Source organism: Acipenser ruthenus, chromosome 1 (genome assembly GCF_902713425.1).
Source record: "Acipenser ruthenus chromosome 1, fAciRut3.2 maternal haplotype, whole genome shotgun sequence".
Lineage (NCBI taxonomy): Eukaryota > Metazoa > Chordata > Actinopteri > Acipenseriformes > Acipenseridae > Acipenser > Acipenser ruthenus.
Genome location: NC_081189.1, coordinates 95,280,746 through 95,424,924, shown reverse-complemented (window position 1 = coordinate 95,424,924; position 144,179 = coordinate 95,280,746). Strand labels below are relative to the sequence as shown.

The window sequence follows — 144,179 nt, the reverse complement described above, 5'->3', positions numbered from 1 at the left end:
GAATTACATAAAAAATATCCCACTTGCATTTAAAATATGAAACATGAAGTAATACGATTTTGGTAAATAGAACCCAATCCTGTATGACCTTTCTGTTGATACTATTCTGTGAATAATCTGTAAAAATGCTAGCCTCATATTTAGTGTTTCACGGCACAATCACTACTGTAGAACTTCGAGGTTTACATAATGATAAATGGTTTTATTGCAGCAGTAGCAGTCATCATGCAGTGTGACAAAATCCCCTGGGTCATAATATGCCTGAACCATATATCACTGATTACAATGTAGTAAAGAAAACAGAATCCAAGGAAATTCATACAAGGAGACATTTGTTAATTGTGTCACACCTGCAAGGTATTGACACTGTATTAATTATCTATAACAAAAAACATTGTCAATGTAAAAAAACAAGTTAGGAAAACACAACAGCCGTTTAAAGGGGTGATATCAAACACAAAAGCCCAAGTTAGGAGAAGCAATTGGGGCAACCTTGTCAAGCATCAAGCAAAAAGGCACAATTGGAAAGGTGCTGGGGCCCAACATTCACAAAATTGTTGCTTCTAACTTGGCTTCTTCTAAAGTGGAGCAATGAAAAAAAGAAACCAAGTTAGAAGCAACAATTGTGTGAATGTTGGGCCCCAGCACCTTTCCAATTTTGCCTATTTGCTTTTGTGTTTGATATCACCCCTTTAAACGGCTGTTGTATTTTTCTAACTTGTTTTTTTTTACATTGACAATATTTTTGTTATAGATATCACTTCTTTTTTTACTTCATCAAATAATGAATAAAGCGAGGGAAAGATATTCGAGAATGTGTGTGGTAAATAGACACATCCCGTGGTACCATGCCTGCACATCTTGTGAGGCGAATATGCCACTCAGTGACAAGCACCCGCTCTGCGTGCAGTGCCTAGGGGTCCAATATGCCATGGAGGCCATGGATCGAGAGGACTTCTGCGACTTAGATGTGGTTTTTCATCCCAGGGTACATCACAATAGGCTCAGAAGGGCCATGAGGATAGACATTCAGTCTCACACGGCAGAGCCGTCAGCAGCCCTCGGAGCCCCATCCCCACTCCTCCAGCTCTCACAGAGCCCCTCGCAGGAGATCCCCTGCACTCAGGCTTCTGTGACAAGACCTCGTAGACACTCCCCCTCCCCCAGGTGAGAAGGGTGAAGCGCTCAAGGCAGGCGAGAGATATTATTTATCTCAAGTAGCAGATGGCCCAGGTCCTCGAGGCAACAAGCTCCTGCGGCACCGGTAGAGATCCCGGCTCCGCTACCACCCGCACCAGCTTCGGCCCCTGGGTCTCCCATGGGAGCCCAGGCCGAGCCAGAGCGGCAGCCTTTGATTGCGTCGAAGGACACGCTATCTTTAATGGTCTCCTGGGATAAGGACTGCCGGCGTCGTTAACTGTGGCGAAACCTAGCTCTGAGATTGCCTCAGAGACTAGTTTGTCACCATTGCCCAGCTCCATGCCGGCATTGATGGGGCGCACTGCAAACTTTTTGCAGATCCCCTGAGCGACACCGGCAGAGCCCCACCGGTCCGTGTTTCGGACGCAGGTAGTGGCTCCCACAATGCAGCCCTTCCCACCATTCCCTAATTTTATGGAGGAGGTACGCTCCTCTTGGGATAGACCGGCGTCAGCGGCGACTGTGTTGAAGCAAGCCGCCCGACTTGCTTCATTGGAAGGCGTGGAGAAACTGGGCTTGGCAGGATTCCCCCCAGTTGACTCCACCATCACAGCCTTGGTTAAGACCCCGCCGGTGGGTGGATTGTCTAGGGACCATATGTGCTCAAACCCTCAGTGTAGGGTTACGGAGACACACCTAAAGAGGGCTTATACAGCGGAGGCATAGGTGACCCGCCTGGCTAACACGGTGGGTATTCTCACTGCGTATTTAGATGGAGTACTTACGGAGACCCCGCTCCCAGAGCCTGTGGCAATGGAGCACCACCTCCTCTTGAGTATGCTGCTCCAGATCTCCAGTCTTCAAGGGCAAGCACTAGGCCGGAGCCTGGCAAGCCTGGTGGTGGCTTGCAGACAGCTACGGCTGTCGCAAGCAAGACTGCCTGACGCGGATAAGGCGGTATCCCCAGGACATAGATTCGGGACGGCTGTGGAGGAGATTTTACAGCTCTCCCTTCGGCAGCGTGAAGCATCTCGGCAGGTGGCCGCGCTGCTCCCTCCCCATGCTCAGACGCGGGGTAGGTCAGGCCATTGGCAGGCCCCTACAGGTCACAGCGGCGATGAGAAACCGAAGCCCTCCACAGAGCACAAGGAACGCAGGCTGAGGTGCGTCCTCGCAACAGCGTTCTAGGAGGCAATTCCATGGCTGTCAGCCTAGGCAGCCGCCTCAGAGTGCTCCGCCCCAACCTCAGCAGCCCCAGCATGGGCCCTGAAGGCTTGCGGCCTCAGACCCATCCTTTCACCGCATAACAGCTGCAATACTGGTGCACTTGCACCTTGAACACCTGGGTGCTCGCTACCGTGCACAACGGTTACCCACTGCAGTTCCGTTTGGGACTTCCCCCCTTCCGAGCAGTCATGCACACATTAGTGTTGGACCCTCCAGGTCTCGGTACTCAAAAAGGAAGTGGCCGCCTTGCTGTGCAATACCCAAGAAGGACGTCGGCTTTCGCCCCATCTTAGACCTAAGATTCCTCAACAAGTTCTTGAAGGAAAGGAAGTTCCAAATGCTGACTCACCATCACATTCTCCAGTTAGTTAGCCAGATGACTGGTTCACCACCGTGGACTTACGGGACGCGTATTTTCATGATCCCATTCGTCCAGAGCATAGGAGGTACCTCCGCTTCGCTTTTCAGGGAAGCGTTTACGAGTTCTCTGTGCTGCCGGTCGGCCTCTCCCTAGTGCCTCGTACATTTTCAAAGTGCGTGGACATTATCCTGGTCCCCTTGCAATTGCAGGGGATCAGACTTATACCGGTGCAGTGCACAGCGTAATTGGGGCTCCGGCTGGACTCCAGTACGATGCACACGTGCCTTTTGTATGACAGAGTAGCAGCTATACAGGGTTGCCTCTCCCTGGTCCATCAGGGATCGAAGGTCCCCTTGGTGCAGTTCCAAAAATTGTTGGGTCTGATGGCTGCAGCCATATCAGCTATCAAGCTGGGTCTATTACGCATGCGCCCACTCCAATCGCTCCAAGGATGCCCTCTCATCTAGGCGGGGGTTTGCGAATGGGAGTGGTGTTAACTCGCCTCGGCTGAGACGACGCATTGCCCCCTGCGGTATTCCCTCCACCGCTTAGGCGGTCCATTCGGGGTCGACGCCCTAGCTCACGAGTGGCCCAGGTCGCTCCTTTACACATTCCCACCAGTAGCGTTACTCCCGGCCTTCTTGGAGAAGGTCCGGTTAGAGAAAGTGACTGCTCTCCTAGTGGCCCCTCGGTGGCCCAGGAGAATCTGGTTCTCGACCCTATGCCAGCTCATACAAGGCCAGCCCTGGGAGAGCCCACTTCACCTGGATCTCCTCAGTCAGGCGAGAGACACTCTCTGGCATGCAGAACATGTCAGGTTCCGTACTGGACTGCTGGACAGCCCTAGGGTTATCAGACGCGGTTGTGGGTACTCTGCAGAACGCTAGGGCAGACTCCACTAGGTCGCTGTATGCCTATAAGTAGAAGTATTTCCAGAATTGGTGTCTGACTAGAAGTCATGACCCAGTTTCTTGCCCCATGCCAGTTATCTTGCAGTTTCTGCAAGAACTGCTTGATGCTGGTAGGTCACCTTCCACATTGAAGGTGTATTTAGCGGCTATCTCTGCGTGCCATGTTCCTATAGATTTGGTATCTCCAAATGCGCATTTTTTGGCTACCTGGTTTCTCAAAGGCGCTCGCTGGTTACGCCCTCCCAGGAGGGCCATTCTCCCCTAATGGAGCCTTGATGTTGTACTAGAGGCTCTCACGAAGGCCCCGTTTGAGCATATACACTCCATAGAGTTGAAGCATCTATCTATGAAGACAGCCTTCCTTTTTCAATAAATCAAGTAAAACAGTTCGCCTTTAGTGTTCTCAAGGATTTATGTGTAAATAAGAAAGAGGCTGATGCAAATGACTGAGGTCTGTTTTGTTTTCATCAAGTACATGTATACAGTCCATTGAACTAAACTCATCTCTGGTGAAACCTACTGTAATTTAGGATTACCATAAAGTTAATTAAAACTGTTTTGGAGTTCTTCCAAATTGCTTGATCTAATTATTATTTATATAACAAAAAAAAGAATCTTGTAAAGATGTTTCTAGAAATGCTAGTAACTTTAAGAAGTGCAAAATAAAATGTCAAGAATAACCCTAAGAATAACCCTAAAACTAATGTTATAAAGCATACCGTACCTGCAATGCATGTCATATGCCTTAAAAATTTTCTTCCTGTGACTAATGCTGTCTGGCCTTTTAAACCTTTTACCTACCCAATATAATGAAAGTGGTTCTTTCTGGCTCACTTTTCTAATATGCTGCCCACCTCTTCATTGAAAACAGCCATCTTAAAAAAGAATCCCTGAATATTGCCTTCAGTCTTTTTCTCTTTAGAGAAAATCAAATTCAGAAAGTGCCTGTTAACCAATAATTTCCTGATGATTTCCCTTCCTATATATGTAACATCATGGGTCCCAGGATCTCATCTGCCATAGTCACTGTAAATGTCTAAGTTAACTGCAGAAATCACATTATTATTCACCATGTCAGGTGATACATTTTAGTGATAAATCATATTATCAGCTGCAGCCAAGATAAAATCAGTTGAAGAAGGCGGTGCACAAGAGAAGTCCTCGGAATTTGAATAAACTGGAACAATTTTGCGTTGAAGAATGGTCAAAAATCACAAAAGAATCATGCAAAAAGCTCAGTGACAAATATCCTAATCATTTAAACGAGGTTATTATTGCTAAAGGTGCCTCAACTAGCTAGTATTTTCATTTTCCTTGTCAGGGTATGAACACTTTTCAATTAGCATTTTTGTAGTTTTGCAATAATTCTAGACATCTATTTCTTGTAACTTTTTTTTCCTCATCCACGAAAGCAAAACTTTTTCTACAAAAGATTTTTCCTATAATTATTTGTTTTCGAGAAATTTCTAAAAATGATACGTTTCAATTGGTGTATGTATGATGCAAACATGCCTTATATAACACTGACGGCTCCTTATGAACAACCTTTATTTTATTTATTTGTTACATTATATTTAGGGTTTCTGGGTTTTCGGCATTAAAAAAAAAACACTTTTCAGGAACATGAAACAGGTAAACATCGGTTAAAACAACTCTCCTACCCATGTTACACAATATAAACTAACAAAAATCGGTATACATAAACAACTTGAACAGTAATGAAATATTAACAGTACTGACATCAATAAAACAAAATGTTTTAGTCGCAGCTTGTGACACTAATAAAAGACATTTACTCGCCTGAAACCATGCCAGTCCAAATGAAGGAATCGTGAAAAATAAATGCTGCACTGCACAGTCACGGCTCTTGAAATTAACTTTGTATATCCAACTTTAACATAAAAACTCCCTTTCACTAACAGTTTTAAAATGAATAAATTCTGCTTTGATTGTAGTAAATGCAGACATATTTTTCCAAGCTGGCAGCAGACACTAAGGATCATTCTGGATGTTGTAGAAAATGTAATAAGAGTGTGTGTAGCAACAACAAACCTGATCTGAACTGACGCAGGAAGTCTTCTTGCGCACATTCTTTCTCAGCAGGGGATGTTGGCAAATGGAGTTTAACATGCCCAGCCAAAAAAAAAAAAAAAATCTGCAATCAACTATTTAGTTGATTAATCGGTCAGATTAATCTCTCTCTCTCTCTATAGTATGTGATAATATGTAGGGCTTTTTCTCCTGGTATATCCCAGGTCCCTTGAAGTATAACTGTGGATCAAGTCCACCCAAGATTGCTGCACATGTACACTATTGACAATGGCTACATTTAATGCACCCATCCACCTTACCATAATTGTGTGAGCACGACACAGACTTCAGACATTTTCCATGGCTGCCACAATCGCCGGATCTCAATGCAGTTAAGCATGTTTGGAATTAACTTATAACACATTCGTCAACACGATCCTCTTCCTAACATCAATTATGTGAAATACAGTGTTAATGACTGTATAGATTAACAACCCTCAAGACATCTTCCAGCACTTGTGGGGTATATGCCACATGTACTGCAGTTAATATATATTTTTTTTATAATATTGAGTTTTAATAATATATTTAAAAAGCAGATGCTTAATCCATGTATACATTTATAGTTCTACTTTGAAATCTATAAAACATAGATCATAACAGTCTAATATAGCCTAATAAGTAGCTTCTTAGGCTATATTAGACTGTTATGATCTATGTCATTATTGCATTATAATAAACTGTATGCTGTAGTTACGTTGTAACATGACTAGAATATTTACACTATAACTCTCATTTAAGTGGTTTTGTAATAAGCCTATCCCTAGTTCATAATCATCAACACCTTTAATATGTATATTCTTATAAATAGATTACGTATGTGTGACCATGATTTGGTACTTTCATATACAGTTTGGTGTGGTCATTACAAGAGAAGTCAAAAAAAGGAATCAGAAAAATAGGCTAAATGAATAGGGAAGTGCTGACAATGTAGAGCCTGGTGTTTTCTTTTTATTCTTAGCTGCGTAAGCTCAATGTGAGTGACTGCATGAAGAGATAAGAATGGTTGGCTCACAAGGGCAGGAACAGCACAGGTAGCCAAAAGAGAGCTTTATCTACTTGTCAGTCTAACACACAGCAACCCCAGATTTAGCGTGACAGTATGAGTACTGTAAAGTCCTGTAACCTCAATAGGTATAACGCAGTTCTCAACAGAAAAAGACTGCTTTAGGCAATGTTAAACCAAACCTCAGAATGATAGTGCTAAAGAACATGAAATGGTCTATCTAATGTAACAGCATGTCTATTACATAAATATTATTTAATATCTATATGTATATTTTGCAGCTATGTTTCCAGGATGTACATAGGCAGTATTAAGCAAACATACAGTACACACTGTGATTTCCATCCCTGCTGTTATTTTGATTTGAGCATCAAAGTACATTTAGGCCAGTGGTTTTCAACCTGTGGTACACGTACCAGTACTGGTATGTGACAGGCTTGCAACTGGTACGCACCAGCAGTTGTCTTTATGACGATGTGATTCCCCAACCATAAATACTCCCTCAATCGCACCATCATAATTTATCAATCTGTTTGTACCACTGAATCACAGAGAAATGAGAAATTATGATGCAGGGCTCCAGACTGCAACTAAAATGGTTGCAAATGCGAAAACAAAAAAGTTTTGACAAATGTTTTTTCGGGGTTAGGCACAAAAATGCTGCCTCTCCCTTCAAAAGCATGTGTCAAAATTTATGAATGCAACAGTAAAAAACTGCATATCATGTTTTAATAAACTAAAGTGTGAGAAGGATGGTAACAATTTGATCGAATACAAAGTGCAGAGAGGTATTAACACCAGCAGAATACGGGGACCCCAGTTTCTTGCAACAGTTGTGATGGTGACCAAGCGTGTGTGAGTACTGTTGTGTAAAAATGTAGCATAAATTAAACAATTGCATTTAAGAAATGTAGAACAAGAACAGCGGAAAACTAAAATGTAAATACACTTAAGGTCTGTATGTTGCACATGCCATTAACAAAATGCCCTGGAAACTTAAAATAAAGAAAATAATTAATGAAGGGCTGTAATGAAGGGCTGTAATGAAGGGCTGTAATGAAGGGCTGTAATGCAGCAAACAGCTCAACAATTAAACAAAAAACAAAGTGAAAAGGTACCAAGCTGAAAAAGGTATCTTTGTGAACTCCAATAAACCAGCGTTATTTTCAGTCAAATCGTAGAGTGCCTAAATAAAGTTTTGAGTCAACACTAACTGATCTTGCATCTCAGATATAATAGATTGAGTTACATTGTTTACCGTCCAGAGTTTAATGATGATTTAATTGTGAAGCAGATTCCCCAGTTAGACGATGAGCTGATAAAATATCTCTTCAGCCAAAGAAGCAGGCATGGTAATTTAAGAGTACTGTTACCATAATGAAAAGCATGTAGTGTGAGTCTCGGTTTTACAACAGCCTTTTAAGATTGCACATAGTTACTGGTACACCTGGTGGTCCCTGCTGGAAACATTGATACTTGAGATGAAAAGGTTGAATAGCACTGATTTAGGCAATACCAGATAAATCCAGTCAAATCACTTTCATATTTTATATAAAAACACACATTTTATGTCCCCAATCAAAGCCTGAAAATTGCACAAAAGAAAAACAGAACAATGGGAAATATAATCTTATCCTAATTTAATCAAATGTTATTCTTTTTTTCTGTAGAGCAAATTCTCCTTTAAGACACGTGTCACACTAAACTAAACTAAAAAAGATATAATCACTGTACCATGATTTAAATTGATGCTGAAGGTCTGACCATGTATAATTCATTGTTCTAGACTTACCATGGTTAATTACTTCTCTGACCATGGCTGAATACTTGTAATTTGTCACATTCATTCATACAACTTTCTGAAGACTACATTTAAAGACTAAAAATGGGTGCATGCTAGAATTTGACCTTACACTATAAATAGGTGGTTGTACTTTGCAGGAAGAATGAGTCATTGCTCAAGATTAGTGGATTCACATCTGTATTACTCTTTCTTTTTCATCTAACATATCAAGGCTCCTTCAAGAAACACCTAAACACAATCTTGAATAATGTGAGATCTTTGTTGTGGTCTTGGCAATGATTATTCAATTTAGTATACATATTATTAGGGACTGAACACATAAGTATAAACAAGAATTACAGCAAATGTATTTAACACAATTTTAAATCTGGGTGAGTTTGATTCAATGATAAAAACAAACAACACAGTGCACTGTCTTTGAAGCTTATACCCTCACTCTTAGGAACCTCTGCTCCCTGTCAGAAATGGACAAATAGGAAAAATATAATCCCATCATGTTTTTGTTTGTGTTTTTTTTGTTTGTTTTTTTACTGTCATCAGCTGCATTTAAACTATTCCTGTACCAGTATAATCTCAGTATAACCAGTATAATGTATCAGCCGCCATTAAAGGCATTCTGTAGATTACTAGATGCTTTACTAAAGGCAGTATTAATGGTCATTTCTGCTTTTATCCTAGTGATACCTCACACTGCAGCATTGTGCTTCCTTTGTGTGACTGCAGTACAAGCCTGCCCCCTACTGTAATAACATGGAAAAACTAACCACTGCTAACAGAATGCCAAATACATATGCTTGTCTGGTATGTAAAGTTACAACTGTGATTTAAAAAGGTAGATTTATTATTGTTTAACAAGTATTGATATTGTGCCTGGAGCGTATAGAAAGGAAACTGACATTAGGCCATTGTTATGAATGAGTACACAGGCATCTCTGGCATCCACAAATCAATCCTAGCACAATCTAATCATGCTAGAGTAGCACAGTCATCTCTCACATAAACCCATTTTGGTACACACCTAGTTTGGTACGCAACTGAATTTTTTTTTTTTTTAAATCATGAACTTGTTCTTGATTTGTTTGGCGGAATATAAGCCTGGATAAGAAGATGTATATTTTCAACTTCCAATAATGAACAATGAACAATAGAGAAACAGCAGCCGTCAAAATCCTGAGTGAGGTGATGCATTCCATCTCTTAAACAACCCAATATTACACTGTCTATACCGTCATTCTTTTGAAATGTAACAAATAAAACATTAATCAATACTTGCTCTTGTGTCAATTTACTCTACAGGAATCAATATGAACCTCTACTGAAATTGTGTGCATTGGAATGTGACAGTTCTGTGTCACATAATCACAATAGGAACCTACAGGTGCATATGATATGCCACATGTAGCAATATACAACCAGTCATATGTTACTGTAAACAACAGACACAGAATACATATCACCTTGCAATCTATTTTACCAACATGTCAACATGAAATGCTGGAAAGTTTATCAGAGGAACAAAACATTATGATAGTGATGCCAGTAGCCTACAGGAAAAGCTTAATTTGCCTCATACTTCTCCTGTCTGACTGATTCATTGAGACCCAACATGCCTCATGGCACATTCTGAACTGTAATGTTTTTGGTGTCACCCTAAGTTAGTTTGTCCGTAGTCTCTAAGGACTCAGGTAGAACTGTGTTTATTCCAGCATACTGTAGCCACAGGGTGGCTATGGCAAGGGACAGATGAAACTGAGGAAGCTTCTTTGGTTTATAGAAAGAAGGAATGTTGAAAACCCCAGCAGTTACAACACTGGGAGACACTTTATTGGGAAACAGATGTATTTTTTACAGCATAGGGGAACAACTTTTAATCGTGTTACAGTTTACGTTAAGGAGTCCCATACAGTTAATTGCTTTGTCAGCCACAGCTACTGTAATTCTCTCTCTCTGCCTCAGCAACCCCTTTTTACTTGTTCTGAACTGCTCTCACCTAAGCTCTGATGTGAGAGCCCCAGTAATCTTCCTTAAGCCAGTTGCTAACCACCAGCCTCCCATGATGACATAATCCCACACAATTAATACAGCTGGGGAATTAATATATAATGACCTACCCCATGGACTGTCATTTTTCTGTTCTTGCCTGCCAGGTAAACTAGCTCCTATTAGGAGTCAAAGTAATGTAAATACATTGTAGCGCTACAATTGTCCATTTGAATCTTCAGAAAAATATACGACTCAACTTTTACTGGGGATCAAGATTTCCAACCAGGAGTCATTTATTGGATGGTTGATTGTGTTAACATACAATTTAACCAGTGGAAAATTAAACATAACAAAAAGAAGATTCATAAAGTCATTAATTAGACTCTAATAACAACTGAAATGTGCCAAACACTCCAAACAAAGTTTTGTGAAAAATCAGTCATGAAATCATTTTTGTAATCACTGTGTGTGTGCCACGAGTCACAATGGAACTTTCACTATGCCTGCATGTCCCACTAATCAGACGGGGCACACATTGCTGTGGAAGCTGGGCCCATTCTTGGATCTGGCCACCCTTCACCTCCAGCAGTTCTGGGTTGCAAGACAGAATCTGGATGTGATAGGATTGTCAGCTACTCGTTTTATTTGACCGAAAGGTGTTATCCTCAGCAAAAGGATACTTAAGTATTGTTTTTCTAATACTCTATAGAATGTACTGTATATTTAAAAAAAAATATGTACTATGCAATATGGTTAAATAGCAAACTCTTTGTGAAATATCAATTACAACACTCAGAACACCAAGTTTTCAATTGTCATATGTATACTGCAATTATATATTCCTTTAAATGTAATACATGGTGTACATTTTCCAGTTCCTTATTTTGAGGAGATTAGGAGTATAGAAATAACAAGTTCTGAGATAAGTGGCCATTGTTAAAACAAAAGAAAGCTGATGTTAGTGCTGCAAATCACTATCTTCAGCATGTTGTAAATAAGGGTAATCAATTTCAAGAGCCTGGATATTGCTTGCATTTCTTTAGAACACAATACAGTTGCTGAAATGTTTTACAAATACATAATCAAGCAAAGTCATTCAGAGATGTGTTCTTCGCAATGGAATGCTACCCTCTGATTGTTTTGTCTGATTTTTACTGTGTACCATACGTTTTCTGTAAGCTTGATCACTTCTTTCACCATTGTTACAAAAGCATAAATCTCCAGCACATGCTTTTTTTTTGGATTGGTACAGTTACAACATATTCAATGTTATTTTCTCCTATCACTGCAGAAAATAGGTTTCCCTACCAAGGAAAGAATTTTACATTGCATGAACCAGTCTTGGGATTCTCTTTAAAGGGGGAATCTCAAATCTAATGATGAGGAGATATTTAATAAAGTCAAAGCTGGTGCCTGTTTACATTATTTAAGGGAGGGGCTGTGGAATTTTAGGATTTAAATTGCAAGAGTATTTAAATCGTGTTGAATAACCCATCAGTCTGAATTAGGTTGTATTAGAAGGTATAGAAAAAATAACCATCGTCTGTGTATCTCTATCCAGTTAATTGGAAACACTCCTTACATATCTGAGGTGTGAAAAATCACTTGGGGGTTACACAAGGTGAGAATGTCTGCTCTTTGTGAAAACAAGACACTACCCCAGGGACAATGGGTTTAGCATATTCAGAATAGTTGTGTCTGACACTTAATCCTAGACATCCAAACTATCCCAAGAAGTCTGTTGTTGCAGTTTAGACATTTCAGTACCATACCCTTATTGATTAGTTAATGAGCAAATTTAGAGCTGCTTGATTTGATGTTAAAAAAAAAATAATAATAATAATAATAATCAGCATTTGGGAACATAAACATGGTAGATATCTTTGAATTCAGGACACTGGATCAATAACATATTTCCCATAACTGCAGTCAATAGCTGTTATTTTTAATCATATCTTACTTGATATGTATTAGCAGCACTACCATAGAGCTCGCATTTCCCTACACGGAAGACAGACTTAGTGCCGACTCCACAGCGTTTAGACTGATGCGTGTTTATGTGCTTGTGCACGTGTGTATAATCTACTGTATTTCAGAGATTAAACTCGTCAGGGGACCGCAGATAACTGAAGTTGCGGATGAACGGGGCGCGGATAAATGAGGTTCTACTGTATTTCAAAACTTCCACCATTGCTTTCCTTTACAGGAACTTTAACTCCAGTAAAATACTGTTTAAAAAACTTGAATACATGCTTACACGTCTTTTATACAGGAATATGTGAGACCTACAAAGTGATGGCAATAATGATTTAGCTATACAGTGTATATATATATATATAGTATAAATCTATCTATCTATCTATCTATATCTATATCTATATATATATATATATATATATATATATATATATATATATATATATATATATATATATATTCAGCCTTATATGCACGCATCATCTCCCTTCATCCTTAACTTCAAAACACTCAAAATATAGGTGAAACTTATAGACAAACATTGAGTGGCAAGTACCTTCATGTGTCTACTAAGCCAATTTTTTATTCTGCTTACCAAATGTTAATACAATACATCTCATTGTGAATCAAACTGACTGAATCAAGCTTAGTAACCTCTTTTTTTTGTACAGGAAACATCATCTTATAAACTAATTAAATACTGGTATGTGTAAATATAAAAAGGGAGCAGAGATAAAATCTAAAGTTAAAATATAATTTAGTATTCCACTTAGTCATCAATATCATTCACTACAAGGAGATTGCTATATCATCATCACCTAATTAAAATGTATGTCCTTCATTATCTTGGTTATCTGAATGGCCCATTTGAATACATGGGAACAACTTGTGACTTTTCATGGTCACAATTATGTCAAGAACACACAGAACCCAAGAAAAGGCTTTAGATATGTTGCAGGGCTGATTACTTATACAATACAAGAATATTAGATGTTTTTAGTGACTCCTTAAGACAATTAGGGACTGGAGAATATGGAATTGCATCCCTCCAGGATTCTCTTTACGTGGACAAGGCCATAGACCCCAATCCTGGTCACTGACAGCAGCAGTTGTTAAATTTGCCTGATTGGATTAGGAAATGTATTTATTGGATTACCCAGCTCTTTTTATAAAGGAGATTGTGGCGGAGTGTCCCGCCCCTATTTATTATTATTTGTATTTTTGTTTGCTGCGCGGATAAAAGCGCTGTGTCTTTTGTTATTGTTTTTTATATTTATAATTTAAAAACCCCGTGAGGATGCATGACTGATCAGCTACTGATTATTTAACTAGCTGACAGTCATGCATCCTTACCAAACGCGTGCAGACTGTGGCCGAGGGGTAATAAGATAATTAACAGCTAGTTAACCCCTCGACCAGAGTATAAGAACCTGCAGCTGTCCGTACTGCAGGGTTGAGTGTACAGAGAGGAGGTACGGGGAGATAGAGAGGAGACAGAATATAACAATTGCTAAAACGTGCTGGATTAGCCAGCACGACACTTACTTACTTACTCTGTCTGATTCGTTTGGCCCTCGTGCCCTTTGGTTTCTGTTTTGTTGTTTGTTTAAATCTTTCGTTTTGGTTTGTTTGTTAATAAATTCAGCTGAACGCCATTGCATTCAGTTTCACCCGCCCATCCATTGTTTTGATTCAGTTACTTCCTGGTCCGTGTTGTCACCACACCTCACCACTGCGAGCCAGCCTGCCACAGAGATGTAAGACAAGATTGCTCGGTCATGCGTGTTATACATGCATTATATTGCAGATATTACGATATGCTGTAATGAGTGAGTCATTAGTAAATCAAAACCTGCCAGGTTCTACACGCAAAATATGTTTTGATTCAAAGTGTATTTATTTATTATTAATATTTGTATTTCCTGCAACACAATTGATTATCACAACAGTTGGAATGTAAAAACAAATGATGAACAGCCTACTATAGCAGAAACAGGTGTTAAAGCAATTATTTTAAAAACAGGATTAGATTTATAATTATGATGACTGTCAACCAAATCCCTTTTAAATGTGTTTTAGGGGCATCAATTAATATCTACATCAGTTTGCAGACATTATTCTAATGTCTTAATCAATTAAGATTTACCTGTATGTTTTTGGATGTGGTTAGGGTTTATACATACAATATGTTAAACAGATTAACATTTAAATAAATTAATGTAGGCTTTTAAAATGTACTTATAATTTTGTTTAAACAATAATAATTATGTATCCTTTTACCTAGTTTATATTATTGAAAGAAAGGTCTTTAAGATTTCTTATCTTGTGTCCTACCTACACATACTGCTTATGTATGCTGTTAGTATATAATCAGTATAATCACTACAAACAGTATCGACTAACGGTTAACCCCTACACCAGACCACAATAGCTCCTGAAAGGAGTTTCTTAACCCATGTGCCATTGTCCTCATTTGAAGACATTTTTTATTACAGTATTGTGGCAATGTGCCCCGTCCCTGTGTGCATTTGTGTGTTATGTGTTGTATGTTGCGTGCGTGTGTAAATGTTGGTGTATAGATTGGTACACAGGATATAAATGGGTCTGTGTTTCACGTGCTGGTTAAATGTAATATGTGAGCACGGGGTTGCACAGAATTAATTCACGTGCTGGGATTCAAGTGAATAATTAATTAGTAATTGAATCCCAGCACAACAGTATATATAGAGGCACATTTTCATTCAGTCGGGGTTGGGTGTTCGAGAGTGGAGAACGGGTGAGAGAGAGAAGGAGAAACGTAAAGTAAAATAAGATCGTAAATATAAGTGTTTGTACTCACCGTGTTTGTTTGTCTCCGTGCACCGTTTGTTAAGTGTTAGTTCGTTTTGTCTGTCTATTTATTTTGGCTTAAAGTGCCGTGTCCTGTTTTGTTTCAAACCTTTTATTTTCTGTGCTGTTTTATTAAATGCTGAGCGCGATCACGCGCTCAGCCTCACCAAACCACACATCTCTGTCTGTTTATTTCCTGCTTCTGGTCTGACACCACCCACTCCGGCCGTCTTTGTGACACGTGGTGTCCTGCGTGGGATCTACAGCGCCTCCAGGACTCAGGCCAGAGCAACAACAACAGCTGCAGCACTCATCCTGCATGCCGGGCTGGGAGGAGGACAGCCACAACGGGACAGCCACCCCTCTACCCCCACTGCCACCGGGTTCCCCACCGTCCCGGGAAATATGGGACTGGCTGGTGCACCCCGAGGGGAACTTCGCCAGTGACCTCCCCTGGGTTATTCACGCGCTGCAGATGCGAGATGGGAAACGATGGGAGGACTGGGAGCAACAGCACAACCCGGCATCCGTTCGTGACCTCACCATGGTGGTGCTGGGGTACCTAGCTGCAGACATGGGAGGGATGCCTTCTAGTGAGCAAGAGGGAGAGGAGCAGTCGCTGCCCTCTCCAGTACCTGAGTGGGAGGAGCCTGAGCGTCCACAGCCCGAGTGGGAGGAGCCTGAGCGTCCACAGCCCGAGTGGGAGGAGCCTGAGCGTCCACAGCCTGAGTGGGAGGAGCCTGAGCGTCCTACGCCTGAGTGGGAGGAGCCTGAGCGTCCTACGCCTGAGTGGGAGGAGCCCGAGCGTCCTACGCCTGAGTGGGAGGAGCCCGAACGTCCTACGCCTGAGTGGGAGGAGCCCGAACGTCCTACGCCTGAGTGGGAGGAACCCGAACGTCCTACGCCTGAGTGGGGGGAACCCGAGCGTCCACAGCCCAAAAGGGAGGAGTCGGTGCGTCCACAGCCCAAAAGGGAGGAGGTCGGGGATGATGGCTGGGAGGTTTTTTTAAAGAACCTCGCGGCAGAGTTATGCCCTGGCTGTGGGGCTTATGGGCACACGTTAGCCATATGCCCCACCCAGTATGAAGAGGAGCGTCCAGCGCTCAGACGGGGAGGACCGCGAGCGTCCAGCGCCCAGACGGGGGGGGGGGGGGGGGGGGGGGGACCGCGAGCGTCCAGCGCCCAGACGGGGGGACCACGGGAATCCGAAGCCTGAGAGGCAGCTGTTCCCATCACAACCAGCAGAGGAAGAATGCCTGCTGGTTTCCCCAGCACAACCAGCAAAGGAAGAATGCCTGCTGGTTTCCCCAGCACAACCAGCAGAGGAAGAATGCCTGCTGGTTTCCCCATCCGAGGCAGAGCCGCACCAGTCCCCTGCAAGAGGGGCAGAGCCGCACCAGTCCCCTGCAAGAGGGGCAGAGCCGCACCAGTCCCCTGCAAGAGGGGCAGAGCAGCACCAGTCCCCTGAAAAAGGGGGAGACTACACGCTGCTCCCACCTCTGTTGCCAGGAGACTACACGCTGCTCCCACCTTCGTCGCCAGGAGACTACACGCTGCTCCCACCTCCACCAGCAGGAACAGAGCAGCAGGAGCTGCCTCTGTCTCCGCCACCTCCACCGGAAGGAGCAGAGCAGCAGGAGCTGCCTCTGCCTTCGCCACCACCAGGAGCAGAGGAGCAGGAGCTGCCTCTGACACTTCCAGGAGCAGAGGAGCAGGAGCTGCCTCTGCCTCCGCCACTGCCAGAAGCAGAACAGCAGGAGCTGTCTCTGCTGGCCGTACCTCCACCACGGGGAGTACGGTGGCCGGAGCCCCAGAAAGGGGAGCTGTCGGCCACGAAGAAGGGGGAGGAGGTCTGGAGACCACCAACCCCAGCAGCAGTTTCGCTGCCGGAGATCGTGGGGGAGGTCCGGAGACCTGCTCCCACTGCAGCAGTTTCGCTGCCGGAGATTGTGGGTGAGGTCCGGAGACCTGCTCCCACTGCAGCTTCTTCGCTGCCGGAAGTACTGTGGTCGGAGCCCCACCAAAGGGAGCTACCAGCTACAAAGACAGGGGGAGAGGTCAGGAGACCACTTTCCCCAGCAGCAGTTTCGCTGCAGGAGTGGACCAGCATGCTGTCAGCCGTGCCACTACCGGCAGGGGTGCTGACAGCATTGCCAGCCATGGGCCCACTGAAGCCTCCCTTCCCAGCCCGAGACTTTGGCCTGGACTGCTGGATTTTTAAGGGGGGAGGTGGCCGTTGAGGCCATGTGTGCTACGCACAAGGGGGGGTATATGTGGCAATGTGCCCCGTCCCTGTGTGCATTTGTGTGTTATGTGTTGTATGTTGCGTGCGTGTGTAAATGTTGCTGTATAGATTGGTACACGGGATATAAACGGGTCTGTGTTTCACGTGTGATTTAAAAAGTGTAGATTTGTATTTAGGCACAAGGAGGGCACAAATCACTTCACGTGCTGGTTAAATGTAATATGTGAGCACGGGGTTGCACAGAATTAATTCACGTGCTGGGATTCAAGTGAATAATTAATTAGTAATTGAATCCCAGCACAACAGTATATATAGAGACACGTAGCACTCAGTCGGGGTTGGGTGTTCGAGAGTGGAGAACGGGTGAGAGAGAGAAGGAGAAACGTAAAGTAAAATAAGATCGTAAATATAAGTGTTTGTACTCACCGTGTTTGTTTGTCTCCGTGCACCGTTTGTTAAGTGTTAGTTCGTTTTGTCTGTCTATTTATTTTGGCTTAAAGTGCCGTGTCCTGTTTTGTTTCAAACCTTTTATTTTCTGTGCTGTTTTATTAAATGCTGAGCGCGATCACGCGCTCAGCCTCACCAAACCACACATCTCTGTCTGTTTATTTCCTGCTTCTGGTCTGACGCCACCCACTCCGGCCGTCTTTGTGACTAGTATAAATTAAAGAGTAGTGTTTCTTCTAACTTAGCTTGTGTTTTTGATACAAGTTAGGCAACCTTGGCCCCCATCGATTTTACAGTTGTGCCTATTTGCTTTGTGCTGGGCAAGGCTGTCCCAATGGTTTCTTTAAACTTGGCTTGTGTTTTTGATATCTCCACTTTAAATGGCTGGGCACTTTTGATAACTTGGTGTTTTTTTCACATTTCCAATGTGTTTTTGTTTCAGATATTACTTCTTTTTACACTTAATGGATAATAACACACACATTATGGAAATAGCGAAATTGTTCAACCTATATTGAGGCAATGTATTGCTGTTTGGATAGGGTAAATGTAAATAGTAGCCTAGTCAGTTGAAAGGGTTAAGATGTGAATCTGTGTAGCGTAGCGGTTATTTAGTTGGAGTGAAAGTATGACTAGTTAGGGTTCAAATCCTGCCTCAGAATTATGAGATGATGATGACTCAAAAAAAATCTCCAAAATGTAAAAAATAGTGTCCCCCGAGAATTCTCAGCTGGCTAACTTCATCTTTCAAAATACTGCTCGTTTTCTCAACTAATCGTGTAGCACTGACAGTATAACATAACATGCTTCAAACTGAAGGTTACAGTTTCAAATCCCATGCATAACAGAAACAGACCTTTTTATATATTTTTATAACTTTTTTTCTACATTTCACCTAAGAGTGTTGGGAACTACACATTAAAAGTGAAATGGTGCTTTTGGCAGATTTACTTTTGCTGCGCCAATACCCTGAAATCATGGAAACAATCCTTGCTGTATAGAGAGTCTTGCAGTTCTCACTGATAACTTGGGGCGAGGAACTACCGTTGCTCTCAGTTCTGTCAGTGGATAGGATATGCTTGATTGTTGTCTGACTTTTTACAGCCTTTACAATTTTGTTTAGAAAATATTTTATGTAAAAGTATGTTGAAGTGGCGTGGTCTTGAAATCTAAATGATATATTTATATTGTATACAGTGCATTTTTAAACACATGCTGGCAGTGTGAACAGTTAACTTTATCAGAATAAAGTATGATGGGCTGCTGTTTTCTTTTCTCTGCTGGCTAGTTGAGAAAATGCGTTTAACAGCCAATTTGGCTAAACCGTAAAAAATTAATGAAAAGTGTCAGTCAGAATACAATAATATGATTCTACTGCTGGGGAATTAAGGGCTTTTTATGCATTATGGGGCTGATGTAAGGATATGTGCAAAGTGATTTGCGGTTGCAAAACACCCATATTGCTGCCAAACACCCATATTGACCGTATCTGCATCTAAATAGACCCAATTGTATTAATCAATATTGTTCTTTATACTTGCAGGACCTCAGCTCCTCAGAAAACTTTTATTTTCTGCCCTTCAACTTTCATACTGAGATGTACATCCTAAACTGCTAACTGGACACTGATTTGCCATGTGCGATGTAGCATGTTTTAATCTATTCTTTTCTAACCAAATATTTGGTCACATTTAGTAATGTTCATGTGTATTACACCATTCCATGAAATTCCTGAAAGCAGGGTCCTATTTTGTAAAACAAAAAGCAGCTTATTATGTGTCTTTTTTATTATTGAAATTGAATTGAATTTACACCAAACAAACAGAATATACATACAAAACACAGCTCATGCTTAAAAACATTTTTTCTTTACCATAAAACAACAACATACAACAACAATATACAACAAAAATACCTCCTTATTCTATTTACTTCAGCAAATACAAACATACCAAGGCTCCAACAAGTCAGGATAAAACAACTGCATAAACAATAATGATCAAAAGCAAAGCTTTCATGTAACAGCATTATTTACAACCAACATAACCTGCTACTTTTAGTAAATCCAGCAACAATCAAATCAAACATATACCCTTCAAAAAAAGAAACGCATAGCAGATATTTTTTCTTCAATCTCTTAAAAATTGCAACAAAACTTGATCAAAAGAATTGTATTTTATTTAAACATATTTTGCTGACAGAGTGTCACATTGTCAGGATCAAAAACGCACGCTGCATGCCAAAACACGTGAATATTTCCAAAATGAACACCATTCGCTGCACGTGGAACATGCTGAGATGTGGCTATAAAAGTGGAGTGTTCTCAGCGTGCATGTCTGCATTGGTGTTCGCTGTAGACACATTTGAAGTTATGCCTAGCCTTACTGAAGCTCAATGGAATAATGCTATTGGACATTTAGCCTGCGAATCTCAGTCCGCTGTGGCACGGCATGTGAATGTTTCCCAGAGCACTATAGGATGACTTTGGCATTGATACCAGCAACGTGGAACAACACTTGACCGCCCAAGATACGGTAGTCCATGTGTGACAACGGCAGCCCAGGATAGATTTATACGCCTACGTCGTTTACGTGACAGGTTCACCACTGCAACATCTGCAGTACCTGGAATGCGAAGAATTTCTGACCAGACTGTCAGAAACCGCCTACGGGAGGCAGGTATCCAAGCAAGAAGGCCAGTTAGAGGAGCGATTCTTACACCGCAACATTGTTGACTATGACTCCAGTGGTGTCATAATCCCAAGAGTATGGCCCTTACAAAGATAGAGAAATGTGGTGTTCAGTGATGAATCAAGATTTCTGCTTCAACGTGCAGATGGAAGAGCCTGGGTATACAGGCGACGTCATGAACGTTTTGCAGCCAACTGTGTGTGACAGGTTGACAGATTTGGTGGTGGGCTTGTCATGGTGTGGGCGGCAAACTCAGACAGTGGCAGAACCAACCTTGTTCATGTTCGAGGCAACCTGACAGCTCAGCGCTTTTGTCATGAGGTCAAACGGCCTCATGTGATCCCATTCATGAACCATCATAACATCATTTTCCAGCATGACAATGCACGACCGCACACAGCCCGGGCTGCCACAGCTTTCCTCACTCAGAACAATGTTCAAGTGCTTCTCTGGCCATCTCGATCACCAAATCTGAACCCCATTGAGCATTTGTGGGACGAGCTTGATCGACGTGTGCGACGACGTCACCCCGAGCCACAGACGTTACAAGGACTTTTCCAGGCACTTGAGCAAGAGTGGGTTGCCATTCCCCGGCATGTTATCCAGGCTTTGATTCGATCCATGGGCAGAAGATGTCAGGCCCTCTTTGTTTTGGTATACTTCAAACATAGATAGCTTCAAAAGTACAAATGTGAACCTAAGTAATTCCCACTTCCAGGTCATAAGTGAATCCCTTCTGTGTATATGGAAGAGTGATTTGAGTATGTTAATGCAATAAAAATTATTGCAGCACCTGAAAAAAAAAAAATACAGGCACTGGCAGGTATTCTATTAATTAACAGGACGGGCACTCACAGGCGTTCTGGGGTTTAGAGGGTTAACATCGTGTAGTCAAAGAAACTACAAAATTATATCGCAAAAGTCCACCAGAAGCCATAATAGTACTACAGTATTTCATGTTTGAGATGAATTTTTGTCATTTTTTCTTTAAGTATATGGAACCCCAGTAACAAACAGCTAGGACTTAAAAAAATGAGGGAGAAACTCACCTCTATGCCAGTGTTGTAAGGGTCGACTTGGAAGCCGCCCTTAACAATCTAGTTCCAAAACCAGGGTTTTGAGGATCCACTGCATTTAGTTTGTAGAACCTAGTAAAGGTATGGGGAGTAGCCCACACCGCTGCATTGCAAAAGGCAGTGCGCTTTTCTGGACAGGACAAGTTGGCCAGCTCATAGGCAGTCCTGACCGTGTCTGCTATCCGTTTGGACAGCCTCTGCTTAGACAGGGCTTGACCATGGTGTGAGATAGGTGTTCTCAATCTCGTCTGCTAGATGTTATGTGTATGCTATGTTATGAGGTGATCAGCTTCCAGATGTAGTGAGGCAGAAGGCAGAAAGTTCTAAGGATGGAGTCGAACAACCAGAGATGCAAAAAATATATGTATTTTATTTAAACTGGCCAGTCAAGACAAGGAATAAAACACAGGAATAAAGAAAATAAATAAAACAAACAAACAAAAATACCACAAAATATTACCAACCAATAGGTCTAGTTTAATCGCCTATTGGCGGGCAGTTAGTCACAGCAGTCTTAATCAATCTTTATACAGGCAGCTCTTACTAGGTTTCAGCTCAGACTGAAAAAAAAAACCCCTCTCTTTCGAATCATTCATCTGGTCCTTATATGCCTCTAACTCATCCTAGCCCCACCCTTGGCACAAACCATTTTACCAATTATTTCTGTATCTGATGCCGAGAGACTAATGCATGCCTTTGTTTAATCTAGAATGTATTATTGTAATGGACTTTTTTTCTGGTATCTCAAAACATCTGGTATCCTGCTTGCAGGTTGTTCAGAATACCACTGCTAGAATTCTGACTAAAACCAGGAAAAGTGAAAATGCTTTGGCCTCTTTACATTGGCTCCTTGTGCAGTATAGAATTGATTTTAAGATTTTGCTGTTAATTTACAAGGTCCTGAATGGATTAGCACCTACTTATTTGCAGGAGTTACTGACCTTGTATCTTCCAAATCGCATTCTGAGACCACAGGATGCGGGTCTGCTGGTTATTCCTAGAGTCAACAAAAGCAACACGGGAGGTAGGGCTTTTTCTTGTAGAGCTCCTAAATTATAGAATGCTCTGCCTTCATTGTTAGGGAAGCTGGGACCGTTACAGTTTTCAAGTCAAGACTAAAAACAGGCTTTTATAAAATGGCTTTCTTATCTTAGTGGGTTTAAATGTAACTTTAAAATTGCTGCTTTTGTATTATTATTATTATGTGTATACTGTTATTAAAATCTGCTATTTAAATGGTCTGATTGTGGCAGTTGTATGTGTGACATGCTATACAAATGTAGTGTGGTTTGTTCTTTTTTTCTGCTATGTACAGTGATTTACGATACTTTTGTATAAAAAGCATTATATAAATGCAATAAATAAATACAAATAAATAAATTTGACAAGTAATTAAAAAAAAAGAGAGACAGACATTATACCAATATTTATACCAAATACATACTCCAAACAAGATATAAGGGTATATAAATATAAATAACAACACAACATTTCTATCTTTAAAATAAATATTGAAAACTGTGTTCAGTTAACATTAGAGTGAATGAAGCCATACTTCCCTATCCATTTCAATGGGCGCACTATTTTAACTAAATATAAATGCAGTCACCATTATCACCCCAAACAAAAGCTTAACTGCCTTTACAAGCATAACTCGTAACTCAGGTAATATTTTTTTCCATAATACAGTGTCATAACATTTCATGGGAACAGTACCTTTTCCAATGATTTTTACCCCAGGAGATTAGGTACTAGTGAGAAAGCACAGGCAGCCTTTCATGAGGCTTCGCCCCATAGCAGACAAAAAAATGTTCGGACTGCCTCCAACATTTTTCGTCCTGTCAGCGTAGCATGCCAGGGCCCGCTCTGGGCACAGCGTATGGAGCTGTCACTCCCTGTTAGACTGGAAAGGAGGTGGATGGAAAACTTCCAATTCCACAGACTGGTTGACATGAAATTATGAGATCGTCTTTGGCAAAAAAGCAGGATTGGTACGGAGTGTAACCTTTGTCCTGGCCTCTGTAAAAATTAATCAGGCTTTTGCAATGGAGAATGCCTGCATCGAACTCACCCGCTTTGAGGAAGTGATAGCAAGCAAGAAAGCCACTTTGAGTGATAAATATGGCAAGTTGAAATGGCTGCCATATATACCTTTAACGTGGAGGGGGTTTCCCGCATCAAAAAGTTCTTGCAAAAATGCCAGTATAACTGCCCTGGGACAGGTCATGGAGTTGAACCCACCAGGGAGACACCACGTCTGAAAAACACCCCACTTGTACTCGTACTGGGAACACGTGGACGGTGCTCTTACATTCTGCAGGGTGTCAATGACCCTACTAGAAAGCCCCAGACGGCTCAAATGCAGCCGTTCAGGGGCCAGACCAAGAGCTGCAGGCTTGATGGGTCGGGATGCCATAAAGCCCCCTGTGAGCAGGTCGCAGCACTTGGGCAGTCTCCACAGCTAGCCGCTCTGCAGCTGCATCAGGATTGAAAACCAGAGTCTCCTGGGCCAATAAGGAGCTACCAGGAGCACCTTGACCCGTTCCTCTCTGATTTTCTCCAGACACTGCGGTAGCAGGGCGAGCGGTGGGAAGGCATATCACAGTTGCCTTGTCCACTGGTCTGCCAAGGCATCTAATGCCAGCAAGTTCCCCACCTCTTATTATGGTGAACCAGAGGGGACAGTGGGCTGATTCCTGGGAGGCAAAGAGATCTATCTGCACTGGGGGTAGGCTCATCATCATAGATTGTCTTGTTTCGCCTTCTCTAGGCCAGGGTACTTGCAAGACTGCAGTGGCCATCTTAATCAGCAGTAGAAGCTCTGCTGACAGGGAGAGCTTAACCACAGGGAACGTGCTTTCTGACTCCACGTCCTCAGACGGGAACGCCAGCTCCTGTTCACCCACCTCATCAGAGGCAGCGATGGACAGTATGTCTTCTTGTTGCCAATCTGTGATCATAGCCCCCTGGGGGCAGTAATTCTGCGAGCACCGTTCCTTGGTTGGAAACAGCTGCTCAGAGCTTTTCCATCTGCTTTGTCCACATATCGCTTGGGGGAGAAGGAGAAGCAGAGGAAGACGAGGAAGACCGTGAAGGTGGTCCCCTGCGTGGGCTACTTTTTCGGGTGCGTCATTCAGTCTCCCTTGGCACAGGGCCATGGGGTGAGGATGCAGCTACCTCTCTACCAGAGGGTGATGGGGAAGAGATCTGTGCATGAATAAGAGATGCAGATCGCTCTGTATAGCTGCGGGAAAGACATTTCTCAAGCGTGTGCTTAGAGAAAGGTGCACAAAACTCGCAGAAACTGTGGTTCGCCAGTGCCTCTTTGGCGTGCTATGTCCCCAGGCAGGAAGAGCATCTGCCATGCTTGTCCTCAACAGGCAGACTGGCCTTGTATGTGTCACAGGGATAAAACGCAGGCATGATGCATGAAACAAGCAATGCAGTGCAATATATACAGATGTACAGATGCTGCCTCAATCTGCTTATAGACAGCAACCGGGTGGGTCAAGACCCGACCAAGAGCGGTTTGGTACCGGACCGGGGATGTAAGCACCGGTAGCGGGCCGTGTAGGACCAGGTAGAAACCAAGCCGGTACCGGGTCAGTTTGGTACTGGTTTGGTGACATTAGCACTGGGTCAGTTCGGTGACCTTAGCACCGGGTAGGTACGTACTGTACAGGCACAGTTCGGGGTGGACACCAGTACCACCAGTTCGCAGTTACCACGGGTAGCAATGTACAGAGATGCCCACTTGTACAAGCCACTGGCAAAACCATTCAGTCAGTACTCACATGAGACTGAAGGAAGCCTGCTTGTTAGAATTAACCAACAGCCTTCGTAATGGTGATGCTAAAGCTGTCATCAAAACGACATCAGGATACTGTAGGAGAGATTGCAAGCAACCACAACTGAAGCAAGTATCTTGGTCCTGCGCAGTGCTGCTGAGCCCAGCAGCTGCTCTCACTACAAGTGTGCCGCAACACCACTTAAAAAAGGATTATTATTCAAGACCCAATCCCAAAGTAAAGATAACAGGGCTTAAAAAATAAAAAAAATCAATCCTTTTTTATTTCAATGAGCCATGAAAGAAAAAATATATAAACCAACTAACAATAATAAAGGATGAATTTCACCCTTACTGGAGCTCAATGCAAGTACAATGCTGTAAATCACCAGGTTGCATGAAGTATGTGTATTTTTAAGGTGTCGGTAACCCACTGATTTATAGTGGGCTGGTTAATCATCATGAAGTCCAGCAGCTTTTGTGCTAGCAGCCTGTCACATTTCATCCTGGCTTGGCACTAAAATGCTAACACCTCAGCATGATCAGTGTAGGTTGACAATCCTGTTTCAAGTGCAGTCTTTTAGATCAGGATGTAAAACTACCAACCTGCTATAAACATAAAAAATATGGATTTTTTTTTAAAGAACAGTTACTGAAGAAAGTGTTACATTCTAATGTTCCCAAGAGCTCATCTCACACAACCAGAAATATGGATGGGGCCTATTTAACAATGTAGCTGCTGTCAATGAATATAAGCCCTGTTCAGACTTGCATTTTTATAATGGTATCATTGTGGAACAGTATCGCAACATCTGCTTACACTGCAGCTGTTATCGGTGTGGTACTGGTATAACTGTATCGATACAAAACCCAATCAAGAGCAAGTTCCATACCGGTACAGTTGTGATATGACTCGGAACCAGCGCTTCAGATAAGGTGTGGGTCTGGGAGTAACTTACCCTGTAATTTTAACACTGAGAGAGTAAAATATATTTTCAGGGGGTAAAATGCAACATTACCTTGAAGTCATCAGTAATCTCGATAAATACTGTACAATCTTTAATGGTAATGGCGTAGGCATTAACAAAGAGCTTTTCATTTTAACTGCAGTGTTACTTTGAACTACTGTACAACCACGAGTGTGTTCTACAAGGTTCTTTATCGGCTCAGCGTATTTTATTCGAGGTATCACACTGACTGCAAATTAATTTCATTCCTTATATTTTAACATTAAATTCTTAAACTCTGTGAACATGTTAAAACTTCAATATAAAGCCATACAGATAAATAAAATAAGGACATGCATTACGTTATAAACCAGTTTGTTTAATATTATAGGCATTTTTTTTTAGCGGTTGCCTCTGATGATGGTTCCATTTGGATTTGTAGCTGGACTGGGGTGTTTACACTTCAACCTGTGCAGCGTTGGATTTATCTTATTCTTGCTGTGATTGGCTGCAAAGACAACAGGGCTAGCCAGAGATTGGATGTTTGTTGGGTTGTTTTTTTCTTGTGTACAGTTTCCTAGTAACTGAAGACATTGTATTCTGGGAGATGTAGTTGTCAGTAGTTGTCAAGTTTTAAGGGAGGCGGGAGGGGAGGCAGACAAGCTGTGCAGCAAAATTGCTATGCATATATTTCTGATTTTTTAATGTGTAAAAACGGCAGTTCAAGTGTGGACAGGTGGATTGGTATGACAATGGAATAGATGAGTATGAGGCATGTGCACACAATGTGCACAGTATGTACGATATGTAGCAAAATAAGAAACATAAGAAAGTTTACAAACGAGAGGAGGCCATTTGGTCCATCTTGCTCGTTTGGTTGTTAGTAGCTTATTGATTCCAGAATCTCATCAAGCAGCTTCTTGAAGGATCGCAGGGTGTCAGCTTCAACAACATTACTGGGGAGTTGGTTCCAGACCCTCACAATTCTCTGTGTAAAAAAGTGCCTCCTATTTTCTGTTCTGAATGCTCCTTTATCTAATCTCCATTTGTGACCCCTGGTCCTTGTTTTTTTTTCAGGTCAAAAAAATCCCCTGGGTCGACATTGTCAATACCTTTTAGGATTTTGAATGCTTGAATCAGATCACCACGTAGTCTTCTTTGTTCAAGACTATGTCTGGTTTCTCTTCTTTGCACTCTTTCTAGAGCAGCAATATCCTTTTTGTAACGAGGTGACCAGAACTGAACACAATATTCTAGATGAGGTCTTACTAATGCATTGTAAAGTTTTAACATTACTTCCCTTGATTTAAATTCAACACTTTTCATAATATATCCGAGCATCTTGTTGGCCTTTTTGATAGCTTCCCCACGTTGTCTAAATGAAGACATTTCTGAGTCAACATAAACTCCTAGGTCTTTTTCAGAGATTTCTTCTTCAATTTCAGTATCTCCCATGTGATATTTATAATGTACATTTTTATTGCCTGTGTGCAGTACCTTACACTTTTCTCTATCAAATGTCATTTGTCATGTGTCTGCCCAGTTCTGAATGCTGTCTAGATAATTTTGAATGACCTTTGCTGCTGCAACAGTGTTTGCCACTCCTCCTATTTTTGTGTTGTCTGCAAATTTAACAAGTTTGCTTACTATACCAGAATCTAAATCATTAATGTAGATTAGGAATAGCAGAGGACCTAATACTGATCCCTGTGGTACTCCACTGGTTACCTTGCTCCATTTTGAGGTTTCTCCTCTAATCAGTACTTTCTGTTTTCTACATGTTAACCAATCCCTAATCCATGTGCATGCATTTCCTTGAATCCCTACTGCGATACTTACTTCATTTAGTGTAGTAATATGGTAATAAGCATTATATTTAGCAGTGTGAATGTATAGCTGTCAATAGTTTTAATATTACTGTAATGAAATATTATTTTAAATACCTTAAATAATTAGCTTAATTGATTCAGGAATACACAATTCTCTTATTTCATTATATATTAAAAATAAATAAATAAAAACCTTCTCCAATAAATATTGCAAGTTTGATTAAATGGTAAAAACATTTCATAATGTTTAAATACCAATAAATCCAATTTTATAATGCACCTGTCTACGCTGTACTGTGCATAGTGCTCATCTGTTTTGTGAGCGTGTGCCATCTCTGGTACTGCCTTCAGAAAAGTGCATTTTTTGTATAAATTAGGGAATGTCATCATTACCACGGGCTATGTAAAACAGACTCCACAAGTTTCTTATATTTTTAAGCATCGATAAAATCAGCTCAAAGCAGCTCAATCCGACACTGCTTTACTGACTCTCAATAGAGAAACTTCTACCAAGCTCTCTATATCGCAAGCCCTTTGCGCGCAGCGTGACGAAAGTCCGCATAGGGAATCAGTGGAGTTGAGTATCTTGGTGTAATAGAATTTCTTTGATATGTGTATTGATATAAACCAGTTTAAATGAGACAGGTATAATGCAACAGTATTGGTCTTGTACTGCTGTTGAAAAGTGAGCTGGGGACAATCTGACCAGTATCATACCGATACAAGTGTGAACACGGCTATAAATGCTTGTTATTCTTCTTCAATACGCCAGCAACAAATTGGCTTCCTTTGAAACTCTGTCAACTGTCTGAGCAAGTTTGTTTGTGTGTGTGTGGCAGAACAGAAGCTTTGGTTCACGTACTGTACCTGGCAGACCGATTCAGCTTTGTGTTTGGTCATACTGGTCCCACTTGGTCATACTGTACATTAACTTTAAAATTTATACATTTTTCCTGATGAATTCCTCAGTTTACCATGAGTTTGGTTAAATGTGTTATTCAAAAAAGAAATCACTGCTCTGTGAATAAAATTTGTTTTGGGAGATCTATCAAAAAAATCTTGAAAACAATGTGTGCTCCCTGATCATAGGGGCAATGGAAATGTGTGACCAGCTTGCTGTTCTTAACAGTATAGAAAATTACAAATGAGAAGTTAACAAAAGTGATCCATCTCATAACACCATCAAACAAAACAGAACAGGAATTTTATTTATTTTTATTTGAAAACAACTAATTTATATAAGGGGATTTAATATCAACAACTCTGTTGTGCAAAATATATAAATGCACTGCACATTATATAAATTAGGAAATAACTTGGACATACAATTCTAAACAAGAAAATTAACAAAGATTAAACAACAAAATCGTAACCTTAACTGTGTGCCTATTATGGGCCTGATTCACAATTTATGGTTGTTTTTTTTTCCATAAATGGGCCTGATTCACAATGTTTTTTTTTTTGGTTTGGAGTTTTAAACTTACAGCAAGTTTATACACAGTACTATAGCATCTAATTCAATATTCATACGACATTCAATTTGTTGATTAAATAGGCTATAAGTGTTACAGTCTGACTCTATGGCACTCCCTTTATATTTGTTCTACGCCGAGACAAAAAAAAAACAATAAAATGTAAGGGCTAACCATACCTTAACCCATCATTTTGGGTACACAACTTAAAAATACAGCCTCTCATAGAAAAGGGTGTGTGTTCATCTAAAACGACTCTACCACACCCTTCCCCAGAAATAACAACAGTCTTACAAATTACTTTTTTTTTCTAAAGGGGAAATTAGTATTTTTTGCTTTTTTTAAAAGGTACAAAATATATTCAGTGAAATGGAAAATAAACACCACGGTTTATTTGCCTCAATTTTATTAATTTATTCTACAGTACAAAGATTCACACACCAAATATTGTAAAACCCTTAAACTTTGTAAACTAGTTTCCTTTTTGTAAGCAAGTCAATGATGAGTTAAAAAAAAATCGTCTGCCAGGCCAGACTCTATCACAACCACCTGTACAAGTAAAACAGGGAAATTGAAGCTTTTTTCAGCTTTAGATTGCAATAAATCACAGTGAGAGCCAAGTTCTGTGAACAAAGTTCTTTACTGCAGGGCTATTTTTTTTTTTTCTGAAGCACATGAAAGGGATCGGGTTTATTTTTATTTCAAGGAAAACCATAGTCTCTTACTGAAACCCAACCAATAGAAACCCTATGTCTGTTGAAAAACCTCAAATAGAACTCTGTAAAAACATATTTTCCTCTGTATTTGTAGAAATCTTAATGATCTTAATAGGTACCTTCCACGTATGGAAAGTGGTAGTGCAACAAGCTGCAGGTAAGTTAGTCTGGTTCCATAAACCTCTTAGCTCTGTGCAAAGACAACTCAAGGCTTCAGTAAACAGGAACTCTGTTAAAGCTTAAGTGGTGCTTTTTCTAACAAAACCCCCCCCAAAAAACAATAAATATGCAAAAGTTACAGTAAACAGTCCACACTCTTCATCGATGTCTAGGGGATGGCTGGCATGCCCTTTGACCTTTGAAGTCAGTTAACTATGAAGCTATGAGTGAATAAAGAGGCATTCCAAAATGACTTCCAATTTGGGGCATCAAAATAGAGCTACATTCCATGTCTAAGTCACAGATTTTGGCTTTGATGCCAGTCCTCCTGAAGCTAGCTTTCTTACTTTTTCTTTTTAAAGAAGCTTTTTAACTTGGATGACTTCTTAATCTTGTCAACATCATCACAGGAGTCTTGTTTCAAACTATTTATCTTCTGTTCCTTTGCTACTCTGCCCTCAATGTTCAGTGAAGTGAGAGAAGGGTAGCAGGTTTCTGAGACAGGCAGCCCACTGGGCAGCTGGCCCAAACTGTAAGACTTCTCCAAGATGCCATTGTAGACCATCTTGCTGGCAGGGCTGTAGACCATGCTTTTGGATTCAATGACACCCACAGAGTCAGGGGAACCTTTGGACTGATCAAAGGATGTTGGTGAATCTGTAAAACTCAGTTCTTGATCAAACAGCTCATCCCTGGAGGTTTTTCGAGAAGGAACTTCCTGAATTGTGCTTGGAAACTGTTTTCTTCCTAAAGAAGAGTTCAAAGAATCACTATCTGACCATGTATCCTGCATGTCCCTGTAACAGAACACATAGCATTGAGTTTTTAAGATACAGTTACTTGGTTCTACAATCCTAATCATCACAGTCAAGATTACTCAAGATTATTTAAGGCCTATATCTGTCTATTTGATATTTAACTGCGAGGAATCCAGAGAGAATACAAGTAATATATTATTTATTGAACTATATACTAAACAATAGTAGCATAGCTTTACAAAATAATCCCAGTAGCAGTACCCTGCAAGCCAAAACAAATGTTACTCTGGAGGTTAAAATCAAATTTTAAAAGTTTCTGCTAATGGTTTTCTGCTGCTTGCTTATAAAAGCGATTTAAAATGGCCATTTCATACTGCATCTATTAGCAACCCGATGTGTGAGGGGAAACTGTACTCTTTAATGCACTTAACACCAAACCAGTATGAGAACAGAGCTTTTCCATGACAGCATGTATGCGTCATTTTTTATTGTATATTAAAAAATATATAATAACAAACAATAGGAAAAAAAACATATTTGTTCCCATACAGTACATACCATTTTCTCTCTGCATTAAAGTTGATAGCATCCTCTTCCTCCTCTGTGCAGTAAGCTGGAGGACAGCTGGCCATTGACAGAAGATCAGGATCTGAGGAGAGCATGACAGGCTGGGCCTGTGCAAGTGAACTCTTTATGCTGCGCCATGAGCGGCACTGGCTACTGCTTCTTAATGAGCCCACCTTCATTAGTGGAGCTAAATAGGGCAAAGGTGAAAAAACAATTAGTTATCTATTGTTGGTTACACAATGCAAAACACAGGCTTGTTAGATTTCTGCTTTCTAACAGGTGAAGGTCGCCTCAGAACTCTCCTTGAAATATTAGCTTTTTTAATGTAAATGTATTTTAATGTAAAGTGTTTTATTAATTCCCCATAATGCTTTACTGGGCATGTTTTTAATATTGACAAATAGTACTTTCGAAATACACCCTTTTCAGTAAGTTTAAATTCTGTCTTAGATTTCTCTCTCATTTAAATTAGCTTGGTGTTATAATGTTTTATTAAACAAGAGACTAAAGTTTAAAATAGTAAAACAAATTGTCCCTTTACAATAATACTGTAACAGTAAAAGGTGACTATAGCAGGATATCGTCAGGAATGAGACTCGGACAAGAAAAGCTGCAGTTTAAGCGCTGCTGCACACTTTAGCCACAAACAGGAACAAATAAACAGGCACAAGGGCCAAAAAAAAAAAGGTTTAAACAAAACAGTACAACAAGCGACTGTAGGCTGGGCTTTTGCCTTCACTGAAGTTTTCCAAAACAGTATAAACCCAGTTCCGAACTCACCTGCACACCTAAACAAAGGCTTTTCCCCTCCTTAAATACCAAGTGGCTATAGAATAATTAACCATTAGTATTTCTAGGCCTCCTTTCCTGTCGCATTTGCTCCTGTCACATTTGACCGCTGTCCCTAGTTTGCATACTTGGAGGCACATAGGTAATGCTTTTTTTTGTGATCAATTTTTTTTAAATTTAATTAAAGAAAACAATACAATACACAAAACAATTAGACCCCTACCCCCCCGATGGCAACTCCCACCCCATCCAACCCACCCCGCCCACTCCAAGAAGGACCCTAGAAGCAGAATTCAGTCAATAACAGGTGAAGGTCTGTCCAGGAAAGTCTTGATAAAGTCTGAAGCCGACTCCCAGGCCCACACAGTCCCCTCCCCGGCCCCATGGATCCGAGCGGTGGAAAGCTCAAAATGAACAATGTCCAGGAAAGAGAGAATCCATTGACGCCAGGGAAGGGAGTGGGGGGGCTGCCAGCGAAGGGCTATCATTTTTTTAGCTGCAGTGATGCCGGCTAACCAGATCCGTTTTTGATTAACAGAAAGATCAAGTGAAGAGTCATCATCTAATAATAATATTTTAGGTGAACAAGGAATCTCACTATCAAGAATAACAGATAGGGTTGTAGAGACCTGCTTCCAGAACACAAGCACATCAGGACATTCCCAGACCATATGTAAGAATGTACCTACGGTACCCTAGGGACAGAGCATGCAGAGGGGAGTAGGGGCCAGTTTCATATGACATCTTTTGCAAGTGGTTAAGTATGTTCTATGAAGAAAGTTGAAGTGGATAAGCTGATGATTAGGATTCTTAGAAGCTGTCCTTAAATTATTCCATACTGTGACCCAAGATATTTCTTTATCTACAAAGGATAAGTCCCTTTTCCAAACAGTATTAATCACCAAAGGTTTGTATGATGCCTGGAGAAGGAGGGTATAAAGTGTGGTCACCAAGCCCTTTGATTTTCCCCCCTTAACTAGAATACTGTGTAATATGTGTGAAGGCAGCTCGGTACCCCAGGGCACCCCATAGGCACGCATTGCGGAATGTAGACGAGCACATAGGTAATGCTGAAATGCCCCATTGTGAACATTGAAAGCACAACGTCTTTACAATATTTTAGCTCAGAAGATTGTCAAAATACCTGTAACTACACTACTGGGAATGTCTGACCTTTTTCCTATGTTATCATTCTACATGTGCTTGTATGCATCAGATGTCTTCAAGACAATCAAACACAACTTGAATTACACTATGCAACACAATTTTTGTTCCTGGGTAGTAAGTGTTATTTCCTAATTGCTTATGCCTTAAAAGTATAGAAAATGGCTATTATTCCCCACAAACTTTGCTTTTGTGACCAGACAGTGATATTTTGAAATTCACCTATTTCCAATGGGAAAATGGGCGAATTTGTGTCTTTTCGTTCACATAAAGTCAGAAAAAACAACATATGAATCCAAATTAACATGTATTTATACTAAAGTAATACAAAAATGACTACAAAAGATTTAGAAGTGAGTAGTTTTTCGAGATTTACGATTATACTGTAAATCACTTTCACGAATCAGCCCCCAAATGTAGTCTCCCATCATGTTCTCGTTATACTGTCCTTGGTAGCGGCGTTCAAAGTCCAGTATATCCTGGTGGAAGCGCTCGCCTTGCTCCTCCGAGTACGCTCCCATGTTCTCCTTGAATTTATCAACATGAGCATCAAGGATATGGACTTTGAGGGACATCCTACAGCCCATTGTGCCGTAGTTCTTCACCAGAGTCTCACCCAGCTCCACATAGTTTTCGGCCTTGTGATTGCCCAGGAAGCCCCGAACCACTGTGACAAAGCTGTTCCAAGCCGCTTTCTCCTTACTAGTGAGCTTCTTGGGGAATTCATTGCACTCCAGGATCTTCTTTATCTGTGGTCCGACGAAGACACCGGCTTTGACCTTTGCCTCATACAGCTTAAGGAAGAAGTCTTGAAGGTACTTGAAGGCTGCCGACTCCTTATCTAGAGCTCTGACAAATTGTTTCATAAGGCCCAATTTGATGTGCAGTAGTGACCTCAGCACCTTCCGGGGGTCCACCAGTGGCTCCCACTTGACGTTGTTCCTCCCTACAGAGAACTCGGTCCGCTGTGGCCAGTCCCGCCTGTGGTAGTGCACCTTGGTGTCCCTGCTGTCCCAAAGGCAAAGATAGCAGGGAAACTTGGTAAAACCACCTTGGAGACCCATCAGGAATGCCACCATTGCAGCCTCTTGATGCCATCTCAGAAAAATGCAGATATGTATCCACTTAGGCAGCTGGAACTAAACTGAACTGGTGGGCTTAAGGCCCCTGTATTTATACTACTATTTATATTACTGGAAAGTTCTAGAAAGTTCTAGAAGTTACTCCAAGTTTACTCAGCACTGAATCTATCTGGAATGTTCTGGAAAATAGTTAAATTTCAAAATATCACTGTCCTGGTCACAAAAGCAAAGTTTGTGGGGAATAATAGCCATTTTCTATACTTTTGAGGCATAAGCAATTAGGAAATAAAACTTACTACCCAGGAACCAAAAAAAAAAAAAAAAAAAAAATTGGTTACATGGTGTTATCTTACTAGTTTAATAAGAATATGTTTTACATATAGTAAAACCAGTATATCATTCAGTTAAAAATTACAATTACATGGTTAAGAAATGCTGATTTCAATCTTTCTAAATTTTGAATATGTTTGTGTTTAACCCTTTGCGGTCCTATGTCGGACCTGGTCTGACATTGCAATTTTCCCTTTCCAGTCCAATGTCGGACCCTGTCCGACATCATCAAAAAGATGTAAAAAACAGGTCTCTAGTCGTTTTTTCTCCAGAAAAAGCTGAGAAAACCATTCAATGGCCGAGTGAGACCAATAGGAGCCGAGAGAAGCCGGGGAGAAAAAAAAAAAAGGGGGGGGGGGCGTATCTCATGAATACACATAGCCCCAACACCACATAGACAAACACGGACATAAACAAACAAGATAGCTACTTCTGCATCCAGCGCTCAAAAGAATATCACAGACATTTGCAGAGCTTTTATTAGGTGTTATAATAATAAAATAATGACTTGGATCGCATTATTGAGGCATTTGGTGATAAAACGAGTGATCAGGAGGTGATTTATCGGTATGTACTACTATTACGAGGTATGTAAAAAATATGGCGAACAAGGGGTTGGGCGGGGCTGGAGATGCAGTACTGAGTGTCCTGTTGATATGCAGTGCCTTTTAAACCTGTTTTACTGTGAAAAAAAATACTTTTAAACAGCGCGTCTAAAATAAACTGCGTGTGTGAAAATAAATTGGACCTGACGCGCCTGAGACGTGCTGAATAAATGGACCGCAAAGGGTTAAAAGTAAGTAAAATGCCAGGCTTGGACCTCTTTTTAAAATTTAAACAAATAATTTAATCTTATCTATCATAACTATACAACTCCTTGGATTAGGACGTACTGGGAAACTGTGGAATGATTGGAGGAGTATCTTCGTCTAAGTCATCGACTCCACCAGCAATAGGGTATGGTGGGACGGAGACTCTTGGCATGACTACCCAGCTGTGTTCTGAGTAGAGCGTGGCTGTCAAGGTGGGTAACCCTGAGTTGTGAACTATCGGAAAGCCACAGAGCTTCTCAATCTGCTGCCAGCGATGTAGACGCTCACGCAAGCAAGCTGTTACCTCAGACAGCGCTTTTCTGAAAGCAAAAAAAAAAACATAGTCCGTTTAACACATAAAAGATAGTTGGTCTTATGGTTTAAGAAAAGGTTCTACAATTAAACATTCAGTATTTCAACTGATTGACCGCAGCAGACAAAAAAGTAAAGTTACTCATCTTACTTTGCTTCAAGAATTTTGTGGTCAACCTCATCCAGAGAGGAGCTATGGGCTACATGTAGTGTCCCAAAGACAGAACTCCTCTTCTTTTTTATCTTCTCTGCCTAAAAAGGAATTCACAGAGACATGTAATACCAGTGGTGTAGAAAACTGAGACACACCACAAATCTAATGCCTGGAAGGTGGAGAGGTTAAGTCTTGCAACACCTTTTTTATTTACAAAGTATATACAACAAAAGTGCACTGCAATGTCTGTGCGGTCATCTGTGTGAGCCCGATAATGTGTTTCTTATCAGCTAAAATGTGATCCCCACTGTGGTGTGATACATCTATTTTTTTAACCATACTAGAGATATTGAGGAACCAAAAATGTGCTTTTTTATGCAAAACACTAAACACTGAAGTTTTTTTTTTCTTTCACTTTGATTAGACAGTTGCAAGAGGAATTTAGTCATTGGTCACCCTACACAAGGTGTAACTTACATAGTTGTTTTGTGAAATGTTTTAATAAAAAATTCTAGAGAAAGTCACCCTGTTTGAAGCTGCAACGTGTAATGCCTAAATGCTACACAGGTGTTGTTGTTTTAGACACAACATTAATTTGTTTCCCAAAGGCAGGGGTTCAAATAAGTGGTCTTCAGGTTTACAGGTATTACATTGATCCCAATTCAGACCAAAACATTTCTGATGGAATAAATCACCTGTAAAACAAGATATGTCATAAAGGGAAAAGAAATCATGGTTATTTGAAATCTGGCAGCTTGTTTACCTCTTCCTTGGCGATGGATAACTGCAGTTCAGCATTCTGTTTCTTGATATTATAGTACTGCACCTCCACCTCATGTGTCAGCTGGAGCCACTTCTGCAAAGCCTCAGCCACTGACCAATCCCCATGCATTTCAAACTCTTTCTCTGCCTTCAATAGTGCCATACGGACCTACAAATGAGTAAAGACAAGCAAGTTTATGTCATAGGGAAACATTTTCCCAAAGTGGGGGCAGCAGCACCTACAGGCCAGGGGTTCAATACTTGAACACGAATGCTGCTGTCAGGGCTTACTTTGAATCTAACACTTACTACCTTGATGTTAGCTCTATTGTACATGTATAACATTTATTCATTAAACAACAAAAAGGAGGATCGTAAGAAAGAGTCTCACAGTCAGGATGCCTCATGCCATGAGCGGCCTTGAGCCAAGTTAGGTCTAATAAACATGTATTAACTCTTTCTTCCCAATTCCCAACTTTTTTAATTTATATTTTGTTCCTCTGGCAATAAAGTTACAAGTTTGACAACAAGCTCTCATTTCACAATCACTGCTCTTAAATCATGTCATACCATGCTGTGTGAAATGTCTAAAGACATTTGTTTTGGTACACATATTTTTTCTATTGCTGTTATTGAAACCATTAGTGCAAGAAAGACATGTTAGCAAGTTACTAAAGCGACCTAAACATTAATATTTATACTGCAGCTCCATCTGAGCGGTTTTTATGGTATTAAGAAAAATATAAAACAACAACCTGTACACTTCTCTGTTTCAAAAGTGGGACCAAAATCTGTTTTTTTGGTAGCCCGGGACAGGACAATATTAGTTGTGGTTTTCCCTGGATTGCTCAATTGTAGCACAGTTTAACAACTACAACATATAGTGACTCAAATTTAAGTCTTATCCCATGAAAGCCTTGTTATAATGTGCTGCAGCAAGATTTGTACAATCTAATGCTTGCTGCAATCTGTACCTGAACCAGCTCCTCTTCTGCATACTTGAGCCGGCTCAGCTCACTCTCTGCCCCCTCCCTCAGTGCCCGCAGCCGATGCGCTTCCCTCTTGGCATCGCTAATCTCGTCTTTCATCTTTTGCTCTAGATTTTGCTTCTCCACAGCAACTGTTCGATTTTCCTCCTGGGCTTTTTCAAGTCTAAATGAGACAAAATGAAAACAATAGCAGGAAAAAGACAACAACATTTTTTTTAATGAGCTTGGGGCAAAAAACAACCTGCTATATTTGGTTCCTGCTGTGGTTTCTTGGTGTCATAAGGCAGTAATATGGACTAAAACCAGAACTCCTCATTAAAAGCCATGCTAGTAGTCCACTGTCTTTCAAAAACACACTATACCAGTACGCTATACTGTACAATAATTAACCCTATTCAAACATTTTTTTAAAAAGGCAAAGCAATATTAACAGAGATAGCTTTAAACAAATGTAACTGCATGTCTGATTAAAACCTGCTTACCGTTGCTGTAGCTCTTGAAGGCTCTGCTCTGCGCTTTGGAGGCTTTCTAAATCTTTCATCATTTTTGAAATGTGTTCCTTAGAGGATTTATTTTGAACATAAGCAAACCAGCAGCCTCCAACACCAATAATAATAGAAATCATCAGGACAAAATCCTTCAGCCAGTTGTGGGAATGACCTTAAAGACAAAATCTATATGTTTATTTTCATTTGCAAAGTATATTTTGCAGTAATATAATTAAAGTTTGATTCATCTGGTGCTGGCTGTACACAGGTCTGGGATAGATAACTCCACTCAAAACTGCACACTGCTCAAACACTACATGAAATAAAACTCAACTCAAACCAGAAAACAAATCTAATGTAAAATATCTCTGCACATTTTTATTTTGTTTTCAGTATAAAGGCTGATTTACTCATACACAACTAAAGTGAGGCGAGACGAGTGACACAAAAAGCCAAAAAATTGCCTCCCATTATTTCAATGTGTCCACACCACACAGCAAGGCAACTTTCCTTGATCACTCTCCAGTGATTTTTTTCCATCTGTACTCACTGCAGCTGTACATTGTAGCCAATCACAATGAAGCAGCGAGTGTGGGGAGAGGAAAATTGTTTTGTCAATCACAACTGCACTGGAGGAACATTTCACTGGCAACATGGCAGTAGCAAGTTACAGAATATGAATATACAGTTAGAAATGCAGGGCAAGGGGCTCCTGAGTGGCGCATCCAGTAAAAGCACTCGCTAGAGTGCTGGATGCGCTCTATAGCCTGGACTTCGCCGGTTCGAGTCCAGGCTATTCCACAGCCGACCATGGACAGGAGCTCCCAGGGGGCGGCGCTCAATTGGCCGAGCGTCGTCCGGGGGGAGGGAGGGTTAGGTCGGCCTGCTCCTTTTATCACCTCACTTGCCTCTGGTATGTGTGAATGCACCCATCGTTCATCGCACCAAACGCAAAGCTGAGGTTGTCCTTAGACACTGATTTGTAAACACTTTGTTTGCCCTATCGTTTCGCCTCGCCCCAGTCTTGCTCAAGTTGTGTATGTGTAAATCCGCCTAAAGACACTGAAACAATTGCATTAGTTATTCTGTTGTTTTATTCTGTTATCTGCTTTTTTGTGTGCTTAGTGCTTTTTAATAATATGGTCTGGGTACACAATGTTGTGAAATTCATATTCTACAAAAAGAAACTCTGGTCTTTCTGGTAGCCCTGGAAACTAGATCTGTCTACTACATTCTATTTGCCTCACTATACCATTGTCTTTGATACTGATACTAATTCTGGCATTGCCAAATGCAACTCCTGCTAAAGCCTCAAATGCTCATTGATTTTGGCTTCTAACTAACTGTGCAGCAGCATGTGGAAACTGTCCTGTCTGGTTAGAACCTAAGAAAAGTGAAGAGAATAAACATTCCCTATCCACAAAGTAATTTTGTGAAACACACCATCAGCTGCGCTGTGTATACTGTAAGGATATGGGGCATTTAGCTTTAGTGCTGCTTTCAGTTTTCAGTGTGCATAGCAAGTTGTGGTATTTATTTGCATGTCAGCCCAAAGCAGGAGGCTGTTTGAAATCGGTCTGCTGTACTGAAATCAACTAAAGGCAAAATACTTGATTTGTAGGACATTAAATTAAAGTTTATCTCAAGAGGAATACAGTGCTCCCTCGCTATAACGCGGGTCTTGGGGGACACATAATATGAGCATTGTAACCGAAGAGCGTTATAAACAGGGGAGGGGGTGGGGGCGCCGCGGGACACACAACACACATCTAAAATACAAAATAAAATAAATCCCTCTCTATTAATGCACATACAGTGAAGCAAAAATGTAACTTTCCGTGAATTAACCATGGATAAAGCACCGTGTAATCAACGCTATATTTAAAAAAAATAAAAAAGGTAACATTCCCACTCATGGATCATTTTAACTAGCAGTGTTTAAACTATAAATAGCCTGACTAAACGGCAGTCGGGAGTTCAGTTCGAAGCGACAGACAAGCAAACTAAGTCCGAAGAAAGCGGGTCGGGAGAGGGGAAGAGGGAATGGGCTTGCCCTAGGTTCGGCTGCCGGAGCGGGGCTGAAGCAAAGCTGAAGCGTCTCGTCTCCTAGAGAAAGCTGCAGCTCCTCTCACAGCAAAAAAGTAGGAAAGATAAGCATACAGTAGGCCTAATATTTATTTAATTATAAAACAAATACTGAATCAGATGTCTGTGTTATAAAGTGCCACCGCAGCTTTTCTTCAGTTCAGATACTGTATCAAAAGGGAGAGACAGAAACAGAAGTTAGACTGAGAAGTTGTTTGTTTCAACAACACCGGTACTGTATTTACTGTAGAAATATTGCATGAATCACTAGTATAGGGAATTGGGGGACATGCTGTAGGAGCGTTCTATCCGAGGAGCATTATAAGCGAGAGCCTTATAGCGAGGGAGCACTGTACATGATGTTTTTAATTTAGGATTGTGACAGTCTGGCTTGAAGTGACGTCACGGACCAGGAAGGAGCAACACAAAAACAAAGGCAGCAAAGGTGGGTACGGGAACAAGACGCGTTTGCGCTCGGCTTTTAATAATAAATCAAATAATAAACAAAACACTTACACAAAACAAAAGGACTCGATGGCCAAAATAAACGAACAAACAAATACCGTGTGGTACAGCGGTAGCAGTTGCTTTGGGTGTATTCTCTCGCTCTATAGTACTCCTGTCTCTGGCTCAAAGGAAAAATGCCCCGATTAGCCTGGAGCGGGTTCTTTTAAGCTGTGGCTGGAGCCTTAATTAATTATCAATAAAACAATTACCTTGTTGAGGCTCCAGCCACATTCTCACAGGTTTTTAAATATAAATAATAAAAGACACAGCGCTTTTAACTGCGCCGCAAACAAAAATACAAATAATAATAAATAGGGACGGGACACTCCGCCACAAGGATCCATAGAAGGCATGAGTACTCTTGAAACATTAAACTGACTGTTATCCCTAGTATAAAGATTGGCTTTGCAACACACTTGTTTCTTAAATAAATCAATAAACCAAATAAACTAGCTTATACTAACGAAGAGGGGGGCCAAATAACACAGCATCTAGGGCCTTGAGATTTAGTTTCTGCTTGTGGCGCTGATCCAAGATTTTCAACTGGGACGTCATAAATGCAGGTTCATTAGCAGCAATCCTATAACAAGAAAAAAACAAACAAACAAACAAAATCAATGAATACATACAATAGCCTTATACTTTTACTTGCAATGTATTGCATGATGAAAGTGTGTAGAACTTCATCAAGAGTTTCTAAAAGCAATAGGTTTTCTTGCCTTTCAACCAGAAACCAGTCTGACCTACGTATAGTATAGAGACTGGAATAAAATAATTTTAATAACATAAAACTACTCAGTAAAATAACTGGTTCTGCAACAGATTTTTCTTTTTTATACAGTTACATTTTTTATTCTGAAAGAAGGAAATCGTTTTGCAAATGCCTCAAAATAGAGTGCATATATCAAATAGTTACTGGTTGTTTTTATAATATCCATTTTACATTCAGTCAATAAATAATGAGTAACATGTGGCTAATGTGTTTGGTTGTATTAAATAAAGTAATTATTTATCTTTGAGAGTTCAATTTTCAATATTTAAATAGCAGATATCAATCTTCAAACCAGGTAAAATGGTTGACACTTCTAGTGTTTAATTAAAGTACTTCTATAATCAGCATCCATTGCTGGTTCTGTTGTCCCCTGCAATATAAAATAAGAACAATACAACTTTCACTCGTTCTGTTTCTTGAAAGAGATAGAAATCAAAGGGTATAATCATGACTTCTATACATGGATTAAATTATTAATGAATTACCATACATTTCTGTTTGAAATTCACTTTTAGTGGTCACTGAAAAGTAATCACATTAGCCTGTTGCAACAGTCAGCAGTTTTATTAAGGACAATTAATTCTAATTTCCTACCATTAAAGAACACTACATTTGGGGTTCCTTGGGGTAATTTTAAAAACGGTGTTTGGAATACAATATTTGGTATGTTTCGGATTTGTATCAACTTTTTTGACAGCCAGCTCGAAATGTATAGCCTGGTGTGTTTGATTCAGTGTATAACTAATGTGTTTCTTCTGCAAGCTTTTGTAGCTCTGTGTTGATTTCTTTCATTACCAGCAGTCTGCAGTGTTGAGTCAAGACATACAGAATTCTTGACAATATTCCTTCACTTCAGTAAAATCAAACAGAGTAAGAAACCTAGGTTGTACTCCAAAAACACTAAACATAATTGTACATTGATACACAGGACATAGATGCAGCTTTTCTAACTACCATACAGTAGATGCAACCTTTTTAGAAAACTGCTACTGCTGTAAATACAAAATTAGAGCTGAAAGGTATAAAAAAGGCCAACATCCTTTGCAACAGTCAGGGCAGTGCAGGTTCGCGCTGTGCAAAGTCGCCGGTCTTAGCTGGAGATTCTGGAGGGAGCATGTTTTGGCTCTGGTGCTCCCGCAGGGAGTGTTTCTCCTCATCACGCTACAGCGGACCCTACAGGCCAGGTGCCTGGTGAGCTCAGGTGGACAGCTGCAGGGTTGGCCCCACGCTGACACATGTTAGAATCTTATTGGACTCATATTACTCAAACTGACTTACAGGAAATGTGACAAATGCTTTATAAACCAAGATAAGTTCAGTGCCAAGCATTGTGTGTGTGTGTATTTAGTGTAAGATGAGCTAGGAATGTTCTACCAAAGTGACTCACCGTGGCAGGGTGTTACCGTTGACTTTGTAATCCCTAAAATTGGTCTCGTACTGAGGCAGTTCAACAAACTCAACCACCCACTGCACTGTTTCTTCCAATGTCCAGTTGTGTACTGTAAGAAAAAGATTTACACTTGTTATTATGGATTCAAATAATCTGTTTCATAAATGTATGTAGCTGACACAAGATGTTTATAATACTGAAAACTGTAGTTCATGTTGCAACAGAACCATTCAAACCAGGCATAATGTGAATCAAGACCAAACTGAGCTATTGTTAGCTAGTATTAAACTATATTAGTAACAACTGTATACTACACTATTGTTTATATATACTGTAATATTAACCCATTTTGGTTCTAAAACTAGAAAGGAAAACTGATACAACTCAGGAAGAAACCTTACATAAATAATCAAAAACCTGGTTCTACTGTTCCTCTCCATAGATTATTTTTATATATACATACAGTCAAACGTGTATTAAGAAACCACTCAAGGGACAGTCTAATAGTGGTCTCTTAACATAGGTGGTCTCTTAAAAGAGGGCCCATAACTTTTTTATTTATCTCTGACATGCTTTCCTGTAATTATGTATGTCTTACATACACTATAAAAGCCAGCAGATGTAATATGAACAAAAGGAAGTATGTAATTTAATAACATTCATTTAGATAATGCATTTACAAAACAAATTATTTTGTGAAAGTAATGAGTGCTTGCCTTTCTCAGGTCACACAAAATGTTTTAAATTCTTTGCAAATTTCAATGCCTGTGTCTGCCTTTCAGGTACGTGTTGATTCATTGCATCCTGAAACCAAAGCCAGCATAAGCATATGATCTTTTTCGATTACCGCACACATTGTTTTCATACTCTCAAGTATGGCTTGAATTTTTCGTTGTTTATTTTCCTTTTAACGGTTTGCCTTTAAGTCTTAAGCCGCTACATCCTAATTATGAAAGCATTCTGTTAAATTAGCGGGAATGAACAACACAACACGAAACTGACACATTGGAAGCTACCTAGTTCCCAGGCAAGTGCGAGAACGAAATGCAAGTTACAGTAGCATCTGGGGGAAGTGATTAATGTCATTGCTTGCTCTTGTGTTCGAATAATGAAGACGGTGAGACAGAATCAGCAAGTCAATCAGGACATCAAGGTAAAAGGAAGCGACTTTGTTTAGTAATTAACAGCTTTTTCTGAGTTTAATTAAGATATTGAATAGGCGCAAAACACGGTCACGTGAACAAAAATAAAAACCTAAAACTTCAAGCCCTAGTTCTTTCCGTTTCAAAATGCTGTATCTGCGTCTTTCTAGTGCCAAATTTTTCAGCAGTTTTTCTGGCACTTACTGTCTTTACAAGTTTAATAACTTTAATTCTGTCCTCTAGGGAGGACCTTTTGTTTCTCCACGTTTTCTCTCTTCCTTTACAAGAGAGCGCTGTTGTTTTATTGATTACGGATAAAAGACCGCTAAAATGGTTACCGTATTCCTTTGAATTTTGCAGGGGGGTGACTACTTCTGCAAACCACTGTATATATATAAAATACAGTCGTCTCCGGCTAAGAGAACACCCCTCAGGAAGCAAGTGAAGTGTTCTTATAGCCAAAGTATTCTCTAAGATGGAGAGTTAGCCACCAGACACAATATGAATAAAGCAATAAATAAATATGTATTACTTGTAATGATGCAAGTGCATCAACTGAATAATCAAAAGAAAAGCAATAGGTAAGTGTATGTTAATATACTATACTAATAAAGCAACAGACAAACTAACGTTAATAGACTAACTATCAAACTATATTAACACAGCACCCCTACACACGTTAAAAAATGCAGCAGCAATATACAAGACATGCACATTATTTCAATTTTTTTTTAAATTAATTTTCTGCTTCCAAACATAAAAAAAAGACAAAATAAGGTAAGATATAATACAGAAACAATGACGGAAAAAGAGTCATTGAAAAACTGTATTACTATTTGGTGACATAATTGAAAATAAAATAAGTAAATAAATAAATAAATAAATGTATAGGCTAAATCATCTTATTAGCATTACCTACACGTGTACAGCATATAGTAAACAAACAAAAGTACCTGCATTAAATACAGGACCCTACAGAGAGAGGAAAGAAGAAAAAAAAGGAAAGAGTTGGGTCTCAGACTATTGCGAGAAAGTGCACTCAACAATAATAGGAGTTAGGGAGTGGGGGCTGTAAGTTGTAAGGTATCGAAATATGAGAGAAAGGGCTGCCATGCAGTATAGAATTTAATACTAGATCCCTTAAGAGTAAATCTGATTTTTTTAAAGTTTGAGGAATTGCAAGATGTCTCTAATCCAATGAACATGAGAGGGTGGGGCAGCCTGCCTCCAATTCATCAAAATAAGGAGGCGGGATTGGAGTTTGGACAAAGGTAGCCCGTCAGGTGCAATGCCAAATATCAGTGATATGGAGTCAATGGGTAAATAAAAAAATTGGGAGAAGGTCTCAAAGACAAAGTTCCAAAATGCGTCTAGCCTGGGACAGGTCCAGAACATATGGATCAATGAGGCTGGAGCCTGCTTACATCTATCACATGTAGGATCAATATTAGGACAAATGTTTAGTTTTGGACATGTGGATGCGACAAAATAATATCGTCTGTAAAATTAAAGCCAAGGTCCTGCTCCCAGGCAGCCCTTATAGCAGTTATTGAAGGACAATGTAAGGAAAAAAATAGAATTGTAAATTTTAGAAACCATACCCCTACATTGAGGATAAAGTTTAACCCTTTGAGTAGTACGAAAGTACCGGTACATTCGCTACTCTCTGGTCCCCGGGGAGTACAAACGTACCGGTACGTTCTGCAACTTTAAACTTGAATTACTGAGCCTACACAACCCCTGATCACATAATATTATAACACTAGATTTCTGTAACACCTTTTATTGGTCTGTTGCGCCCTCTGCCAGATATTGACTGAATTACATATAATAAACCGAGTCAAAAAAATGTCAACTGTGTTTCTAAACTGGCGAAAATCGCTCAGTGAGAAAGAAGTATTAGTAATAACACTGAATTCAGATTCCAATTTAAATTCAATTCAATGTTTACCTGGATATGATTTATTCATGTCTCTCTCTCTCTCTCTCTCTCTCTCTCTCTCTCTCTCTCTCTCTCTCTCTCTTTTTCTTGTTAGGATGTGCTGTTGTGGTTGTTCCACCAAGTTGTTTATTCTTTACTGCCTACCTGTTATTTTTTTAGTCAAAACCTTTCCCTATGACTAAATAAAAAATATATTTATTTGTTTTATTTATTTACGGTAAAAATTATTTGTCTGTATTTCGTCAGTATTCATTACATACATACAAACATATAGCTTTCAGCTTGTTTGTATGCCGTACTCATAATAATCAAGCGCATGCAGAAGACAGAAGAAAAACCTCACTCCTGTAGGAGTGCATTTTAGAACTCACTACTCAAAGGGTTAAGTAGAGAATTGATGGGGGATTCAACAGGTAAATTGGGGAAATGAGTCACCTTACTACACACAAAGTGTCAAATCTGCAAGTACCGAAAGAAGTGTGTATTTGGAATATTACAATTTTGAGAAAGTTGCTCAAAAAGAAGCACAATTATCATCAATATACAGATCTTTCACAAATTGCAGACCCTTACCATGCCATGCAGGAAGGAAACATTCAAAGAGGGTGCAAAATTATGATTCATAGCAATGGGAGAGAACATTGATTGAGATTGAAAACCAAAATTCTGTCTAAACTGGGCACAAATTTTAAGAGAATGTTTTACTATAGGATTAGAACTAAACTGTGTAAAGGAAAGCGGCAGTGAGGAACATATCAATGCTGGTAAAGATGTAGGCTGACAGGAGGCAGCTTCAATCAGTAGCCAGGCAGGCCCTGTCTGCTGTAGATGATGGTGGAGCCAGTATCTGATACAACGAATATTAGCTGACCAATAATAAAATTGAAAGTTGAGCAAGGCCAATCCTCCCAACCATTTAGGCCTTTTAAAGAAGGACCTACGAATATGCAGGTTTTTCTTATTCCATATGAAAGATAAGTGTATCCAGTGACTTGAAAAAACACGAGGGGAGGATGTAGAAGGGCCAGATAAATAAAGAAGGAGATCCACGAACCACCCCTCTAACAAGCTGATTACTGCGAAGGGGAGCAGCAAGGGGCTGAATTGCAATGGCAAATAATAGAGGGGATAGGGGGTATCGGGTTCCACGCTGAAAAAGAAAAATATCCTGAGTTTATATTGTTGGTACGAACCAAGGCAACTGGGTAATAGAGTAATTTTATCCAAGAAATAAAGTTTTGACCAAATCCAATTTTTTTAAGGATAGCAAAGAGATTCCACGCAGTCAAAAAGCCTTCTCAGTGTAGGAGATGAGATTCTGCATAAAGTATTAATTAGGTATTTGATAATAAGTTTCTTTACTTCTGTGTTAAAGTTTTATTTTCATATTTTGATACAGCTTAAAGCACATTTGCAGTCTCTCGTATCTTGGCGTCTGGGCAGACAGCCAAAGTTAGCAGGTGTCTAATCAAGATGGTCTAATCAGATGCTGTCTGAACAGGTGTGTTTTGAGGAGGCCAGAGTAACCAGAGTGCATCTAAAACATAGAGGAGAAAAGTAGTGGCTCACACAGGTGATAGACTATTATCACACGGACAGATAGACGGGCACCGTGAGCTGTAAAGGCTGATTGATGAGCTATCAGGAGGCTCATTGAAACAACAGAAATGTCAGAAGACCGCTCACTTGAGGAATGCAGACTGATATAATCTTCAATACACGGCAGCAGGTCCCGACTGATAAATACAAATAATACCACAACATTTCATTGTTATAGTATGTTTAATATGTAGGGGTCAATTTGACAGATCCTGGTCGGAATAGGTATGATGGTATTTTATCTCCCTAATTTTTGCAGTCTAATTCTTTGTCAGTGTAATTAGTACATATATTTAGAAGTCGTCAAGCACAGCTCTGTATCTTAACCGTTTGCGGTCCAATGTCAGACCAGGTCCGACATTACAATTTTCCCTTTCCGGTCCGATGTCGGACCCTGTCCGACATCATCAAAAAGACGTAAAGCACAGGTCTCTAGTCATTTTTTCTCCGGAAAAAGCTGAGAAAACTATTCAATGGCCGAGTGAGACCGATAGGAGCCGAGAGAAGCGGGACAAAAAAAGGGGCGGATCTGAGCAATACACATAGCCACCGGCACCACAGAGATAACACAGACATAAACAAACAAGATAGCTGCTTCTGCATCCAGCGCTCAAAGAATATCATGGACATGTGCAGAGCTTTTTGAGATGTTACAGTAATAAAATAATGTCTTGGATCACATTATTGAGGATGTTTGATGATAAAAACGAGTGATCAGGAGATGATTTTTCAGTATGCACGACTATGAAGAGGTATGTGAAAAATACAGCGAACAAGGGGTGGGGCGGGGCTGGAGATGCAGTACTGAGTGTCCTGTTGATATGCAGTACCTTTGAAACCTGTTTTACTGTGAAAAAAATATATTTTCAAACAGCGCGTCTAAAATAAACTGCGCGTGTGGAAATAAATTGGACCTGACGCACCTGAGACACGCTGAATAAATAGACCACAAAGGGTTAAACACACGCACCACAATTTAAATTTCAATTCCAAAAACAGTCAAAATGACTGCCTTGGTCATTCTAGTGTTAATCGGGCAAGTGTCTTGTCACAGTACAGTACAATTAATTTAATTACAAAACAGAAGGGAAATGTGCTGCATACTCTATCTGGCAATGGGACAAATGCATACCACACAGAAAGCTATGTGAATTTAAAAAGTGCAAGTTTCTTGTAATATGGTAGCTTCTAAGTCAGTGAGAACAAAATATACACTGACTTCCAATACAGGCCACAGTGCACTTATTGAAAAGTAATTATCCAAGACCTCTGGTAAGATGGAGCATGACAATTTTGGCAAGAAAACTTTTGGGGCAGAAATTAAAATGCAAGTTTCAAACAGGCTGTGCTTCAGAAAGGAACGGATTACCCTTTCAAGTGAACTGCACAAATAACTTCTAAGAATGACTTTCTCCTGACAGTCCAAGAAATGTTCAGGATTCCTTATAAAAAAAAACTGCACTGTACATTGTAGTGTCTGTTCAGTACAGAGAAGAGAAGGAGGGTAAAGATAATTTAAACAGGGACCAATGTGTTTATTAGAGGCAGTTAAGTTCTAACATTTCAGTTTAACATTATCTGTATGCAAATAATTGCTGCATCATACATATTCCCAGTAATTTTTAACAAAGAAAGAACACACACAACTAGTTATAAGTCTGTTCCAATATCATGGAACCAAACTCATACTCATACAATCACAAAATAATAATCTACAGTCGATACACTTTAAACTTTAAAATGATGCTTACTGTAATTCTATTTATTACATTAAAACTAGGCTTGCTACTATTCGTTTTTTTGTTTTTTTTTGCCAAATCAATGATCAATATTGATATTTTTGAAAGAATTTACCCCCATCAATTCAAGCAGAGAATGGGTGAAATTGACCTTTATGATTTAAAAAAAAAGAATTTTTATGCCATTAAGAAACATCTCATTTAGTGAAACACCTTTATCATTATTCAACATGCAACAAAAAAATTAGACAGTTGAACAGAACTAACTTGCACTTGTTATTTGGAGTCTGAGCTCCTCCCCTCTCCTGCTTCAGCACAGCTGAACTACTCTTGGGTCCCATTTTCAAATCAAACTAGTAACTGTCACTGTATACCTATAGCTAAAGCTTACCCACACCTTAACTCGCTAATTTCAAAGTAGGCTCTTTGAATGACAGGCACTGTAGCTGGCAAATGAAAGTGCACAGTTGGTGCAGGTCTTGATGATTGACAGTCATTTAAATAAATAAGAGCATTCTAGCGCTGCTTCAGTCAAGGAGATCTGTCGGAACAGGATGAAATGACTGACAGTGAAACTACAGTAGTCTATTAAGGGACCACTGAGTTGACTGACAGCGACCCCTAGCCATTCAGAGCAGAATGGAAACGGGACAGACAGCAAGTATAAAAACTATACAAACTTGGGCTCCCGAGTGGCGCATCCAGTAAAGGCGCTCCACGTGGAGTGCAGGATGTGCCCTATAGTCTGGACTTCGCGGGTTCGAGTCCAGGCTATTCCTTTGCCGACCGAGGACGGGAGCTCCAGGGGGTGGCACTCAATTGGCCGAGCGCTGCCTGGGGGGAGGGAGGGTTAGGTCGGCCAGGGTGTCCTCGGCTCGCCGCGTACCAGTGACCCCTGTAGTCTGGCCGGGCGCCTGCAAGCTTGCCTGTAAGCTGCCCGAGAGCTGCGTTGTCCTCTGACACTGTAGCTCTTGGGTGGCTGCATGGTGAGTCCGCAGTGTGAAAAAAAGCAGTCAGCTGACGGCACACGCTTCGGAGGACAGCGTGTGTTTGTCTTCGCCCTCCCGAGTCAGCGCAGGGGTGGTAGTGGTGAGCTGAGCCTAAAAATAATTGGCCATTCCAAATTGGGGAGAAAATAATAAAAAATAATAATAATAAAAAAAAAACTCTACACAAACTAGAGATGATTTCTAAATTATTATTTTTGGTAAGAAAATAAAAAATAGCGAATGGTTTTACTGACGTTTATCCTATATAATTTTTTTTTTCAGTTTAACAAGCTTTACTGATTAAAATCGAAAAGTAGCAAGCCTAATTAAAACTATTTCAGACCTGGTCATTTCAACCTGTTGGCAACCAGCACAGGTACACAGGTCAAACACAATGTGATGGCAATAAGTAAACCATCACTCCAGCACTTGGCTCAGTGAGCTGGAATTACTTTCTAGTGTGATAATGTATTAAAAAAAAAATTTGGGGGAGTAAGTGACTAAATGTCAAGAATAGCAATCCAACTGTGAACCCAGGAAGCTGTGTACACACACTTCCAAAAGAGAACTGACCACAGCAGGTTAACCAACATACAATTGTCTGTTATATTACAGTAAGCCTGGTTCATTTTTGTGATATGAGAAAAAACATATTTTAGTTAGGGAAGGGCTTGCACACCTACAGTGAACATTGCAACTTTAAAGGGCAAAAAATATAAAAATGATTTGTTGGAAATATTATTGAGAAAAATATAAACAATTTATGAACCTAAATGCATGGATCAAATAAGAGATCAGTTAGGGCCAATATCTTTGATAACTTCAAGGTATGTGTGTATCAACTATGAAAGAATCAACAGTATGATAAGCAGACTTATGAACATATGATAAAAATGTAAACAGCTGGGCAAAATGATAGTATTGGCTAGAGTGCGGTACACATAATTACTCTACATGTTTGAACACTAATTTAATGATTTAAATACAGTAGACTCTGGCTAAGAGAACACCCCTTGGGAAGCAAGCGAAGTCTTCTCTTAGGGTTCTCAAAGACTGAGTTGACCACAGGACACAATGGGCAGGACTTTCAAAAGTTCGTAAAATAATAACTGCAGTGTTAATCAACAAACCATTATGTAGCACTGATTTTGTCATTTTCATTGATTATGCCTATCTCGTTATTAAATAATCATGCTAATGTGATTTCCGAAATTATGTTGATTTACCAAATAGGCAGCAGTGTGGAGTAGTGGTTAGGGCTCTGGACTCTTGACCGGAGGGTCGTGGGTTCAATCCCAGTTTGGGGACACTGCTGCTGTACCCTTGAGCAAGGTACTTTACCAAGATTGCTCCAGTAAAAACCCAACTGTATAAATGGGTAACTGTATGTAAAAATAATGTGTAAAAAATAATGTAATTGTATGTAAAAATAATGTGATATCTTGTAACAATTGTAAGTCGCCTTGGATAAGGGTGTCTGCTAAGAAAGAAATAATAATAATAATAATAATAATAATAATAATAATAATAATAATAATAATAATAATCCTAACAAGCAGTTCTTCTTGCGACTATTTGTTTTGTTTGCGTGGGAATTTAAAAGCAAATCGGTGTTAATTGTCATAATTTAGCAGGAGTTAATTTGCACTTGGAAAAGGAGGGTTTTCATTAATGAGATACTATATAACTCACCTTGAAACAGAAATTCAACAGACCGCGGCTGTGATGCCGATGATACATACAGAGACTACCTAGACAACAAGTGTTATTTCCTAATTGCTTATGCCTCAAAAGTATAGAAAATGGCTATTATTCCCCACAAACTTTGCTTTTGTGACCAGGACAGTGATATTTTGAAATTGACCTATTTTCCAGAACATTCCAGATAAATTCAGTGCTGAGTAAACTTGGAGTAACTTCTAGAACTTTCTAGAACTTTCCAGTAATATAAATAGTAGTATAAATACAGGGGCCTTAAGCCCACCAGTTCAGTTTAGTTCCAGCTGCCTAAGTGGATACATATCTGCATTTTTCTGAGATGGCATCAAGGTCATAGGAGACTTCAAAATGGTGGCATTCCTGATGGGTCTCCAAGGCGGTTTTACCAAGTTTCCCTGCTATCTTTGCCTTTGGGACAGCAGGGACACCAAGGCGCACTACCACAGGCGGGACTGGCCACAGCGGACCGAGTTCTCTGTGGGGAGGAACAACGTCAAGTGGGAGCCACTGGTGGACCCCCGGAAGGTGCTGATGCCACCACTGCACATCAAATTGGGCCTTATGAAACAATTTGTCAGAGCTCTAGATAAGGAGTCGGCAGCCTTCAAGTACCTTCAAGACGTCTTCCCTAAGCTGTCTGAGGCAAAGGTCAAAGCCGGTGTCTTCGTCGGACCACAGAAGCTCACTAGTAAGGAGAAAGCGACTTGGAACATCTTTGTCGCAGTGGTTCGGGGCTTCCTGGGCAATCACAAGGCCGAAAACTATGTGGAGCTGGTTGAGACTCTGGTGAAGAACTACGGCACAATGGGCTGTAGGATGTCCCTCAAAGTCCATATCCTTGATACTCATCTTGATAAATTCAAGGAGAACATGGGAGTGTACTCGGAGGAGCAAGGCGAGCGCTTCCACCAGGATATACTGGACTTTGAACGCCGCTACCAAGGACAGTATAACAAGGACATGATGGGAGACTACATTTGGGGGCTGATTCGTGAAAGTGATTTACAGTATAATCGTAAATCTCGAAAAACTACTCACTTCTAAATCTTTTGTAGTCATTTTTGTATTACTTTAGTATAAATACATGTTAATTTGGATTCATATGTTGTTTTTTTCTGACTTTATGTGAACGAAAAGACACAAATTCGCCCGTTTTCTCATTGGAAATAGGTAAATTTCAAAATATCACTGTCCTGGTCACAAAAGCAAAGTTTGTGGGGAATAATAGCCATTTTCTATACTTTTGAGGCATAAGCAATTAGGAAATAACACTTACTACCCAGGAACAAAAATTGTGTTACATAGTGCAATTCAATATTTGTAATTACGGAAATATTTTAGAGTTTTATATACTTGTGATTATGAATGAAATTTGTTCAATTGCTTTAACAATTTGTAACCTTATGCCTGGAACACACTGCATGATGACATCGCAGAAAGGGATGCATGAATGCATAAAAAGTACAGTGGCAATGGAGTGAATCAATAGGCGATTTTTTGTCTAGAACTTAAGGCGACGTGATTGTGAAAACCACGTATGACTGGGGACATGCATGTATTCTCTCTCTCTATTAAACACACACACACGCATACATACATACATACATACGTACATACATACATACATATATACATACATATGTAGCCCTGTGGTTAGTGTCACTTTAAATAAAGTGCAGCGCTTTGAACAAACCTTCAGAGATGCTGGGCTTGTAATTAGACACACTACACAGCCTGAAGGGGTTTTGTTTTAAAGCCACTACACATCCAAGCACTGCTCGGGCCTGCAACAGTAATTATGAATTTTAACACAATGGTTAGTAACACAGCACCACCCTACACATGTTAAAAAATACAAACATGATGCAGCAGCGATGACAAGTCAGTTTTGAAAAGATTGAATAAACAATTTGAATTTCAGTCTGATGATGAGAAGTTATCAGGTTACAAAACACTACTGTATCAGTTTTGAATCGGTCAGCAATGAATCGTTATTGTCGGTGCCAAAAAGGTGTTCTTTTAAGCGAAGTTCCTGTTCCTTTAGCCGGAGCATTTCCAATGGGAAATGTTCTGTTTCATCACAAGGGTGTTCCCTAAGCTGTTCTCTTAGGAGGTGTGCTTATATGCGGAGACTACTGTATATGTGCATAACTGGTCAAGTCTGCCATCTTTCTTTTTGCTCCAATCACTGGGTAGTGAAATAAGTAGTGTTCTTTAGTATTGAACACATATTATTTTGACAATTCGTTTTGACAGTTTGCAAAGTGTACATTGTACTAAGAGGAAATATGTCAATTGAGAGCCGCAATATACTAATTTAAGTATTTGTTGCATCCTCTTATCGAGATCTCTAGCATTGCATGAGTCGTGCGTCATTTTTTCTAATAAATAATGTATTTCAACACTAGAACTACCGGAGTCGTCTTTTTGGTGCATCACGGTTTTTAAATGCATTTTGTTTTTTTAAATGCACTGATTTGGCAGCTAGGCACCTGTGCTTTCTTGGCTTTCCCTAAATATATATATTAAACATCTCAAACCATCAGTAGACCCAGGGTTGCAGAAACTTATGGAGATATACAATGCCTTGCGAAAGTATTCGGCCCCCTTGAACTTTGCGACCTTTTGCCACATTTCAGGCTTCAAACATAAAGATATGAAACTGTAATTTTTTGTGAAGAATCAACAACAAGTGGGACACAATCATGAAGTGGAACGAAATTTATTGGATATTTCAAACTTTTTTAACAAATAAAAAACGGAAAAATTGGGCGTGCAAAATTATTCAGCCCCCTTAAGTTAATACTTTGTAGCGCCACCTTTTGCTGCGATTACAGCTGTAAGTCGCTTGGGGTATGTCTCTATCAGTTTTGCACATCGAGAGACTGAAATTTTTGCCCATTCCTCCTTGCAAAACAGCTCGAGCTCAGTGAGGTTGGATGGAGAGCATTTGTGAACAGCAGTTTTCAGTTCTTTCCACAGATTCTCGATTGGATTCAGGTCTGGACTTTGACTTGGCCATTCTAACACCTGGATATGTTTATTTGTGAACCATTCCATTGTAGATTTTGCTTTATGTTTTGGATCATTGTCTTGTTGGAAGACAAATCTCCGTCCCAGTCTCAGGTCTTTTGCAGACTCCATCAGGTTTTCTTCCAGAATGGTCCTGTATTTGGCTCCATCCATCTTCCCATCAATTTTAACCATCTTCCCTGTCCCTGCTGAAGAAAAGCAGGCCCAAACCATGATGCTGCCACCACCATGTTTGACAGTGGGGATGGTGTGTTCAGGGCAATGAGCTGTGTTGCTTTTACGCCAAACATAACGTTTTGCATTGTTGCCAAAAAGTTCGATTTTGGTTTCATCTTATCAGAGCACCTTCTTCCACATGTTTGGTGTGTCTCCCATGTGGCTTGTGGCAAACTGTAAACGACACTTTTTATGGATATCTTTAAGAAATGGCTTTCTTCTTGCCACTCTTCCATAAAGGCCAGATTTGTGCAGTATACGACTGATTGTTGTCCTATGGACAGAGTCTCCCACCTCAGCTGTAGATCTCTGCAGTTCATCCAGAGTGATCATGGGCCTCTTGGCTGCATCTCTGATCAGTCTTCTCCTTGTATGAGCTGAAAGTTTAGAGGTACGGCCAGGTCTTGGTAGATTTGCAGTGGTCTGATACTCCTTCCATTTCAATATTATCGCTTGCACAGTGCTCCTTGGGATGTTTAAAGCTTGGGAAATCTTTTTGTATCCAAATCCGGCTTTAAACTTCTCCACAACAGTATCTCGGACCTGCCTGGTGTGTTCCTTGCTCTTCATGATGCTCTCTGCGCTTTAAACGGACCTCTGAGACTATCACAGTGCAGGTGCATTTATACGGAGACTTGATTACACACAGGTGGATTCTATTTATCATCATTAGTCATTTAGGTCAACATTGGATCATTCAGAGATCCTCACTGAACTTCTGGAGAGAGTTTGCTGCACTGAAAGTAAAGGGGCTGAGTAATTTTGCACGCCCAATTTTTCAGTTTTTTATTTGTTAAAAAAGTTTGAAATATCCAATAAATTTCGTTCCACTTCATGATTGTGTCCCACTTGTTGTTGATTCTTCACAAAAAATTACAGTTTCATATCTTTATATTTGAAGCCTGAAATGTGGCAAAAGGTCGCAAAGTTCAAGGGGGCCGAATACTTTCGCAAGGCACTGTAATACTGTATACCTAGAACTACCACAGCTGTCATTTTGACTGTCATAGTAAAAACAGTGGGTTTGGCTTTGCGCTTGTTTTGAATAGCTACAGGAGACATTTTCAGATGTGATTTATCTATCAACAGCTGTAAAAATACTTATATTCTATTTAAAAATACTTATTTTCTAGTTAAAATGAATAGCCCAATACATCGCAGGACTGCACAGCAAGTCTTAGGCGTGATTATATTGAAAAACAAACCAAAAAGAGTTACTGAATAATAGTGTACCAAACCAGCTATTGCAAGACTGGAGATGGAAATTACCACTGAATAGCCAACAGAGTCGAACTAAAATAAAAGGGTAAACAGAAAACACTTGTATAAAACAATCAAACAAACAAATCTCGGGCACGATTTTCTATATCTCCACAGAGTGTCGTAAGCTCCCACTGCATGTCAAAAGTCATCTCTGAGCTGCTAAAACCAAAGTTTTTACACTCCAAATATCACAGGCAAGATGGGGGAATGTCTGATTTACAAAGAAATTGTGGGAAAATACAAGTGAGGAAATCGGAATTAAAGATAAGCACTATGTTTGGTATGTTAAAATAAACACACTGTTTTGACTACAATTAACACAGAACAGTTTTGTAGCGTGTGACGCTGCAGTAGTTTTATACACATTTTAATATACCGTAAAAAAGACTGCTGTGGTAGTTCTAGGTATGTATGTACGTCCGGTAGTTCTAGTGTTAAATGTATAAATCTTTGTGCTGAAATAACACTAATGTGTTTTGGGTAGGCTACACATTACATTATCTAAAAATATAAATCTGTACAGTAGGCCTATACAGTGTACAGTAAAGTAGTAAAATCAAATGAATACTTAGCGTACTTTCTTTTTACTTTAGCCTGTAAGCTACTGTTAACACAAAAATAAATTATGCTGCTGCATTGTACACATTGGTGTACAATGCGAATAAAAGATTAATTTAAATTGAAACTGAATCATAGTTTTTTTTTTTTTTTTTTTTTTTTATTATTATTTTTAAGTTGGCCTACTTAGTAGTCTAGACAATTAAGACAAAACAGATCATTGTGCCGCATTGACAAGTTATGATACTTACAGAAGGACAGTCAATTCTCGTTAATATGAATTTCAAGGGACCAGCAATACATTTTGCATTACACCACTAATTTGTATTATGATGAGTAGTCTATAAGCCAAATGTATACTGTCAGTTTTTATTTAAGTTAGTGGTGCAGTGCTAAATTATGCACAATTACAAACCACTTGCACATTAATAGAACAGGTGTGTTCCCTTTTCCTATACAGATGCTCAGAATGAGCTGGAGGGGCACATGTGTGCAGTCTATTGCTCCCAACATGTTGGGGAAACCAGAAATGTACTAGAAATTTGTTTTAAAGGTTTGTAAGTACACCCTGCTTTTAGGGAAAAATAGGTATGTGGGTGTTCGAAATGTATGAAATACCCTTCTCATCCTACCAATCACGTGTTCTTGCTGAAGACAATGTCTCCTTCTTGCTGCAATCACAGAGGCCATGGTTAGGAGGATAGTGTTTTTCATTCTGGCTTTTAAAGGTTTGCTAATTGCGACTGTTTAAAACATGCTTTCAAAAGTTCTTAACAAATTGATGCAATTGTAAGTGTTGCAATTGCTGGCAGCTTTAGTACATCTCATTATAATATTTGAGAACCCTCATTTGCACTATCTCCACTCCATTTTTGTGAATTTATGCAAGAACTATGGTGGCCCTGAAGTGCAAAACGAAAACAAAAAGTATGCCAAAAAATATAGTGTCTTCTAAAAGTAGTGTGCATTTTTCTAAAAGTAGTGTGCATTTTTCTAAAAGTAGTGTGCATTTTTTTGGTATAAAGTGCGCACCTTTTTTAAATGAATGCTGAAAAAAATGTGTGCGGAAATAACACTTTTAAAATGGATATGACGCAGTCCCTTTGACCAAACTCGTGTAAATTCAATATTACAAAATCAACTTGGCTCATCAAGCACCTATATATATATATATTTTTAGCCATGTTTATCACATGGAAATGTCTGATAAACAATGACATCATTAGTTGCGCAGAAATCTACTGAGCACCAACTGCGGTTGTAATACACACAGTTAGTGCGCATTAACTTGATACTTACTCTGAAAAGGATTAACTAGTGCGGTTGTCGCTGCCTTTTGTAACCGAACTGTGTGTGTATACAAACCGTATTAAGAGGAAAAGGTGAACTCACGACTGCATTTAGCCTGTGTGTGTGTACGTAGCCTTAGTTCCAACAGTGCATCTCTATTAGCATAGTAGCTAGTGGATGTGCACTTTTATCAACTTTTTGTTGACAGTGCAAAATTGAAATCTTAGTAAGATCATTACCCTAAACATTTTTTTAAAAATAGGAACTTTGTTCAGACTAACCTTGTGAAGATTTCCAGCATTTCCACAATTCCTCTAGCGTGATGTGCTGATCTTCCCTATGTAAATGACTGTGTTTGTTGGTTTGTTGCTGTTTCATATCTTCAATTATGAACTGTAAAAATAAATACATAAATCAATTAAATAAAAAGATGACAATCATAACTGCCTTAAGCACATTTCCCTACAAAAGTTTTGAAGAGATTTTGTTTTAATGAAAATAAATACCTCAATCTTTATTTTAGCTACATTCGCAAGTCATTACCATCATGTTAATGTATGCAGGCCCATTGCCTTAATTTTAACACAACAGACGCAAACAATACTTTTCTTCAAACAGAGTACTTAAAGTTATAGATGTTATAAATTATAGAACGTCCACAAACACAAGCTGAGCCATAAAGAATATGGATACTGTGGAAATGTCAGGAAAATTGATTTCAACAAGTTAGTTATTTAATAAAACTTTAACATTTATTACAAATGTAATATAAACCATCCAAAATTGTAATGAAGTCAATCCAGCTAAATAAATTATTAGTTTAGTCAACCCATTAACTTGGTTCCTGAAATCTATCAGGTAAGATACATTCTACTGCACATCTGAAACTGTATCTTGACCTCCCTGCTAAGGTAATTATTCATCTTAATATACTACATGCTAATACAAATAATAATTCTAAAAATATATAGATCCTGTTATCAGCCATAGATACAGTATTGAATAGATAAGTTATGTCCAAAATGAGCGCTGCTACAGCAAGGTGCTTTATTTTCTATGCTGGTTTATGCAGGTTTGCAAACTGTCCAGGCAGGAATTCATTGTCACACTCCCAAGGCAATTATAACTGCAACTTCAGGCAGACTTGAGAGAATAATGTTCACATACAAATAAAAAATAAAAGCCTCACTCATTAGCAGCTCTTATAGAGTAAACATTTTTAACTCCCACACTGTAAATACAAAGATCTGTAAAACACTTCACAGAGAAGAAGGCACACCTGTTACAATTCAAAGGGTATGTTACAATACAGTATGTGTGTGCTAAAATAACCACGTGTGTGATTTAACAAAGCAACCAAGCTGAGTTTGCTTTTAAATTGAGAAGTGTCCTGAAACTAATCTGAGTATCTAACTTTAAGACTCCCCAAATCAATAACACACTGATTACTATATTCTTACATAAAATAAAAATACAGTGAAATGAAAATACATTTGAAACAGACCCCACTCTACCTACAGCTGATGGTATATTAGGTTATTTGCATATTGCAAAAGAAAAAAAAAATCTAACAAGCATGCTTGACCTGCAGCCAGCATAGAATCAAGTCTGAAAAAAAAATTAAAGGGTACTCTGGATCAGGGTGCCTGGCTGTATGTTACTGGCTTTGACATTTAAAAAATAAATACATGAATAAATAAATAAATAAATAAATAAATAAATAAATAAATGCAATGGGGACCTGATCTAGATGCTAACAACATATGTGTTTCTGTAATGGATAAAGGTACCACCAACAGTAGAAAGTAGTAGTTTGCACTTAAGCTTAGCACAGAGGCTCAGATATTATTTTATTGAATCACCTGCATAATATATGTTCAGTCATGTGTGGATGACTTCTGCCTTTTTGCAACAAATAATGAAGGCCAGCTGGGTCTTTTACCCAATTTAACACTAAACTTGTGAAAGTAAAATTAATGAGCTGTGTGACACATGCCTCTCTCTTCAGTTTAATTTCAATTGTACAGCACTTTCATCTGTGCAGCATAGAGGACTGCTGTGAAAGTGATTCTTGGGTATTCTATCCTGTTTAACACCTTGTAATATTGTAATGACTGTTTTGCATGTTAAAGGTTAGTGTAATAGGTTAAACCACTTAATCAAACAACAGATCCAAGTGAGAAAAAAATAAGTTTGCCTTTCAGTTTTGAAACAAGTGTTAACAGAACTGATCACTCCCTCCTCCTAGCAAAGGGGAGCAGCAGGTGCACATGACTGCAGTATAGCATGTGTTATCTGAATACTTCAAATATTTCCATCAGCAAATACAAGACTAAGAAGGGTGAGGAAGTAAAGCTTGTTGGTGGAAGTCAGCTGATGAATTAGGGAAATATCCCCCGCTCAAGAGCTGGTACAGAGTGCAAAACAGCAGGTTGGATCTCTGCATTGCTTCTCATCTGAGTAGCAGCACAGCCCACCACACACTAATACTACTTTCTCTATCAGCAGTCATTAGCACACCCATGACCTTCTCCTATCTACAGTACTACTGAGCAACAATCATAGTACTGTAATTGTGAACCAATGCAATGTGCAAAAGACACAGCTGCAGAAACAACACAGTCCGCATGAGTGCACTGTTTTACGGGTGACTCTTTAAAATTATGAAAATGAATTGTTTCTTATTTTCTTTTCTACAATAAAAATGTGAACATAAAAGCTGTTGTGTGGTGCACAGGGTCAGATTTGTTGACCCATTCGACCTGCTGACTTTTTATTTGCCATTCAATAGAGTACAGCAGTTGTTTTACTTCTGTGCAGCAAATTGGAATACTTTTACAAAGAACCGTAATGAGATATTTGTTTTGCAGGCCAAAAACTTTTTGTTTTTACATGTCTTCCTGTATATTAGATTATTTTTAAAGAAGAATATACAGCAAATCAATACAGGATGGAAAACTGACAATACAGCTGCATGCTACATTATAAGGGACTATGATTGGGTATCACTGCAGTGTCATTGGTTAAAGGGTTACCCACTTCTTTCCCTAATTTCCCACTGTGTTCTCTGAATATATTTTGTGTTATAGAGAATGCATCTGGGGGCAGACAAACAGAGAGAGAAATTAACACTTTCGAGGGTCATGAAGCACTGCCTATGGGGACTGATTTGTCACATAATAAAAAATAAAAAAATAAAAAAATAATATGTTTTCTGTTTTATATTTGTAATTAATTTAGAACAATTGTAGATTATATTTTTCACTTTGACATTATGGACTTTTTTTGTGTTGATCATTGGCAAAAACTCCTAATTAAATCCATTTTGATTCCACGTTGTAACACAATAAAATGTGGAAAAGTCCAAGGGGGGTGAATACTTTTGAGAGCCACTGTATATATATATATATAATCACGTCATATATTTTGGTCAAACTCAGCTGTTTCACATAGATTTAAATAACAAACGTACTGCTTATTACTGTAAGAGTGGCTCTTACTAATCCTCCAATCAGCTGTTTTTAGCTCCTTACCTTGCCGTTCACAGATTTCAATACAAAAGTCAGCACTTTACTGTAGTACAAACCTGACAGATCGATCAATCAACTGTTTGCACCTCATTACTGAGTGATTACCCCTGTACTGTACCTTGGCTATTTAATCCATGTACGCATCAGCACAAAAATTCAGTGTAAATAAAATGTCTGTGTTAGATGCTGTGCGCTTGCTAAAGCATGCTTGGAACTCTGTCAGTCAGCAAACAATGTAACGCGGCTTCCAAAAAGCTGGGTTTTCTGTAGTTGAGGAGGAGAGTGCTGACGAAAATACAACTGAAACTGAAACTCTGACAACACCACAGGGCATGCCAGAGGAAAAATTCTCAGCTGTGTCACCTTGGCGACCAGGACGCTCTGCCTGAAATAGACACCGATGACGTAAGCGTGCGTGCTGCACTTGTAACACTGCAGAGTGCTATGGAGCAGCATCCGGATATAGAGCCGAATTGGGATTTTTTCAGAAAACGTTGACAAATTTTGCTGTCCATATTTGCAAAAAAAGACTGTCCAGATGCGTATATCACAGAGTTCTTCGCTGGAAACAATTTGCAGTAATGTAGCCTACATGTACATTTCTGCACTTGCATTACTATTTTGTTACATTTTAATAAAAACATTTATTAGTGTAATAAAGATTTTAACCGCGTCCATGCTGTGGCAGACCTAAGGGGTGCCTATGCCTTTAAGGGTTTTTTGCTTACTTTGCACCCTTGTTTTTAAAATGCAGGGTGTAGGCATAGTTGGCCGTCATCTGTTGGATAACACAGGGGACACCGCTGAATTCAAACCAAAAGTCAAGAACAAACTGAAAAAGTTACCTGTCTGGGGCTCGTTTCATCAACGTTGTGTAACTGTGAGGTGCCTGCGACCTGCTTGCTAGAGCGCACTGGACTGCGATGACAGTGTTTCAGGAAGCAACTCGCAACGTGGTCGCATGCGACTGCTTTCCCTGCGATCTGCGAACTGTTGTAAAGCAGTTTTAAAGAAGCGTAATTGGCTAGAAAGTCAGTGTGACGCTAGCAAACATGGCCGGTGTAATAAGGAAGAGCAACTATGTTGTTAGGTATTATGTTCTGTTTTTTACTCTTCGGTTGCACTTTATATTTCGCTGTTTGACTGTTTATTTGCACTTTTTAGTTATATGATTTTACTGTTTAATTGCAGATTTTATTTAAAATGTGTTCCAGTGTAAGTTATTGCAATTTGTTATTTATTGTGGTATGTTTTGTACTGTATGTACATTTTTTATTTTAATAATAATAAAAACTGGAAAAAATATTTATTTCTACTTCTGCATACAATACAAAGGAGAATTCAACAAATTAACACATTAAACTTAATGAGTAGAAACACAAATATCACTATAAAAGAGGACAACATTAGCATCACAACAACTAATAATAATAACAGAAATAACAAAGTGTGGGGATATAATTGCAAATTCAATGGGGTTTTTTTTGTTTTTGTTTTTATAATTTGCACCAAATCTTACTCGAATGAGGGTGGATCTAACATCTAATCCTGGCAAAGTGTCATTTTCCCTACAACTTTCGTTGTCCTCATCATCATCGCCGTCTGCTGGGGTCTCTTCTGCTTCAGGTAACAGAATGCTTTTAAAAAAATATTGTGCAGAATTAAACACGCACCTATTATTCTGACTGCCCTATCAGGTCTATAAACTAGACACCCGCCAGACTTGAAGGCAGCAGAATCTCATTTTTAAAAGGCCACATGCTCTTTCGATGATGCATCCTTTTTAACATTGTAGCATTCCTCGGCTCTGCTTGAAGGGCGTAACACCAGGGTCAATAGCCATGGTTGCAGGGGATACCTAAAAACAAAACCAAATCATGTGAAAATATACGCTTGTGATTTAATTTTCAGAACAGCAATATTATGCAAAATGTCCCAATTTTTAAATAAAGGAAATACAGCTTTTTCAATAGATTTAAAATATTAAACGAGTTTATAGTGGATTTTTAATTAAAAAAAAAAAGCTTTCATTATGTTAGTGAACACAATTTTATTTATATAACACACGACTTTGTCTTTTTTATGTTAGTAAATAGTGTATTTGTTATTTGTTTACTTAGGTCTACATGGTTAAAATTGATAATTTCAATAAAGAAAAAAACAGGCACAAAAACCTACGTTTTACTGTAGCAAGATAACCAAGTAAAATCATGGTTAGTGGGTGAAATAAAATAAAACCAGATTACCTGCTGTCTCCCAAGAGTCATCCACCACTTACTTCACCACTGGCAAATCTTTCAGCTATGCTGGCGTTCGCCCAGATGAAGCTGTCTTGTGTGCTGCCAAGGTACCAAATAACAGCATCCAACACATTCATCTTGGCATCTGAGATTACTTGAATGTTTAATGAATGAAATCCTTTCCATCAGACATAAAAGTGTTCATCTTCGGCAGGCGACTGGATAGGTTTTTGGCTGCCATCAACTGCCCCCAGTACTTTCGGCAAGCCACATAAATCATAAAAGTCATTAATCACCTCCTTTCGTCTGCTGTAGGGAATTTAATGTATTGTCACATGGTCACACTAGAAACTTTAGTTATGCACCTTGATACGGTAGCTTTACATCTCCTGAAAACTGCCACTGGCATAAAACCGTAATGTAGTTAGCACTTGCAGTGACGTAGAAAGTGACATACTTCGTCTGGTTTCGTGCCTTAAATTTTGTTCCAGCAAATCGGATAGATTTGTAATTTCCAATCTAAGCAGCCTATACTTCCCTATCAATTCGGCATCGGCGTATAGATCAAAGGGGTTTGATTGATCCCTAAACACCCCCTCCCTTCTAATCTCCCTACCATTCAGTAGAAAACCTGCGAGACCGCAGGCCCTGAAAGATCTGCGACGCCTTTGTGAAAACCAAATTTCTCTTGCGACCTCACTGCGAGAGCGATTCCTCGCAGATCGCTTTCATGAAACGAGCCCCTGGGTCTGAACAAATAAAAAGAAAGAGGAGCAGCACTTTAACGCAAACAAGACAACCACTTTAACGCAAACAAGTGACGCTGTTAATTGTTTTGTTTCATCTGGTCGATGCTGCAACTTGATATTTTGTTTTGTTTAGTTAGGAACTCTGTGGAGCTAGTTGTTTGCGTTTGGTGATTTTAAGAATTATATCGTTTTTTATATTATTTGAAGTAACTAACTATTAACAAAGTGAGTTATCATGTGGGGTTCTGCTCACAACCAGCTTTTGATAAGCTGGGATATATCTATTTTGTTTTGTTTGTTTCTCTGTATGTGTGCATGGGGCTGGTGTGGCTATTTTCCAGTGTCTGGGATTAGGATACTGTTCTGTAGGAACCGCCTGACTGTCACAATGCGTGTTAGTTTTGTTTACTGTACTGGTGACTGGGGGACATTTTGAATGTCAGGTTATTGTGTGGGAGTTTATACCATCCATTGCTTACTGTGAGTGAGTCACGTTAACACAAATGCACCTGTTCCGAGCAGTGGCGACTGTAATTGAAAAAACAGGAGCCCATAACGGAGTTGTCTGAGGATTCAGATTTAAAGGCAGACAGAATCAAACATGGACCCAAAGAAGATGTTCTTGTGGGTATCAAATTTAATTTGTGAACAATCCCAGCACACAAACAGTGAAAAAAGGGAAGGTAGCTAACACACTGTTGGGCTTGTAGACAAGTCACAAAATGCTGATAAAGTTAACTTTGTCAACAGAGTGCGCGCAAGCTTAAACAACTAAATATCTTATAGAGAATAAAAAAGCAGCATTAAATGCTGACACTCAATTGGCATTTTTGACTGCCACTATGTTTTCGCTATAATCTTATCTCCTTCTTCATAGAATATGGATTTCCTTCAGTGCACATTACACTATGTAAATCTATGAGTATAATTATACATAAACGTAATGTAATTCTGTTAAAATTTAAGGAACACTTTAATTTGTTATTGAAGTGTACCAGTACGCTTCAATAATACCAGGTACTGTCCTGTAATAAGGAAGGACAAGATTTGTTAAGGCTGAGATATTTGATTGTCAAGAGTATGTTGATAAGAGAATTACAAAGAATGTAAAATAGGGAAAGTGGTAAGTGTCTATGGAATCCATTTTTGTGCTGATTGAGTTGGACATGTTTAAGGGCAGGACAAAGATGTGTCAGTGTTGAGAGTATGTGACAGAGATCGAATGATTCTTGGTGTTAGATCTCCCTCCCGACCTGAGTACACTGGACTACATGGAACAGAGTACCCTGGACTACATGGCACAACAGTTCATTCCCAGGGTTAGGCGGAAGTTCGACATCTAGAAAGGGGGCAGAGCTACGGTACACGAAACCAATGACCCAGACTGGAAATGGCGTAGCATCCGCAGACTGGAGGAGCGGATGTGCTCGTTGACCAAGGGGTCATGTGTGACGGTATAAAAAGGGGACATAGTGATGTGATCTGTTCCTTTGTAAATGATTAGAACAAACCTAAAAGGAGACTGGTGAAAACGTGAGTGTTTTGTTTGTTTGTACTGTCGTGTCTAAAAACTGTTTGTTTATTGTTATTAGATGGCTAACAAGATCCGGAGCTGTCACCAAAGGCCAGCACCAAACCAGACAACATCACTGCACTTGTATCACGGAGAACTCTATTGCACAACGAGCACTAATTCACTCACTAACGGACTTGTGTATGTGTTTTGTGTTTCGTGTGGGTGTACAAAGAACAGGACTATTATTTTGGGACAAACCCAGGGATTATAAATAAATTGAAAAAACATGATAAGATTAAAAATGAAACAAAGGTTGCTGATGCTTAACCCTTTGCGGTCCTATGTCGGACCTGGTCCGACATTGCAATTTCCCCATTCCGGTCCAATGTCGGACCCTGTCTGACATCATCAAAAAGATGCAAAAAACAGGTCTCTAGTCGTTTTTTCTCCGGAAAAAGCAGAGAAAACCATTCAATGGCCGAGTGAGATTGATAGGAGCCGAGATATTTCTTTACATTTCTCTTTATTTCTTTATTATTGTTGCAATTGTTTAGGAGGTGCACAAGTGAATCCTGCCTGGCAGGATAGATTATGTAGGCCCTTAGCCACCCGCCAAGGGAGGATATAAACACATCCTGGTAGTAACTGACACATTTTTCAAAGTGGATAGAAGCATTTCCAATTAAATGCAGCACAGCTGTAGTTGGGGTCTCCCATTAAGTACAGAGAGTTGTAGACGGACATTCTCCCTTTAATTTACCACAAAGCGGCCAGAACCATGGGCCTGAATCAGCAGTGAAACAAACTGTACTCCAGAAGCTGGTTCCGCTCCCTATCTATTTTCCTATTTCCACCCCCCCAACCAATCCAACAATTGTCAACGTGAACCAGATTACCCTGAGGGGACTTGCTGTGAGCCAAACCACCTCGCGAACAGGAAAAAAGAACTGCAAATTGAACAACCGTACAGAACATGCATATAATCTAGTAGCCCATGTATTCAATGTTTAGGTAACTAATTAGAGTACATATTGTTACCAACTATAACATCACAGAAATTAATTAAGATCATAGAAATTAACAGAGTCACGTATCCAAATTACCACGTATCCCCCGAGGACCCCACATAATGACTAGATTAATGTCAAGAAACAGTAAGTGGAAATGTGCAAACCTGATAGGTCACTGTCAATCATAAAAGGAGCAAAATGTTTCATGACGCCACCTTATGAGATCTGGATACCCAATTTTTTGGAAAAGTTCCCTTTTTTTTCCCCTATACTTCACATGTTTTTTTGGGGGGTGGTTTTTGCTCTCGTACAGGCTACACGGTACTGAATTTCTGCACCAAACCAAGTAAGGTACACGTGGTCTGTGCAGAGGCAGGGACTTTCAAAGGTTTGGCAATGGTCATGCTAGCTTTTCTGTTTATGCATTCCTGAAAACGCACCTGCCCAGAATTTTGCATCACATCCATCAAATACTAAGTTGTTGTTAACACAAAGGCTAATAAATTCAAGATGTGCATTCAAGATGCTATATGCCCAAGTCTGCCACTTGGGCATATAACATGCACCACCATCATCATTAGCAATCAAGGTTGCCAATTTTCGTCTCAAAAGACACCAGAATGCATCTCTGTGTACCTCTATATTTAAAAAAATTTCCAGACCCCCCTGCAGGACCCCCTCCCCCCGTGCTGCGTTACTTACTTAATAGAAAATCTCCTGGTCAACTGTCTTGGGACAGTCTTAGGATATGCCATTCTGTGCATCCCATGAATGCAAAACAAAATATTTTTCCATCCAATGGATTTATTTTACGTCTAGGATGCAACATTTTGCACTAATGAGACCTCTGGTATGAAACGGTTCCTGAGTTATTAATAATAAAAAGAGAGCAGGCGAGCATCCGGGACTTCTTGAAATCCTCTCAGCAAGAAATCCCGCCCCTGAAGGAGTGTGCTTGTTGTTACACAAGCTGTTTGCTGATCAGGGGTGCGTTTTCACGTTTTGACCGCAACAGAACCAGGTTAAGCGGCCTTTGACCAAGAACCCATGAACGTGACCACAACACAAGAGTCGCAGCAGTTATGAGTATTATTGATGATGTTTATAACACTGACTAATGTCACAGATATGTCTGTCAGAAGTTCTATACTAACACATAATGCAAAATATATCTCTAGACGTCTCTAGGCAAACATGTTAGACTGAATAGCTATGTATATGGACTATAGGTCATTTGTTCCAAGTGCTTTAATTGTATTTCACACTAGTAATGTGAAACCTTTTTTTTTTTTAAATTTGTGATCAAAATCTACTTCGAGCAATCAATCGTTTTTAGCCTAATATGTGTGTATATCTATATCTATATATCTATATCTATATCTATATATATACAGTGCCTTGCGAAAGTATTCGGCCCCCTTGAACTTTGCGACCTTTTGCCACATTTCAGGCTTCAAACATAAAGATATGAAACTGTAATTTTTTGTGAAGAATCAACAACAAGTGGGACACAATCATGAAGTGGAACGAAATTTATTGGATATTTCAAACTTTTTTAACAAATAAAAAACTGAAAAAATTCAGCGCCACCTTTTGCTGCGATTACAGCTGTAAGTCGCTTGGGGTATGTCTCTATCAGTTTTGCACATCGAGAGACTGACATTTTTGCCCATTCCTCCTTGCAAAACAGCTCGAGCTCAGTGAGGTTGGATGGAGAGCATTTGTGAACAGCCGTTTTCAGTTCTTTCCACAGATTCTCGATTGGATTCAGGTCTGGACTTTGACTTGGCCATTCTAACACCTGGATATGTTTATTTGTGAACCATTCCATTGTAGATTTTGCTTTATGTTTTGGATCATTGTCTTGTTGGAAGACAAATCTCCGTCCCAGTCTCAGGTCTTTTGCAGACTCCATCAGGTTTTCTTCCAGAATGGTCCTGTATTTGGCTCCATCCATCTTCCCATCAATTTTAACCATCTTCCCTGTCCCTGCTGAAGAAAAGCAGGCCCAAACCATGATGCTGCCACCACCATGTTTGACAGTGGGGATGGTGTGTTCAGGGTGATGAGCTGTGTTGCTTTTACGCCAAACATAACATTTGCATTGTTGCCAAAAAGTTCGATTTTGGTTTCATCTGACCAGAGCACCTTCTTCCACATGTTTGGTGTGTCTCCCAGGTGGCTTGTGGCAAACTGTAAACGACACTTTTTATGGATATCTTTAAGAAATGGCTTTCTTCTTGCCACTCTTCCATAAAGGCCAGATTTGTGCAGTATACGACTGAGTGTTGTCCTATGGACAGAGTCTCCCACCTCAGCTTTAGATCTCTGCAGTTCATCCAGAGTGATCATGGGCCTCTTGGCTGCATCTCTGATCAGTCTTCTCCTTGTATGAGCTGAAAGTTTAGAGGGACGGCCAGGTCTTGGCAGATTTGCAGTGGTCTGATACTCCTTCCATTTCAATATTATCGCTTGCACAGTGCTCCTTGGGATGTTTAAAGCTTGGGAAATCTTTTTGTATCCAAATCCGGCTTTAAACTTCTCCACAACAGTATCTCGGACCTGCCTGGTGTGTTCCTTGTTCTTCATGATGCTCTCTGCGCTTTAAACGGACCTCTGAGACTATCACAGTGCAGGTGCATTTATACGGAGACTTGATTACACACAGGTGGATTCTATTTATCATCATTAGTCATTTAGGTCAACATTGGATCATTCAGAGATCCTCACTGAACTTCTGGAGAGAGTTTGCTGCACTGAAAGTAAAGGGGCTGAATAATTTTGCACGCCCAATTTTTCAGTTTTTTATTTGTTAAAAAAGTTTGAAATATCCAATAAATTTCGTTCCACTTCATGATTGTGTCCCACTTGTTGTTGATTCTTCACAAAAAATTACAGTTTCATATCTTTATGTTTGAAGCCTGAAATGTGGCAAAAGGTCGCAAAGTTCAAGGGGGCCGAATACTTTCGCAAGGCACTGTATATAGTGCTCCCTTACTATAACGCGGGTCTTGGGGGGGACACAATATGAGCATTATAACCAAACAGCGCTATAAACGGGGGAGGAGGTGGGGGGGGGCACCGCGGGACACATACAACACACATCTGACTAAAATACAAAATAACTCCCTCTCTATAATGCACATATAGTGAAGCAAAAATGTAACTTTCTGTGAATCAACTATGCATAAAGCACCGTGTAATCAACGCTATATTTTCTACAAAAAAAAAAAGGTAACATTCCCACTCGTGGATCAATTTAATTAGCAGTTTTTAAACTATAAATAGCCTGGCTAAACGGCGGTCGGGAGTTCAGTTCAAAGTGACAGATGGGTCGGAAGAGGGAATGGGCTCGCCCCAGGTTCGGCTGCCGGAGCAGGGCTAAAGAGAAGCTGAAGCATCTCGTCTCCTGGAGAAAGACGCAGCTCCTCTCGCAGCAAACAATACATTAGGAAAGATAACCACTTAATAGCTAAATATATACGTATTGCAATATGGAAATTATTAAATTTGTGACCCTGAGGCAGGATCACTATTCAAAAAGGCCCGAAAGCACATATATGTATTCAATTGCCAAAAAATGCAGTATATCACAGCATACAAAAAAATATTTCCCTGCAGGAAGCAATTCCGACAGGCTCGCCAGTATTCACAGAATGTTAAAAGGTGTGCATAAACTCTGAGGTAAGTTCTATTTCAGCCTCCTGCTTTGGGACTGCAGCTGGTCAGTTGATCTTGTTCCAGGTAAACAGTGTATCACAGGCTTTGTTGACTTTCACCATGCCTACAAATGTCCATAATTAAAGATCAAATCCCACAGCTCATACAGCCTAAAGTTGGTTTGGAATGTGTGCGTGAGAGAGACTGAGACTAGCACGAGCGGAGAAAAAAATGTGTCGTATGCTTACCACGTTGGAAATTTGCATGTCGGTGCCTGTGCGCTATACTCTTCTCTAGTTTTCCACCATTATTAGGACCTAAAGCTATTGTACAGTTTTTACTTCTAATCATTAAGGGAAGTTGTGCTCTGGCTTCAACAAACTGAACATGATTCAACTTTATACCTTGTCTCCTGTTCAGCTGCTATGCTTCTACACAGTACACAGTGATAATACCCTATCAGATCCACTTTACATGTTTTGTTTATACATGATCGAAGAGCTATTACCCAGCAGTGTACACATGCTGCTGCTGCTGGCCTAGGATACCGTGCTGAGTGCATGCATTTTAGTATGATTCGCAGATTTGCATTTTTGTTTAACCAAAAATGCAAATTAGGAAACCACTGTCTAGAACCAGCAAAATTGTATATACCCCATTTCAAAATCATCGAGACCCCAGTCCATGGAACATTTCTCGTCCACTATAATGAGAATAAGTGAAGTGAACAGCCATATAGTAATTACTAATGCTGGGTACTAAGTTCTTTTTCTAGACTTTCCATTGTTAGTACTTCAGACATTAGAAAACTTTTTTTAGATTTTTGAATCACTTAGGTAGAATGGTCTCTCGTATTCAATCTTGTTTCCAAATTTTCACTGGATGACTGCTTACATTTAGACCAAAAGAAATGTAAAAAACACTTGGAGTTATTAAGAGGTTACTATATATTTTTGACCACGACCAAGCTGTGACGAAGTACAGTCACCACCCGTTTATCTGCCTCTTATTAATCCTTCACTCTCATTTAGCTGATGGTCAGCACTGTAACTGATTGATTCTTTACAAAATACTGCATCTGTCACACACGTTTTCCGACTCTGTATTTTTTTAGTTACACTAACACTTTTTTTGTTACACTTTTATTAACTTTTACTTATCCGTCCTACAACATGCACCTGGGTTAAAAACAAACAGGAAGCGGTGGGAATATGCACGTCAGTAACTAAATTGTGTAAGTAGCCCACTGACATTATTTTTGTGTGTTGCTTTCGAATTGTTTTGTTTTATTTGTTAACTAACTGAACAAAGGTTGCATTGCATTTGATAAAATAAAGTTTTAACTGACAGTACTGCTCATATCATAATTGCCCTTTGGGCTTTATATTGTAACTACAATAGAATATTTTATATGAATTTATTTTTCTTTACAATAGGTTTTAGTGTTGGAAGCTGTAGGTTTGCTGTTTTTGTTTTAATGCGTTTTTCACTAATCAAAATACCACTTAAATACAGCACAGTACAGAACTGTGAATGTTTTTTTCCACAACTAACTTAAATTGCAGTACATACTGTATGCATGTTATTTTAAATGTAATGTTATTTGTAAATTACATTTTGATACAAAACTTGTGTTTTTAGTGACTATTTCTGGTATAATGTTGTTAGATTTATTTATTTTTCTAGTTCTTCATCACAATCTAGTAGACGTGTAAGAAAACCATCACTCTCATTTATCCATCAAGGGATAAACGAGTGCTGACAGTATGAAACTTGAGATCAAGTAAAGAGCCATACTATAGACCGACTTCAACATGATTCTAGACTGTCTTGGACTCTCTCAATCTGTCAACGTCCCCACACGCCCGAGGACACACCCTGGATCTGCTCATCACCAGGGGCCTTGATATCTCCAATCTCTCCGTCTCAGATATCTCTCTCTCTGACCATCATGCGGTGACCCTCTACAACACCACCCTTACTTATATCATTGACACTGTTGCCCCTGCTTAAGTCTGCCTGCTGCAATCTTGAGCGCAAGTGGAGGTCGTCTGCACTAACAGTTCACAGAGAGATCAGGACCGACCATCTCGCGAGCTACAGGCATGCGCTTGCCGCAGCCAGGGTGAAATAATTCTCTGAAATCATAACTATGGAACACGGTAAACCCAATGTTCTTTTTAAGACCATTGACCAAATCCTACATCCAGCCACAGACATATCCATCTCCCATTCATCCTCCACTTTTTACCTGTCATGATTTCTCCTCTTTGTTTTGGAACAAAATCGACAACATCTATTTTACGCTCTCCCACCACAAACCCAGTTTACTACTTGACCACTTTAACGCTCCTCCGGTTGCCCCTCCTGTCCTCTCCTCCTTCGCTCCATTGCTGATGTTTCCGGCTTACTGTTGAAATCAACTACTGCCACATGCCTCCTGGACCCCTGACCGACTAACCTTGTCCGTCTCTGTGCTTCTGATCTTGCTCCATCCATTATGCACACTCTCAACCTGTCCCTGGACTCTTGCTCGGTTCCTGCTGCCCTTAAGCTTGCCCGAGTTACGCCGGTACTCAAAAAACCCTCCCTCGACCTGGCTGACTTATCTAATTTCCATCCCATTTCCAATCTCCCTTTTCTCTCAAAAACTCTCGAAAGGGCTGTAGCCAGTCAGCTAATGAAACATCTCACAGACAACAATCTGATTGAATCTCTACAGTCTGGCTTCTGGCTGCATCACAGTACTGAAACTGCTCTGCTCCGGATTGTGAATGATCTCCTGCTTAATGCTGATGCTGGTGCTCCCTCTGTGCTTGTCCTCCTTGCCCTAACAGCCGTTGTTGACACCATAGATCATGGCATTCTTCTTATCCACCTACAGAAGTATACTGGAATATCTGGAAGCTGTCTCTCCTGGATGTCCTCTTACCTATCCGGATGCATGCAGTTTGTTTTCTATGCTGGACTGTGGCAATGTGCCCCGCCCCTGTGTGCATTTGTGTGTTATATGTTGTATGTTGCATGTGTTAATGTTGGTGTATTGTAGTTGGTACACAGGATATAAATGGGTGTGTGCAGCACGAGTATTTAAAATGTATAACTGTATTTAGGCACGAGGATGGCACATCACTTCACGTGCAGTTAAAGCATATAATATGCAAGCACGAGGTTGCACATAATTAATTCACGTGCTGGGATTCAAGTGAATAATTAATTAGTAATTGAATCCCAGCACAATAGTATAAATAGATGCACATTTCATTCACTCGGGGTTGTGTGTTCGGTGAGTGGAGAACGGGATTGGAGACGGAGGTAATAGTTGCAATAATAATCGTTAGCTAAAATATCTGCTCACCGTGTTTTGTCTGTAGAGTCCGTTCTGTTTGTCTCTTTTGTTTTGACGAATGTGCCGTGTCCTATTTTGTGTTTAAAACCTTTTTATTTTGCAATAAACCTTCTGAACGCTACCATTGCGTCTCAGTTTCACTCACCACTACTGTTTGTCTGTGTTTCTTCCGGGTCTGACGTGTCACCACTCAGCCAGCCTTGTGACATGGACGCAGTGGCGTTGCAAACCCAGTCACTTGTGGTGTCCCCCAGGGATCTGTTCTTGGGCCCCTTCTCTTCAATATCTACATGCTTCCCTTGGGTCACCTCATCCGCCAACACAGCCTCATGTGTCACTCCTATGCTGACGACACCCAGCTCTACTTAAAACTCGACCCTGGAAGCCCCTCTGCCATGGTCCGGCACTTGGCTTGCATTCAAGACATCGAGGCCTGGATGTCTGCCAATTTTCTTCAGCTGAACACTAGCAAATCTGAACTACTTCTAGAAGAATCTAAAACTCAACTTAAGAATCTAAGTATAGCTGCCCTGAAACTGAAACTGTCTGCTGCTGTCTTCCCCCACAGTATGAAGCCTTGGTGTACTTCTTGACAGCAACCTCTCCTTTGATGCCCACATCTCCTCCGTGGTCAAATCTTCCTTCTACCATCTTCGAAACATCTCCAAAGTCCATCCCTACCTTTCCCTCCCAGAGCAGAGATACTTTGTCATGCATTTGTCTCCTCTCGACTCGACTATATGGTGGTCTCCCGGCACGTACCATAAACCGACTGCAGCTAATTCACAGCTAATTCAGAGTGTCGCTGCCAAGATCCTTACCAGATGTAAAAAACGTGATCACATCACACACACACACACCCCCCCTCCATCTTGCCCAGCTGCACCGGCTACCTGTAAAGTTCAGGATTATTTTCAAAACTCTCCTGCTCACCTACAATGCCCTTCATCACACAGGTCCCCAGTACCTCCTCAATCTGCTGACCTGCTATGTCCCTGCCCGTAAGCTGAGGTCCTCCGACTCTGGCCTGCTTGTTATCCCCAATCAAAAGTGCACCACACATGGAGAACTCTCGTTTAACTTCATGGCTCCAACTCTTTGGAACTCTTTCCTAGCTTTGGTGCATGATGCTCCCACTGTCGCTCGCTTTAAATCAGCTCTCAAAACCCATCTGTTCTCTCTTGCTTTCCATGCTCTTTAAGCCTGATATCTGCTATTATCTGCTGCTACTATTTCATGTATTATGCTACTATCATGTATCATGCATGTTCCACTGTATTTATTGTATTATGCATTGTTTTGTTTTTTTTACTGTATAGCATGTATTATGCATTTCTCTGTATTTAAAGTATTTGTATTCAAATGCAGCATTGCTATGTGTTTGGTGTTTACATAGCAACAGATCATGTTGTAAATGTGGCCCCTGGGTTTTAACTACTTAGTACTCTCTGCTAAAATTGTATAGCCTGAAACAAGACATCAACCACTTTTCTTCCATGTGTAAACAAGAAAATGCTTTTGACTGGGCTGGGTTTGTTTAATCTGTCAGTGCATTCAAGAGCTGGGCATATTTTCAAAGCACTTGCAAAAGTATTATATTCACAAAGCTATAACTAATGAGTTTCTGGAGGGTATTTTTTAAAGTCTGTTCTTAATAATCAAATACAGTGCGCCATTCATAGAACTAAAAATACTATATAACTGTTTAATGAATACAAAACTTTTTTTTTTTTTACAAAAACAGACTATAAACATTATTTAAATAACTAAAGCTAAAGCTTGGTGAATAGAGTCTACGCTCTGTCTCCAAAAAAAAATCGAGACATGAAGGAAGTACAACATGTCTTCACTATGTGGGTATAGTCAATGTGAATGAATCTGATGTATATATTTCAAATTAAAAAAACAGAAAACTAAAACTGATAATTTCCAAAGTACTCTTGGCCTTGGCGTGCATTATGCTCTGTCTTCGTATTCCTACAGTAAGCGATGCATTTTGATCCTTTTAATTGACTTCTTGGCACTACCCAAACTTAAGCGTAGACTCCTTTCATAGGCACACACCTGCCATCCCCTGTGACTTTCCATGCAGTTCAGGACATTCTTTACAACATAAATGAAAAGTCATTCCATGCCCTGTCTTTCCTCCTGCCTAAACTAATGCCCTACTCTATTTGAAAGGGGTTTCTAATATCCAGATGACCTACAGTACAAAACATTTGAGGACTGTTTAAAAAATAATAATAAAAATAATAACAACAACAACAGAGCCCTGGTTTTCCATTTTATACCTTCATAACTGTCCGAACACTTTAAGTTGTAATGTATAACGAGGAAATGTATAAAGCGTTTTACTATCAGTATTTTTTTCTGATAATTCAAAAACAGAAAACAAAGACTGAAAAACAATGTACCCGTATGGAGTGCATCCCAAATTATATATATTCAGACCTGCCAACCTTGACGTCTTTTTTTGAGTAGCACTCTTTCACGCGGACATCTTGGGGGGGTCCGGGGGGCTTCCCCTCAGAATTGTTTTAGGGTATAAAACAGCTAAATGCTACACTCTGTTGAGTTTTGAGTATGAATTTTTCAGTAAAAAAAATAAAAATAAAATGAGATTAGCTATGATTGTTTCAGTTTAAATTTAATTTTGCTTACCTTAGTAATGGTGAAACCTTTTTAATTTATCCCAACTGAAAATTATTTCAAATACAGAAAATAGCCATTTTTGTAGTATGTTGGTATTTTATTTACTGTCAAAACAGAACAAATTGAAATGTATAAGCTTCTAAAACAGAGAAACAAAGCACTTTCAAAAAAGGAAAAAAAAACTTGTAAATAGTCACTGAGTCAGCACCAAATGTAATAACTATCCACAAAGTGAGTTGTCTGGAACAGAAAGGAATCCAACAGGTCAAACTGCACTTTCAGATCTTGAATGTTTAGCTTCATAGGTGGCTGACTTGGCTTTCCTGAGCAAGGTGTCACTAAAGGTTTGTGTGTGACACACTTGCTGCTTCACTGACATCATTACTTTGTGCGTTACCAGTGAACTTAGCATGTCTGTGCTCAGGCTGGCTCTGTGTTGGGTTTTGTTTTTGGTCACCAAGCTGAACACTCTTTCACAGTCAGCGTCACTGTGGAAGAGGACCAAAATGCCTAGCGCGGTAACATTACAGTAATGCCCGATTATTTTGTTCTGGACAGAAATATAAAGTTTCCTTCTACAGGATTCCTGCTGATCCAGAGAATAAAAAAAAACGAAAAAGACTGGACCCATTCGTTTGTAGGGAGCGCTTCATATATTGGTAGTTCTGATATTACGTTATTATTAGTCGTAGTCGTAGTATTAAGTCCCACTTTAACATGCTTACTTGTATTGCCGTTTTTTCATAAATATTTAGCTATACAGTTAAACAGGATTACACTTATGCGGTCGGTGATTACCAGTCCTTACTTAAAAAAAAAAAAAAAAAAATACCGTGAACAAAATCCATAATGCCACATTAATGACCTTACTAAACTTCAATATAAAATCATAAACCAGCCGTTTATGACTTGTTTAAAGCACAATGAAACGGCATTTATCTACAATGTAATTGTACACTACTTGCAAAGTAAACAGAAGCTTTACGTACTTTAACCACATTAACAATATTAATGCTGTGCTCATTTTTATAAAATCGAATTTTACTGACATCCCTGTATGGTAACAGGCGTTTGTGAAAAACTGGACAACGAGCCAAAAAAAGAGTATTAAACTTAAATATTGTACTATATTATTATAATAAACGTTTGTACTTACTCCCTCGCCATTCTGGTAAAATCCTCATTCAGCTGTATTTTCTTTTAATGCGATGCAGTTATCTAAACCGAGCACGTTTTTTTTGTAAAACGTAAGTGGGTTTTTTCCCCCAGACAAAAATGAATGCATAACTAATGCATTAATTAAAAAACAAAGGTACCGTAGCCAGTTTGAAATAAATAATTTCCTCACAAATCACAGTACTTCACACTCCCTCCAGTGTGTCCGAAACTGGCAGTTGAAACACAAGCGAGTCAGCTCAACAAAGCCTGATAGGCTACAGTAGAATGTCAGTGATTAGACAAAGAAACTGGGTGGTAGGAGTTTCTGTCAGTCAACCCACGATAACTTTTTTTTTTATCTCTGATAAAAGCGTACCCGCGTATTACCAACTCAAAATGTATAGCGGATACGCAAAATGCGTAGAGGTTAGCAGGTCTGTATATTTATATTTTCCTGTCTGGTTGTGATGCTCAAGGATACATAAATATTTAGGCAACTATAAATGAAAGGGTATGACATGCCACTGTACATCCTATGATCCCCAGTACATCCTAATTGAGACAATTTCCATTTGATGATATAATTCACCAGCTTTTTCAGCATCATAGGTCTGGATCTTAATTACCTTAAATTCCTAATTGTTTCCCTCGCATATGGTTCTAGTAGAGAAGGGTCGGTACAGGGCAGATATTTTGCCTTTTGTTTGTAATACTAAAGGACGGGTTAATTGAATTTCTTGACGGAGATGAGACTGATAATTACTTTGTCTCAGGACATGGTGTTTGGATGTGACACATGGGACATTTATCTTTCTACGACAATCCTGTTAATTTACCAAAGGTTATTCAATAGAAAACTTGCCAACTGCCTTTTAAAGTTGTGATAGATGGAAAGACAAACAGATTTTCGTCATGCTCTTTTTTAACATGACCATTTCTTATAGCACCGACACATTATTGGGGGAAAAAACTGCCATTGAACCTCTACTACTGTTTTTCCATTAACCCAATTCTTAACACAAAGAGGTCACTAAAACATGTTAAAATTAGTATGTAATTATCCTTGGCTCAGTTATGTTTAGCGGTTACTGTTTTGTCTCAGTCGTCATGCAGGTGACATTGTTTAATCAAATGAAAACCTCATGTTATAGTTTTATATCCCAGGCATGTAAAATTACCAAACAGTCCTGCATTGTTCCTACACATATGATGTGTCTACTTACCAAGAGTAACAAAGACTTACCAAGGTTGTTCCTTAATTGTATGATTTTTGTTTTACTTTAAACCATTTGTTTCCATTCTGAAGACTTTTTTTTGGTGAATTTTATCATTTTATAATGATGACTGTCAAAAAGTAATAGTTTGTGGCCTACATTTCCAAGCAAAATTCTGAATTCATACAACTGAAACCTTTACCTCACAACAGACGTGACTGTAAAACCCTCTTTTTCAGAATTCACGGAGAGTGCATTGTCCATTTCAGTTCCCTGATTTGCAATCCAGCTAAGTAGCAGACTTTCTCTGTACTGCAGGATGTTGCTACTGTACTGGAAAAAAATCAGTATACATATGTGGCATTTTATTGATTTATGAATCATCACTATAAAGGCCAGACATTAACAATATACATTACCTTAATAACCATCGAGGCACCAGATGCCTGGCTCAGATCATAGACAATCAAATCGGATTCCCAAGGTTAATACCGATATGATACTGTTATTGCTAGGATTCTGCTTGAAAAGAAAATCTAATAATATCCTGAGTGGTTAAATAATTATTAATCGAATGAAACAGCTAGTACAGACAAAGTCAAGCAAAATATGAAAATATCTGTTACCTCAACACTTTCATCTACTTCAATCCCACCATTGCTATCATCATCAAGTTGCTTGTGGATATGGCGAAGTGCCTCCAAACTCAACTTGTCTGCTTCGCTGATGCATTGTGGTGTCACTGTGAGGCAGGGATCTGCAATGGAAAGGTCAAAGGTCACTAAAGATAGATGAGAATGACTCATTAAGGATCTTCATCATCCGTAGCTGTCCTATACACACCGCTGTATTACTTAGCATCATTTATTGTTTACTGTTTCTTTTGTTTTGTCAGGCACTGGATATACAAACTCATTAAACAATTTTGCACCTGGATTATAATTGTCTGTCTGTTCATTGATCACCTGCACCTGCACACTGTTAACCACTTTGCCACAGTCACCAACATCACTTCCTGGCTCAACGACTAGATAAGGGGAACTCGTTAATCAAAATGCATGTTAACAAGATCAAGAAAAATGAATGAAAGTATAATTCACTGTTATGGAAACTACTAGCATACAGGGAGGCAGCTCACACCAGCAACTAGCGGCCAAATGGAAATAAAAATAATGGGAATATCTATGTTGTTTATAATTTGTAAACTTAATTTAAAATTGTGCATTTTGTCATGCAGAATGTACATTTATTTAGAACACTTCACATATAAAATGCTGATTTACGATTATCTGGAGTGTGAGTAAAAATCGGACGGCACAGATAAAAAAAAAAAAAAAATACAACTCTTTTAATGTGCATTTTGCAAAAAAATACTTGTGGTTAAAAACAAAAAAAAATACCGTAAGCCATCTATGTATATTGGTTTGGAATTTATTTTCTTATTATGAGGACATCTACTTTTTTATGTATTTTAGTATGTATTATTGTAGTTGTTAGTTATTATACATGTATAACATGTATACCATGTATGTAACACTTCATTATACATTTATTAAGCTTTTAAAATTAACCCTGGTCCTGTACACACTCTCTCTCTCTGTATCGTCGGCGTCACAGACGCGGTCTGTTAAATGTCTGTTTCAAGGTCAGTTATATACTCTTAATTAAAACCCTCTTTTTTAAAGTGCAAATTAACTCCTGATAATGACAATTAACACGGATTTGCTTTTAAATTCCTACACAGGGGGCTCCTGAGTGGCGCACCCAGTAAAGGCACTCCACGTGGGGTGCAGGATGCGCTCTATAGTCTGGACATCGCGAGTTTGAGTCCAGGCTATTCCTTTGCCAACCGAGGACAGGAGCTTCCAGGGTGCGGCACTCAATTAGCCGAGCGCCGCCCGGGGGGAGGGAGGGTTAGGTCGGCCAGGGTGTCCTCGGCTCACCGCGCACCAGCGACCCCTGTAGTCTGGCCGGGCGCCTGCGGGCTTGCCTGTAAGCTGCCCGAGAACTGCGTTGTCCTCCGACGCTGTAGCTCTTGGGTGGCTGCACGGTGAGTCTGCAGTGTGAAAAAAAGCGGCCGGCTGAAGGCACACGCTTCGGAGGACAGCGTGTGTTCGTCTTCGCCCTCCCGAGTCAGCGCAGGGGTGGTAGCGGTGAGCTGAGCCTAAAAATAATTGGCCAGATCCAAATTGGGGAGAAAATAATAAAAAATAATTGGCAACGACTAAATTTATAAAAAAAAAATAATAATAATTCCTACACAGACAAAAGAAGGGGGGAATCCTGCCTGTTATAATACTCATTAATTTGTCTCACATCACAAAACATACGTTTATATTATCTCTTTATAGCAGGGGCAGTTTCTACTTTACATTTTCTGATCATGCTGTAAATTATGAAGCTGGTGGAGCACAAAGGGAACTTTGATTGCATCCACTTCTGCGATTAGAATTTTTCTCAACACCATCTCCATTTTGGTTCTGCTCAGAACTGTTGTTCATCTACCAAAGCTGTCCACGCTGCGTCTGCACAGACCGTGATGTCAGACGCAGACTCCCATCTGCAATCTAGCCGTCAAAAAAGTATCGTGAATGCAGCCAGGGTTAAATAAGAATTGAGAGTATTCATCTTTCAGTATGGATGTATGAATTTTAGATTGATAAATTTGCTTCTGTGGCTTCTGGACAAAAAATAGGCAGTCAGCACTGTCTTCCTGAAAGTGATATTGATTATTTGTTTTGTAAATTTACAGGTTTGCTGCCTCCTAATATTCAACATCCAAACAGACAGTGGCAAATGCAATGCAATGAGAACTTACAGTGGTTTAGGTTATATGGTTTTTAGGTATAAAACCAAATAGTAGTCACCTACAGTATAGATGTTTATTGTTTGCTTGTGGAACATGTCTAAATAGTAGTTTAATGGTATTAACCCCTAAGGGCAACCAAAGCATCTGCAAACAGGAAGAGTCCCATGCTTGTACAACCAAGATCTCGATACTTGCCACATTTTCATCCTGTGGTGGGTTAATTCCCTCACTGACACTTGCACTAGAAGGCCATGTGAGAAGAGGATCACTTTTCGCCCCACCATGCCAGCAAAAAAGCTAAACTTGTTGCCAACTTTGTTTTGCTTCAGAGAAGTATTTTTTTATTCCAACAAAGCTGTCATTTGTCTAAATAAGTTTTCCTTTAAAGGTCTTAAACAATAATAATAATAATAATAATAATAATAATAATAATAATAATAATAATAATAATAATAATAATTGAAACATGTTCACCCTCAAAGCTTGACAAATGAATTATCTGAATACAAACTGTGGGTGCTTTGGCATGTTTTACAAAGTGTGCTCAAATAAAGTTTATGAAGAATGCTGCAAAGCAGTTGATATATAAAGCCTGCAATTCATGCGTGAGGCCTACTGTATAACAAAATTCACATCATAATTAAGGCAGACACTATTTAAAATGTTTAAATTATGCTAATATGTAATTTATTATTATTATTATTATTAGTAGTAGTATTATTATTATTATTAGTTGTAGTATACATTCAGTGATGTTTCATGGCTGATTAGTTTATACAAGTAAGTAAGTTTCCCTTGGAAAAAAAATGATTATTTTTTGGCCCCAAAGACTGATATGAAAAAGCTTGAGGATAACAAACTTATGTCATATTGTACATCTATATTTGTAATATAGGCATGAAATGTGAAATTTTCATTTCAACAATACAGGTAATACATTTGTTAAAATAAAGTTTTCAGTTTGCTTGCCTTTTCTTCCAGGGAATTTTTATTTTATCTTTATTTCTTGTTGTGATTTCATGTCAGCAATGCATTTGTTTAAAGCATCTTGTTTAAAGCATCCGTTTCTCACAGGAACAATAACCATACAACCAGGAAGTAAGTCCCTGGAAACTAAACCTTGTGTTAGCGGATGCTGTCCTGTATAAACATTTAGGACAATTACAAAAACAAAAGCAGATGTGACTAAATACTGTGCCATTTATTAGAACATTGTTGCATGTGAATATACAGTGCAGTAGAAAAGATAAACAACAGGGTTTGATTTTCAATACCTGTAAACATATACAACCCATCAACTGAAGCCTTGGAGTTGGATCTGTTCAGTCTCACCTCAGAGAGGACGGCTCTCCCTGAGCCAGGGGGAAACCCTGTATTCTTTACTAACAACGTGCTTTCATCTATGCCAGTGGTCATCTCTGGCGCATTTGCATGTTCATGTCCTTCTCTCTTTCAGAATTCCTGTCACCCCGCGGGGCTCTGTCTCTGAGGTCTGGCCGAAGCGTAGGTGTTCCTTTTAAGTCAGGGCGACTTCTAGTCTTCTCAAATGTATTCTCTATCCTTCTGTTCATTTTCCCCTTGGGGGTAGTAACGCTTGCTTTCCAGCCTTGGAGGCCGATAGGTTCAGCTGTCCGTGAGCCAAGGGGAAATCATGTCATCTTCCTAAAGTCACAAGCACATAATTCCTATTTCAAGTCCCAGGGCTTACTCCTCGCAGCCCATGCTCCTGTTCTGTGAATGTTGAGAATTATACCCTGGACTACAAACTCACTAATTGCAGCTTCACACATCATGGCTTTGTCAAGCAGGCTCTGATAAATGTACACTGATCTTTAAGTGACCTTTCACCTCAAGGTACATTTGATACCACACACATTCTTAATAATATAGGCAAATTTTTAATAACACATGGAACAAAATGCTGTTCATTTTACTATAAAGTCTACATTTAACTTGGATACACATCAAAGAATAAAATTACTGTAGTAAAAATGTATCAAGCACATCTGTTTCCAAACCTTAATATACAATGTCCTGTTATTACTATATGGTAAGTGGACTTGCTACATCAGAAACTATTTTATTGCTGGTTAGAAGAGGATTGGGAAGGAATCCTTTTATAACTGTAACAAAAGTTAAAATGTATTATTTACACACTATGACATATTTTTCATGAGAAAAGTAGTTACTTATTGTAATTCTGGTCTCTAGTTTCCCTTTAAAATAATAACATGTGTGGATATTTACAGCACATCAGCGGTTCTATAGCAACTGACTGAAGTGATATTGTTTGCTTGTGTAAATGACCTGTAAATTAGCAGAATGTTTGATGAAAGTGTGACTTAACACTAGAAGGACCGGAGATATACTCATACCTAGAAGCCCCGCAGCAGTCTTTCTGACAGCTGTATTCAAAACACTAAATAGTATAGAAAGGAGAAACAGTCAGCTGTAATTATTTTATTTTTTTATGTGTACGTCTGAACAACCAAAGCATATTATGTGTATATATATATATATATATATATATATATATATATATATATATATATATATATATACATATACAGACGTGCTCAAATTTGTCGGTACCCCTCCACAAAAAACGAAGAATGCACAATTTTCTCTGAAATAACTTGAAACTGACAAAAGTAATTGGCATCCACCATTGTTTATTCCATATTTAATAGAAATCAGACTTTGCTTTTGATTTTTTATTCAACATAATATTGTAAATAAGAAAAAAAATGAAAATGGCATGGACAAAAATGATGGGACCGCTAACCTAATATTTTGTTGCGCAACCTTTAGAGGCAATCACTGCAATCAAACGTTTTCTGTAGCTCTCAATGAGACTTCTGCACCTGTTAACAGGTAGTTTGGCCCACTCTTCCTGAGCAAACTGCTCCAGCTGTCTCAGGTTTGATGGGTGCCTTCTCCAGACTGCAAGTTTCAGCTCTTTCCATAGATGTTCGATAGGATTCAGATCAGGACTCATAGAAGGCCACTTCAGAATAGTCCAATGTTTTGTTCTTTTCCATTCTTGGGTGCTTTTAGCTGTGTGTTTTGGGTCATTATCCTGTTGGAGGACCCATGACCTGCGACTGAGACAGAGCTTTCTGACACTGGGCAGTACGTTTCGCTCCAGAATGCCTTGATAGTCTTGAGATTTCATTGTGCCCTGCACAGATTCAAGGCACCCTGTGCCAGGCGCAGCAAAGCAGCCCCAAAACATAACCAAGCCTCCTCCATGTTTCACTGTAGGTATGGTGTTCTTTTCTTTGAAAGCTTCATTTTTTCGTCTGTGAACATAGAGCTGATGTGACTTGCCAAAAAGCTCCAGTTTTGACTTATCTGTCCAAAGGACATTCTCCCAGAAGGATTGTGGCTTGTCAATATGCATTTTAGCAAATTCCAGTCTGGCTTTTTATGTTTTTCTTTCAAAAGTGGAGTCCTCCTGGGTCTTCTTCCATGGAGCCCACTTTCGCTCAAAAAGCGACGGATGGTGCGATCAGAAACTGACGTACCTTCACCTTGGAGTTCAGCTTGTATCTCTTTGGCAGTTATCCTTGGTTCTTTTTCTACCATTCGCACTATCCTTCTGTTCAATCTGGGGTCGATTTTCCTCTTGCGGCCGCGCCCAGGAAGGTTGGCTACAGTTCCATGGACCTTAAACTTCTTAATAATATTTGCAACTGTTGTCACAGGAACATCAAGCTGCTTGGAGGTGGTCTTGTAGCCTTTACCTTTACCATGCTTGTCTATTATTTTCTTTCTGATCTCCTCAGACAACTCTCTCCTTTGCTTTCTCTGGTCCATGTTCAGTGTGGTGCACACAATGATACCAAACAGCACAGTGACTACTTTTCTCCATTTAAATAGGCTGAATGACTGATTACAAGATTGGAGACATGTGTGATACTAATTAAAGAAACTAATTAGTTTGAAATATCACTATAATCCAATTATTTATTATCTTTTCTAAGGGGTACCAACAAATGTGTCCAGGCCATTTTAGAATATCTTTGTAGAATAAGCAATAATTCATCTCTTTTCACAGCTTCTTTGCTTTATTCTATGACATACCAAAGGCATGCAAGTATACATGATAAAATAGCTTTTAATTTCATCACTTTTCAGGAGGAATGAAGCATTATTTCAATGAGCTGTAAGGGTACCAACAAATCTGAGCACGTCTGTATATATATATATATAAACATTTATTTTACAAATCAAAACAAGAAAATGTAAATAAATAAACATCTGAACAGACATCGGTTTACAACATACATATTTATAACTTTTTTTAACTTTTCAACAGCAATCGGTTTATTATCAATGTGCAAAAGCAACTGAACAACGTAGATAAATAAACTTAGAAAAAAAACATTTTACAGAAGCGCACAGCACAAGAAGTTATAAAAAAGGTCTAATTTATTTATTTATTTTTTCGACTTTACCTTGAGTCTAAGGCTGTTCACAATCAACACAGATAATGCGCTTCTCCACGCCGCCTTTCTGCACAGGGCACAGCTGGCCAAAGTTTTATTTTGATTGCACTTACCAACCTGGCATTGGCGTCTCTTGTGGCGCTCAACGGGGTGGCCAGCTTCAGCTGTGGGTACACGCTTGGCAGTTTCTCTCTGTTCCAAATGCTTCTTGAGAAGTTGCTGTGCTAACTGTAAAATATATTCTCTCCTTGGTAAATTCTTCTCCATGCATTCTTTGTAAAGTACCCAGGAGTTGCTAGGTCCAATACATTGTAAAACACCTAAACAGACCACCGCCGGGAGCCAGCTTTCACAGAATACTTCCGTGCCATCTGATCCAAAACATCAACTCCATATTTTGTTGCGTTGTAAAACTCCACAGTCTCTGGTATTTATTTTCGCTAGTCCCGATGCTAATTGACTGACCAAAACAGCGTACCTGGCAAGCAGGCGCCAGCCTTCAAAGGCTGATTGAAAATAATACACTGTCAGTCATTCACTCAGGCAGAGAGTAGAGACTAATCTGATTACAGCTAAACACATTGCGGTCTGGTAAATAAAAATAATAAAGTAGAATACCGTTCTGTATAATCAAAATACAATTGTTTTCTGTGTGGCTGTCAATGTGACTGTTCCCAGGGCTTTTAGGTATAATGTAATACATCTCCTTTATTTCTGCACTCCCGCATTTCATGCTTTGTGAGTATTTAATTATTATTATTATTATTATTTATTTCTTAGCAGACGCCCTTATCCGGGCGACTTACAATCGTAAGCAAATACATTTCAAGTGTTACAATACAAGTAATACAATAAGAGCAAGAAATACAATAACTTTTGTTCAAGCATACAGACAGAAAGGTACATGGACGCACAGCCCCATATGTGTTATACGACTTGAGAAAATTACATTTTAAAACCAAAAACCACCAAAATGACTGCCAAGGGGCTTCTAGCCGTGAGGTTTTTCCAAATGCTTTGTACTCCAACACAGAAGAACATAACTTCTTTATGTATCTCATTTATTTTTCTACCTTCATAGAAACGTGTATCATGAACTACTTAGTGCTATAGTAAATGTGAAATAATGTTTAATGCCAACTTGAAAGGCAGTTTATGTTTTTATTATATTAATTTAATATACCAGTCTTTTTTTCTTGAAAACGTGCCATTTAGTTTATTGCAGATAGTTTACCCCCCCCCCCCCCAAAAAAAAGTGGCAGCCTTGAAAATCGGACCCATATTGCATAGTGAAATTTAGTAAGAACAACAGAAATAACCTCTTGTATAAAAAAAAAACATGAAAAATCCAATCCCATTTATGCAAGCAGTTCTAAAGATATAGACTTATTTATGCCAAACAATCAGAGGACAAGAAATGTCATATCAGGTTTCATTATCAATCTTTATTTGATATAGCGCACTTCACAATAAATTGTCGCTAAGCACTTCACAAAAATCAATTAAAATGCAATACAATACAGGGTAAAAACACTACTTAATATTAAGATGTGAACGATAGATTGCAAAAGTGTGTCTTCAGTCGTGTTTCAAAAACTGTAACAGTTGGTGCCTCCCTTATGGAAACAGGCAGCCCATTCCATAATTCAGGGGCCCTAAAGCTAAATGCTCCACCACCTGTGTTCTTATTTGATACCTTAGGGACAGGAAGCAATCCTGCGTCCTGGGATCGCAGTGGTGATCTAGGTATATATGGGATTAAAATACCATTTAAATATGATGAAGCCAAACTGTTTAATGCTTTGTAAGTAATAAGCATGACCTTAAAATTGACCCTAAACCTTACAGTAACCCAATGTAGGGCTGCCAATACTGGCGTAATGTGATCATGTCTTCTACTTCTTGTTAAAACCCTGGCAGCAGCGGTTTGCACAAGCTGCAGTTGGGATAACACATACTGGGAATACCAGAAAACAGCACTGCAATAATCAAGTCTGGATGTTATGAAAGCATGCATCAGTCTCTCTGCATCTTCCATGGAAAGAAAGCGTCTTAGTTTAGCGATATTTCTTAAATGAAAAAATACACTTTAGTTATTTTTCTAATATGAGGTTTGAATGAGAGACCTCAACTTAAATGGGAAGCTGTCATGGACATCTGAATTTGTTTTGTTTAATTTATCACTCTGATAGTTTCAGTACAATGGCCAGGACAGAAGCCTGACTGAGGTTTTTCATATTAATGATGTACTGCAAGGGATGTGTTCGGTTGTTTAGCCACTGCTCTCTCTAGAACTTTGGATAAAAAGGGGAGGTTTGAGGCCTAAAATTATTAATAATATTTGGATCTAGGGTTGATTTTTTAAGTACTGGTAATGGTTTTATTACAGCAAGCTTAAAATAGACTTGGGAACAATGCCAGATGACCGGGAACCATTTATAATACTTAAGACCATGGTATCGATCTTAGAAAATACAATTTAGTGGGAATAGGATCTAAAGCACATGTACTGTAGTTGATTTTGTCCCATTAACTAAGTCAGTCAGATCAAGCTGGTTAATAGAAGTAAAGGATGCAATGATTTGATCTGCTTTAGTTTTATCAGTATTGCAGAATGTCTCCTCTAGGTTGAGTGTGCTATCTGATTTCTTATATTAATCATTTTATTATTAAAGTGATCCATGAAGTCATGACAGCCTGTTGGTAATTGGGTATTTACAGAGGGCATCTGTGTGTTGGTTAATTTAGCGATTGTTTAAAAGAGCAAGCGAGGATTGTTTTTATTTTTTTTCTATCATAGCTGAGTAGTATGATGATCTAGCTGAAGACAGAGCAGCCTAATATTTAATCAGACCATCTTTCCAGGCGAGATAAAAGACCTGTAATTTGGTATTTTTCCATTTATGTTCCAGCTTACAACATGCACATTTAAGCTTCCGAGTTGTGTTATTAAACAACAGGAATAATCTTCTGAAAGCTATTTTTTTTGTTTTAAGGGGTGCTACAATATCCAAGATACTACTTAGGGTAGAGTTGTAGCTGTCCACCAGTATGAATAGGTGCTGAAGTGGATAAAGCGTCCAATAATTTTTCAGTAGTGGAGCAATAGAGGGACTGATTTTTAATACAGTATTCTAGGAGTTTTATTGAGCTAGGTATTATTACTTCAAAAATAATAGCAGAATGGTCTGAGATTGCAGGATCATTGATAGACAAATTCTGGATGTCAAGACCACAGGTGATAATTAGATCAAGTGCATGACTGTAAGTTGGGCCTGATACATGTTGAACAAAACCAACAGACTCAAGCAAACTCATAAAATCCTTTCCAATGGAATATCCATCCACGTCAACATGCACATTGAAGTCACCCAGAACCACAATTCTATCAGCGAGCATCGACAAGAGTTCGCCAAACTCAGACAAGAAGAGAGAGTTGGGTCTAGGAGGTCGATAAACAGCTGCAACATAAATCAGAGTAGGACAACTAACCACAAAATATAGAATCTCAAATGACAAGTATCCATATAAATCTTTATGAATAAGGTTAAACTCATTACCAAAAATTGCAACAAGACGGCCACCCTGACCTGTAGGGCGTGCTTGAAAAATGTGAAACTGATGAAATGAGAAACCAGTTGGACAAGGTATATTATCACCTTGTTTCAGCCAAGTATCAACTAACATTAAGATATCCAATTTTGTTTCCAAGATAAAATCATTAATTAACAGAGACTTGTTACCAAGAGAGCTTGTGTTAAATAATGCTTGTTGAGGTTTTAATTTTGATTAGATTTGCAGTACAATACACCTGGGAGGAAGCGGGTAGTTTACAGCGAAGGAGATACCATCTCAATATTATACTTAACTGATGATTTGAGTGGCACATCTCTAAGCAATATAATAAGTCATGCATTTTTACACTAGTTGTGTAGGATTTTTATAGTAATTCAGTGTGCCTCTACTATATCCTTTCTGCGGAGATTACACAATACTACTGCATAGCTTCATTTGTTCTGTAGTTAATTCACTAGGGTGTTCACAACATATTTTTTTTCTACAGGGATATTTCTCAGTTTTAATTGTGTTACATATAATGGCTTTGATATTGTTTTGAAAATGAATGTTCAAGGCTCAGACAAGTATTTGAATATTCAGATATCCGAACATGAAAACGATTATGATCATCTCAGCACTATGATAAATACAGTAGCTGCTTATAAAGCACTATAACTGGCCATTGTGTAATGTAGGGCTAATCTGATATTTGCCATCCTACTTAACCCAAAATCCTGTAAAAAGACACCTTCCTTTAATGGGATATAATTCCTATCCTTCCACAAGACACACCCACTATCCTTTCGTGTGCTTTGGAGAATTCCAAATGGACATCTATCTGCTCTCTATTGAGTAGGGATAGTACTGTAACTTTAATAAAGTTATCACTGGTGGAGCAAAAGAATTATGCAGACATGCTACTATATAGAGTACTGGACTTCCCCTTTAACTGAAACCATCCCCGGAGCCCATAATTCATTTAGACATCCACCTGATAAAAGAGCGTAAATAAAGATTCTCAATGGTCTAGTATTTCAGATCATCAGCAGCTATTAAGACACACATATCATTTGCTAGTCCAACAGGCCAGGGAGGCTAGGGACGCTACTGCAGCTTATAATGTTTTCAGTCACAGCCTTCTTACTAATCTGTTTAATTACCATGCATTAAAAAGATTTCAGCTTTTTTTTGGCAACACTGTAATAGACACGTTTGTGCAAATGGTAAAAACATGAGCTATAGAAAATTGACTGCACCATAGAGTACTGCAGCACAACATACTGTTGCTACCTTTCTATTCATGTACTGCTTGGCAAAAACAGGTACTGTATATAGCAGTTTTCAGCCTGTAGTTTCAGATAGGCTTTATCCCATGTGAAAGAGAGAGCCCTGTCGCTGGTTCCTGCTCAAATATGTGCAGCTGGGATGCGGAACAGGAGGCGCGTTGTTGGGCAACCAATTGAGCAGATAGGTTCGCCCGGCGCTGAGCTGATCATGCACAGGCAGAACCAGGAGATGTGGGTGAAAAGCCAGAGGTGGAGAAGCTGGAGCCCTAAAAGCAAGAGCCCTGAAAGCCAGACGGGGAGTAGTTACCATCCTCAAAGGCCAGAGGAGGAGTGGCTGCCTGCCAGTCAAGACCCAGAGGAGGAGCTATGGTCCAAGAAGGTAGCGGCTGTCCTGAGGGCCAAAGGAAGGAGAAGCTACTGTCCCGATAGCCTGAGGAGGAGGAGCTGCCGTCCGACAGCCTGAGGAGCGTCCCTGAAAGCGAGGAAGGAGAGAGACCTGCGCTCTAATCCAGCACCTATGGGTCAGCTCCCTCAGACCGTGCTTCCAGACATCCGACCATCGTGGAACCAGCTGGAGATATCAAACGGACCGGTGGTGCTGTTCTGAGGGGGAGGATATGTGACAGGGAGAGCCCTGTCTCTGGTTCATGCGCAAATATGCTCAAGTGGCGCTGAGCTAATCGGGAGGTCCGGATTGGCTGAGGGGCGTGCCCGGGGAGGCTGTGCGGAGCTCAAAAAGTGTCTCCGCCACAGCTCGAGGCTACTGCATGGTCGTGGCCATACAGACGGGCGCTCAGTGAAAGCTTGCTGTCTTGATGTCGAGAAGGAGTCTGCTCCATGGAGAGAACTACTACACAAAACCATTCCATTCCAAGTCGGGGCTCATGAAGGCATTGCCCAGCCGAGGCCGTTTGAAGAGGCCAGAGTTGCCGTGAGGATACCAGGACTCAGGGAGCCCAGAAGTAGGTCAGTTTAGGGGATGTTGATCCCAAACAGTATAGACAGGGTTTGCGTAGTGCAGTAGGTTCCTGGAGCAGGACGTTCCTTTTAGTGGGACTAACGCTCGCCTTCTGTGGCAACTTTTATTTTTAGTTTTTTTCTTTATTAAATCTGACACTAGGCTGGTACCCTAGTGGCAGCACCTGTGTTGTTTATTAAATCTGCGTGCCTGTTTGGCGTATCAACACCCAATGCTCTGTGTCTGCCTCAGTATTACTCAATGACGACCCAGACACGTAACACTTCCCTGTTACATCCCACTGTCAACTTTCTTATTCTTTCCACCAGGAACTGTAGGACAAGGTCAGGTCAACCCCCCCCAACCCTTCCTTGGGGAATTGAACAGCCTTCCCTAGAATACACACTTCTGTCTTGATATCCAAGTCAAACAATGAGACTGTTCCAAACTAAAGGTGTTGAAGGAAAACACTTGGTTTGCATATTACTGCTATAGCAGCCACATCTAAAGCCACTTTCACACACAAATGCTGCTACAGCCATCTCAGAGACATTTAAAAACTTATTTAAAATACCCATTCACACAGCACAAAATTGCACAATCTATGCTGGAATAATACCGTCATAACCCTTTCACACAGCCAAAGGGACCATGCGAGTACAACTTTCAAACCTGTCTGTCAATAGATAGTTGTCATGGCAATGGCGATTAGCCCATAAATTACAGCTTCATGCACTGTCCCTTCTATTTGTGAATTCACAGCTTTGTGACAGTATAGGCAATTCACATAGACCGAAATGCAGCATCAGTGTCGGTTCTGAGCCGTCAAAACTCGTCTGTGTGAAAGGGCTATAAGAGGGGGTAAAAATAAAATTAAAAAGTCACATCACATCAATATGACAGCCATATTGGGTCAGAGGCCACAGTGAAGGTCTATTATAACAAACACTAATTTATAAATTACAGCATGTCAATTAAAAAAATAAGGAAAACTGTGTACATATATACTAAATATTCCTTACATCCTCATGTTTTTCATTAGGGTTTAATTTGCTTAAAATTGAACGTGCGAGTTCAAAGAGAATGCAAATGTACGATTGGTTGACAGCCCACATATTTGCTAGTAAAATAGCCTGCTTGCTTTAGAATTGTAATGGATTCTAGACAGGAATCTCATTACCTCTTAGGGTTTTAAATATTCCATGCCAGCTTATGTGTGCATCTTTTGCAAGTACTGTTGATGCAACTGAAAGCAGGGATATTCAAACATTTTTTTAAAATTAGAAATGTATGTATTTGTGAATAAAAACAAAGCAACTCTGTTGCATTCACTCAAGATGCATTCACTCATTAAAGACCACCAGCAAGGTGTGTAAGGCGAATACAATGTTATGCAGTAACTAGAAATCTAACTTTACTATGTAGTACATGTTTATGATTACAGTAACAAAACATCCTAAATCAACATACAGGGCATTCACTGGAATGCTTTACTGGAATGATGTACCTGTGGATCCTAATTATTATCTTTCAACTGCTTTTAAACTGGTGTTTTCCTATTACAGCAGAGTATCTAAGATTGTTTTGCCTGCATACATAAAGCTGAAATTTCTAGGCGGAATTCAAGGTGGAATATCTTTGAAAATCTTTTTAAAAATGTGACTTATTGTCTGCTCTCTATTTGATCAGTCACATATTACCATGCTGGCCCACTTCACTGTATTACATTTACTCTAATAGTTGCTGTTTGCTAATTTCTCAGGACACACATTGCAGTAGAACTTTTTCAGGTTTTTGGGTCAGCCCAGGCAGGGAATGTAAACTTGAGCAGTCTACAGCAAAACTGGATGTATAATGTGTCCCATCCTCCTTGTAGAGGGGTTAGCTGGCAGGAAATCAAAATGAAAAAGAAACACATGTGACATAATTACCTCAAGGTAAAATACTGGAAGTGAAGTGTTACTAGCCAGATGATTACTAACCCCTCAGAGTCAGGGTCAGATAAAGCTAGGTGAGAACAGCTGACCAATAAAGCAAAAGGGGGCCAAGGACAAGCAGCAGACTACAAAAAATAGTAGCAATATTCATAATCTAGTATCTGAACTCTTGTGAAGAATTCCCCGGAATGATGTCCTCAAACTGTTCAATCTCATTACAAATTGTATCTTATTGAAGTCTTATTCACATACAGTGCACAGTACATGGAACCTGGACACAGATAGGTTTTCTCTGAGAATGCTCATGCCACAGTAGACACAACCCCAAAACTAACAATGAATCTTTGGGTTCTCAATGTAGGCTTGGTGTTTGCTTTCAGTTGTTATTGAGTTTGTTACATTTCAATTCTGAGATCTTTTTTTAATGAGTAAAACAGCTTAAAAAGTAGGTCACTTATTCTACCAGTGAGGTGTACAACGTGTCATACGATACCTTACAGCTCAAACAGTACATCTTACAAATATCAGTGGTGGCTCTATTAAGGCTGAGCTCTACCCTATAAGGTCTGTTTAAACCAAATTAACCTGTAATAGCGTGATTTTCTACTGATTTTACTGTACTTTATAACTGCTCTTATCTGTAATGTGATATTCTGTATTGTGGTATTTTTTAACAACTGTAAGTCGCCCTGGATAAGGCCATCTACTAATAAATAAATAAATAAATAAATAATAATAACCTGCTGGGGTAGATAGCTACTCTCAAAAGTTCTCATGAAGAGGTGTGCATCAAAACACACCTTTGTAAACCAGTCCTTTCTATATTCTTGGAAGCTTCAAAACCTTTCGAAAGGGTATTTTCTAAAAGAGATTTAGTTACCATACTGTTGCTTGATTTTAAAGGTGTGCACTCTCGTTCTGTTGTTGGTTAATCATTTGCTTCTACAGTAGCTTTTTTATGTCACTGTTGTAGTCATCATCAATGGTGTATTTTTAGCTACAAAGTTAGAAAAACAAGGAGCTGTATCAAATGGAAAATACCAAGCATGTTTGCAAAGGATATTGCCTGTGTGGTACACCAAATCAATGTGTTCAAAAAAAATCTGTAGTCATTTGTGCAATTTAATTTACTGTAGCATTTGCTTTACTTAACTTCCTGTAGAGTGGATTTAACTAAATTACACAAAACTATCTTAATTTATATACAATTCAATCAAATAGGCCTTTGTTTCATGCCCTGATCTGTTGTGAGACACATTAGGCTATTATTTTTGTTTATTATTATTATTATTATTATTATTTATTTCTTAGCAGACGCCCTTATCCAGGGCGACTTACAATCGTAAGCAAAAACATTTCAAGCGTTACAATACAAGTAATACAATAAGAGCAAGAAATACAATAACTTTTGTTCAAGCAAAGTACAAGTTTGACAAACCACAATTCAATAATATGGCAAGTAATAGTGATAGTTACATCAGGATATGATTAAATAGTGATAGTTACATCAGGATGTGATTTACATGTATTTGCCTGGCTTGCCACTTTCTAATTACCCAGGAGAAGATAAAATACATTTATTTTCATTTTATTTATTCCAATGTGTTAAACTACAGTAGGATAAGTTATGCATTTTGTTTTAATCTGACTGACGATATAAACAAATGAACATACTGTATGTAGGCCTACCCATGGATAAATGGGTTGCAGTGCACTAAAATTACCTTCCAGTAAGAGTATTAAATAGTACAACTATTGATCATGTGTTCTCTTTTAATGCATGACAGACTTGGCAGTTCATAACATTTTATTAAATATTTTTACATATACTTGCACACACTAAAAATCTCAAAGCCTTTAATTTCCATCACTGTAATCTAGTAGGATATGCAAATCTGAATCGTGTATGGTCACCGGTGGGCACAAGTACTCCGGAGGGACAGTTTTACCCTGTGTATTTCTGGAGCGCTTTTTTTTTCACTCATTTTTTGATACACAAACCTCTCTCAACTCTACATGTAAAATGTTATCTATATAACAAACAGCACATTTTAATTTGCTTGAGCATACTGTACATTAGTTAACTGAACTAAAGACTCAGATGATTACAGTTTTTCTAAAATTGATATGTCAGCTCATGGAAGGTATGGTGAGAGATTCCTGGAGAACCAGGAAGGTTACGTGAGTCCTGTGTGCTTAAAACCACCCAAGCATTCATAAACAATAAATCTTTTTTCAGCGTACACCCAGGGCTCTCCAATTCCCCCCCTCCCCCCAAATATTTAGGATCCAGGACTCTCAAATAAAAAACCTGAAGGTCCCAGAGGAAATGCTGGGGGTCCCAGTGAAAATTTTGGGAGTCACAATAAAAGTACAAAGTCTTAAATGTCATGGTACATAAATCTTTTTTTGTCTTCATTTATTTAAGTTGTGTCCATTTTTTAATAAGAATAAGAAACAAACACTAAAAGCCACAAACAGAAAGTCTTAAAGAACGAAGAGCAAAAAGTAATAGCAATAGAATCCATGAAAGCAAAATTCAATAAAGATCAAGGATGACCAGCCATTCTACGAAGGAGACAAAATGATCCAAATTAATAAATCATAATTGCCCAAAGATATTTTTGGATAGATGTTGATGAGATCTACAAGAATGGCAGATTTTTTAAGCTGCATTTGTCATGCATTCGAGCATTGCTTATGGCCATTTTGGTGAGGCTAAAGTACCACATAGTCCTAGATGAACAGGTGTTGAAACATTTTATTTAAATATAAATGCATTTTTGGTCTTAGAATACAACTCACAGAATGGGTTAAACATTAAGTCAGATTCTGGTTAAATTCTGGTTAAGTTAGATAAAGATCTTTCTGGTCACTTTGTCTTTGCTAGGACAAGGCTGACCTCCAGGACATTTTGAAATAGGTTTTGGCCTCTCATTTGATGTCCAGTTCTAATATGTAAGGTATTTGCCATTTAGGATGGATCGTTGTTTTTGTTTTTGTGTTAGAGGTACCAACATATTGTGAAACATCTTTACAAACTAGATAGAAAACAGGTTTTCTTAGGAAATTACAGTTGATTTTATGAGGGTTAAAAAATCTAGCTCCTTCAAAGAGAAACTAGGATTAAGACAAATGGACAATTAACCAAGTGATAAGAGATTTGTGTCTTTTTCTGATTGGTTTAAGGAAAAATCATGATGTCATTGAGAGACTGCGTTTAAACTGAGAATACTGAAATGTTCTTGGTATTGGTTGACCGTGCTTTGGAAAGAGGATACCTGCAAACCGTTGTCACCATGTAACCTTTAAGATGTCTGGTTGTAACTATACAACTCAGAACTATTATCTTCTATAAATTATACTCATCTGGACTGAAAAAGAAGAAGCATGCAACTTCTTCTCTCTCTCTTTCTATTTTTCTTTATTTTATTCTTATTTCAACAACTGGCATTATTCTTCAATTTTGCATTGTCTGGGGTTAGACCTAGAATAAAAAGTGACAGGGTGTGCTTCCAGTGGCATTAGCTTGGAGCTGAGGGGTTATGAACTTGCTTGTGGAACTTCGATTTCTTTGTTACAGTGACACATTTGAAACTACCAAAACCTCAATTAGGTGCGTTTTAAAAACTACAAACTGTAGGATCACGAAAGCAAGGAAGTTATAATCCCACCCACTTAGAACCACCAAAGCCGTCATTTTGACTGCCTTTTACAATACATGTTTTTATTTTGAATATAACCTATTCTATTTTATTTTTATATACAAGCCTGTTGTTATCTCTGCCTGGTAGCCATCAATTCCTTCGTTTTGTACAAGGAATGCACCGGGGAAAATATCAGTAGGAGAGATTTCATCTTGAAGCTAGCCACAGCACTTCGGCAGAAAATATTTCGATCAGAAATCTGCAAAGCAGCAGGCTGCTGCAGTTCAACCTGGATTCAGCGCTGCACCGAGTGACACACGCAAGAGAAAACATACATTGGGCAGTGTGGAGTAGTGGTTAGGGCTCTGGACTCTTGACCGGAGGGTTGTGGGTTCAATCCCCAGTGGGGGACACTGTGTTGTATCCTTGAGCAAGGTACTTTACCTAGATTGCTCCAGTAAAAACCCAACTGTGTAAATGGGTAATTGTATGTAAAATAATGTGATATCTGTATAATGTGAAATAATGTATAATGTGATATCTTGTAACAATTGTAAGTCGCCCTGGATAAGGGCGTCTGCTAAGAAATAAATAATAATAATAATACATTACTTTTGTTTTAAATCAAAAACTACTTTTGTTTTTACAGTGTACATAAACAGTAGGCACATAAACCTGTTTACAAACTAGTTTATTTTGAAATGTTTATTGTATTATAGTTTTTCATTTTTTGAAGTAGTGCTTTATATGTGGTAAGTTATAAAATAAACCCTTTTATGTTTAATTGTTCATTTAAATACAGCGTTTCGGCTGTGCAGATGTTTGATATGATGTGCTTGAATAAACTTTTGAGTTGTATCGGATAGTTTGTCTTTAATTTTAATACATTTGTTTAAAATGTAACCGTCATAATGACTGCCGCCAGTAGGTATGAGTATAACCGCGGCGGTTCTACTGTTAATTCTCCCAAGAATTAACAAGCAAACAGTAGACCATTAAACTTAGCAGTATTGTAACAGTTTAGCCAAATAAACAGCGAAGAAAAAATTCTCTGAGACATTTCTTTCTGTCAGCAACCACTAACGTCTTTCAAACACAGTTGCTTATCCTTGGGAAGCAGTCAGCAAGAAAGCCTGAAATAGATTTCAGCAAAACACACAACTGTACACAGGAGGCCACGTGAAAGGGGCACAACTCAGTATAATGTTCAGTCCATCAGTCCACTCCAATTCAAAATATTCCCAGGTCCATGTTTTACAGTTCTGTATTACCTGCATAATTGACTATATATATATATATATATATATATATATATATATATATATATATATATATATATATATATATATATAAATCTGCGGTGGGGCTACCTGTGTCAGATGGACAGTTGCACGTCCATGTGACGCAGACAACTGCAAACCTGAGAGTCCTGACAAACCATGCATGAGTAAAGGACATGGGTCCCCGCGCCCCTGAGAGCCTTGTGCACACCTAAATGTAGTACATATGCTATAATGTTGAAACATAGTCTCAGGACTTTATGGATTTGCTATGCAGGTTCCACTGAGACTACAAACTACTAAAGGGGGAACTGCATGGTGTACCCTTGTACAAGGCCCGATAGTTTCAGTTTTTATTCATTTCCAATTGATGACAAATTCTCAGCTTTTACAACAGCTACTGTATAGAAAATGTTTTCCTGATTTCCACCAGCAATATAGCATGTGAAAATACTGAATTACTGTAAACCAAAAAAATCCAAGACTGTATGTGCCAACATTACACCCCAAATGCATGTGGAAATCAAAAGTTTGCCTGCACTTTGTTTACTGGATGCAAAGTCAATTGCATACCGCCTTGTGTGACCTTCTTTGCTTACTCATGTGTCAAGTCATCTTAAGCCCCTTTCACACTGGCATGATCTACCCGGGTCAGAACCTACGTCATGCTGGTTGGATATGCGATTTCACACTGCTTTTGATAAAGCAGGGTTGACCTGGGTGACAGGCGCAAGTACACAATAAGCGTATCAATGTCCCGGAACCAGCTTATTACAGACGCTTCCATCCAAGCTCCTCTGGATTGAACCGTCGGCCCAAATGTTGATTAGAGCAAATGTTTCTTCATCTTTGCTGCAATCTGGCTCATGGTGTGTCTCAATCAACAAAACTATGGCTAAACAGAATAAACAGAAATGTTCCTTGCAGAGTGAAACCTTCACGCAGGCATGGCTGTTTGTTATTTCGTCACTTACAAACGGCTGTCGTGCATTTTGTCTCGCTCAACCTGGGTCAAACAGTGTCGACCCACATCCTGAGGTGGGTCGCTGGGACCCGGGCAGGGGTGCCAGTGTGAAAGGGGCTTTAGGTTATAGAGATTTAGGCTACAGAATGATTGATTATCATAAAACACTGGTTGAAATGCTGCTTGTAGCAATTATTATTATTTTTTTTGCTATTGTGGCAGCTTAGAACATATTTACCCCCACCCCTCACATTTTGTAACACTGTTAGTTATAGTAGTTGTTAGCAAAGAGTAGTAATTATAGGTTATAGGTGAAACTTTTAAACTAAAGTATTTTAGCATACATTAAAATGCGTTCACTCAGGGTAGGGAAACACAGTAGAGCAGTTTAGACTGTACAGTACCAGTAGTTAGTTTCCATTAAATAGAGTGAAATGGCTCAAGAACCCACTTAGTGCTCCATCCTACCAGGTATAATGAGGACTGGAAATCTGAAACATCAACAGCGCTATTGGAATCTTTTTTGCTAGTGGAATCAAGTTTTGCTAATGATTTTCAGGCATGTGGCATACCCTGATTTAAACTGCTCCTTTCACGGAGAACTTAAATTACCACCATGCATTCAGCTATTACAGTCTACAAGAGTTCAGATGTATTAACTGTTATAAATAAATTGCACCTGCTAATAATCAATGGCCAGAGTATGTACAGTACTGGTTACTCAAAATCAGACAAGTGGGTCACAAAATGTAGCCTTCACAATGTTATTGCGCCCAGCATCTAAATCATGGTAAAAAGTCAGAACTCATGGTTTCAATGCTGCTAAATCAGTCCTAGCTACCTGCACTTGCTGCATACAATCTAGAAATACAGTAACAGGAAATCCACATACTAGACTTTATCTAGAAAAACTAATATTCTTAATCATTTCAAGAGAAATTCTGAAACATATTGTAGGCCTACACACAGAAAAAAAAAACACAGGCCTAATTCTATGTTGAAAATAAAATCTAATCAAAGGTCATTTTTGTATGGCAGAGCTGTAAACTTGTAACATGAGCATGGCATTTTTGGAAAAAGATCGAGGCTGTTTCACTCACACTTGCCAGCACCTGTTTTCTAAAATGTTTGCTGCTGTAACCAGCCCATTCATAATGATCAGTAATTTTACAATTTAAGAACATAGAACATAAGAAAATTTACAAACTAGAGGAGGCCATTCGCCCCATCTTGCTCGTTTGGTTGTTCATAGTTTATGGATCCCAGAATGTCATCAAGTAGCTTCTTAAAGGATCCCAGGGTGTCAGCTTCAACAACATTACTGGGGAGTTGGTTCCAGATTCCCACAATTCTCTGTTTAAAAAAGTGCTCCTATTTTCTGTTCTGAATGCCCCTTTATCTAATCTCCATTTGTGACCCCTGTTTTTTGTTTCTTTTTTCAGCTCGAAAATATCCCCCGGGTCGACATTGTCAATACTTTTTAGAATTTTGAATGCTTGAATCAGATTGCCACGTAGTCTTCTTTGTTTGAGTATTTTTAGCCCAAGTAAAACCTCAAACTGAAGAATTTCAATTTTCAGATACCACACATGACCTGGAAAATATTCTCTATGTACTCAGTATTGTTTAAAATACCATCCCCATTTTTTAAATGTGCATGCTGCCTTCTTATGGTTTATGCGGGTAAAAAAATAAAATAATAATTCTGCAGTGAAGCAAATCTGGCTATTAGTAATATAAAACATATACATTTCTGTAGTCAGCATTTTATTTAACTACACTAAGTCTACGATACAAGTTTGTAGAATATGAAAGTTCCAAGCAAGCTTTGTTGACCGTCTTGCGTAATTACATTCCCCAGTGGTATCTTTTTCTGTAGGAATAGAAACTTTCTCCATGCTTGCTCAGTGCAACACAGTATAAAGCAGGGGTGTCAAACATACACTCCACGGGGCAATTTTTTGGTGGCCCGTCCATTAGTTTCTAAAATTGCATTGATGTATTGTATTGTTTTGGAATTATTCTTTAAAACAACCAGCCTCTTTAATATAACATGTGTATTCAACATGTGCAGTCTGCATTGTATGAGTGACATTCCCATTAAGCCAATTTGACAGCAAGGCAATATGTCTGATTTACAGTGCAACGGTTGCAGTTATGACAGATTATAACATACAATGGCATTATGACATGCTGCACAAAGCAAAGTATTCTGAGTTTACTGCAAAGTCTTGTGCTGACAAAGTCACAAAGATGAAAGAAGCTATGGAGTCACAACAAAATGTTTTTTTTCCTGAAAATGAGAAGAAAAAATTAAAGTGCTGTGCAGGCCAGTTTTAAACTGCAGCATAAAGAAATAAGAGTTTTGTGCATTTTCACAGCACAGCTTGCGATTTTTGTAAGAGGAACAACCCAGGACTTTAATGTTAATGAAGAGCTTTTATGTGTATCAAGCATGAACACCACAACCACAGGAAAGGACATTTTGAAAGTTGAAAGTGCAGAATTACCTTGAAGAAACTAATTGGGATTACAACAGATGGTGTACCATCTATGACTGGGCAAAACAGGACTGGCTGGCAGAATGCTGGAAAAAAATGAAATAAATAAATGGGGAAGTACCCATTTTCTTACACTGCATTCTGCATTAACAGGCATTATGTGGAAAAATTGCAGAATTAGAACATGAAATGAGCATTGTTATCAAGTGTGTGAATTTCATCCACAGCAGGGGTTTGCAACATCGACAGTTTCATGCCTTGTTAAATGAGTTGGAATCGCAGTATGATCATTTACTGTATTTTACCCATCTACTGTGGCTGAGTCGTGGGGCAGTGCTGAAGCAGTTCTTTCACTTGCGTCAAATAATACAAGACTTCATGTCGGAACGAGGAAAACATGGAGCTCAGTAATCTCCAATGGCTACTGGATCTTGAATTTCTTGTTTACCTCACCGAGCAAATGAACATTTTAAACAAGAAACTCCAAGGGCCAAAGCAGATCGCAACATTAATGGATGAAGAGGCGAGAAGCAAAGCTGAATGTGGCAGCAACATGTGTCAAACTGAAATTTAGTTCACGTCACTTCGTGCCGAGAGATTCAAGAGTTACAAAAAGATTAATTTGATGAAGCCCAGAAATCACACGTCCCTCTTCCCTAAATTCTGCCTTCAAGACATTGGATGAGAGCATGATGATTTCTAATTGAAGGGTGGCTTTGTCAATAGAATCAAGAATGTTCTTTGCTTCAGAACAGTATGGCGAACAGTACGTTACTTGGAATTCTGAAGTTGTCAAATCGGATTTTAAAATTCTTAATAAGATTATTTATGAACTCATGCATCATTTGCATCGATATATTTCATCTGTAGCAACAATACGCAATGTAGGATAATGCAACATTTTTCCCAAAATTAAATCTGTCTGAAAGATTTCAAGGCTCCTCTGAAACACACACACATCTTTTCAAGCAGATCCCTGACAGTGGTTTCACAGCCTTGTAGCTGCAGGTTGAGATCATTCGGGTGACCAGTAAAATCACAGAGAAAAGCTATTTGTGACATAAATGCTGCGTCATTCATATAATCAAGCAACTCTTGAGCCTTCTCGGTTTAAAATAAATTCTATTATTTAGTTTTGAAGTGCACAAAATCTTTCTAGCACTCACCCCCTGCTTAACCAGCGAACGTCATTGCGCAGTAAAAGGTCATTGTAGTCGGCTGAAACTTTGTGTAGAAGTGTTATAAAAAGGCAATGTTGTAGGCTGGAAGTTGAGCATATGTGATTTACCAATTTCATCACAAATTCCAGTTCTTTTTTAATTCACCAGACAACTTTGTGCACTGGGCAGTCTGGTGAACAATGCAGTGCAGGCATTGTAATGAAGGGTGTATCGATGTCATAGAGGGAGCTCCGTCGGTAACCAACACATTTATTTTCTGCATATTTAATCTATGCTGATCAAAAAAGCCTTTTACTTTTGCAAAAATGGTCTCGCTTGTGGTATTGGTTTCTAACGGTAATAAACACAGAAATTCTTCCTTGAAGTTTTGACCATCATAAAATCATTTTTATTGCCTGTGTGCAGTACCTTACACTTTTCTCTATCAAATGTCATTTGCCATGTGTCTGCCCAGTTCTGAATGCTGTCTAGATCATTTTGAATGACCTTTGCTGCTGCAACAGTGTTCGACACTTCTCCTATTTTTATGTTGTCTGCAAATTTAACAAGTTTGCTTACTATACCAGAATCTAAATCATTAATGTAGATTAGGAATAGCAGAGGACCTAATACTGATCCCTGTGGTACACCATTGGTTACGTCGCTCCATTTTGAGCTTTCTCCTCTAATCAGTACTTTCTGTTTTCTACATGTTAACCACTCCCTAATCCATGTGCATGCATTTCCTTGAATCCCTACTGCGTTCAGTTTGAGAATTAATTTTTTATGCGGGACTTTGTCAAAAGCTTTCTGGTAATCTAAATAAACCATGTCGTATGCTTTGCAATTATCCATTGTCGATGTTGCATCCTCATAAAAATCAAGCAGGTTAGTTAGACATGATCTCCCTTTCCCTTTCCTGTTTTTACAACATTTATAAATATCAAGAAACAAGTGGATATACGTATATACTATTTCATGAACTAAATGGAGCAGGTAGTTTTTTTTCCTTATTACTGATAATAATGAAATGAGTAACTATTATTTTATTTATAAATATTTATTTTGAGAAAATAAATCGAGAGTAGTGTCCATTATTGCTTATAAAGACCCTGAGAATAAACATGTATTATGTCATTGCAATCACTCAGGTGAAACAATGCCTTGTAAACATTTTCAGAAGTATTGCAAGGTCACTCGGGTCATAGAATAACACATTTTTTATACATGTATCTCTAAGCAGAATACATAATAAAAATTAATTAACTTTTTAAAAAAAAGAAATATTGTGTTGAAAAAAAGCTAAAAGTTTATATGGTTTTTGAAGTACTTTAAAATGTTCCCCAGAGTATTCTAAAAAAAAAAAAAAAAAAAAAAAAAGGACACCAGTTGCAAGATGCTAGTGTAAAAAAAATAGATTTTTTGTGAATTTTTATAGGAAGTCAACTACAGCCAAAGAACACCTGGTCCTGGGGAGCATCTCACTGAAAAATGTGTGGTCCTGAAAGGGCTAAATCGCATGATTCATCAACTGCAACAGACATGTATTTAGTATCAGAAACCAGTGCTGATAGAGAATCCTTGCTGATAACCTCCACTCTTCATATTGCTGTAGAATCAGATATTGGAACTTTCTTCACCGGTTAAACCAACGGTTTTCACAGTCCACATTATGATGCTTACTCCCGCTTGCAGCCATTTTCCTCACAGAATTTAGAAAAAGTGGACAGTGTTTAAGCTTGACCTTTCATTCAATACAGCCAATGCTGAACAATACATAAACATAACATCCAATAGCAAACACACTGCAGCCTTCCACTAAAATCTAGCTAGGCAATGCATAATAGAGAAAATTTTGCATGTTTAGACAAGATATTGATTTAATATACCTAATAGAGTAAATCAGTTTTAAAAGGAGAATTGGTGGGCTACTAGGGTGGTCTTCACGGTCCACATTTGGTCCGCGGGTCGCCTATTTTGTATCACTGCCCTAAGAGAAGGACAGTGTGTGTGAATCATGAATGCAGTTGTTTTGAAATCGATGTAAGACTTTCCCAGTAATCATCAATTGCTGGGTAATTCAGGTGTATATAAATGCTAATCCAACTCATCCGAGATTGAATGCTACTCTTGTACCTGATGAAGACACAGTTCGTGTCGAAACATGTTTTATTTTTTGCAGCAATGTTTTAATAATAAAAGACAATGACTTTTTATTCGAAATGAAATATGGAGTGGATCACTTTCTTTAATTATAAGATGACCATATAAAAATAAGTTTTTGACAAATGTGCTACCAAACCTGTTTCTGTGGCTATTTGACAAGTAAGAGTTTGAAAATGATACTAAAAAAAATGTTTTCGCAGCAGAGATTCATTTCCTTATGGATATCACCTCAATTTAAAGAACTTATATAAAATTAGCTGTGCACGAATGACATTTGAATTCTATTTTATAGTGGTTGTCTCGGTGACAAGCCCTCCTGATAGTCTTGGCAGGGTGACAGATGTGTTTTTAGGGGCAGGCTGTAGCGTAAAAAAAAAAAAATCTTTCAATTTAAAATCACAACCTAATTTTCCCTTTGAAAAGTTGTAATATTTTAGAGACAAATCTTTTTTACACGTTTTTAAAAACCTTTTTATTTTGTATTTTAATTTTAGATGTGTATAAGTTAACTATCGATAATAACCGATTTGGGGTTTTGTTTATTGAAATCTGAAAATACATTTCACCTCACTATTACCTGTAATGTGACAACAGCCCCACCAGATCTTTAAATGGAGCTGATCAATTTTCAGTGCAAACAGCATCTCAAGGATAAATTCAACGAAGTGCCACAGCAAGATTCCTACCAGTATGCGCCAGTCAACGAGTTCCCCAAATTGTCAGAACTTTTTTTGCAAAACCCTGAGTTTATTTGGAAGCACTTAATCCTCAACAATGAACCTTAACAAATCAAAACACAGATCAAGGCTTACAGATGAACTCTTGGCTGCTGTGTTGCGAGGGGCCACAGCTAAGGATATACAATCAGATATCCCTGGATAAGGGCGTCTGCTAAGACATAAATAATATCAAGACGCTGATGTGAAAAACGAAGTGCCAAGTGTCCGGACAGAAGTCATAAAGGTAAATTTCACAGTGGTACTGTTTACTAAATCGCATTTTCACAGCCTGCCAGTATTTTTTTTGTTCAGTGGTGTTAAAAACTTTACATTTTGGAACTAAGTTAAATATTTACTTTTTTTTTTTTTACTACTGTTTGAGATTTCCATTAAAAAGTAAAATACTCTTCTGTTTCCTCCATTATACTACATGTTACATTTGTGATATTGAGTTTTTTTTTTTTTGTCAGTATTCTAGGAAAGCTGCTTCTAGTTATAGCTGCCCATTTGTGTACTATAAAATACATAAAGTAATATGTTGATTAATTAATTGAAACTATGCCTGCATGCTTACTGATGAATAAGAATCATGCAGTGGGGGTAATGTGTTTTATGTAAAATAGTATATTTGAGTATATTGGCCTACATACAATCTCTATAGACATTTTCAGGTACACTGCTATGTATAACTTTTTTCACCAAGTGAACAGTCTTAACTTAAATGGCCCTTGCTGCCAGATGAGTTTGACACCCCTGGTATAAAGTACAAATCTGCAAACAGTACATCCTGAAAAACATGCACAGATTGGAGAAACAGAAAATGCACTTTAGATAACCTTACTGTATGTCTGTGTGTGGGAGGATCCCCAAGTACTGTGCTTCGCCTTTTAACAGTTAAAGTTCTACTTCAAACAAATGCAACATCCACTAAACAATACCATTTTAATTAAATTTTCTTATAGAGGATAGTACAGTATTTGGTACATAGGATATTATACTGCTAAAAAATAACTGACTGTTAAGAAAGTGTAAAAAGATTTGTGTTTTAAGCTTAAAATGTGAGAACTGCTGAAAAAACATTTTAATTTTAAAATACTTGCTACGTTTACATTTTTTAATGATATATTTTAAATTCAATATTTCTATATTTTTCATTTAGAAAAAGTCATTTTACACTACCTTCTTAAGAGAACTAAAGACTGTAACACACACCACATACGCGGCGCAGAACCGCTGGCCAAAGGTGGATCTACACTGGACGCGAGCGAATTTTGTATCTACATCAAAAGTGAATATTTTAGCGGAAACTGTCACGTGACCTTGTCCTAGTCTTCAGGTTCTTGGCTACAGGGGATTCCTACGGAAGCCTAGGCTGCAGCAACCGCCCAGGGATACAGACAGTTTATGTGATTATTGAGGAAACATGTAAAGCAATTGTGATATCTACATGCCGAATCCAAGATGTTTCCCTTCCCAGGTGTTTGCCTTCATCTCAGCATCCTTGTAGGAAATATGGGAGGGATCAAACACTTCAGGGTGCTTGGACACCTCCGTAGACAACAGTTTGTCACATTTTTCCTGTCAAGCACATATTGTCACCACTTGACTGTGATTGGTTAAATTCACAGACTGTACCACGCAGCAGCTAGAAAAAAAATAATAATTGGATTTGATTTGAGCAGCACCGCTGAGCGACACTGCAGTACTATATCGTTCTGGTCTGTGCAGCACCATTCAGTAACATTGCCAGTGAAATTGGTGGTAAAATGCTGCCTGACAGCTGACGGCATTGCACCGCTTATGTGTGTCCCAACCGCAACAAAAACTTCAAACACATCCTTGCAATGTTTCTACTGCTTCTATATTTCTTATACTGTTAAGTATCTGTCTATGGTGGCCCTTATGTGCAAAACACTACAGTCCAAAAGGACAGAAGATGGGTGCGGGTTAGACACACCAGGGAAAACAGGATACATTACCCTCCAACTCTAGGGAGAAGCATTTTTAGGCTGGAACAGGAAATCTACACCTCCAACCCCCACAATCACTGGAGCACAGAGATAGCAAATGCTGGAGCTGGGAAAAAACACTGAGAATTCAATACAGTACCTCTTCCAAATTGTCAAAGAAACCATTCTATAAAACTGATTAAAAAATATACAAAAATAAAAGTCATAAACGTAATGAAAACAGAAAAATAAAAACATGTACAAATCAGTTTATAATAAAGCAAAGTTCCTTTATTATTTCTGATGCACTATACAGAACAATGAGATATAAACAAAAATTCTGAGCAAAAAGTGCCAAAATAAAACAGCACACTGTGTGCTGGCAGTAAATATTGAAATTCGCGAGAGGCAATAAAACATCTGGTTCCAATTTAGTTGTACATCTTTATAAGAAAGGTATTCTCCGTTTCACCGGGTTGTTTAGTGCAAGTTAAACCCTATGTGGTCAGCATTAACAACAATAAGGGCAATTACACAATAAATTCAATAAGTTAATAAACACTGCAAGCAAAACCAGGGTGGTTATTTCACAGTTACCTCTGTTTTAATTGTATAGTATCAGCCCCAGGACAGCAGAAATATATGCCGCTGTTGGGGTTAGTGTGCTAAAGCTTCAGTTTGACAGCAGTATTGGTGCCTGAAAAAGTCAACACATTTTAATAAAGCCATTGGTGTTTATTTTGAGGTTTTAACCAACTGTACTGTACGATCTCACAACCCAGTTTTACACTAAACTTGAATTCTTTGGTGTTTTACAGTACATTCTTCTCCTGTTTAGTCTTCTATGTCAAGTCTGTTTACATTACTGAAAGGTACCTTTAGATGAAAGGGCAGATACCTTCTTCCCCTTTTAACAAGCTTGCTCTTTAAGGCTAAATGACATTATCAGGGTCTGTTATAGCTCAGGAAGCAAAAAGTTTTATTAGACACATGTTAGATTTCCACCTCTTCAGTACAGATCACAATTCTCTCCTAGTGTTATTTTTATCTACAGTAATCAGTTTGCAGGACTCGTTTACATTTGCCTGTTGAACAGACCCACATGTTTTCTGCAAGAGATCTCTGATACTGTACCAGTGAACATGGGGAAACCATGACATATTTAGGCTAATGGCATTTCAAACTGTTGCAGGAAAACAGCTTGAAGTAATACTAAAAAATTTTTTTTTTTAAAGTAGCAAAAATCTCCTAGAACTGTACATTTATATGTTTCTAAACACAATTCTACACAAATTTTTCAATTTTCAAATGTTCAACCCTGCATGTATATTTAATCTGAGGCCATTAGATGAGAGGATTACAATTGGGATTAGCTGGAAATGTGACAATAAATCCCTATTTAAAAACTTTCCCCCTTTAGCGTACCTTCAAAATACTGTCGTCTGGAAGCATTGAAAACATGATTTTCATAAAATCTTCTCAAAAATGTTTTGACTATTTGGGCAACATTACTCAGAGACAAACAATCAACAATATAGTAGGCCTGTGCTCAAGAGTGGAAAAAAATTTGATTGTGCTGTTTCCTCTACAGTACTTGGTCATTTAACATCCTCCTGTGGTGATGTCTCAATTTGCATGTAATGGGAAGGTCAAGGTGAAAGCAAAACTACATTGGAATTCAAACTACATCAAACTACAGTATCAGCTTAATCACAGCTTCTTTCTAAAAAGTTAAATACTTAATTTAAACTTTAACCACTTGCCAATAACCTCTTCCTCTTGAGCATTAAATGGTGAAACCCACAATTAGGAGAAGTATAAATATTAACTCTCAACTCTGGAAACGTTGCGCGTGAAGTGAGAACAGTAACACCAAACGAAGCAATAATTAACTCCTTGACCATTGCCGTTTCCAAATGAAAGACACACATTCCTGTTTCACACTTGTCAGTTCCAAAGCAACTAGGGCCAGTAAACAAACAAAAAATAACAATCAATTTACAAATTCACTGATGTTGCGCCACAGCTGGTGTGACTGTTCCTATTAATATAAACTACAGCATCAGAAAATTAAGTCCTGCCCTTAATATTAACCATAGAACCAATAATTAAGTTTCACACAGAAACTATTTTATCACTCACCAATTGTATAACATGTAGGCCTACTGTAAGATTTTAGATTAAAATGAATTAAAGTTTAACTTAAACTTCAAGGTTAGGCCAGGTTCCAGTCAGTTCAACATTGCCATGCTACAGTATAAGTAGGGCCTCTGATTTCGGTTTTAACCAGGAATGGAGGCTTGTTCATGCGATTTAAAGCTGTATTACAGTTAAGATATCAGGAGTGTGCAATTAAAAAAAAAAAAAAAAAAAAAAAAAAAAAATTCACACAAAACACACACAAAAAAGTAGAACATAAGGATTTTGGTTTTATTTAACAGTGAACACAATCAATTAATTACTGATTAACAGGGGCAGGTCTAGCCTTGTAGCTTGACTGGTTCACTAAATTCTTCAATATACACAAAAGGTTCCCTGTGACCCCACCTCACCTCAACAAATGTATAACATACTTTAAGGAAATGTTTCTTTCCTTAACATACTAAGAGTACAATTATAATAAGCAATGCTTGGGAGTTATTCAAATATAAAAATAGCTTCTGCCTGTTTTTTCCACTCTTTCTCTATAATCTGAATTCAATTCCAGATGTACAGGTGTTTTAGTTTGTTGCATCATATATACGAAATCATTGCCAACTATTACTGCTGCTTTGTGGAATTCAGATTTTTCTTGACGTTCTTTCAGTTTTGTAACTACTGAAACCACAGATTTCTAAAGGGCTTGTGTATAATTTGTCAAGTTTCTCTGCATTTTTTTTTACTGTTTTTCTACCATAATGCACACCGTATTTACAGTAAGCTCTGTCAAATTGGAACTGGAGCTTAACTGGAACATTGCTGCAGCAGGGTGATCCTGGTTTCATACCCTGATGGCTTTTGAACATAAAAGTTGGGAGGGCAAGGTTCTTTCCCTACACTACTCACTGAAATACATATATTAATTAATACATAAACACACTGACATGAGATTTACAGTCTGTATTTTAATTTAAAATAATAATAAAATATTTTACAGATATCATATATAAGCATTTAATTCCTATCATTATAAACATATTTGTCAAGATTCACATTTTAATAGGTTTCACAAATCGATGGATTGTGCATGTCCAATAAAGAACTAGTATTTTTTTTTTTTTAAATATAGCATTTAAATCTAATCTGTAAATGTGGTAAATGGCAAACTAAGATAGCAACACTAAAATCGAAAGAAAAGAAATGTATTACATTTTTTTGCCAGGGAATGTTTGTCTTGAAATGCTTCTAAACAGTAAACCACATTTTCTTTTTTAAACATCCCCAACAAGTACATGCTTGACCACGAAGTAGACTCAGAAAAAATGTTATAAACTACACAACACCATTTTTTCTAATCTGCTAATACCTTAGCGAAGATGGTGTTTTTTTAACTATACTAGATTACTGCATTTAAATGTCAGGTTCATGCATTAAGAAAGCAGTATCCTTATTTGCTCATTTACAAAAAATGTAAATAATACCTGAAGTTTAAAAGATTAGTCTGGGCCTTGCCTGAGTCTCTCTTGGCAGCCATTTCTGTGTTTCTTTGTAACAATAGAAGATCAGCTTCTTCCACAGCTAGCCAATCAGAAGTGATAGGGGTGGGACTTAAACACTTTTTAAAATGTTTTTCTGTAGGTGCTAGACTTCCGCAATTCAGTTTTCAGAAACTTGCGCAGCTCTCTAAAAATATACCCAGAAAAAAATAAATAAATAAAAACTATTTGACCAACTGGCAAAGTATAACGCAAAACTTGCTGTCCCTCACACAAATCTTGTTGTCCCGGGGCATTGGGCGATATGAATTGTGGATACAGAGGACTTCAAACAGAATTGCGAAATGTAAAAAAATGCCTACACACAAAAACCCTAGAAGAATATGTCCATGACCATAATTTAGGATTTCGTTGTGGAAGACAGGAGATGAAAGAAAGGTACAACTTAAGTGTGCAAGCACTGTCGAGTTACTACTATACATATTTTGACAGAAAAAGATACCCAAACATTTTGGAAACTATGCTTAACCAAAATCAATAATTTCATACAAAATAAAAACAGCGAAAGCCCCGAAAAAAAGATTTACATAAAACTAGCTAATAGCTTAAATAAGCACCGAAAAAAATAAAAGAAAAACAGAAGCTCTAAGTATAAGCAACTACAGTAGATTAAATATGAATAATATAAAACAAAGCCAGTGAGATAGCAAATACAGAGTTTTACCTCACCCCATATAAAAGCAAAATCTCAGCTCCACCTAAAATGCAAATGTTAATTTCTATAAGTATACAATTGAAGTAGCTCAAGTAGTATTTAAAGTTAGATAAAAAAAAAAAAGTTACAGGCAAAACAAATAGTACAGTAGTACAAGGCTCGAAGTTAACATATATTTAGTAGTATTTTGCTACCCAAAACTCTTAATTTGTTGTAATTTTTTTATGCAGTAGCATTTTTCTGATACCTTACGCTGTAGTTTATATGACGACCGAGTGAACATGTACCTAATTACCGGTATTCATTTTTTAAACACGTACATTATTAGTATCTTTCATAAAGCGGGAAACCATTGCTAATAGAGCTTCCTGATTTGTAGATGACTGAGGTTTGTCCCGCCCCATGTAGATACATGAGAGGCTCACAATGCAATATTGGACAGTGAAGTACAAATATGTACAGTACCAGAACATTACAATTACAAGATAACAGGCAATTTCTATAAAATGCTAATTTAATCTGTCATGGAGAATGGCGGCTCTGGTTTATTTTATTTAGTTATTTATTTTTAAATCGCTGGCTTTATAGTTGTGTATGATTTGTTATTTACCGAAATCTCAGTCAACAACTTCAGACAGAAATGAGGATAATTCTATACTACTTCATTTGCACCGATGAAACATAACCTGGTTAAATGTACTGATGGCATATCAAATGCTTAGATGACAGATATGGTTGCATTCTTGTAGAACTTAAGGATAAAACAAAATACATTCTGACAAGGAATTGCATTTGTTCCATTACTTAGTTGAGCACAAGGTTGTTTCAATAAGTGCTTTCGGATTTAAATATAGGCCTACTATGTGATAGTTTGGGATATTCAATCTATTTAAAAGAGTAGGTAGGTGTTTATTTTTTCAATTAGTTTTATATATAATTATTAGTCGAATAAACCGCTTCCGAATAAGACTATTTTGCTACCTACTTTCCAGGCAGGTAGCAAATCCTCACTGCTGCCTTAAAAAGTTAATTTCTAGCCCTGCAGTAGTACCATAATCATCAGAATACAACATAAAAAACACTGTTTCCAGATCAACCTGGAGCTGCAATACAATGACGATGGAGTTTTAGTTTTACTCACCACCGTCAGGATAACTATAATGATATCAAATCTGTCTATATAGCGGGACTTGTGGATACAGTAGTCTATTGGCACATGTATTAAAATAACTTCACGGTAGAGATCAGCCCAGTCCTGGTACAGACTATATACCAAACCTTTCACAGTTTAATGGAAAGCAAGACTACAGTAAACACTTGACTGAATAAATTAATGTTCTTGCAGAGGTTGTGGTGAATGCAAAAATGATAAAGTAATAATAATAAAATATCATACTGGAAAGATTCTGTAACCCTTACTAAATAAAACATGTTTTTCAGTACTGTTTAATGTTGTTTAGATAAAAAAAAAAGAAACCAAACAATTTGTGAAATTTGCCAAAAATATGTATTTATATACAGTGCCTTGCATAAGTATTCACCCTCCTTGGACTTTTCCACATTTTGTAGTGTTACAACCTGGAATTAAAATGGATTTAATTAGGATTTTTTGTCACTGATCTACACAAAATAGTCCATAATGTCGAAGTGGGGAAAAAAAATCTACATATTTTTCAAAATTATTTACAAATAAAAAACTGAAAAGTCTTGATTGCATAAGTATTCACCCCCTTTGCTGTGACACCCCTAAATAAGCTCTGGTGCAACCAATTGCCTTCAGAAGTCATATAATTAGTTGAATGGAGTCCACCTGTGTGCAATTAAAGTGTCACATGATCTCAGATTAAATACACCTGTTTCTGGAAGGCCCCAGAGTTTGCTAGAGAGCATATCTAAACAAACAGCATCATGAAGACCAAGAAGCTATCAAAACAAGTCCGGGATAAAGTTCTGGAGAAGCACCAATCAGGGTTGGGTTATAAAAAAATATCCCAAACTTTGAACATCCCCCGGAGCACGGTTAAATCCATTATTAAAAAATGGAAAGAATATGGCACAACCGCGACTCTGCTTTCTGGAAATCTAGATAAACCATGTCATATGCTTTGCAATTATCCATTGTTGATGTTGCATCCTCAAAAGAATCAAGCAGGTTAGTTAGACATGATCTCCCTTTCCTAAACATGCTGGCTGTCTCCCAGGATATTGTTACCATATAGGTAATTTTCCATTTTGGATCTTATTATAGTTTCCATAAATTTACATATAATAGAAGTCAGGCTTACTGGTCTGTAGTTACCTGGTTCGGTTTTGTCTCCCTTTTTGTGGATCGGTATTACGTTTGCAATTCTCCAGTCTGTAGGTACAATCCCTGTCCCAAGAGACTGCTGCATGATCTTGGTTAACTTCTTTCATTTCTTTGAGTACTATTGGGAGGATCTCATTCGGCCCGGGGGATGTGTTTATTTTAAGAGCTCCTAGTTCCTTTAACACTTCTGCCTCTGTTATGCTAAAGTTATTTAAAACTGGATAGGAACAGGTCGACATGTGGGGCATGTTATCCATATTCTCCTTTGTAAAAACTTGTGAAAAGTAATCATTTAATATATTTGCTATTTTTTTCTCTTCATCTATGATGTTGCCATTTGTATTTTTTAGACATTTTACTTCCTCCTTGAATATTCTTTTGTGGTTATAATATTGGAAAAACTTTTTGGAATTGGTTTTAGCCCCCTTGGCAATGTTCACTTCTATCTCTCTCTTGGCCTTTCTAACTTCCTTTTTGACTTCTGCTTGCAGTTTCAAGTACTCTTTCTGTGTACTTTGTTCTTGGTCCCTTTTAAACGCTCTGTAAAGTGCCTTTTTTATCTGAATATTTTTTTTTATTTCTACTGTGTCTCTGAACTGATCAGTAGCATGTATAATGCTCAGATAAAGGGTTACACAAAACTGCAATGTAGTCACATAGGAGGAAGTGGTTTAGCACTGTTTGCATCACTATGGGCCGGACCAAATCAAACCCCGACCGCTCTTGAGAAAGAGTGTTTATGCGATAATATCACTAGTTTCCATATCGCATTTTCTTTATTACGAAACCAAAACTAACCATTTCCAATCCGCGAAATGGGCGGAGAGTAGGAGGGACCGCCGATAGCAGCATGGAAACAGCTGTTGACCAATCCTCAGCCGGTATTTGTGACATTTTGAAGGGGCGGAAACAAGGCGGTAACATGCGAAAAGTCAGGCAGCCAGGGTTTAAAAAATAATACTACTGTTTCGTTTGAATATCAGTGAATGAATGCTATTACATACAACTACTACTAGTAGTAATAATAATAAAAATATGTTTATTAATAATAATAATAATAATAATAATAATAATAATAATAATAATAATAATAATAATAATTATGATCTGCTTTTATTTTTATTGTGTAAAATATTGAAAAATACGGACGTGAGTTTGAAAGAAAAGACCTTGCTGCATTGTTCTGTCACTGTTATGAAAGCGTGCCACATTGTTTTCATGATTTTTGTAAAAATCCATACCGTGCCCTGGCTTGTGTCAGCCCCATGCAATGCCAGCATCCTCATACCCGACTGGCACGGTGCTGCCCAGAGCCCTGTTGTGCACAAGGATGTATAGTAACTGCACAAGAACGAAGATTAAAAAAAAATAATAATAAAAAAAACTTGGGGTGAATAGAACATCCAAAAACCAACGTAACCCTGTCGCCAGGATCAGTACCGGTACATATTATACAATAAGAAGTCGAATGAAATGCTATCCAGTGCCGTCAAAAAAAAAAAAAGTTGATAACAGATTTTTTTATTTTTTCAAACGGGCAGAGTTGAAAACGGAATTGAGTAGTTTCGGTCGAGCGATAGCAAACCACTCCCCCTTCTCAACCCACTTGTAGTCAACAAGCGACAGCTGCTTTTTGAAGGGCGAAAAGGGCTTGTTTTGGTTCCGCGAGATTTCGTTTGGAATTTTTCTCGTGTTTTGTTACCACGAATGCTTTCGCGTCCTCGTTTGCTATGTGCTAACTTTGATTTGGTCCGGCCCTATATATTTTGCTAAATATATTTTGTTGACTTTTACAGTACAACTTTTAGAAGAGTCATTAACATTCAACACCTACAGAATCAAGAAACCGCCACAACATTCAACTATAAATAAACCTGTGGCTATAATATCTTTTTATTTTGCGTCTTCAGATTTTCCAATTTTTTCCACTCCCCCACAAGCATTTCAGAACCAAACACTTCTTTTCACTTTTCACTTTTCACTTTTTTTTCACCATGCCAGAGAAGAACTGACCAATATTTTATCAGTTAAGTTACAGATTCCCAACTTGTATCTATTTTAAACATCCTTGTGAAGGGAGCTTGTGAATTTGTAAGTCTGCCGCTGCTATAAGTGCTAATATATCGTAAGCATTTTACCTTGACATTTAAGTTGACACGACATTCATTCCCCTAAGAAAACTTTCTCATGCAAATCATTCAGTCTGCTTGTAACTAAATACTACCATCTGCAATTACAATGCAGTTCAACCCCCCAAAAAACTCTACTGCGGTTTACGTCTTAATATTGAGCTGGAAAAGTGTGGCAATTACTGAAATAGCATAATTTAGAAAATACAGTAGTAATCAATATTATTTTCATACTATATGTTTAAGTCTTAAATATTTTGACTTACAGGTGTCTCCTTTAGAAAACAAAATAATGTTATCTATATCTCCCAAGTTTATGTATAGGATATTGTTCAGAATATGTAGCATATTCTGTTCTCATTAGATCGGTAATGTCACAGCCTTTCTCATGTGGAATACAAAAGATGAAATGACCAAACAAACATATGTAGTTATGTTATGTTTTTGTAGTTATGTAATGCATAACCAGGGCTCAATGGCGGCCATGCAGCAATTTGCTGTGGGTGCCTGTGACAGGTGTGTGGGCACCCTTGCACAGCCACATGGCATTGTCTGATTGTTTGATTCATTGAGTGATTGAAGTTTAAATGGAAAAGTGTGGAATGTGGCCAAGTGGTGATTGGATGATTGATTGAATCAATCAAGCCCCTGGCCACATGGTATAAAAGGGAACAAAGAAGTGTTTGTTGGGTGAGTGTGTAGGAGATAGTTTAGTGAAGGTGGGTTGCCAAGAAAGAGAGGGAACAAACACCGGGATAGCCAAAGCTTGGGTGTTATATTTTGTTTATTTGAAGTTGTGTAGGGTTTTTGTTAAACCCTTGTGTTTGTTCCTGTTTAATTTGTTTTGTTGAATAAACTAAAGATCTGTGTCTGAGGTTTGCTATTTCTGCTGCTGACCAGCCTTGACAGCCCGCCACTACACCACAGTGCCCTTCTCAATTGCTGCAATGCTCCTCAAAATGTATGTCTATTTACAGCCACTATGGTTGCAGTGCCCTTTCAGCTACAGCAACTATGAACTGTATTTGGAAGTGTTTGGATCCAAACAATAACACAATTACATGATTTGCATGGTTAAGTCACATCAGCTGGAAAAAAACAACAAACAATGAACACTACCCTTTCAAGCACATGGATTTCTACTGCTCATAACATCTCAAAGAGTCCAGGAAAAAAAAAAAAGTAAAAAGCCTTGCACCAATCTGCAAATAAAATTTATAAGTAATGTTGGGGTTCATATGTGGTGAAGAAATGACTCTTATATGAATAATTCACCTGGGTGCAGACAGATTGCAATCTTACAGTTGCATTACTGCAGCTTCCACATTGCTTTCCAACCTCTCAGCCCAACTCACTTACTGGTTTGTCAATAAAGCTTATTGAACACAATACTCTCAATAAACTTTATACAAACAATTAGACAGCGAACACTAATGCAGGACTGCAAAACAATACGCTAGAAAAGTGCTTGAGTCACTTCCTAAGCAACTGACTTAACAACCGCGAGTCTGTTTCTACACAAACAAACAACATGGCGTCCCCTAGTTATTATGGCATTACAGTTCTGTTTAGAGATTAACCTAAATTGATAAAACATGGTGAAATGTCAATAGATTCAGTTTTCCTTTTGACGGCACCAACAGTATTTTGTTTGGAGATGTGCAGGCTAGCGTGAGGGAAAGCGTGTTCAAAGTAAAGATTAGTAGACAGTGTAGTAGCATATGAGTCTCGAAGTGTTCTGCATTTTCTTTTTTTTTCTTTTTTTTTTTTAATTGCCTGGGAATTTTTCGGAGCTTATTTTTCAAACATTAATCGGGATGAAATTGTTGATATTAATTTATTACTGCAGTCATACTGACTTAGGGGAGGAGATATTTAAAATGTCCCTGTCTGCATACTAATTAGGGAAAGAACGACTTTTAATATCGTGAGGAGAGCTTGCATGTGTTGCCATGAAGATAAAGACATTTAACAAGATACATTAATTCACGTGTTGCCATGCACATTCTAAATTAGCTACTTGTTTGTCTGGTTACCTCTCCAACACACACACACACACACACACACACACACACAATTACATAAAATATAATTTCTACAAGTTTTACTACTTAGAATTTATATTTGTGTGTGTGTGTTTGTGGAACATCTAAAAGCTACATTTCATTAACACTAGAATCACCTTTTACAATACAAGTTTTTATTTTGAATATAACCTACAATATTCAGTTATATATATATATATATATATATATATATATATATATATATATATATATATATATATATATATATACAAGCCTGTTGTTATCTCTACTGGATCTGGCAAGGTAGGAGAGATTTCATCTTGATGCTAGCCACAGTGCTTCAGCAGAAATATTTCGATCACAAAACTGCAAAGCTGCAGCCAGGCTGCAGCAGCTCAACCTGGATTCTGTGCTGCGAGTGACACACACGCAAGATAAATCATATGTTACTTTTCGTTTTAGATTAAAAACTACTTCATTTTACAGTTTTGTATGTGCATATACCTGTTTACACACTAGTTTATTTTGTTATAGTTTTTCATTTTTTTAAGTAGTGCTTTATATGTGGTAAGTTAGAAAATAACCCCTTTTATGTTTAATTGTTCATTTAAATGCAGCGTTTTGGCTGTGCAGATGTTTGATATGATGTGCTTGAATAAAACACTTGAGTTGTATATGATAGTTTGTCTTTCATTTTAATATTGATGGTGTTTAAAATGTACCAGCGGTTGTAGGTATGAGTATAACCATGGCGGTTATACTCGTACTCACTTAAATAAATAAATGTAAGTGAGTATACTCACTTAAATAAATAAATACTTAGTATTAAGTTAAACTGTTTTGTTTCTTTGTGTGGCCAATAATTAGCTTTACATATGTATCACAAGCAACAATTCACAACATCCTACACTTTGGCCTTGACTTGGCCTTGGTGCCCTTAACAAATTTATTGAACTGAAGGCTATTTTGGCCTTGTCCTTTTTGTTGCCAATTTATAGCCCTGCATTACTAGATTATATGCAACTGATCAAACAGCCAACTTCAAATACAAAGTTAAGTGAGTTGGCTTGTGAACTAGTACATGCAGTTTGGTATCCATTACCACAGACACCCTGTGACAGAGAGCGAATGAATCCTAGTCAACAAACTCCCTCCCGACCTGTGAGGGCGCTGTATAACAGGAATAGTGTGCCTCGTACTGGATGGTCTGGCAGTTCATTTCAGGGTCAGTCGGAAGCCAGCCATCCAGGAAGGGGGCGGAGTCATAGTGCCCAAAGTTAGGTAGTGTGTCAGTCATGGATTGCAAGAGACGTGATTGAACTAGCTATTGCAGGCTATCCTTCGTTATGGTTACTGAAAGGACCCGTTTGGGAAACGGAAGTAATTTAATTACCGTGAGTGTTAAGTATTTTGTTTGTTGCTAACTGTCTGTGCTTGTCATTATAGAAGGCTAACCTCCGGGACCTGTAGCTAAACTGCCAGCAATTAAACCCAGACTCCACTTCACCATTGTACAAGAATAAACCTGTAAATCACCACTTTCAGTAAGAGCACTCACTCTGGACTTGTGACCGTGTTGTGTTTGTGTGGGTCTTGTTTAGTGTATTATTATTTCTGGACTGAACCCCGTGGTTTCCCTGAGCGATACACATTGTTGTGTAGAGCCAGGTCAGCAAATAGAGAGCTGCTTTTTCACTGTGAACTGTCTTGTGCCTATCATTCCTAAGCACTGCATCTCCACTGCACCTGTGCACTATGAACCACTTTGCCACACACCCTTATAAAAGTTGGCCATAGTAAAAGCATAGCAAACTGTAATAAAGCATAGTGAAAGCATGGTAAAACATAGGTAAGCATTGTAAAAAATAGCAAAGGTAAGCATTTTTTTATGGCAAACCAGGGTAAACTATGCTAAATGCATAGTATAATCATGGGAAAATCAAGGCAAAACTTCAAAAACTTTTATGAGGGTACACGACACTGCTAACTTTTCTGAAAAATCACCTGAAAATGTACACGAGTCATTCCATATGAAATCAATCAAAAAACTGCAATTTTTCACTTGACCTCCTCTGATTTTGATAAACCTTTGCACATATTATTGTCTTTGGAAGAAATGGTTACACTGTGAATTCTAGGACTGAGTGAGCTCCCATTCATGAGATACTGGTCATCAAAGCTTGACCTGATTTGGACACCCACCCTACCTTTACATGGTCATAACTTCCTCCAGAATTGACACAGAAAGCTGTTGTTGGTGTTGGTTTAAAGCTCTCAAATGTGACTATATATTCATTATATCAAAATTGATGTGAAATGCAAGATAACAAAAGTTGTGTGAATCTGTGACTTTTGACCTCACCCAGGTCAAATCGCATAACTTTGGATTTTTGTCAGTTTTTGACAGCTTGTAGCCTAAACCATTATCTACATTTCCTCCAAGTTTCATTTTGTGCCAGCCATTGGTTGAGGCACAGCACAGAGTTGAAAGCAGAGTGTCAGGTGAATCTTCTAAGTGAAGCGATTACACTCCTAATACAATTAAACAAAAATATTTATTTGCAATCGAGTATACTCTCCTCTCCTGTTAAATTGAAGCTGCAGTGAACTGGAGGTTCCCTATTTGCACCAAGGTGCCCTATTTGCACAAGTGGCTAAAACAAAAAATATATATATAAATCAATACTGAATTGTCCACATTTAATTTTGTCCCCACCAGTGGTACTTCTGTCAGGGCATGTTTGGTATTTTAAGTGATGCTTCTCCAGCAGCTGTAATTACCACTGTTCAAATCCAATGAATCACTGAACCTGGAAAAGAACATGTATTGTTAGAAGTGGTGGAAATGTAGATATTTCATTTTCAGGTCTCTGACTTTATATTTCTGTATGCAATACAATTTACCGCTCACCTATGCTTAAGTTGCTATTTTCCTTGGTAGGCTTTTGATGCTTTGGCACTCCTTGTGTCTCAGGGTGTATGTCCTTCCTGTTGCAGTTGTTGGCTCCACTGATGTCAACACACCCTTCTTGTCTATAATAAATTGATCTGGACGGCGTGGGAAACAGAATGATCGTGATGGTCCATTCGGGTGCAGGAAGTTAATTTCAGCCTCCCGTTTCTTCTGATCAGCAGACACCACCAGCCTGAGCCACCAGTGACTGTCATACTGAACAGTAACATATCCTTCGACTGTGATTGATTCTTCTCTTTGTTTTGTTTTGATTCTGGATCTGGTCATTGTATGGACGCTGCAAACTGGCTTTTGTTGCCATTCATTTAATGGTTCCTTTTACACCATCACAGGGTCCTTTGCCATGAGATGTTGCAAAGAAGTTCCACTCTGGTTCCATGCCAAAATCTTCCAAGTGCTGGCAAATGTATGTTGAGGACATTTTTAGTTCTTATATTGCCCTGCACACCCGTCAGAGAAGTAATAGATTTTTCTTGGGCACCCCCCAAATTTGTTCTCCAAGAACCTCAAAAGATGCTTTTGAAAGAGATAAACAGCAACTGTGTCATAAGTAATGCATTTTGATATTGCAACATATGAGATGTGCTTACAATTCCCATCTTTGACTCACCAATAGCAAACAAAAGAATGCGTGGTTGCCTGAGAGTTGTTCCAGTGGTGTGATTGTGCTTCATCTTGCATGACAAAAGTGAAGTTTTCTGCAAAATCACCAACAACTAGCAATTCATCCCTCAGCTGTTGATAATATGCAGCCTGCATCTTTGTGATGAAATCATGTCGACGAACACGTTGGAGATGGCTTGTGAAAGTCTCTATGAACTGATCAACAGGTTCATTGATTGTCTGAAGGGTGGATCTGTCAGTTGTAGTACACATCCGATACTACACTGCATCCACCAGACTATCTTGAAAGAGCATTTGTAGACTCTTGAAATCTTCAAGTGATGGACAATTTTCACACTTTCCTAATAGGCAATCAACGTTAGGTGGGGAACATGTGACAAGATAAGCAATGCCGATAGTGATTCAAAGGCATTTCCATACTGGTATTCAGTTGTGGAAGCTTAGAACAAATGAACATCAGCTTTACATTCTGGTGTGTTGTGCAGACACACACCGCATGTGTACCGCTACTGCCTGCCAATACACACTCCTTTGGTTTCAGCTCTGCAAATCTCGAGAATCCAATCTTAATGTCAGGATGCTGTAATCTGAAGAAACTACAGGCCTCTGAAAGATTACAGAGAACAAGACGTTTTTGTTGTTTCTCCCTCCTTCCCAACTCTTTATTGTAAACAGAAACAACATCTCTTTCTTTCTGGCCATGAGTTGACTAACATCTTCCCTTGTAGAACAACAGAAATAAACAAGGCCTTATTGCCTCCAAGGCCTTATTTATTTCTGAAATCTTATGTTCCTTTTCAGCTTTGAACATTTCGTTGCTTTCAAGTTGTTTGTCTTGAACAGCATGAGGGCTGGATTCTCTGGAACTAGACTCCTTGGGGTCACTTTGTGTTGAAGATGATGTTTGGTCTTCGTCAGGAGGACGATGGGCTAGCAACTTCATACAAGGGTAACATAACTTCTGTCCATATACAAAGTTTTAGCTACAAACATTTAATGTCAAGAATGTTAAACTGATCAGTATAATATATAATTGTTAGTTGAGTTATAGTTGGGTTTTCTTGTTTTTCACTTTATAAAGGGCACATTTCCGTATTGATTTGGATTTAATTCACCTGTGCTACACTTTAGTCACATGTGTTAATAGGCCAAATTGCTTAATTAATTAACTAACATTAATCTGTTACAGCTGCACCAGTTCACTGCACCAGGTTCAATTTAACAGGTGAGTATACTCGATTACAACTAAATATGTTTGTTTAATTGTATTAGGTATGTAATCGCTTCACTTAGAAGATTCACCGGACACTCTGCATTCAACTCTGTGCTGTGCCTCAACCAATGGCTGGCGCAAAATTTAACTGGGAGGAAATGTAGATAAGGGTCTAGGCTACAAGCTATCAAAAACTTGTCCAAGGTTACACGATTTCACCTTCTTGTATTTCACATCAATTTTGATATAATGAATATATAGTCCTCTTTGAGAGCTTTAAAATAACACCAACAGCTTTCTGTGTCAATTATGGAGGAAGTTATGACCATGTAAAGGTAGGGTGGGTGTCCAAATCAGGTCAAGCTTTGATGACCTGTATCTCATGAATGGGAGCTCACTCAGGCCTAGAATGTACACTGTAACCACTTCTCCCAAAGGCAATCATGCATGGAAATGTTTATCCAAATCAAAGGAGGTCGATGTTTTGGGTGACTGATTTTAATGGAATGACCCACATGTTAACAAATGCTTTTAGACTTTCTTCATCTATAATTGATGTGAAGTACTCATCCCACTGTTGTTGCATGAAATAGTTTACTCAGACTACCTCTTGGTTCTTTATTCTAACTGGTCAATTATTTCACACATTAGTATTTTTTTTCATACATTAGAGTTACAGTAGCTAATCAGAGAAAGCAAGCCATAATTCATAGTACAGCATCTTTGGAACCTAAAAATTTCATGAAATCAAAAGGTACTTTGTTTTTTAAACAAAAACAATTATCGCACGCATCATCCTAAATCTCCCCACAAACAAACCAAAACCAAAACATGAACTGTCATGCCAATTATATTATTTCCTTCAAACCAGCAATTCTACAACATTTCCTTCAAACACAGTCAAGTTTTAATATGAGTGTATTTGTAATGAGATCCAGGAAGTGTCACAAAAAAAAAAAAAAATATGCCAAAATTACTTCCTCATAGCTACAGTAAACACAGTAATGGAAAGAGGCCTTTATAATCTAGTTGGTTCAACAAAGCAGTTAAATATTATTTGAGTAGATTATTTAATGTCTGTTGCCATTACTTTTTATAGTCACACAAGTACTGCAATTGTGTTTCCATCTTCAGATTCTACATGTTAACAACTGACAACTGTAGCCGCTGTTCAAACTGTTTATTCACAGAATTAACTGAATAAAAAAGACTGGTGTAGGATGTTGTAGTGACAAATAATGGCACTTTCTGTTTTTGTCATTCATTCATGTATAATCTGCTTTAAAATATTATTTATTTATTTGCATTTTTATAGAGCCTTTAGCCAAGACACTTTACAATTTTAAACAAAAAGGTACAATCAAGAAAAATGGATGAAAAAAGAATGTAAGTTTATTGGGCTAGGGTGGGGAGATACAGAGGCTAGGGTGGGGAGATACGGAGACTAGGGTGGGGAGCCATAAACCTTAATGCTAGTGGAACTAATAGCCTTCCCTGTCTCTCTGCAAGCATATGCACGAAGCAATACAACAGTCAGTGATTAAGTGTTCTGTGTTTTGATCAGACTTATTTTGTATTTTCTTTACTATTTAGATATTTTCTGTTTATTAAATATTACTCTGTAAAATCATTCACAGAATACAAAGTATATGTCTATTTAATACACCTATCTTTTGCATGTTTGTGAAAATAACTGTATTATGTACTGTATTGTGTAATAACTGCACCCAAACATAGAGTATTACTTTTAGAAATTAACTCATGATGACACTTAAGTCTGGTACCAATAATGTATTTGATGTAATTCTGATAGTATTCTTGATTTGACTAGGGTTTTTTGTTTCCCTTGACTTTAGTATCAAAACAAGGCATTTTGTAAAGAAACACTTAGTACTCAAGTTCAGGGCAAATTGAATGAAACAAAAATGAATATTTATTAAGTAGACTCACTAGCACATTAATATAAAAACAATTGATGGACTGACATTGTATTGATTTTTTTGACAGTTTATAACTGAACCATACTGCACTAGTATATACTACAAATCTCATAAAAGTTTAATGTTGTGCAAACCCTCACTAAATCATCCAGGCTCAGATACTAAGGAAAGGACTTATACTACCGGTTCTCCGTTTCTACCCATTGGCATTAGGCTCCAGTGTCCCACATCCATAGTGAAACATTTTGTAAACATCCTTCCCTGTTTCCCAGGGCTGTGCATTTAGGTCACAACCTTTAACTATGCAAGGTTAACCAAAGCAAACACCACGCTCGGGGCCAAGGGCCAAATCAGCCCCTCTCTTGGGTTAGAAGAGGTATGAATTATGAGGAATACAACACACACACACAGTTTATCATTCTCAAATTAGCTTTAAAAACCGACAGCATGCCATTAGTATATTATTAATTACAACATTGGAAGTACAAGACTAAAATGTATGACCATGTAAGTCTTTTGAAATTTAACAGCATACACGTTTCCACTGTGTTATGTAGACAGGCATTTACCACCTGAAAAATATTCGAATCCTTTTTTTTTATTTATTTATTTTACAAATTAGAGGGTGGGGAGACACTGTACACAATACAGCGACAATTAAAACAGCTTCGTTTTTGTTTGGCGGTAGAGATCAATCCAGAGCACATACTTGTTTCTGAATCAAAATAGAACAATTATCCATAATACATGCACTCAATGAAATACTTACTGTTAAAACACAAGGTTGCTTGTAATTACCCGGGGCTGCAGTGGTGCTGAATTCAGAATTGCATGCCGTTATTTTACAGCAATGCACAAAACTGATGTCACATACGAATGTTAGAACACTTGACTATGCATCTTATTGTGGAATAAACCGTGTTAGCCATTAGTCAGATTATCTTGTAAATATAAAAATCTAAATAAAATCAGTGTGTCACGTAAATAAATTACCTGTAGGAAAGGCTGTATTGTCTGACGAGGCTCGTTTTGCCTGGTCTTTAGAATAAACCTCTGATCCAAGTACTGCAGAAATGAGGAGTCCATGTAGCACCAGAGCTATTGGCTGAGTGAAGTAAATCATCGCGAACAGATAGCTTTCCAGTGCCTTTCTCCAAAAAAGAAAAAATACCAATCCTGAATTCGAAGGCTCCAGAAATAATGTGATCACTGATTGTGGTTTGAATTGAGTTAGTGTGACTCAATCCAGTACATATTGGAACCAAATACACAACGTGTATATTTTATGAACTGTAGGGCTTTTAAAATTATCACGTCTGATAATATAATAAATAAGAGCATGTATATTACAAAAAAATGCTAAGAAAGTTTGTGTAATGTAAAAATGTTATTGTTCCATATAAATGTTTAAATGGAACGTTTACTAAAAAGGAAGTCAAATTTAAGACTTAACAACTCCCGGCGTCAAAGTGAAAATACTCCAGTGCTGTCAGTACCAATCATGCATTCGTTGTGATAAAACGAATACCTCACAAAACGTGATAATGAAAAAAAAAAAAAAAAAAAAAAAAAAAGATTCAAAATAAGTAGGCAGAAGTGGTGGCAATGTAGACTGTCATCTTAGTTCAAATAAAAAAAAAAATCGTGTCGTTTATAGGGTAGCACGGCAAAATGGGAGAAATACTTGCTGTCAATATGCTGATAGCTCCTGTCTACTCAAATTGTAATAATAATCCGTATGATTTAATTAAGGAGATATTCACGGTATCTCCAAATATATGGGTCTCCGTGGTGTTTAGCATATTGAACACGCAGTTTGGTACAGATCCGCCTTCTCAGGAGATGGAATGATCATACCGGATCCCGAAAAACACAGCAAAACACGTCCACGGTTTTAGAATCACATACAAATTCTTAACGCCCTCGTCCAAAGCCTGTTACCCACTAGGTCAGAAAAGTTTATATTAAGATTTCATGCTTCAGCGTCCCATCTCTTCAGACTCCTTGCCTGATGCAGAACCCAGCTGTGGGGCGGAAGTCCATATGCAAATAATCTTCAGCAACCAACAGGAATGCATTGAATCCTGCTGGTGGCGAATACATGAAACCTATACGAATATATTTTCTTTGGGGGGAATTAGTGATATTATTGTGTTTGAACTTTTCATGCTAAAATAACACTGGCTATGACTTAAAATCGCGTTGCATTACATTACAACTGATATAAAATATTATAAGAAAATGTTAACTAAATGCTCAATTTGAAAAGCAGCATACATCATAGTATACGAATAAGTAACATTATCATATGGCAGTGACATTAATAAAGCATTAGTTTTTTTTATTATTATAGCGAGCTTTCAGTAGTTTATTTTCCTGTCTGCCACAGATCATTAGTTCAGCCACATATCCCACGTCGGTCTCGGTGTAATCTGAGCTCCAGCGTGTCATTGGTCACAGTGTTTCAACATGTCTAGCTATGATTGGCTGCAAGACTGTCTGGACGTGTCCTGTTGTCAAAGACAGGAGGACTATCATCAGAGCAGTTTGTGCTTCACTTTATTTTAGATGTGCCCCAGTCTGTAACTTAAATATTATTTAATTTCATTTTGAAAAATAAACCTCTTTTTTTTTTTTTTTTTTTTAAATGTGATACTGTGTAATAGACAAGAACAAGGAGGTCTCAATGTTTGGACTTGAAAACTCAAAATATTATTATATATACAGTATATATATGACTGTATAAAATAAATAATACCAGTACTAAGCTATATTGTAATTTTCCAACATGTGGAATATTTTTGACTTTATTAATGATTCAATAGAATCAACCAAAATTACACATTTCTCAAATTATAAATTTATTTCCAAAATGAAGTGTCACAATTATTGGCACCCTTGTTTTCAGTACTTTGTGCACCCTCCCCTTGCAAGGATAATGGCACTGAGTCTTTTTCTGTAATGTTTAATGAGATTGGAGAACACATTGGGAGGGATCTTAGACCATTCCTACATACAGAATCTTTCCAGATCCTTGATATCATTCGGTCTGCGCTTATGGACTGCCCTCTTCAATTGAAACCACAGGTTTTCAATGGGGTTCAAGTCCAGAGACTGAGATGGCCATTGCAAAATGTTGATTTTGTGGTCAATTAACCATTTCTTTGTGGATTTTGATGTGTGCTTAGGGTCATTGTCTTGCTGGAAGATCCACTTGCGGCCATTTTCAGCCTCCTGGCAGAGGCAACCAGGTTTTTGGCTAAACTGTCCTGGTACTGGGTAGAGTTCATGATGCCGTTGACCTTAACAAGGGCCCCAGGTCCAGTGGAAGCAAAATAGCCCCATAACATCAAAGATCCACCACCATATGTTACAGTAGGTATGAGGTTATTTTCTGCACCACATCCTTCTTTCGACACCAAACCCACCGCTGGTGTGCGTGGCCAAAGAGCTCTATTTTCGTCTCATCTGACCATAGCACCCGGTTCCAATCGAAGTGCCAATGCCGTTTAGCAAACTCCAGGCGCTTACGTTTGTTGGTTGCTCTCAATAAAGGCTTTTTTTCTGGCAACCCTTCCAAATAGCCTACTGGCATGGAGGTGGCATCTAACTGTAGATTTGGAGACTTGGTGACCCCAAGATGCAACCAAGTTCTGTAATTCTCCAACTGTGGCCCTTGGATTTCCCTTTGCCTCCCGAACCATCTACCTCACTGTGGGTGGGGGCAAGATACACTTGCGTCCTCTACCAGACAAGTTTACCACTGTTCCAGTGGTTTTGAACTTCTTAATTATTGCCCTAATAGTGGTAAGTGGTATATTTAGTTTTTTAGCTATTGTTTTGTACCCATTGCCTGATTTATGAAGGTCGACAACCATTTGTCTCTTTTCATTTGTGAGTTCTTTGCCTTTCCCCATGGTGATGGATGACAAATGGATTTCATATGTGTGTTATCTCATTTTTATACCCCAGTGAAACAGGAAGCCATGGAAGGCCACAATACAGTTCCTTAAGTCTGAGATGAACTTAAAGAAGTAGAATGTTAATGCAGATTTAATTTTGTTTGATTTTATTTATAAGAATCTTTAGGGGTGCCAATAATTCTGACACCTATCTTTTTGAGAAAACATTTTATTACTTGTTAATAAAAAACATTTTCTCTGAGCAATTGTATTAGAATAAAAGAATATCGTTTTCCCATATATCTGAGCATAAAATATAGCTCATTACCTGTGTTGTTTATTTTATACAGCCTTTTTTGCTCATCTTTATCAAGGGTGCCAATACTTTTTGAGATGACTATATATATAATAAATATTAGAAATAAGGAAAGTATTTGGAACATTTTTCAAAACTTTTCAAAAGGTTGGTGGTCTTTAGTTTTTACTAAAAATGTAATTTTGATGTGAATAAACTTCCTATTGCTCCTGCTACCTTTCATAAACAGGCACTACTCAATTGGAAGATGGTGTACACACACAATTACTTTTTCTTTGGAATAACAAGGATATAAGATATAAAAATAGATCTTTGTTTTTCCAAAGATGGTGTGATAATAACATTTTTGTTGGGGTGTCAATTACTTCATTATGATGGACAACTATTAAAATATTCAACATTTCTAAAAACTTAAAAAATTTCAATCGTTGCATATCCGACTGCAGTGAGACCAGAGTAAGGGTGGATATTTAAAAAAGCTGATAAATTATTCATGTTTTAAATACCATTATACAAAACTGTAACAATTACTATATTCACACAATTATTGTTTTGAGATTCAGCTTTTATTTTGGAGCTGCCCTAAATCCTTTGTTGAGAAAGATACAAGGTATTAATGCTTGTGACAAGGTAGCCATCTGCTATGTGTGTGCGTGCATTCGTTGCTGAGTGACGGTCAGGAGATCAAGAGGTTGAAGTTCATACGCCCCCCCACAGGCGAACAGGATTTATTTATATGAACAGCTCAGTGGCAGAGGAAGAGGAAGATGGGCCCCACTGCAGGACCTTATTGTGGGCCCCCCTCCTCACACGTTAATTTAACTCTTATTTATAAACATCAAACATACCAAATCAAGTGTTTAACTTTATTTACAAAATATTTAACTTTATTTAATTGTCAGAATGTTAGCCTGTATGAAAGAGTACATAATAAGAACGTTTTCTACTCACCTACTTTATTTTATTTTGCGTATATCTTTACATCCAATACTACACTATTTTTTAATCATAAACGATCAGGTTTAATCACTAACCCTACCAGAATTCCCCAATTCTGCGATCACAGAAATTATTACAGAATTCACAATTCTGCACAGACATTTGCAGAAATTGTCTCACATAGGAAACCATTTTTTTATTATTATTATTTTTAAATCAGAAATACAGGCATGTTGATTTGCTGTAGTTTATTTTTGTGACTGCAGCAGCACCCGACAGCTTCCGTCTAAACTACAGGATGAATCGTGCACACAGAATATAACTGCAAATGTTTGTGCTGAATAGTACCCCAAAACCTTCCATGAAGATGTGCCTCGTACCAGCCTCCAGGGGAAAAAAGTTAGGATAATTAAGACAATAGCGATACCTGTTGAAATGAGGGAGGATACAATCTGAATTACTGGCACCGCACACTGGCAGCTACAGTTATACAAATGTGTAACATCTGCAAATATAAATGTGAAGGATATTATCATTGTTAAAATAAATAAATAAATAAATAAATAAATAAATAAAAACTTTCGAACCCCTCTGGGGCCCTCTGAGTGCGTGGGCCTGTGTGCAGTTGCACCTGCTGCACCTGCTATTGCTCCGCCACTGGAACAACTCACATCACACTACTAGCAATGGCAGCGCACGGAGTACATACAACACAGTTTACGAATATTTTGGTGGGATCTACAGTCTCTGAGCTAATCTTCTCTGTTCAATAATAAACAAACTCCAGCTACTCACCCAGCTGTCTGTGGTTTCGACTTGCTTACTCACTCTTCGGTATCCAACCCTGGTTCTGGTTCTGGTTCTCTCTCTCTCTCACTCACACACTCACTCAATCACACACATACACACATACACACACACACACACAACCACACACGCACATTTCAGCTACTTTAGCCCAGTTGGCTTTGGTTTTGCAGCAGTCCTGAGGTGAATAATGGAATCTTTTTATACCTGACACCTTGCTGGAACACACCTACCTGCTAATTAGATTACACACCTGGTAATCACACACAGCAGACAGGCTCTCCCAGGAGCGTCAGGTACTTCATTATTTTTTTTTTACATTAAATACACACTATTTACAATCTACACTTACACAAAAAACCCTCATGCTCTGCCTTAGTGCTGTATACACTTACGCTAGTGTCGGGTAATATACACAGCAACAAAATGCACAGGTTTACGAGGAAAAAAAACTTTCAATTGTAAGCACAACTTGCTTTCATTTTCCTATAGCCATTGTGCATTAGCGCTGTACAAGTGGGTGACATTGCTGAAGAGCTTCATCATGGCAGATAAGCAGGGTGGATATGTGATCGGTGGATATATGACGGATTACTGTATTGCCAGGGAGTTTGCTATACTCTCTGATGCAATTCCTAGAGGAACTCCTTTAATTCTTAGAAATTATATAATTATATAATACAGGCTTTTTTGAACTTTCAAACAACATATATTTAGGGGACGTACACATACTGCACCATAAATGTGACAATAAGCACATAAAAACTCTATTTAGTGGTGCTACAATTCGTTCTGATGCCACAACAGCCGTCAGCCCCCAGACCCCTTCACTTGCCAGCAGTAACCCAGGCAGACTCCCTCTTCTCCCACTGCTCTTCGCGTGCGCCACTGCTTCGCCTCCACTCTGGTGCGGTCGCTCCTCCGCCCCCAGTCCCTCCATGCCACCTGCCTTTGCCGTTCACCTCGCTATGGGTCCTGTCTCCCCCTGTGGCTGCCTGCCGTTCAACCTCAGCCTGCAACTTGGCAACCTGGTCTCAGCCATCCCCTTGGCCTCCAGGCTGTCCCAGCCTCGGTGTATCTCTTGTCCCTTGGTGCTGACTGTCCCCATCCACTCACTCTATGCGGCACCCGGCTCCCACTGCAGCCGCCTCCCTCACGCTCTCCGTGGCTCTCATCGCAGCAAGCTCCCAGCGATCACCCCCTCCTGGCCTCTTGACCGGTGCTGGCGGTGGTGTCGTCTCCATCTCCGCCCGGATCCTCACCTTCATTTCCCACAGTGCCTGGTCCATAATCCCACTTCTGTGCACCAATGTAGCATTGCATGGAAATGAAGGCAGACTCTCACCGGGTTTTTCAAGTTCTCGTATTCACAGTTAATTATGCCGGGACTCTACACCGGGCAGGTAAAAGCATGCTGCTTTACCAGCCAATGGTACACTTACAGCTGAGCAGCATAGTGTTATTCAGACTATGACAAATAATTAAATAAAATAAAAGAAATTCCAAAGCACTGTCCAAAGCTAAAGCCAACTACGTGCAATCTCTGGTTATTTTTTGCTGTAGTCCCGCTTCTCTTCTGCTCTCCTTGGCTCTGTCTTCTGCATTCTTCTCTGTCTCTATTATTCTTACTCCAATTTGTCTCTCTACCTCAGCAGCCGAAGCAGCCCATTACTTATTCCTGCATCCAGGGAACACCCCCGGTGCACCAGCCACCAATCCCAAGCAGACACGGCTTCCCGCTTTTGATCCCCTGATGGTTGCAGCATCTCGTCCCTTGGTTTTGCCAACAGCGTTGCAACTGGGTACTACTCGCACGGCAAGCCAAGCCCCTGATTGGTGGTGATTATCCTGTCTCTGACATCCTGAACACCTGCTGCATTGAACTGTTGACCGTGGGTCACAGAACCTTCCCGAACGCGGTTACAGCAGACCCAGGGTCGGTTTAAGTCTTAAATCTAAGTGCTGGTTCTTGGCTGTTTTAGAAAACACAGTTTTCCTACTTTTTGGCTAGTTACTTCCAAAATTTGGTGTGGAGTTGCAAAAAAAAATTGCCAGTGCTGCAGAAGCACAGAAACAAGCAAACAGAAGTGGAGATTTCTAAACAAAGGAAAATTGGGGGTGGTGGGGGGGATTAGGAGTAGACCTCCCATTAAGCATTAAGTGCCAGAAAGGGGTGCATCATCAGAATACGGTACTTGTACACGACCCAGAGAATGGTACACTGTCAGATTGTGATACACATGCAATCAATTGCGATCTGATGGGCATATATATTTTGTTTCTGGGAACTTGAGATACTAAGGGGGGTGTTAATATTTTTGATGAGTGGGGTAAAAACAGAAATCAATTGTTTTTGAAAAATTCACTTTTAAGAACATTGTTATTATAAACAATGATTTCCATTTTTACACTGGTTATTTTTACTAGCTTTGTGTATGCTACTTTGTTGCAATTGATAAATTTAATTTGGTGTAGGTTCTTGATTATTTTCCTCCTGTTTCCAACAAGTCACCTGTGAATCACACAGAAAAAATGCATTGAAAATATACTGTTTGTGCTGCATGATCAATAAAGACAATTATATTCTTGGTGTAACCATACAGTATCTTCTGAATTATAAAGGAACCAAACAATTGGGGTTAACAAATAAAGGAGATATGCTGTGATGCTAAATTACACTGCGTCATTTTATGAATATTTAGTCAAAACAAATATTGTAATGTACAACTATATAGTTTGTTGATGAAAGCATTTATTTTTAAATTATGTTAGTTTTAGAGGCCTCGTGCTAGCCTAGTACAATAAAAAAAAAAAAAGAAAAACAGAACATTGGACACTAGCTTTATTCCAGCACCTATAATGGCAGCTTGAAGGAACACATACATTTACAATTTGAATAATCACAACTTTGCACTTTGTCTGTTTTCTCTAAAAATGTTAGGAGATAATACTGGTTACTGTTGTTATGCTAAGACTACAAGTGCAAAGTTTGTTAACAGCATGGCTTCATTACTGTATAGCATAAATACCATTTTTGAATTATAATATGATCTTTTTGGGTGCAAATTCTGTTTGTAGAAACATAAGATAGATAAACTTAACAATAATTAATCACAAGCTTTCAAGACCTGAAAGGTCTCCTCTTATTGTTATTTATTTCTTAGCAGACGCCCTTATCCAGGGCGACTTACAATTGTTACAAGATATCACATTATTTTTACATACAATTATCCATTTATACAGTTGGGTTTTTTCTGGAGCAATCTAGGTAAAGTACCTTGCTCAAGGGTACAGCAGCAGTGTCCTCCACCTGGGATTGAACCCACAACCCGCCGGTCAGAAGTCCGGAGCCCTAACCACTACTCCACACTGCTGCCCTTCAGGTGAAAGTAGAAAAGAGAGATTGATGTTTACATTCAAAGGTGGCATTACAACTAAAAAAAAACCATTTTGAATCTCTACAATTCTAATGTAAGGAAAAAAGCAGTGCCACACAATAGACAATGACAATATCAAAGACTAAATAAATAAATGAATAAAATGCAAATAAGACAAAAATTGCAATGGCATGTACCAATAAATGAAAAGAAATAATAGTAAAAAATATATAATAAATCAATCAATAAATAAATAAAATATATATACAGTACTGTGCAAAAGCTTTAGGCAGGTGTGAAAAAATGCTGTAAAGTAAGAATGCTTTAAAAAATAGACATGTTAATAGTTTATATTTATCAATTAACAAAATGCAAAGTGAGTGAACAGAAGAAAAATCTACATCAAATCAATATTTGGTGTGACCACCCTTTGCCTTCAAAACAGCATCAATTCTTCTAGGTACACTTGCACACAGTTTTTGAAGGAACTCGGCAGGTAGGTTGGCCCAAACATCTTGGAGAACTAACCACAGTTCTTCTGTGGATTTAGGCAGCCTCAGTTGCTTCTCTCTCTTCATGTAATCCCAGACAGACTCAATGATGTTGAGATTAGGGCTCTGTGGGGGCCATACCATCACTTCCAGGACTCCTTGTTCTTCTTTACGCTGAAGATAGTTCTTAATGACTTTCGCTGTATGTTTGGGGTCGTTGTCATGCTGCATAATAAATCTGGGGCCAATCAGATGCCTCCCTGATGGTATTGCATGATGGATAAGTATCTGCCTGTACTTCTCAGCATTGAGGAGACCATTAATTCTGACCAAATCCCCAACTCCATTTGCAGAAATGCAGCCCCAAATTTGCAAGAAACCTCCACCATGCTTCACTGTTGCCTGCAGACACTCATTCGTGTACCGCTCTCCAACCTTCGGCGAACAAACTGCCTTCTGCTACAGCCAAATATTTCAAATTTTGACTCATCAGTCCAGAGCACCTGCTGCCATTTTTCTGCACCCCAGTTCCTGTGTTTTCGTGCATATTTGAGTCGCTTGGCCTTGTTTCCAAGTTGGGGGTATGGCTTTTTGGCCGCAAGTCTTCCATGAAGGCCACTTCTGACCAGACTTCTCCGGACAGTAGATGGGTGTACCAGGGTCCCACTGTTTTCTGCCAATTCTGAGCTGATGGCACTGCTGGACATCTTCCGATTGCGAAGGGAAGTAAGCATGATGTGTCTTTCATCTGCTGCAGTAAGTTTCCTTGGCCGACCACTGCGTCTACGGTCCTCAACGTTGCCCGTTTCTTTGTGCTTCTTCAAAAGAGCTTGGACAGCACATCTGGAAACCCCTGTCTGCCTTGAAATTTCTGCCTGGGAGAGACCTTGCTGATGCAGTATAAATACCTTGTGTCTTGTTGCTGTGCTCAGTCTTGCCATGGTGTATGACTTTTGACAGTAAACTGTCTTCAGCAACCTCACCTTGTTAGCTGAGTTTGGCTGTTCCTCACCCAGTTTTATTCCTCCTACACAGCGGTTTCTGTTTCAGTTAATGATTGTGTTTCAACCTACATATTGAATTGATGATCATTAGCACCTGTTTGGTATAATTGTTTAATCATACACCTGACTATATGCCTACAAAATCCTTGACTTTGTGCAAGTGTACCTAGAAGAATTGATGCTGTTTGGAAGGCAAAGGGTGGTCACACCAAATATGGATTTGATTTAGATTTTTCTTCTGTTCACTCACTTTGCATTTAGTTAATTGATAAATCTATTAACATAGATAAATAAATAAATAGATAAATAGTTAAATCTATTAACATGTCTATTTTTGAAAGCATTCTTACTTTACAGCATTTTTTCACACCTGCCTAAAACTTTTGCACAGTACTGAATATACCGTAAAACTTGAAATAATTGCCAGTCTTTAAGGTGCAGGAGCTGCTGGGAAATATGGTAATAGACGCTGGGTCTCTTTTAAACGCCAGGTTATGAATAATAATATAATGCGCGTCATACTAATGCACATTTTTATTGCCTGCGTGCAGTACTTTACACTTTTCTCTATTAAATGTAATTTGCCATGTGTCTGCCCAGTTCTGAATGCTGTCTAGATCATTTTGAATGACCTTTGCTGCTCCAACAGTGTTTGCCACTCCTCCTATTTTTGTGTCGTCTGCAAATTTAACAAGTTTCCCTGTGGTACTCCACTGGTTACCTCACTCCATTTTGAGGTTTCTCCTCTAATCAGTACTTTCTGTTTTCTACATGTTAACCACTATCCATGTGCATGCATTTCCTTGAATCCCTACTGTGTTCAGTTTGAGAATTAATCTTTTATGTGGGACTTTGTCAAAAGCTTTCTGGAAACTAATGCTAGCTTGTAAAGTTGTATATAAGAACAGAAAAAGGGGAAATAGTTTGGTAGTCTTTCTATACTGTGGGGAGCTACCCAATCTGTTGACATGCAACAATATTATAAGCTATGAGTTCTACTGAATAAAAAATACTCTGTTGGGAAACAATCAAGAAAAGACTTTGTTTACTTTTCCACACAATTACACCTGCAGTTTCATCCAGGACAAAACACACATCCTAAAGAAACGTAAGGAATTTGGCCAACTACCACAAAATTGTATACTAGTCACTATGGATGTAAAAGCCCTGTGTACATGGGTAGAAGTGGCAAATAATCATTTTGACTGAAACTCCTGGGGCAAAAACAATCTTTTGGCCTTGGGTCTGGGGGCCGCCTAGGCCACCATGAAACTCTGGGGTTGTACATGCTCTGAGATGCATTCTGAGCCATTAGGACCACTTTCACGAATTTGGACCACAAATCTGAACTTGACTTTGTAGAAAATGAAATTCAGAAATTACTTCACTTTGAATTTGTCATTTTACTAGATGGATGAACCACATGAGGTTAGTTAACAAACTAGTTTTTAAAATGTTACTCATGAAACCTTTTACATGTATGCCCAATTCACATAATATTAATTTTATAAAACCATTTACAAGCTCTGCTTAACTCAATCAGATGTCATAAATACAGGGTTCATAAAGTTTGTCTGATACAAATTTCAAGGACTGTTCAAGTAATTTTGACAGTTTTCAAAGACCTTGTTTTCAATGTTGATAACTAATAACCAACTGTAAAAATAAAGCTTTTACTTAACTGTATAATAACAATCTAAAGTATACTCTGAGTTAGATAAGCTATGGACCAGTAAACTTTCTTATTTATTATTATTTCTTAGCAGATGCCCCTATCCAAGGCAACTTTCAATTTTTACAAGATATCACATTATTTTTACATACAATTACCCATTTATACAGTTGGGTTTTTACTGGAGCAACCTAGGTAAAGTATCTTGCTCAAGGATACAGCAGCAATGCCCCCCACCTGGGATTGAACCCTCAAGAATCCAGAGCCCTAACCACTACTCCACACTGCTGCAAACAAAAGTGGAGGGCAAACTGAAGGACTAACTGCCAAGTGTAGAGAGGCAAATGTATTTATATTTACAATTAAGAAGCTCTAAGAAACCAATCAAACCTTGCTGTTGTGAAGTTACGGTTTTTGTGAAGTTACGGTTTTAGTACGGTTTTAGCAAACTGACAAAATTGGACAGGTGTTTCAGCATAAATGCCCAATATGTACTTATTGAGCATGCATACATTACAAATTCATGCAAGTAGCACCAAATGGCACAACCATTACCAAATGGCATCTCTGCACGTGCTACAATTAGAATTCCAACATGTAGTTTATTAAAGGAAAGTGTTAAACAAACAAATGAAAAGCAAGTACTCAAAAAATATGGTCCATTGAGTTTGAGGGCAAAGTTTGCCCATAATAAAATAACTTAAAACAATCATGTAACTGCTGCTACTGCAACCAAGTCATTTCTTGCTAGTAAAATATTTATATTTTTTACTTTAAATATTGGAGCAAGTTTTGCACTTGCATCAGATTGGGTACATTATTTTATATATTTAACAAGGCCTGACAGTGCGTAGAATGACTGGGAGAGTAATATAAGCAAAATATTTTAATTACCTTACGATTTCAGGTACGTGGCTTTAAAGTAAGATGACACTGGCTGCGAAAGGACTGCGACTCTATTGTCGTTTTTTATACCCAAATAAGCTTACTTGACTTGAAAAACGTCTTAAACGATGGAAGCAATTCCTACTTGGTTTGATTGACTAAGTAGTACACAACAAGCTTTAATATGAAAAGCTGAAAAGTAATTTCAATAAAGAATGACAAGTTTTTAATGAAAAAAAACATTCTAGCCTATGTCAAGAAATTAAGCCGAGAGATGCTGGTATACGTTTAATAATTTGTATTTGACACAGGGTGCTGTGGGGTAAGATGGTGGGTTTGAAACAAATGCTGCCGGCTCCTCCGGTTCTGCTGCATTGGCTGGCTGCGAGACTTCGCAGTCGCTCTGGTGTTGACTTACTTCGTCTCCGCTCTGGAACAACGGAACAAGTTGTAAGTGTCTCCTGTTCCTGCGCAAGATGGCACCATTCTCTGTCTGCACTATATATGACCTTGGTGCTGTAGACTTGCTCTTTAGAGCGGCTGGTGTGCTCCATCACTTCTCTCCATCCAACTTGATTGTTACACAGTTTGCAGGCTGTAAGTCAGGTAGAGCTCTAGCTGAATATCTCCAATTGAAGAAACACTGATAAGCTTCTTTGGCTTTCTTGTCATTCTGCTCCACCATTCTTTGGCTTATCCACTTGGGCATCAGCTTTCCCTCAAGCATTGGGACAGCGGTTCTGATCTGGCATCCCATCATAAGCTGGGCCGGACTTGTTCTGGTGGCAGTAATTGGTGTTGCTCTGTAGCACATCAATCCCATATGGGTATCCTGCTGCTTTTTTGCTTTGCAGTCTGCACTGCAGCTCCATTAGCATGTGGGTAGTGAGGACTGGGGGTGGTGTAGCAAAATTCATATTTCCCCCTTAACTCTTGAAACTCCACAGCTGTAAATTGTGTCCCATTATCAGTAACTAATTCATCTGGGATGCCCCAGCGTGCAAACATGCTTTTTAGCCTGGTGCTCACCTGATGGCTGGAAATGACTGACAAATGGGCAATTCTATGAACTTACAATAGTAGTTGATAACTACCAGATACTTTTAAGTTTTTACTTTGCAAAGGCCTGCTCGACAGAACTCACACGTCAACACTTTCTCAGCAATATCTCTACTGATGCCTGGCCACCTAACTGCCATATTTGCCCTTTCCCGGCACTTAATCAGTCCTTAATGACCCTCATGAATCCTATTCAGGATCGCTTTCCTCAGTGAGGCTGGTATCACAATTCTGTCATGATAGATCATGCGATCATTCGCTTCAGAACATTCTCCACATGCAGCATAAAGTTCTTTCACTGATTAGAGGAGAAACCTCAAAATGAAGCGAGGTAACCGCTGGAGTACCACAGGGATCAGTATTAGGTCCTCTGCTAATCCTGATCTACATTAATCCTGATCTATATTACTGGTATAGTAAGCAAACTTGTTAAATTTGCAGACGACACAAAATAGGAGAAGTGGCAAACACTGTTGCAGCAGCAAAGGTCATTCAAAATGATCTAGACAGCATTTAGAACTGGGCAGACACATGGCAAATGACATTTAATAGAGAAAGGTGTAAGGTACTGCATGCAGGCAATAAAAATGTGCATTATAAATATCATATGGGAGATACTGGAATTGAAGTAGAAATCTATGAAAAAGACCTAGGAGTTTATGTTGACTCAGAAATGTCTCCATCTAAACAATGTAGGAAAACTATTAAAAAAGGCTAACAAAATGTTCGGATATATAGTGAAAAGTGTTGAATTTAAATCAAGGGAAGTAATGTTAAAACTTTACAATGCATTAATAAGACCTCATCTAGAATATTGTGTTCAGTTCTGGTCACCTCGCTACAAAAAGGATATTGCTGCTCTAGAAAGAGTGCAAAGAATAGCGATCAGAATTATTCCTGGTTTTAAAGGCATGTCATATGCAGACAGGCTAAAAGAATTGAATCTATTCTGTCTTGAACAAAGAAGACTACGCAACGATCTGATTCAAGCATTCAAAATTCTAAAAGGTATTGACAATGTTGACCCAAGGGACTTTTTTGACATGAAAAAAGAATCAAGGACACAAATGGAGATTAGATAAAGGGGCATTCAGAACATAAAATAGGAGGCACTTTTTTACACAGAGAATTGTGAGAGTCTGGAACCAACTCCCCAGTAATGTTGTTGAAGCTGACACCCTGGGATCCTTCAAGAAGCTGCTTGATGAGATTCTGGGATCAAAAAGCTACTAACAACCAAATGAGCAAGATGGGCCGAATGGCCTCCTCTCGTTTGTAAACTTTCTTATGTTCTTATGTCCTCCAGGACCCGCTGGGCCAACCATGCCTGATGAACTTGACTGCCACCTGGAGCTGTTTGTCCCTCAGTGTTGCTTCTCTGATGGCATCTATTTTTGTCCTGACGTTGGCTTGCAGGTCACCTCCGCTTGTACACATACTTTGACGTTTTCTTCAGTTTCAGTATCCATGGTGGCGGTTAGGGGGTTTCTCGACAATGTGTCTGCTACAATGAGCTCCTTTCTGGGAACATTTGTAATCAGTCTGAAGACAAAAACTGTCTAAGCCCTGTAGGTAGCGAACAAATCTCTCACAAGCCCAAACTCCTTTTCGATCTGTGTGTATCTCTTTTCTGCCTCTGTTAGAGTTCAGGAACAGAATTCTATTGGGAGGAACCTGTCTCCATGCTGCTGCAACAGTGCTCCTCCGAGACAAAAGCTGCTGACATCTGCACTGACTACAGTGAGCTTGCTTGCATGATAAAATGCTAGAGCTGGAGCAGTTACTAACAAGGCCTTCACTCTGTCAAATGTCTGTTGCTGAGGGTAACCCTACATCCATGCTGCATCTCTTTTCAGTAGATTGGTCATTAATTGTATTACAGACGAAAAGCTGGGCAGAAATCTGCCTAAATAATTGACCATGCCTAACTGTTGTCGAAGCTCTGTGATATTTGTCAGATCTGGCAGTTCAGCGATTCCTTTCACTTTGTCTGGGTCTGGTCTGATTCCATCTCTACTGATGGTATGATGAAGTACTGTATCTCTTTCTTTCTGAAATGGCATTTGTCTTTGTTAACCTCTTTGCTGCCAAGGGTAGTTGCTACCTCCCTCGCCACAGGAATTCTACAATTTTTGTAATGCATTCCTTTAATCACGATTACTATATCCACCTTTTAGTGTATCCAAGCAAACCTATCATTTTGTTCAGCATACATTGAACTTTCCACTGGTGTAAACACTGTGTGGATATCTGGTAAGATGACCAAAATTTTGAGCCATAAGTGTAAAAAAAATAATAATAAAATAAGGGAAATTCATTCATTATCATCTCAGTTTTGAGATTGTGCCTGTTTTTTTCATAAGGCAATGCTGAAAGCTTATTTTGTTGAATTTCTCTTTCAACATGCTTCAAAAAGTTTCTAATTTTTAAAAAGCATGTCTGTAACCACTATACACAATACAATGAACAAACTGAAACTTAAAAAAGGGTAAAAACACACACACAGACACACACACAAACAAGCGTTGGTCACAAAAAAAGGTACACTAAA

At 38.7% G+C, this 144,179-nt stretch overlaps 1 protein-coding gene across 4 annotated transcripts; it reads right to left on the bottom strand.

The window, feature by feature from the left end:
- Positions 1-29,549: 29,549 nt before the first annotated feature.
- LOC117420710 (stromal interaction molecule 2-like) lies at positions 29,550-129,526 on the bottom strand. 4 transcript variants are annotated; one of them, XM_034034250.3, is made up of 12 exons: positions 128,170-129,466; positions 80,853-80,983; positions 59,430-59,541; positions 43,656-43,767; positions 41,961-42,076; positions 38,899-39,076; positions 38,402-38,579; positions 37,429-37,596; positions 36,663-36,763; positions 36,281-36,519; positions 32,014-32,209; positions 29,550-31,494 (listed from the first exon to the last, which is right to left on the bottom strand). In XM_034034250.3, exons 1-12 carry the CDS (start codon positions 128,297-128,299, stop codon positions 31,041-31,043), a joined length of 2,115 nt encoding a protein of 704 aa, XP_033890141.2. In that variant the 5' UTR covers positions 128,300-129,466; the 3' UTR covers positions 29,550-31,040. The 4 variants fall into 4 exon arrangements, with proteins under 4 accessions (XP_033890141.2, XP_033890142.2, XP_034776950.2 ...); XM_034034253.2 differs by having other exon boundaries at positions 31,253-31,444; positions 128,170-129,526; XM_034034251.3 differs by lacking the exons at positions 80,853-80,983; positions 128,170-129,466 and adding an exon at positions 64,352-68,778.
- Between the last annotated feature and the right edge of the window lie 14,653 nt (positions 129,527-144,179).

What these genes read in the sequence shown, in the direction of transcription:
- LOC117420710 (XM_034034250.3), bottom strand. Translation starts at nt 128,299, where the DNA reads ATGATTTACTTCACTCAGCCAATAGCTCTGGTGCTACATGGACTCCTC. An exon ending in AAGTAGATGAAAGTGTTGAG is followed by an intron (nt 59,542 to 80,852) that starts GTAACAGATATT and finishes TTATTTTTACAG; the next exon opens with TTCATAATTGAAGATATGAA. An exon ending in CACAAAATTCTTGAAGCAAA is followed by an intron (nt 36,520 to 36,662) that starts GTAAGATGAGTA and finishes TTTTGCTTTCAG; the next exon opens with AAAAGCGCTGTCTGAGGTAA.